At 36.1% G+C, this 144,179-nt stretch overlaps 1 protein-coding gene across 2 annotated transcripts; it reads left to right on the top strand.

The window, feature by feature from the left end:
- The first annotated feature begins 26,231 nt into the window (after positions 1-26,231).
- Positions 26,232-84,221, top strand: LOC143238030 (latrophilin Cirl-like). 2 transcript variants are annotated; one of them, XR_013020382.1, is made up of 20 exons: positions 26,232-26,430; positions 34,637-34,738; positions 49,826-50,015; positions 53,845-53,951; positions 54,555-54,851; positions 56,927-57,076; positions 57,652-57,755; positions 58,477-58,668; positions 58,861-59,041; positions 60,780-60,923; positions 62,655-62,851; positions 66,602-66,651; positions 67,371-67,485; positions 67,859-67,959; positions 69,937-70,318; positions 72,463-72,557; positions 73,233-73,401; positions 81,958-82,244; positions 82,544-82,625; positions 83,689-83,741. XR_013020382.1 is itself a non-coding variant. In XM_076477922.1 (20 exons), exons 2-20 carry the CDS (start codon positions 34,678-34,680, stop codon positions 83,726-83,728), a joined length of 2,847 nt encoding a protein of 948 aa, XP_076334037.1. In that variant the 5' UTR covers positions 26,234-26,430; positions 34,637-34,677; the 3' UTR covers positions 83,729-84,221. The 2 variants fall into 2 exon arrangements, 1 of the variants encoding a protein (XP_076334037.1); XM_076477922.1 differs by having other exon boundaries at positions 26,234-26,430; positions 81,958-82,147; positions 83,689-84,221.
- Positions 84,222-144,179: the final 59,958 nt, after the last annotated feature.

Here is a 144,179-nt window from a genome sequence, read left to right as displayed (position 1 = left end):
AAAGTACCATGAATAAACCATTAATACTTGTATCTATTGTGAGGGGAAATTGTCTGCGTCTTCTTGATATATTATTATTCTCGAAGATAAACGAATGTTTGTTGTTTTCTCAGATTTAAGCTGCTGTTTACATATGTTTACATGTCGACTGGAGACATGAAACACTTTAAAAAGTTAAGAAATAATTTGTCATTCCTTCCTCTCTCTTTACTTCTACAAACAGGTGGGGCAGGGTTATATACTATAGAGGAAATACATGTGAGAAGTAATTTGTGGTTTTGTGGGAAAGTAACTCATGCATACAAATACAGCAGAACACAATGTAACAATTAAACGATAGAAACAAATTACAAACCTTAGAATCTTGCTGTAGTCACTTCAGACGATCTCTTCTTTTTTGTAAACGTTTTCATCTCAAATTATATTTATTTTGGATGTACTTTTTTTTTTTCTTTTTCAATGTCAAAACATTGGGTTATCACGTTAGGCTTAAAGCGTATGGTAGACGATAGCAAAATATTTGTTTATTGAATACTGATGTTGTGTTTACAACATTCAAACAACGTAGATAAAGAAACTTGTACTTTTTTGAAAACAAAGTATATTTGTTAGATGTGAATACATTTTGATGAAGAATATTATGAGAAAAATTATTGTTTTCTAGTCTAACTAAACTAACGCCATTTTGAAAGAAACTTTGTGATCAACATGTTGAAATAGTTCTAATCTTCAAACTAAAGGATTGTTTGTCTTTCTTGTAACAAAGCCACATCGGGCTACCTGCTGAGCCCAACGAGGGAAATCGACTCCCTTGTAAATCCGTAGACTTACCGCTGTACTAGCGGGGGGAATAAAACTAAACGAACAACAAATCATAATAAAATTTCGGACACTTCTCGACATTTAAATTACAGAAAACTAAATTCAGTTGTAGTAATTTTAAATAAAAAGGGAATAGATGTTATTTTGTAATGAAAATATCAGTAACAATGTAATAGCCTGAAAACCTTCTGGTGGCTCAGCGGTAATTCTGAGGGATTATAATCCTGAGATTCGGGGTTCAATTCTCGCTATGAAGCACAGATAGCCCATTGGTAACAGCATGGGCTACTATGTAATTTCAGTTTTGCTTCACAACTTGTAGATACTTTTCCTCAGCTTTAGATACCGTGTTCCGACTAATCTAATCAGGGCCAGTTTCAATTCTTAATCTTTAAGTCAGAATTGTACATTTCTTTACTTACATAACAGTCGCAAATGGTGCAATACTGAAGTCGAAATGTACAGTCAAACTAATACCACTGTCATCTCGGGCCGCCTGTTGGTTTACTTGCTACACAGTTGTTAAAAATGGAGACTCAACATGACCAATTGGTTAAGGCACTTGACTCGCCATGTGAAGGTCACAGGCATAAATCCCCATCTGACCAAACATGCTTACCCTTTCGACTTCGGGGACATTATAATGTACGATCAATCTGACCATATGCTGATAAAAAAGGGTGTCCCAAGTACTAGAGATTGATGGTGATAATTAGCTGTCTTCACTGGTAAATTACGTCCAGCTAGCGTAGATGGCCCTCGTGTAACTTAGCGCGAAATTGAAACCAACGACAAACAAATTGTACTCGTTGAACAGGCCCGGCATGGCCAAGCGGGTAAGGCGCGCGACTCGTAATCCGAGGGTCGCGGGTTCGCGCCCGCGTCGCGCTAAACATGCTCGCTCTCCCAGCCGTGGGGGCGTTATAATGTGCGGTCAATCCCACTTTTCGTTGGTAAAAGAGTAGCCCAAGAGTTGGCGGTGGGTGGTGATGACTAGCTGCCTTCCCTCTAGTCTTACACTGCTAAATTAGGGACGGCTAGCACAGATAGCCCTCGAGTAGCTTTGTGCGAAATTCCAAAAAAACAAACAAACAAACTTGTCCAACTCTTGTGCGAAGAAACTGCCACCTTCTGGTTAAATTAGGGATGAAGAGGTCAAATGTACCTGACCCTCCTGGGTATTTAACAACATCAATACCGACACAGTGAAACTTGGAACTCGTTGAACATTGACAACTTTATATCATAAAAGAGAATCAAGATGAATAACAATAGATATATTAAACATTCTAATCAGTAATGTTGATGTAAATAACATTAAAGAAATAAAATGTTACGCCTTACATAACACATAATTATTCGCTTCATATGCTGTTGTAGTTTTTAGAGTATATTTCTTTGCTTTATCTCCTTCTAAATGTTCAACTGGCGACTTGACGTTAACCGTAAAATCTTATGTTGTAGGCATATCGCAGATAGCCCATATTGTAGCTTTACGCTATGCACAAATATATATATATTTTTTAATTCATTAATAAGATCGGCCAATTATTTTTATCTTGTGTCGTTATCTAGGGCAGGGATTTATCATTAAAATTATTTTGGTGAATAAATAAAAATATGCAGGAGTATAAAATGTTGTTTGTTTTAATTGTTAGTTTTCCAGATAAGAGAATTAGAAACTAATCGGTTAACAAAAGTTTTCTCTTCTAGCTTAATATACATAATACTAAAAACCCATGACGCATAGAGTACTCGCAGATACGAGTATTCCATTGTGTAGTTTTGAACTTGACAATAATCAAGTCACAAGGTAAATATATGTGTCCCCATCTGGTGATAGTGTTACGCAACAATATATTAAATTCATATATAAAAATACAAAGTGCTTTATTTTTATGGCTAGAATGTGTTAACGAATTTTAAATTTTGAACAATTAATTATATTTTTTGTGTAATATGCGAAAAACTCCTTTCGAATTGGGATTTTTTATTAACAAGTGTTTAATTATAAAAATGTTTTTATATTTTAACTTGAACGTATTTTATGCAAAACATGTAAGTAAAAATAGTCGCGTCAAAGATTCAAACGGCACAATTGACAATGACAGCTTTAACGCACTGATAGTGTCCAAAGTGATATATTATGACTCGAACTTTAGACCTACCGATTTGTATTTCGACATTCAAACCAGTAGGCCACACCTCGTTCTTAATCTTAAACACACGCCATTTTTTGTCACATTGTTGCGATTGTTTCCAATAATCTACATTTACAAATACCTTAATCTATTAAATAAGTGAATGTTTTGAGGTTTAATACCATTAGTTGTAGGAAAATGATGTTAGAATACAAGCAGTAATTATGGGTGTTGTTAATCACAAAACTACAAAACGAGCTATATGTGGTGTGCTCACCTCGGGTATCGAAATTCGGTTCGATACGTTATAAGCCACTGGATTTACGGCTGAGCCATTGGCAAGTGGGATAATTATGAGACTCAGAAATGTAATGAATGTAACCTTTCTAAGAGTAAGGGAAAATTTTCAAAATAACGTGAACCGACGAGGCTAAAGATCCCTGAGATTCAGATAAAACCATCGATAGGTTTGAACTACTGACCAGACAGACAGCAGCACCGCTTACCAGAAAGAGCTTGCATGGTTCATTCAACCAGATAATGGATTTGACTGCTATTTTGATGACGCGCCTAAACCTGAATGTGCAAAGGGTTTTGAGTGGCATCAAGTCTCGAACCTTAAATCCTCCAATCCACAGACTGACGAGTTCATCACATCCAACTCACTCACACTTAATGAAATAATAGGAGCAGCGATTAACACGAAAACACATTTTACATCGTGATTTAAAATTTTATAAACTCTAATAAATAAAAAAACATTACATGATTTAAAACGAAACTTGGTATAGCTACAAGTGTGTTGCGTTCCTTATTATTCTAACCAATTTTACTAAATCTAACCTTTTTTTTTTTTCCCTGTCTATTTATATGTACAGAGGAACCACAAAATGAAACTGAGCTAAATTTTCCTGATAACTTTATAATTAGATGCTTAACGAGTGAAAAGGTTTCGCGTGTCGGTGAAGAAAAGACAGAAGTTTAAATATATATCGAAAACTGTTCGGATAAGTACATAGTTTGGTCAAGAGATGGCGACAAACTATTAGAACACGCACAACAAAGTTCGTGCTCTGTCCAATGTAGTTATATTTCGATTATTTGATCGGTTTTGTTTGTTTGGTTTGGAATTTCGCACAAAGCTACTGGAGGGCTATCTGTGCTAGCCGTCCCTAATTTAGCAGTAAAAGACTACAGGGAAGGCAGCTAGTCATCACCACCCACCGCCAACTCTTGGGCTACTCTTTTACCAACGAATAGTGGGATTGACCATCACATTATAACACCCCACGGCTGGGAGGGCGAGCATGTTTAGCGCGACTCGGGCGCGCACCCGCGACCCTCAGATTACGAAGCGCACGCCTTAACGCAATAGGCCATGCCAGGCCTATGTGATCGGAATTAGCCATGGTTTGTATAATATAAATCTTCCATATTTTAAGAGAACTTAGTGAAAACATATTTTAAACATTTCCCTGAATTGAAAATTCCATTCTATAAGATGTGCCTAATTCTATTATTGTGTAGATATTGTTTTAATTTTAAATCTAAAAATAAGAAAGAAAAGAAAAAATAGTTACTTCGTACAATACGAACTGACATAGAACTTCACTAATTATAAATCATCACAATAAGAAATCCAGTACTCACCGGATGTTTTCATGTGTCATTTTGTTATTTAGGAATCTATGATTAAAATAATTAATGGATAAGAGAGGTGGATATTTACTACAACTGAATGACTATGAACATACTTATGTGTAATAAAGAAAAAAAATTCAGGAAAAGATATAGCGAATGATGATGACCGTCTTTAAGAATGACATCTTCCCTAGTTTAGAATAGTAAGATCGACTGTCACATTTATAACCATCCCACAAACTGGAAGTGTCTTCAGCCACGGACTAACTAGTAACTTTATTCAATAAGAGAGATAAATAATATTTCCAAATTGGCCAATTATTTCTCTCCCTGTAGAGCACTGTTATGCGTGTTTGGAGTTTTGTACTTCCGTGAAAATAAGGCACTTCCATCTTCCAGTTTCTCACAGCTGATTAGTTTTAAGTTTCACATAAATAATAAAAAAAAACCAACATTTATTTATTTATTTTTATTGTGTATCCAAAATTAACCAATTTCCTTTGTCAATCTCCCATTCTCATGTCATGGTCTGGTAGTTAGAGCGCTGGACTTGCAATTTTAGGGTCATATGTTCGAATCCCTGTTACCGAATATGCTCGCCCCTTTCAACCGTGGGAGCGTTGTTATGATACGGTTAATTCCACTATTCATTATAGAAAAGGTTTGTTTGTTTGGAATTAAGCACAAAGCTACACAATGGGCTATCTGTACTCTGCCCACCACTGGTATCGAAACCTTATTTTTAGTGGTGTGTGTCCGCAGACAGACCGCTGTGCCACTGGGGAGCGTTCTAGAAAGAATGTCTCAAGAGTTGACGGTGGGTGGTGTTCACTAGCTGCCTTTGTTATAGTCTTTCACTACTAAATTAGGGACAGCTAGCGCAGATATCCTTCGTGCATCTTTGAGCAAAATTAAAAACAAACCTAACGCGTGTAAAACAGAAATATTCCGGTATCGATGGATTTAAAACAAACTAAACCGAAAACACGAAAATTATTAAATATCACAGTAGAGTATTGCAATTAGAATTAATAGTGGTCTAGTCCTAGGGGTTCCTGCAACAAGGGCAAAATATAATATTAGCATGATATTAATTTAATGGCGACACTCCATTTTGTATATCAATACTGCCGCCAAATAATAGTTTTGGTATTTCTCATATGTGCTGCTATCTGTTGGTTAATATGTACACAATTATTTTGATTTTGTAGAATTATTTCATGTTCAGGATTAACATCAGTTCCTAAGAGTTATTGTAAACAATGTAAAATATGTATTTTTAAATAAATTTGCAATAGATAAAGACCCTTACGAATTGACAGGTCCTAGTACAATGGCTATTGTACCCAGACTGTGAATCTGAATATCCATGGTTCGCGCTCCGTTGCTTCAAAATCACGCCTTATACTTTTGGGTGGTAGGTGCGTTATAAGAGTAACGTTTAAATCCCACTACTTAATTAAAGCTGTCTAAGATATCTGTGACTGCTGCTCATAGTTGTCTTCTCTTTTCGCTTAAAATTAAGAACAGCCAACCAACGTAGATAACTTCTTAAGTTGCTTTGAGCAAATATCGGATACAAAAAGATAAATATGAATAAATAAGTGTAAGTTATTACCATGTTTTAAAAGTAGAAATAAGATATCATCAAAGTTGTAAAATCAAAACTGTTCGGTTTGTTTTCTTATATTTAATAACAAGTAAGAAAAGGAAAGGTTTACACGGTCTCTCAGCAGTTAGTCTGAAGACTTGTAACGCTAAAAACCAGGTTCAAAAAGCCTAGTAGGTACATTTTTGCTTTAGAACACAAACAAACCTAAATATATTTCAGGTTATTCCTCGAAAGTCACATATTACTATTACCACGTATATTTCTAGTGTTAAAGGAAAGACTTATCTTGTTTCTAAGGAGCTTTAAGTGTATAGTTTTAGTGTTAAAGGATGTTTGTTTTGTTTGTTTATTTTTGAATTTCGCATAAAGCTACTCGAGGGCTATCTGTGCTAGCCGTCCCTAATTTAGCAGTGTAAGGCTAGAGGGAAGGCAGCTAGTCATCACCACCCACCGCCAACTCTTGGGCTACTCTTTTACCAATGAATAGTGAGATTGACCGTAATATTATAACGCCCCCACGGCTGAAAGAGCGAGCATGTTTGGCGTGGCCGGGATGCGAAGCCGCAACCCTCAGATTACGAGTCGCACGCCTCAACACGCTTGGCCATGCCGGGCTGGTGTTAAAGGAAAGACGTTATTTGTTTCTTACAGTATTATCCTATTACTTAATTTTGATTTTAAAATACTGTTGATTTTGTACGTTTCTTCAAGTCCTCTGATGGGTCAGAATAAATTTACGGACTTTGAAACCGAGGTTCGATTCCTAGCGGTGGACAGAACACGAATAGCTCATTGTGTAATTTCAAAGTGATTATTTCATGTACACCAAAACAAACATTTAAAGAGGTCTAGTATAGAGTTGGCTAATAATTAGATATTTTAATAGTTACGAAAACTAGTATATTTAAGTATATTTCTACCACAAAGACAGTGGTTAACACTTATTCAGACCATAAGGATAAACTAACACTAATATTAAAAACTTTCTACACCTGGTTGTTGATAAGAATAACTGTTATCACAATCTCAAAAGTTTTGTTCCACTCCCTTGTTTTATGACACTAATTTGATGTTAGGCATAACATTGAAAGCAGATTTCAAGTTTAACTTTTTATTTTGAAAAAGTTCTAACTTCAAACCTGAAATTTACTGAACACAGAAATTATAATTGTTTATAGCGCCACCTACTTCATAAAAATGAAGTATAATTGAGAATAGTAATAATAACGCGTTTAAGGCTAACGGCGCCTTCTTGTAAAGTATTTTATGTTTCTTATATATTTTATTTTTTCATTTGCCCTTACCAGTAACAAACTTTGTTTTCGTCTGTCGCACGTTGGGTTACTTGGTCATAACGTATTATTACGTCTCGTAACTTCCAGGTCACGCCCACTGTCACCTGGTCGAAGTGTAAAAATAACATAGGAGGAAATGGTTTTGGAATTCAGTCATCAGCTATACTTGAATATAAGTAGAAAGTAATGGTAGGTTATATATGTGTTTAGGTTTACACATGAAGTAACATGTGTTGAAGCTGTATCTGTATCGTTGACGACCGTTTAATAACCGCTGAGAATCAAAAGACAATTTTTAAAATGAATTTATTTTTAGTTTTACTATTTCTTAACAATTTTTTCGCACCACTGACAGGAAACAGAAAATAGGTTAGATGAACGTGACACTGTTCAGTATTCACTGAGTACAAATTCAACTATAGCATTAAAATAAGCGTTTATTAGCTAGACTGTTTGTTTGTTTGATTTTGAATTTCGCACAAAGCTACTAGAGGACTATCTGTGCTAGCCGTCCCTAATTTAGCAGTGTAAGACTATAGGGAAGGCAGCTAGTCATCACCACCCACCGCCAACTCTTGGGCTACTCTTTTACCAACGAATAGTGGGATTGATCGTCATATTATAACGCCCCCACGGCTGAAAGAGCGAGCATGTTTGGCGCGACCGGGATGCGAGCCCGCGACCCTCAGATTACGAGTCGCATGCCTTAACACGCTCGGCCATGCCGGGCCTAGCTAGACTCAAAATAACACTAGGGACCCGCGTATAGAATAATTGTTTAACACTATGCCCATTTATTCGGAAACATTTGGAGTGCATTTATTATAAGTTAGGCCTAGCATATCACGACCTGTATGTAAAACCGTCATTTACAACGATAAATATTGAATCATAAACAGATGTGGTACATCTTTAACAAATCAGGAATTGCATCACGTGACTCACAAGTAAAATTATTGTTTAAAATAGTATTAGTTGAATCAATTTTACAAGTTAGGCCTAGCGTCACGTGACACATTAAAATTATTTAAAACAGTGCTAATTCATTTAGAAACATTTTGGGTGCATTTATTGCAACTTAGGCCTAGCATCATGTTCGCCGCCTCTAAAATGATTATTTCTATTGTTAACTACTGAAAAAAAATTAAAGGATGAATTATTTACAAGTTAGGCTTAACGTTGTACAAACAAGTGGCGACATATCTGTGTCCTTATGTAATACAACTTATATTGACTTTTTTGTTTTTCTAAATACAGTATTGTAGCGTGCATGTTTTTTGATCACCGACCTCGTGACAACATTTGGATGTATATATAACCAGAGTTATAAAATAATAATAAAAAAATCATATATGTCTTAGCAACAATTTTATAAACCGTTTAATAGCGGGATAATCTTTATGAACTGTACACTTGTATGTGTGTGTATTACAAACAAAAGTTACATGTCTATAAACGATGCAATTAGTTTGAACGAACAGTACATAATCTGGTTATCATTTGTGGTATGTGTTATTCTTTCCTTGTCGCTGTTTACACGCTATGCGGGAAGACTGCTAATTATTTCTTTCACCTTAATAAATAAAGTTTCATTAATTATACGTGACTGCGTTCAATGGTGATCCAAAAACATTCAAGATTTAGGTTAAAGTTCGCTAACCTATATCCCAGTTAAAAACAAACAACAACAACAATTTTTTTATTCATGTGGACGCGTGTACAGAACGAATACACACTGAATTGACAAGGGTTTGTTTGTTTGTTTGTTTTGGAATTTCGCACAAAGCTACTCGAGGGCTATCTGTGCTAGCCGTCCCTAATTTAGCAGTGTAAGACTAGAGGGAAGGCAGCTAGTCATCACCACCCACCGCCAACTCTTGGGCTACTCTTTTACCAACGAATAGTGGGATTGACCGTAACATTATAACGCCCCCACGGCTGGGAGGGCGAGCATGTTTGGCGCGACGCGGATGCGAACCCGCGACCTTCAGATTACGAGTCGCATGCAAAGTATAAGTAATAATCTCTCTAATTTATATCCGTTTTCAACGTAGTTTTAAGGACGAATTATTGTTTGATTACCATTCACATCCAACCTGAACGTTCTCAGCCTAATTAAAAAGTGATATTTAAATACGATACGTCCAAATGAATACATTTAGGTAGAAGTTTGTAACTGTTCTATAAAAATATACAGTTTGAACCAATTAGCGTAATACGAAAGACCAGTTAGTGGGGTTAGAACTGAGACTTCTTGGCATTATAATATTTACGATTAAATAATGAATAATCATTCAGTCATGGAGGGATAAGGAAACTAAATTCAAAACTTTTATTGTTTTATTTCTTGTCTTTTAACAATCTCTTTTTGTTTGTTTCTGAATTTCGCACAAAACTACACCAGGGCTATCTGCGCTAGTCGTCCTTAATTTAGCAGTGTAAAACTAGAGGGAAGGCACCTAGTTATCACCACCGACCGCTAACTCTTGGGTTGCTCTTTTACTAACGAGTAATGAGATTGACCGTTACATTGTAACGTCCCCACGGCTAAAAGGGCGAGCATGTTTGGTGTGACAGGGATTCGAAACCGCGACCCTCAGATTACGAGTCAAGCCCTCTAACTACCTGGCCATGCCGAGCTAATGCCACATGTGGTTATTAACAGTGACTCAGCGGTAAATCTGAGGGCTTCTATCGCTGTAAGTCAAATTAGATACCTGTTCACAGTACAACACAAATAGCCAATTGTTTGCCTTTAGTAATACATCTGCAGGCTTACAACACAAAAAAAATCGGGTTTCAATAATACTTATGGGTACAGCACAAATAGCCCATTGTATAACTTTCTGTGATCAGCAAACATAGAAATACGAAGTTAACGATATTTTAGTGCGGTCGATAAAAGCATCATACGCATAATTTGTTCAGTTATTAACATTAACTTCCCATCGGGGGGCAGGCGTTCCACTTGTCACGAAACTGAACATCCATTTGATTGCGAACATACCAAGTTGAATATTCGGTCTTTGTCCTACTTATAAAGATTAGAACGCGCAGTTTCATTAGGTGAGTACTGTCGTTCTTAACAATACTTTCGGACGTACATGTTGTTAATTTTACCTATGTAAGTGTTTTACTTTGAACAGAAATAATATTGGAACGTTCTCTTCCTGTTTCAGGTTTAGGCTTAACTTCTCTAACATACCTATGTGAAATTTGATTACCATTATGTTTTACTTTAGACTGTTTGTTTGTTTTGAACTTTCTGCAAAGCTACACGACGGTTATTTGCGCTAGCTGTACCTGATTTAGCAGTGCAAGACTAGAGAGAAGACAGCTAGTCATCACCACCCACTGCCTACTCTTGGGCTATGCGCTTTACTAACGAATAGTGGAATTGGCTGTAATATTATAATACCTCCACGGCTGAAAGGGCGAGCATATATGGTGTGGGGGAGATTCGAACCCGTTGTCCTCAGATTGCCAATCGAGTGCCCTAACCACCTGACCATGCCAGGCCTAATTTTGACTTGTCAGTCGGTCATTCGCAAGGTAAGAAATATAATCGGAACTCTGATTCATGAGCAAAGTAACTGAAGTTCATAAGATATGTTTAGTATGAATATTAAAACAATAGCCTAAATATACACTACCATCTTTTTATTTTTTTGTCTCAATTGTCGCTCAACCCTACTTTTCCGGCATGGTTAGGTGGTTAAGGCACTCGACTCATCTTTCAGCCGTGGGGACGTTATAATGTCACAGTCAATCTCACTATTCTTTGGTAAAAGAGTAGCCCAAGGGTTGGCAGTGGGCGGTGATGACTAACTTCCTTCCTTCTAGTCTTACACCGCTAAATTAAGAATGGCGAGCGCAGATAGCCCTGGAGTAGCTTTGCACGAAATTCAAAACAAACCGAACCTCGTGTAGCTTTGCGCAAAATTAAAAAATAAACGAACTCAACGCTATTCAAGGGTTATCTGTGCTAACCATCCCTACTTTTCAATTGATAGAGTAGGAGCAACAAAAGCAACTAATTCACAGAACCTGACGTTAGCTCTTGGACTACTTTATCTGAGTGACATTTGACTGCCACTCTTATAACGCATTTTACGCCACAAAATGCGAAGCGTAAATTTTTGTCAGTTTGCTTATGGTAACGGGACACGAAAGATGAACCCTCTATTCTATAGTCCGGTAAGTTAACTACTGGGCAACACTCGATCGACCTAAATGAATTGACACTAAAACATAGTATGGAAAGAGCGACTCCATACTCGTAAGAAACACATCGTTTGAAAAGAACAACAAATAAAGACAGTGGCACTGTACAATAAAAGTGCACATATGAAGCAGACAGAAGTGGTCATTAGTTAATACCCGTACAAGATTTGATCCGAGACACACAATAACCCCAGTGGCACAGCGGTGTGTGTGCGGACTTATAACGCTAGAATCTGTGTTGTGATGCCCATGGTGGCGCAAATCACAGATTTTATCCCATTTCTAGCATTGTGCTTAATTACAAATCACAATATGAATTTTGACCGGAGATTTGGAATATCAATACATTGACACCTATTTTCTCTTTCTTTACACCATTCATATGTTATGGAGTTAACATGCATCATATTGGATAAATCTGTTGTTTTTGTCTTCTGTCATCAGGTGGCGCTATGGTATAGTCACACTCGATGAGCCGATGGGACTTTCAGTTTTATGACGTGTTCGTTCTCTTTGTTTCTTATGAAGTATTTAGAACTATCTCAGACATTGTTACCGACTAAAAATATTTCAACTGTGTTAGAAAATCGTAAACAGTTTTAGTTTTCAGTTTATATATTGGGAACCGTCAGTCAAGTTGTTGTTCAATAATAAATGAAGGAGAGCAGAAGGGACAAATAAAAGACTCGGCCCACTGGTCACTTGACCCACTTTCGCATCCATAGGTATATATATCTTTTCATATGGTTCATAGCCTTCCTCCCACTTGCAACCCATAGTGGTTCCGCGCCATTACTCCTTACTTTCAATCATACGTTCTGAAAATTGCTACGGCTATTTAGCTAAGTACTGAAATATTTGCCCTCTGCGAGTCAGCATTGGAATTAATCATGGAAGGGGGGACGTGCTTCATTTCTCAGAGCTGAATACAGCGGGTTCACACGTTAAGGCCTGCTCTGTGTCAGATAGAGATGTTTTTGCGCCCCTGTGGTGAAAAAAAAAACTGTCGTAGAACGATGTTGTAAAATACGACCACGTCGGTTCACAGCATCAAACCACAATCCATTTTAACTGGTCGTTAAGCACTGTCAACATCTGGTTTCGTGTTTTTAAAGAGCATTGTGGTTGGGTACAACATAAAAGAATGCACAACGAAAATGTGATTTTTCTTCCGCACAAAAACACTTTCAGAAACACACACATTAGGTTTTAATGCTTTTATTTTCTATTTTTTTCTTCCGGGAAATTAACTTTTTTAAAACACCAGTCTTCCAGTAACTCATAACTCTCTCTTGAATGATCTGTGGAAAAAAATAAAAATCTAGAGAGAGCCAGTAAACCGTTTTTGTGAAATAGGATTGTTTCTTTGTAAATGTGCGTCTTATCCATTCTCTTTGGTAGACCTTATGGATGTCCATTACGAAGATGACAAGGTTTGTTTACTTCTTTGTATTACAATCTCTCACACTTGGTCAATTTTTATTGTGCAGACACTCATCGTTAGAAGAATTCTTTGAAACGTCACACCTGACAGTTTTCCCAGACTTGTAGAGGAACAGAAAGTTGTTATGGTGTGTATTGTGTACTTAAACCACAAAGTGTAAGGAGTTGAATTAGAAACCAAACCAATTACAAAATAATAATCATCCTTCATCTGCATTTACAGCAGCGCACCAGGATTTAACAAATTACCTCAATGGAACAGAATCGATTTTCATCCCTTACTTTCTATACACCCACACACCAGTATGTAGTTTACATTGTTTGGTTAGAAAATATTCTACAATCCATTTATCTTTATTTTATAAAATTGGTGTAACTGCAAAAGTGGTTTCGTTATAAGCTTTCGTCTGTACCTTAACGAATACAAAGGAATCAACAGATAACCCTAAAAAGCTGAGGCACTTGAAATGTGTTACGCAAGATTAGAGTAAGCTAATTTATAAGACCTTTGGTGTGGTCAAATAGGCGTTGGACGAGGGCAAATATATCAATCGAAACGGTTTGATATCCTTATTCCAAAATTGTAATTGAATCTCAAATCGTCAATAGATGACCGAACTACGAGCTAAAAGTTTGTACTTGAAAAACTGTGAGCCGTTCTTTGATCTGTTATCCTGTGGCCTAAAATAAGTGTACAAATATCTTTATAAATTATGAAATAGTTATTAGAAGCACCTCACCAGGTACCGTTCTTTTATGTATTTGTATTTAAGGGTTTTTATCATTATTTGTATCTCGAAGCTGTTCTGGTTTGTTTTTTTCTTCAGTTAATCATAAAACAACACAATGGGCATCTCAAAGCTGTCTGTAATGTGTCCACCGTAGTTTTCCCTTGTATTTAGATCCATATCATACGTGTTTTAGGTTATCTTAATAGCAGTTAAAACAGCTGGCAAACACAATCCTTGGTTTGTAGTCTGTAAAGATTTCGCTGGAATTTTATCTGTTTAAATATTGTTATAGTAACAATTCCTTTTTTTCATATCAAAGCTATTACAAAATTTCAGTTGTGAATTTGGGTAGTTTTCGTTTGAGGAAACAGTGGTTTAGATATCGCTGATTCGTTTCCAAACATCTATGGTTTACACCTGTTTGGGATATTCGCAAAAAGCTATTCGAAGGCTGTCTGCGTCGGCCGCACTTAAATTTTAAAATAACAGACTAGTCAACAACACTTCAAGGTTACTCCAACCGAAAAGTTAGATTTCACCGTTATTTTTCCAACACATCCGTGTCCCCAAATCCACACCACAATTTTGAGCGAGAAGACTTGAAACATGATCCTCCTGAATCACAGTTCTACAGGTTAATCCGAAATCGTCCCTCGTTGGTACAGCGATAGGTCTACGGATTTCCAATGCTAAAATCAGGAGTTCGATTCCCCTCGGTGGACTCAGCAGATAGCCTAATGTGGCTTTGCTATAAGAAAACATACACAAAGTGTGTAATCCGGAAGCCATCATCTGCCTACTGGTGTATCTCACTGAGTCCAAGCAATGCATTTTATAAAATTGTGAATTATCAAATAAACGAAAATAATATACTATTATATGTAATACTATAATTCTTATCTATAAGGTTTAGTGAGAAGCGTAATGGACAGCGATTGAATTAACTTTAAAATGTGACCAGTGTTCATTAACACATTATATTTACATAAAAACAAGAAGGCAACTGCTTATATAATAATACAATGAAATCGGTTCTATCGGTTCTTGAAAGTTAAACCTTTATTATTAGTGAAATAATTCGAGGAATTTCAAGGTAAAAAAATATCATTTTTAACGTCTACAGTTTCTCAACAGTTCCATCCAGTGATTGACAAATCATTAAATAATACCAATAAAAAAACACACATCTTATGTGTTGCGTTAGTCTCAGACCAATTACGTTCTTTGTTCATATTCTCGTTATCAGGGTGGTTTAATCATAGAATAGAAACAGGTGGGTTCCTTCCCAATCTATGACGCCAGTTACATAAGATTCGAACTTCAATCAAGGTTAGACAGCTGAAATTATGTCTGGTGACTCGATCGTTTCTTCTCATTTAGTTTTTTATTTTCACAACTTTTTATTAAAAATAGAGACTACTAGAGTAAGAATTGGAAAAAGGAACCTGCTTAAGAAGTTTGGTAAGAAAAGTTTGGTAAGTATTTTCGTATTGACCCCCCCCCCCCTAAAGAAGTACTTTAATAAAACGAGTTTATTTTGAAATGTAGAAGCTTGTTTGTTAGCCTCCAGCGGTAAATCTTGTAACATTAAAAATCAAAGTTTCTATATATTTGTGGTTGACACGGCAGAGATAGGTCCCCCAATGAGACAGCGGCAGCTTTTCGGCTTTACAACACGATAGTGAGGGGTTTGATTCCCCTCGGTGGATACAGCAGATAGTCCGATGTGGCTTTGCTGTAATTAAAAAAAGTACAGCACGGATATCCCATATAAACATACTTTTGTTTACTTATTGTTTTATCTTGTTGAACTCTGGCAGTAAGCGAAAAAAACCTCGTCGGCAATGGATACGGCATATGTTTGACACACATTTTTTCTTAGCTTTCTCCCATAAGTTCTTATACAGTATTAATTTTGTTTGTTTGCCGTTTTCTGGAATAAATATTTTGGCGGACGCAACGAGGTTTGTTTGTGAATTTCGCGCAAAGCTACACGAGGGCTATCTGCACTTGTCATCCCTAATTTAGCAGTGTAACACTATAGGGAATGCAGCTAATCATCACCAACCACCGCCAACTCTTGGGCTACTCTTTTACCAACAAATAACGAGATTGACCGTTACATTATAATGCCCCCACGGCTGAAAAGGTGAGCATGTTTGGTGCGAACGGGCTTCGAACCCGTACCCCTTTTATTACGAGTCGAACGCCTTAACACACTTGACCATACCAGGCCCTGACGCAACGAGATTTTTAACGTGCCGCATATTCGTGAATTTTTGACAAGCGCGTGATAGTTTGTTAAATTAATAAAAACATTTATTTCTTAGTGTTGATGACGTCTTTTATTTTGGGTCAAAGTTGATAATACTTTATTTTTATGTATTAAATATTTGTTTTGTTTGTTTCGGAAATTCGTGCTTGAACTATGTGGTTTGTTTTGGAAATTCACACAAAGCTACGCAAGAGCTAGCTGTCGTTAACTGTGTTTGTTTCTGAATTTCGCGCAAAACTACACGAAAGCTATCTGTGAAAGACTAGAAGGAAGGCAGCTATTCATCACCGCCCACCGCCATCTCTTGGGCTACTCTTTTACCAACGAATAGCGGGATTGACCGTCACATTATAACGCTTCCACGTGTGTAAGAGCGAGCATATTTGGTGTGAAAGGGATTCGAACCCGTGACCCTTATATTATGAGTCGAGTGCTCTAGCCACCTGGTCATAGCGGGGCACCCTTAACTGTGAACTGAAAGACTAGACAAAAGATGGAAGACACATAGATGGCTACAGCACTCACCATTGAACCTTGGGTTACTATTGTTGAACAGTGTAATTTGGCCAACACTCTTGTAAAGCATCCGGTACGCCAAAGTGCGTAACGTTTTTTTCTGGTAAAGAACGCGATCCATGAACCCTCAGATTCTCAAACCGGCACATTAACCACAAGGCCACGCCCTCTTTAGATAAATACCTTCAAAATTACCGAAAGAAATGCCAGATAATAAACCACAGGCGAAATAACATATAAAGGTATCTTTGTACTCGAGTTAAGCCTTATTACTTGTTCATATAGGCCTAACGTTTCATTGCTAGCTGTGATTATAACGTCAGTTAATTATCGTTTCAAAGCAGACGCTTCTAATGTTCCTAATGAAACTGATGTGAATCACGTGTCACGTTGCTGATGTTATTCTACTTTGTGTGTTCTTCTGACACAACAACGAAACAACAACAAAAATTCTGATGGGAAAAGAAATAAAACTGAGAATGAATTCAGTTTTAAATTCGGCCTTTGTCTTCAAAACGGACAGTTAGCGAAGGAGTATACTCAAAAGATTAAGCTGCCATATTTATACGTCAGTAGTCTTTATGCAGTCAGCCCTCACTTAACCATGCCAACACACCAGGTAATTTCATAAAACCAGTTATTTTTTTTATCCCTGACTGAGCAGCATACAATAAACTCTAACAAGCCAACATCGTGTTGACCTGCTGTTTTAAAACTCATCACTCCATTCTTTTCTTTGTTTCATTTTTTTTCCTCTGAAGTATTTCCTTCTAAAAAAGAATGGTTGCTATTTATCATTAGTTAGGCCGTGGGAGGCCTTGGCCTAAAGAAACAAACTTAGCTAATACGTGCTGGTGATTTATGTGGAAGTTCGTTAATTCGTTTACCGCCATCAAAGACGCACTCATCGCTTTCACAGCGTAAGGCTTAGAAAACATTCTGCTAATGAACGCGTGAAGAAGCCTACATGGTTCGAACAATATATTCTAAGTTGTTATCTACGCTAGTTCAGGCCAGACCGGCAGGAGTCTAGCTTATAGAGTCAGTTGGGTTTCATTTTTGATTTATCCAAGAACGGTTTTGTCACAAACAGTTGTTTCGTAACCAACTTTGAGAAGGTTGATATTGAAACAATTAATATGGAGAAAACGAACATTTCAAAGATTGCTGACCCTGGAATCTGTTGGATCGTTCATATGGTTCTCAACGTAATACGTTGTTTTTTTTCGGGAAGCTATAAAAAGAGGCGTATTCCTTAAAAACATTCCTGGATATTGAATAAAGCGACAAGATAACACGGTCACAAGCAGAAATATGTTAATTATAGTTATCGTAACAACCACACACGAACAGACCTTCTGTAGTGACGAATTGTAAGCTTTATATAAGCTGTTGTATACGGCTTTTATGTGTTCATAAAAGTGACAGCATACAATATGATTCGTAACAATAAACTGCATTTATCAAACTCGTAGTGACTAAAGGCCTATAACTGACAACTTGTAGTGAGTTAAGATTTTTAATCACTGCAAGTAGCCAATTATAGGCCTTTACTCACAACAAGTAGCCAATTATAGGTCTTTACCCACTACAAATAGTCAGTTATAGGCCTTTATCCATTACAAGTAGTCAATTATAGGCCTTTACTTACTATAATGAACTACGTTACCTTGGCTATTGCCGTGAAGGGAAGGGAACGCGTTTCGACCGTTACTGGTAAGTTTGTTTAATAATTCTGTATAAAATAGTAGCTACTCTTACATAAACAGAATTATGTTTTGTGCCTGTGTTTACTACCAGAACTGATAGTAGTGTACAGAAAAGATTATGGAAAAGAGAAGTCTTGCATGTACTTAAGTTTGACAATATTTTGGGTAGGATGACAATGCGTCACTTCCCGGAAATGACGCTGTAACTGATGCTATACGTTTCAGTAATATACTCGTTAAAAAAAATCACTTAAGTGTTTGTCTTCTCTCTGTGTTTACTTAACATCTTAGTAACGACGTCAAAAGTAACTCCAGCCAAGCAGCTGACCACGGGTAAAACAGCACTGAAAAATGTCTGCTAACAGAATCGGTCCAAATTCCATCTGACCTTTCGACCTCCTGAACGTGATAAACTTGTGATATACTCCAGTATAGCTGTTCTTTTACCAGTCCTTCGGCGGATTTCTTTGATGTGTAGTTTACAGGGACAGAGTTGGTAGCTCTTTCAATCTTTCATTTTTTTCCCTTCTGGGTAACAAACGATATCTTAGATAAATTGTTAAGTCATTCTCACTTTGTGAGTCAGTCTTATCACACATTTATATACGTACAAGATTTGTATTGTTTATTATCACCCAAACAGAAATTTACCACCGACCTTAAGATTCCCAGCAGATAATGAAGACGCCAAGCCGTCGTTCCTGGATGATTCGATTGTTTTATGAAACATGTGTCCTTACTACTCTATACCCACTGTGTAGCTTTGTATTTAATTAAATACAAAGTGCTCTACACCGTAATAAATGGTCTATAATTGTCGAGAAAGAAACATTTATTTGAGATGCGTCAAATTTTTCTGTTCGGTTACGTTTTGAAAAGACAAAATCTTTTAGAAAATCAGCAGTGATTTAGTGGCTGATCTCAGACTTTAGCAAGCTTTATTCATCGTTGACGTTTCCTTAGATTATAAACACTTTAGTAAATGTGGCTTAGTTGTCCAGTCTAGTTAGTTTAAGATCTCAGCAAGGATCAGTGATAATCAGAACTTGTGTTGAACAGTGATGATCGGCATAATAAAATCTTCAAGTAAATTACTTTAAAGTTTCTAGATTTTCCTTCTTCTGTTGGGTTATTTAATTCGCATTTAACCCATCAAAAGATTAATAACCTGACGAGGTTTAGTCAACTTAAGATATTTAAGTTAACCTTTACTCCCTATGCTAAGCCAACAGAACAAAACACAAAACACTACAACTAATATTATAAATGTATTACAAACTGTATTACACACTACGGCTAATATTATAAATGTATTACAAACTGTCTTACACACTACAGCTAGTATTATAAATGTATTAAACACTGTCTTACACACTACAAGTAGTATTATTAATTAAACTCATTACAATGGAACCATGATTTGAATTACTGATTATTAAACATGAAAACGTTATCGGTTTACTCTTAAGATCTACAAACCACGGGACTTGATGTAGTTTAGCACCTTATATCCACAAACAAAACAAATGGAAGGTAAAATTGATATATATATATATATATATAAGTTAACTCACCGTGTACAAATAACGTTAGATAAATACGTTAACTTAAGATGAGCAAATAAACGTTAGACCTAATAACGTTAACTTACCGTATCTTTTCAACAACATTAGACCTAACAAGTTAACTTATCGTGTTTCAATAACGTCAGACCTAACAACGTTAACTAACCATGTTTTAATAACGTTAGACCTAACAACGTTAACCTACCATGTTTCAATAACGTTAGACTTAACAACGTTAACTTACCGTGTTTCAATAACGTTAGACCTAACAACGTTAACTTACCGTGTTTCAATAACGTTAGACCTAACAACGTTAACTTACCGTGTTTCAATAACGTCAGACCTAACAACGTTAACCTACCGTGTTTCAATAACGTTAGACCTAACAACGTTAACTTACCGTGTTTCAATAACGTTAGACCTAACAACGTTAACCTACCATGTTTTAATAACGTTAGACCTAACAACGTTAACTTACCGTGTTTCAATAACGTTAGACTTAACAACGTTAACTTACCGTGTTTCAACAACGTTAGACCTAACAACGTTAACTTACCGTGTTTCAATAACGTCAGACCTAACAACGTTAACTTACCGTGTTTCAATAACGTTAGACCTAACAACGTTAACTTACCGTGTTTCAATAACGTTAGACCTAACAAGTTAACTTACCGTGTTTCAATAACGTTAGACCTAACAACGTTAACTTACCGTGTTTCAATAACGTTAGACATAACAACGTTAACCTACCATGTTTCACTAATGTTAAACCTAACAACGTTAATTTACCATGTTTCAATAATGTTAAACTTAATAACGTTAACTTACTATGCTAATATTTGCTTAACAATTTTTCTGAAACATCTGAGACATATGGAGCGTCTTATAAAAAAATCTCATTCTCTTACGAATCATTTCATAATCATGTTTATAAGAAGGAAGACAAATCTCCTTATTATTTTAATTCCTGACAGTCGAATATGGAAATAGTAAGAAAAACACACAAGTAGATAGGCTTAACTGCGGAAAGAAAAGAAACAACAAAAACTGCTGAAGAAAGACTTTAAAGGGAGGAGAAACCTTCAAATTATTTGATATACGTTTGTAAAACATAAGCTAAACAGATTTACGTTCGGAGTTATACCCGAAAATTATACTTAACTACTTTGAAACGGTCCTACTCAATTGTCGTAGTTAACCTCCGGTTGTTTAATTTATGATCGGCTTACTGAGGATTGAGAGGATTTAAATGCCGATGGGCGTGTCGTGGGACTCATGGTTTCAGTCGACTTCTAACACTTAGCTCGTCTGTTTCACACTTAGCTCTGTTATCATGGACTCAAAGATGGCATACGTTATGGAATCCTCCAGTGATTAGGTGCAGGGTGGACGGTAATTATGTAGGTGTAGTATCGTATATTTACGGTGCTGTGTTTTTGTTTCGTGATGAAGATATGGGCTGGAACCTCAAGTGTATATATACGGAGATTATAAATTAGTTTATATAGTTTTGTGGTGTGTAATACTTTAACATATATTCATGATGTTAGAAAAACATGTATGTTTAGAGATCTTGATAGAAATGTAATAGAAACCTTATAACTCGAGCGTTTTCGAGAGGTGGACATTTCTTCTTCAAGGGCAAGTATGTAACATTTTCTATTACAAATATCACCATGAAAACTAAACAGTTACATAAATCATTTAGTTATATTTTATCACTATTATTCTATATCTCACCTCCATCTCGTCAGTTCCATCTATTTATATTCAGAGTTTCCTGTCCAACTCGTCAATGCCACTTATCTATATTCGAAGATTCCTGTCCAACGTGTCAGTTCTACCTATCTATATTCAATGTTTCCTGTTCAACTCGTCAGTGCCACCTATCTATATTCAAAGATTCTTGTCCAACATGTCAGTTCTACCTATCTGTATTCAATGTTTCCTGTCCAACTCGTCAGTTTTACCTATCTGTATTCAATGGTTTCTGTCCAACTCGCCAGTTCTACCTATCTGTATTCAATGTTTTCTCTCCAACTTGTCAGTTCTACCTAAGTTTATTCAATTTTTCCTGTCCAACTAGTCAGTTCCACTTATCTATATTCAATGTTTCCTGTCCAACTCGTCAGCTTTACCTCTCTATATTCAAAGTTTCCTGTCCAGCTTGTCATTTCTACCTATTCAGTGTTTCCTGTCCAACCTATCAGTTTTACCTATCTATATTTAATGTATCCTGTCCAACCTGTCAGTTTTTACCTATATGTATACAAAGTTTCCTGTCCAACTCGTATATATTCGGAGTTTTTTCAACAGTTTGTCAATTCTATCTTTTCACATTCGACATTTCTTCGACAGCCATCAGTTTTATCGCAACATATCATGAATTGTTTAAGATAAACAACTAAACAGAATTTGTTTGTTTTTACATTTTTCACAAAGCTTCATGAGGACTATCTACACTAGCCGTCACTAATTTAGCAGTATGAGACTGACGAGAGGGAAGTCAGTTAGTGATCACCACTCACCGCCAACTCTTGTGCTATTCTCTTACCAACGAATAGTAGGATTAACTGTATCATTATAACGTCCTCACGGCTGAAAAGGCGAGCATGTTCGATGTGACGGGAATTCGAGCTCGCGACCCTCATATTACGAGTCAGGTTGAGCGACTAATTTAATTGTTTAAGGTTTGTTAACCAAGCAATTTTCCATTAACAGGCTAATTTTCCTTCATTCGTTTTAAGTGTTTCGTTTATCAAAAAATAAAACAGTTTTATAGTTTCTCAAACAGCCAGGTTTGTTTCTTTCTTGCTTTAAGGGCAACCAGGTGATCGGAATATAATATGTAGACATACTCTTAAACAAAGTGGGAATTACAACCAGGTCTCACCTGTAAGAGGTTTCTTTGATTTAAAAGTCAAACTTATGAGTTGTCCTGTGTATAAAGCTTTAAAGATCTACAAGACAAGAGATGGCCTTGTGAAGCGCCTCCTAACTGGTATCCACGTCATACTGTGCCAGCCATCTGTGGTCTGACTTCTAAGCATGCCTTCGAGCTAACCCCTTGTGGCAGACTAAATAATATATAATGTCGTCTTGCTCATGGTAATTAAAATTCTTTCGTAATTAATTACTTCCTCCAACAAAATAAACGTTAGAAATTACTTGTGATTTTAAATTATCATCAAATTCGTGCTGAAGATTACATTAAAAAAGAAACGAAAACCTTTTATAAAATAAAAAGTAACGTGTAAGCTAAGACTATTCGGTTTATTTCAGGCCTCAGTCTATGAATAAGGATAAACTCTCTTTTCTAAACCGAGGCTTTATTCGTCATTGGCTCTTTCATTCGTACTTTAGGGCACGTGCAACCACCTTTGACTTAGTCAGGGAGCTCATGTCAGCTTGTTGTTTCCCATGAGTTAGCAATTTAACTTTTTAGTGAACTCAATATGAATTTACTGACAGTAGGAACAGAAAAATTTAAAAAAAACGTCGTATGTGATAAGTAACATAATTGTAAAAACATAATTTAACTGATTTTAATAATTAAAGAATATTAACCCATGTATGGTAAGTAATAAGATATTTCGGAACCGAGAGTTTACTAAAATTGTAGTTATGAGTGTTGAAGAAAATCTGAAGATGTATGAAATGATTCAGCTTTACTGAAGCTACACTGTGACCCTGATGATACAAGAAAAATACCTTAGAAAGGTAACTATTAAATATGAGAACTTTAGCTGTCACGTAGTCATCCAGAAATTTTGTTTTCTTAAAAATTATCATAACAGACCGACATATCCAGGTGGTTAACGCACTCGACTCATTATCTCAATGTGACCGATCCGAATCCTCGTCCTATCAAACATGCTCGCCCTTTCAGCTGTGGGGGCGTTATTATGTTACAGTCAATCCCACTATTTGTTGGTAAAAGAGTAGCCTAAGAGATGGGGTGGGTGGTGATAATTAGCTGCCTTCCCTCTTGTCTCACGCTGCTAAATTAGGAACTGCTGGCACAGATAGCTCTCGTGTAGCTTTGCTCGAAAATTCAAAACAAACAATCAAATAATCACGACATTTAGTTTCTAATATTGGAACTTATAATCATTCCTTAGCTGTTTTTTGTAGTTGATTTCTTGAAGAAATTCACCACTAACAAATACACTCTAAAAGACGATTTTGAACATTTTAGTAAAGTGTAACAAATACGGTTTCACATTGATGTTCATCGCACCAGTTTTGATGTCGAGTGGTTGTACATAAACATATCTTACAACGAAGTACATTTCTAAATGTTTTCACCAACAACTTTGATCATTCCTTTTTACAATTAATGAATTTCATTACAAAGAAATATTATTTAACGCATGCTTAACAAGAACCCTTATCGTCAGATTGGTGATGTTTTTGTGGCTTCTATACTAGCGCCCTATTGGGGCAGTCTTATTGTGTACTATCATGAAATACAGTGGTTGGAAAACCCACTGTAATGATTGAAACCTTTTACCATTACAGACAAGTAGATGACGCGTTTACCATTCTCAAGAACCTTGACGAAGTCTCCTTGAGTGTTTCTATAGCAACACTATCATTGTTTGACACTGATGTATAACAATAATGGTCACTTCCAGTGGGAAGTTTGCCATTAAATAAACATTTACTGCTCTGTTCCCCAATTCTGCAAGTTTATACGAAATATTTTCCAAGAAAACTTGTTAGAAATGTATAGGGGCATTACAGAAATAACAGCCAATTTCAAGATTTTGGATGAAAGCATTTAAATCTTTGGGATTTCTGACCTGTTGTTCAACCCTCGTTCGTATAAAGTGTCGTTCAGAAACTTAATGTCCTGTGATGCTTGGTGTTTTACGTTTATAGTCTTTCAAATGTTAGTCCGTTATATCATGATTAACTACGACAAATGGTATAACTCGTTGTTAACTCTTCAATCTTTGTACTTATCACCTGTTTGAAGCCTAATTTTGTTATATTAGGTTGTCCAGAAATAATTGTCGAACTTTTCACGATGAGATTTAGAAGCTGAATATTGAGTAACGTATCGTTGGTTAGTTGATTTAATCCAACGTTTGTCGCACTATACTCAGAGTAAGTTTCGAAACTCCCAAGGTAGTATGGACAAGAAGGACTTTCGTCTGATTTTCCTCTACGACTTCAAACTTGGTCGAAAAGCCACCGATAATACATGGAACATCAACCAGGCATTCGGCCATGTGTCTGTTACTAAACATATAGTTCAGTGTTGGCTCTAAGGGTTTCGACATGAAGATGAAAGTCTTGAAGACCACAAAGGTGGTGGAAGGAAGCCATCCTTAGATAAAAATACATTAAGGGAAGCAGTTGAGACAGACCCCCACACAACAGTATGTGAGCTTGCAGAAAACCTCCAACCACCTAAATGCGATAGGAAAGGTGAAAAAGTTGGATAAGTGAGTTCCGCATGAGCTGACTGAAGATCAACAAAGTCGGCGCTATGAGACCTGTCAAGGATGACGCTCCTAAAATTGAACGAATTTGGAATCGAGGTTCTGCCTCATCCACCTTATTCTCCGGACATATTTCTACAGATTTTCATTTTTTCAAGCACTTTGATGATTTTTTAACAATAAACGCTTTCAAAACGAAGCAGCTGCAGAAGAAGCTTTCAAGAAGTTCATTGATCATAAAAACTCTGATTTCTACAGCAGGGGCATAAACATCATCGTTACACGTTGGCAAAAGTATGTTGAAGCAAATGGTACTTGCTTTGATTAAAGCTTGTTTTACAACACTGATTTATACTTTTCCAAACTTCGCAGATTAAAAACGATATTTATTTCTGGACAACCTAATAGAAAAACCAAAAATCTTGCAAGTGTTTCGATAGTTTGCTTCTGTGTACTTAACATAATATCCGATAGATGGTAGCACCTGTACGAGCACCATGCTAACTTGAATATTTCTGAACCTTTGCTATAATTGCAAATTGCATAATAACAATGAATAAAGATAGATTTTAATTTAATTATTATGAAAATACACAACACTTATACCTGAAACATGTTAAAATCTGACGCGAACTAAGTGCTTAATATAAAAAAAATGAATCTTGCTATAAGCAAAGCGAATGGTGGGTGTAGTTACCGGTCTTTAAGGGGTAGTGTTGGTGTAGCTTCATTGCCTATGATTGGACTCTATGTACCAACGCGGGACGAAGGGTGTTAACCGTGTAGACTTAACACCGGCAAGTAACAGTGGCCAAACCGTACCTGTTTTTCTCTAAGTGCGGTCACAGGGCTCCGACGTGACTTACAAATAGTTTGGCACAAATGTTGGTGAGTGCTGCAAAGCTCCATGTTTAAGTTGATAGCAACAGAGTGGTTAGATTCTCGTGACTGTGAATTACTTTATCAGGTTCAACTAAGATACATCGTAAGCTATCAGAGTAACTAGGTGAGTGGTGCCTACTTTTATTACTTAGAAAACTATTTAGTTAAATACGCTTTGTTTTCTCTATTTATATTTATTAACTCGTCTCAAGCATCAGTGCCCTTTCATGTTCATTGAGTCATGTCAACCATCAGTATCCGTTCACCTTTCTCAACCAACAATATTTGGCTCTACAATGACAAATGCTCATCATCCTACAGTAGATTCCCCTTCCTTCATTACACTAATTTTACCTGGTCACATAAACCAGCTGTGGTCCTGGTGGAGCGTCTTATAATTAACGGAAGTAGATTTAATTTAGTCCAGGTGGACAGATCCGGTGATTCAAAGAGGTCATTGTGGAAGACAAGCATGCGCTACTGCAGCCTAAAGAAGGTTTGGCTGTTAAAGTCACTTAATTCACTGGGGACCAATTGCTGATGAACCATAACACCACGTGAGACCCGAGACACGAGAATCCTCACATACTGGACAAATTACAGCATTTGTCGAAATTCCTCGGGAACTTTAATGAGCCGTATTTACAGCGAGTTAACACTTTTGTGTTTTTTTCTTTGTTAGTAATGATACGTACTGAGAATATAGTTGTGCCTTGGGGTTTCTTTGTTAATTGTTCGAAGTACGTGGACGAGCTTATTAAATTAATACGTCTGTATGTAGTCGCACTAGACACATTCAGGTAAGACAAGGTACAGTCTATCAAAATATCAATAACAGTGGTAAAGATATAAAGTACTTATAACTTATAATAACAGTTGTAGAGATATAAAGTACTTATAACTTATAATAACAGTTGTAGAGATATAAAGTACTTATATCTTATAATAACAGTTGTAAAGATATAAAGTACTTATAACTTATAATAACAGTTGTAGAGATATAAAGTATTTATAGATAACAATAACAATTGTAAAGATATAAAATACTTCTACTTAACCCTAAAGTGTGCCGTGTGTTCAACCGTGTGAAAGTTATATGAAACTTGTCTTGATCCTAAAGTGTGCCGTATGTGATAGGATCCCCTTTTTATTGAGAAGCCATAATTTTTTTTTTCTGGAAGATTCCACAGTTCGAAAATTTAAATCAGCTCCTTCAAGTTCTGTAGGTATGAGGTTCGAATCCCCATCCATAAATATGCTCGCGCTTTCAGTTGTGAGGGAGCGTTATAATTTACAGTCAATCTCACCATTTATTAGTTAAAGGGGAACCCACGAGTCGGCGATAGATGGTGTTTACTGGTTGTAGATTAATGCATGTCCTCTCGTAGCTTTGGGCGAAATTCAAACGAAACAAACAAACTTTCACCTCCACTCGGGAAGGAACCACAGAACTTTCTCAGTTCGATAAAGACGTCACCGATAATGTATTGAAAACACGTGCATGAATCTAAATAAATATTGAACAGGTTTTTATCAAATGAATGTGGAGTTTCGAGATGCTGTGCATTCCGTGGTTGTCATAGTTACTTCTGTGTATATGTATATAAAAGAAAGACTTTCTTTCTTCGATTGACAAGAGATTAGATTCCCAAATTAACTGCAAGGTTTGGTTAACCCTGCGGAGAATATACCTTGGGTGAGCTAACATCCCTGCTGCTCGCGCTGAAGTTTCCATAGCACCAACTCCTACTGTGTGTCTCGTCCCACTCTTGACCCCGGGAGAAGCTGATGAATCATTTATGATGAGCCACAGAGTTAGCTTGTGGTACCTCGAGTAACCACTCTTCACTGTCGAGAACCCTTTCTAATGCCTGACACGTTCTTTATCCAGTAACTCGTTCTTTCTGTAGTGACACAGTCTTTATTCAATGATTCGTTCTTTCTGTAGTGACACATTATTTATCCAGTGACTCGTTCTTTCTGAAGTGACACATTATTTATCCAGTGATTCGTTCTTTCTGAAGTGACACATTCTTTGTTCAGTGGCTCATTCCTTCTTTATCCAGTAACTCATTCTTTCTGAAGTGACACATTATTTATCCAGTGATTCGTTCTTTCTGAAGTGACATATTCTTTGTTCAGTGGCTCATTCTTTCTTTATCCAGTAACTCGTTCTTTCTGTAGTGACACATTCTTTATCCAATAATTCGTTCTTTCTGTAGTGACACATTATTTACCCAATAATTCGTTCTTTCTGTAGTGACACATTATTTATCCAGTAACTCGTTCTTTTTGTAGTGACACATTATTTAGCTAATGACTCGTTCTTTCTGATGTGACACATTCTTTGTTCAGTGGCTCATTCTTTCTTTATCTAGTAACTCGTTCTTTCTGTAATGACACATTATTTATCCAGTGACTCGTTCTTTCTGGTGACACATTATTTATCCAGTGGCTCGTTCTTTCTGAAGTGACACACTTATCCAGTGATTCGTTCTTTCTGAACTGACACATTTTTTGTTCAATGGCTCATTCTTTCTTTTTTCAGTAACTCGTTCTTTCTGTAGTGACACATTCTTTATCCAGTAACTCGTTCTTTCTGTAGTGACACATTATTTATCCAGTGACTCGTTCTTTCTGAAGTGACACATTCTTTGTTCAGTGGCTCATTCTTTCTTTATCCAGTAACTCGTTCTGTTCTGTAACTCGTTCGTTCTGTGACACATTCTTTATACAGTAACTCGTTCTTCTTCTAGCGACACGTTCTTTACACGTTACTGATTTAAACTTACATACATGTATCAATGTGGCCTCGAAGTGAAGCGTGAGAGAGTCGAAGCAACACAATAAGAAAGCACATGTGTAAGAAGACACTAGTGGTTATATGTGTTATCACTACTGGGATAACTGTTAGTAACATAACGGTTCAAAACACCGTTAAAGGCGAGGGAATCCCAACTTAGGAAACAATACCTCATAATATCCTACATTATTAAGAGAGCTGATGTAATATTCGGTTCATGATTCAAACCCATGACATTTTTGGAGTGTGTAGACTTCACAGTCACTCTAAACGAACTTTTGACACATGCCGCCTCCCAGGTTACTCTATCAATGGTGATATAACCAATAACAGTCGAGCATGGTCCAGTGCTGTACTGTGAATCTGTGAGGTTAAATGTTCACGTCCCGTTACCACAATTAAAAATAACTTGGGGCTGCGATTATATTCTGAGGATAACAATTATATTTAAATATTCGGTTAGAAGAAAAAGACTCAAGTGTCGGTGATCACAACTTAGTTATTTGTAGTGTTAAAACATCATATACCCTTTTATAATTACCCAGAAACGTGTAAAGGGTGTAAGTTCCACATCGTGCAGTGTGTGGTGTACCTTTTTCAAATGTACAAATACCCTTAAAGCCACAATTTTCTGCCTAATTTTCAAACATATTTTTATCAAAATATGAAAGGATACATTCTCATGTTGGTTTTAATTCGTAACTTCAAAACTGTTCGTGTTATACTCTTCACAATTACCATAAATATACATTATTAGTGTATCTATAGCGTATAGACAGGTGAAGCTGATAAGATGTTTATTTTTATTAAATGACCATTACGAGTCACTGTAGCATATGAAGTACTTAAGAGCATGGTTATTGGTGGCGTTTTGTGAGTCTGAATGCCACATCCAAGTGGCACAGCGGCGTGCCTGCGGACTCGCACCACTAGATACCGGGTTTCGATATCGGTAATGGGCAGAGCATAGATAGCCCATTGTGTAACTTTGTGATTAATTCCAATCACTCAATAGACTTTCAATTAGTTATCACAATTTTTCTTGGTTCAGACTAATTTTTCACATCACACCAAAGTCTGAACTTATTTTTAGTTACGTTTGTAGAAGCTATCAGGAACATAAGACATGTATTTATTTTTACAATATACAAATTAGCCATAGTAATTCTAAGGGAGTAGCTATAGGTAATAGAAGAGCAGTAGTTTTTCAGAGTAAATATAAGGGACTAGGAATATATAATATAATACCGATAGTTTTTCAAAATAATTCTAAGGGAGTAGCTGTGAGTAATAGAAGAGCAGTAACTGTCAGAGTAAGTCTGAAGAAGTAGTGATGGTGTTCACTGTAATTTAAGGTAATAGCTGTGGATATTAGAATAACATCAGTGTTCACAGTACTTTAATACTTCAGAAATAAAATTCGAAAGTAACATTTGACATAAAAGCAATATAGATCCAAACGATATTATTTTTGAGACCTGGAACTATGATTTAAAACCTATTAAAACTATTAGAACTCACAGACTGAAAGAAGAACCATCCACCAACAGTACCATCTTTACTCCTCATTGGATTAATATTGATATGAGAAAATAATGTGAATAACATAGCTAAGGGAGTAATCATGGGTAACAGAATAGCAGTGACTTTGCATGAAGAAAACAACGTATTATTTCCAGCTTATACTAATTTATATGTGAGTGTATTAAATTTTATTTTCGCATTATTATTAAACTTATAGCATGTTTTATTTATAACTTTTCAAAAATACCCTTTTATGTAAAAAAGTTAAAATTTAAACAATACGAAGTTAATAACGTAGTAAGTTTTTTGTTTCTTTATTTTTGTATTTCGCACAAAGCTACTCGAGGGCTACTCTTTTACCAACGAATAGTGGGATTGACCGTCACATTATAACGCCCCCACGGCTGGGAGGGCGAGCATGTTTAGCGCGACTCGGGCGCGAACCCGCGACCCTCAGATTACGCAGCGCACGCCTTAACGCGCTAGGCCATGCCGGGCCAACATAATAAGTAACGATGTACAATAAACTATCGCTAATTCTAAGAAAATGGCGGTTTAAATGAATCAATAAAAGTCTTCCTTATTTGATACAAACTTTTATTGTACAGATTTTTTGTCCTCCGGTGGGACAGCGGTAAATCTTCGGATCTACACGGCTAAAATCACGGGTTCGATTCCTCTCGATGTGGCTTTACTATAAGAAAAACAAACACAGATTTTCTACTGTTAACTGAAGTTAACTGTATTCTTAAATTAAAATCATCAATGCACTTGTCAACCCTAATTATCCTCTCACGATCAGCTGAACCAGAGACAATAAAATAGTTGTTATGAACAGGAAACTACAATCTCGTACGAACGACCGTTATTTTTAATGTTTCTCCACCAGTTATTCAAATGGTTGAAAATTGTTAAACTGCACTAAAATAACTATCACTTAAGTTCCCTGAAAGTGTGTAAACAAAATCATATCACCGCTGTTTTCCAAAATTTAGTCGTTCTTACACAATAGTACGAAGCAGTATAAGATATATCATCGTACAAACATTTTCTAAACGTTAAGACTGACGTTACATCAACATTACAACACATTCTAGTGTGAAAAAGGTGTTGCTTTATAGTACAATGTAGTTGTTTTTTCTAGAATTTATACATTTAAGTTTATAAAAGAAAAATGCAGTGAAATCTGACTTAGAAGTAGATAAACGAAAGCTCGAGAAGTTAAATCACTTCAAATATTTCACACCAGGTGGTTTACTATCCTTCCAAACAACAGTGTAGTGACACAGAGAAACGTTTACAGTTAAAGGTTTAAAATTATGTATTGCTTCAGAAACACGGACATTTAATCATTTAAAGCTCTTTTTAAGTAATTCAAAAATTTCAAAACCGTTAAGGATAATAACCTTTCAATAACTGTTTGTTTTTCTTTGAATTTTGCAAGTTCGTTCAAAGCTACGCGAGGGCTATCTGCGCTAGCCGTCTCTAACCACTTTGAACAACATAGGACTGACTACTCCAACCTGAGGTTAACATCTCAGTAGATGCCGTATACATTTATTATCGTCAAGAAAGTTTCATAACCAGAAAATAAGTGCTGTTATTTTTATTTCAGCCTTAATCCGTTATGCCCTACAATGTCCGATGCCTTCTCGATGGACCCGCCATGACCAGGTTGGTTAAGGCGTTCGACTCGTAATCTGAGAGTCGTGGGTTCGAATCCCCGTCACACCAAACATGCTCGCCCCTTCAGCCGTGGGGACGTTATAATGTGACGGTCAATCCCACTATTCGTTGGTAAAAGAGTAGCCCAAGAGTTGGCGGTGGGTGGTGATGAGTTGGCACCTTCCCTCTGGACTTACACTGCTAAATTAGGGACGGCTAGCGCAGATAGCCCTCGTGTAGCTTTGCGCGAAATTCAAAACAAACCAATCATTTACTTTATTGTAGAAATGGTTGCCCATGTCTGGTTCTTGATTTGTTTTAAAATTTTTCTTTAACTGCTGTTTTAAAGCTTCTAATTCTATTTGTTCAAACTATTGTAACGTTGGATATTTGTGGGTGTTTCGATTGTTTGTTTTTAAATACGTCCAAGACTGATTAGGGTCACCATATTTATTTAACTGGTGCCACTAACTGTCCCAATTATCTTGTTTTAATTTCATTTCTTATGAAATTAATTTTTTTTTAAATATTTGTATCTCCTGTGTTCATGTGTTGTTTCAATCCTGTCTATGTTCGGGTGAGAATCGTATGATTGTTGTCTTATTGTTTTTTCAGCAACATTTATCTGACACTCAGAGATTGTTTGATAGTATGCATCAATATCTAATGGTTCTTCTACAATTTCGACCATTGAATATAGTAATAATTTATATAAGTAATTTACATATTTAGGCCAATTAGCTTTCCGGTAACCAAATTCAGGTCTTGCTATTGGTTAATTATGATGAGTTTGTTTTTGTTTGTTTTTGAATTTCGCACAAAGCTACTCGAGGGCTATCTGTGCTAGCCGTCCCTAATTTAACAGTGTAAGACTAGAGGGAAGGCAGCTAGTCATCACCACCCACCGCCAACTCTTGGGCTACTCTTTTACCAACGAATAGTGGGATTGACCGTCACATTATAACGTCCCCACGGCTGCAAGGGCGAGCATGTTTGGCGCTACGGGGAGGCGAACCCGAGACCCTCAGATTGCGAGTCGCACGCCTTAACACGCTTGGCCATGCCGGGCCAATTATGATGAGAAAGGAGATGGAAGACAGGCTATTGGTATATACAATATGAGTTTATACATTCGTTTGCTAGATCTATTTTACGGAAGCATAAATCTAGTGAGTCGCTTGTGTGATATACGTTACTGATATGGGTTGAAACGTTTTTACGCCATCTTGCAGTATTGTACTTAAATAAACGAACAATATATAATTAATTTGTGGTTTTTCATGTATATATATGTATGTAATGCTGATATATATATATATATATAGTGTGCAAACCATAAAATAATCATTCGAATAGTTAACTCTAGAACTACCGATATAGTTAAAACCTCCATCAGTTGTTTCAAAATAGGTCCATTACTTTATTGGTTGCAAGGTTCCTAATAATATTATGTACCAGGCCACAAAAAAACAAAACCAAAACATTTGAGCAAAAAAATTCATCGGTATTGCCTCTAATTACTGCTTCGTTATCTTATGTATCTTTAGTAGAATATTTAGGGTGTTTTGTTTTGTTTTTGCTTTGTTTTGAATTAAGCACAAAGCTACACAATGGGCTACCTGTGCTCTGCCCACCACGGATATCGAAACCCTGTTTTTAGCGTTGTAAGTCTGCAGACATACCGCTGAGCCACTGGGGGGGGGGGCAAAATACATTCGAGAGCAATCGAACCCCTGATTGTAGTGTTGTAAATCCGTTGACTTACCGCTGTACCAGCAGGGGACTATTTAGGGTGAAAATAAATCGATATTTTAGGATTAAATATAGTTGGTGTTTTAGGGTTAAAAGAACTTGGCATTTTAGGGTAAAACAAGTCGGTATTTTAGGGTTGAAAGAAGTTGGCATTTTGCCCCTCGCTAGTACAACGGCAAGTACGGATTTACGACGCTAAAATCAGGGGTTCAGTTCCCCTCGGTGGGATCAGCAGATAGCCCAATGTGGCTTTGCTAGAAGAAAACACACACACACACTCGTCTTTTTGGGGTAAAACAAGTCGGTGTTATAAGGTTGAAATAACTTGGCATTTTAGGGTAAAACAAGTCGGTATTTTAAGGATAAAACAAATCAGTTCCTTTATTTATTTTTGAACACAAAAATACACAACAGGCTACTTATAGTGTGCCCATCACAGGTTTTGAAACTCTATTTCTAGCGTTATACACCTTTAGACTTACAACTGAGCTACTAAGAGACGAAACAAGTGAGTAATTCAAAGTAGAGACAAGCTGATAATCTTAGATTGGTTTCTTTCTTACCTTATATATCTTTTTTTTTCTAGGATCAACGACAGTGTTAAACATCACTGAGATTATCACAAACATGAAGTCACTTTTTGTCGTTGTGTTCTGTGTTGTTCTTGGATTGGCGGCTCACGATAAAGGTAACTTGTGTAGGCTCATTTGATCCGACATTTCTTTTTCAAGCCTGGTATGACTTGGTCCTTAGGATTCGATCGGCTCGCAATCTGTGGGTTGCGGGTTCAAATCTCCGTCACCGAACATGATTACTGTTTCACTTGTGGGGGCGTTAAAACGTTGCGGTCAATCTCACTATTTGTTGTTAAAAAGTAGTCCGATAGTTGGCGATAGGTAGTGTTGACTAATTGCCTTTCCTCCAGTCTATCATTACTGCGTTAGGGACTACTAGCGCAGACAGACGTCGAGTAGCTTTACGCAAAATTCAAAAGAAACCATAGATGGTTTTTCGTAAATCAATATGAAAACCTGTTTCCACTTTTGTCTGCTTGGGGTACTAAAGTTTTAATTTTGACTTTAAGGTAACAAATACCTTTTAAATTTCTAAAACATCACAATTAATTATTTGCATACTTTGAATCCATAACTCATCAAAGTCTGGACTCATTTTCAGGAACGTTCAGACATGTTTCTAGAAGTTTTCACGAACATAAGACATTTATTTAATATTTCTTTATTTTTTAATATGTAAATTAGAAACAATGGTATTGTTACACAATATTTGCCATTATATCTATTTCAATATATATCCGTATACATAGCATGAAAACGTTTTGTTTTTTTTTTAAATAAAAAAGACCAAACCTTAAGAACACTATGTAAAGGGTATATGTTACTTTAAATAATATTTGTGCTATTATGGCTGCTAGTGGGGCAGTTTTTCTAAATTTTGATTTGGTGTGTTTTGAATTTCGCGCAAAGCTACTCGAGGGATACCTCTGCTAGCCGTCCCTAATTTAGCAGTGTAAGACTAAAGGGAAGGCAACTAACTAGTCATCAATATCCCCAACAATTCTTGAGCTACTCTTTTACCAACAAATATTGGGATTGATACTAACGTTATAACGCCCTCCATGGTTAAAAAGGCGAGCATATTTGGTGGGAGGGGGATTCGAACCCGCTACCCTCAGATTAGGAGTCGAGCGCCATAACCACTGGACCATGACAGTTTTAAATCAAGCTTTCTATAATCTATATGTTTTTGATAAAAATCTGTTCGTTTGTTTATTGTATGTGTGTGTATGGAGGGAGTTATTGTATTGTTTACTGACTATTGGGCATTGTATCATATATGTACTATTAAATTCGCGTAATTTTTATCGCTAGATTTCTTTTCATGTAATAAGGGAAATAGTTTAAAACATTATTACGTTTATAAGGAAAGTGACCAACAAAAGGATATTTAACTGTTTCTTGAGTGAGAACGAACAGAGAACAAAATAATTCAACAGATTGTTAACTCTAATAACAACAGCTTTGTACAAATCGTCTCCACTTTCTCAGATCTTTGAAACAAAATTACTGGAGTGTTTGTTTACTCAGATGTTTGCTTTGAGGTAAAACGAAACAAACAACAAGAAAAACGCATATATTTGTGACACTTGGAATAATTGTTTTTGTTTTTTGAATTTCTCACAAAGCTACACGAGGGCTATCTGTAGTGTAAGATTAGAGGGAAGGCAGCTAATCATCGCCACCCCCCTCCAATTCTTGGGCTACTATTTTTACCAACGAATAGTTGGATTGACCGTCACATTAAAATGCCCTGATGGCTGAAAGGGCGAGCATGTTTGGTTCGACAGGGATTCGAACCAGCGACCCTGAGATTACGAGTCAAACGCCTTAACCCACCTGGCCATGCCGGGCCTTTAAAATAATTATATAGCCAGAGTGTAAGATAAAAATAATAACTGTTAAATATTCGAATTATGGAGAAGTTTTAGTATTTATAAATTGGTGAGGCTTTGACATCAACTTTATTCCAAGAAGAATTTTGCTTTCCGCCGTTCTTGTGTTCTAAAACGATATTAGGTACTGCTAATATTAATTAGGCTTAATGCAAAAATTAGGCCTAAGCGATTTCAATATAAACAGGTATGTACGATAACATTAATAGATTAATTCAAAATACAAATGTTCTAAAAATCAACATTCACATGATTCTATATTTACAGTACAATATTTAATTAATCAAGTTATATATTTTGAGATATACAGACAAATATTGTTAGGGTAGAATTACACTGAAACATTGTTGGAATCACAAGTAATTAAAACTCACACTGATAACGTTTAAAACACGACTTACCCTCAACGTTAATACCTTTCACATCATAATTTTACTGTGATCTTTACTATATTTGTTCATTCATCATGTTTATTGTTATATGAATTATTCATAACAACATAACTATGAAACATTATTTTAAGATACGTTTCGTCGTTTTCCCCTTCTGATTGAAACATCGGAAAATAATATCCGAGAATGTTACTTTCCTTAAAAGCCAGACATCTTATGGTACTAGTGTGAAGTCTTTATAATTTATAAACGCAGTGTTTTAAAGCATGTTAGCGCAACAATAGATAAATTTATTCGAATATTCATTCCTTCTTCTTTCTATCATCCGACATTCGCGTCACGTAATGTAGTAATAATATTTATTGGTGATACCTTCATATGGGTGTCCTGGTAATTCTGGTGCAGACGATTTGATGTCTACGTTTTATTGAGAGTTGTAATAACTATACACAAAGAACTCTGTTGGCCTGATAAGAATAATAACAAGGTTCCTTTAACGCAAGCCCATGATTTTCTTTTTTATGTCTACAGTAAATAAATTATGCGTTACGTCACCTAAACAGTGCCCCGAGAGGTCAACCCAACCAATCAAAACCCGCTGTTAATAAATCAAGGCGAAATAGCGGCGATTCATTTTCTATGCTCATGAACCGGTTCTGGTTCCAGAATTAGGAATGTCGAGTATGGAGGGAGGGATTGTTTCTGTTAGAAATGCCATATCTTTTAGTAGGCCATTCTTACTAAAATGCTGTGTACTCGACAGGTAAGTTTAGTGAAACGTTAGAAGAGCTAGAGAACTCCGATTTAGAAGAGACGGTGAATCATTTGGAGTTAATATACGGGTAATTTGTTTTCAAAGCTTTTAAAATGAAAAGCTGTTTTTTATTATAATTTGATAAAGCTCTCAAAATGGCGAATGAAACAAATAAAACGAATTTAAATGCACCTTGGAAAATGTTGGTATTGCATATCACATTTAGAACATAGAAATTCACCACGGGCTCTGTTTGGACGATCCTACTTTAGGCCTTACAACGCTAGAAACCGGGTTTCGATACCCGTGGTAGACAGAGCACAGATAACCCATTGAGTATCTTTGTGCTCAATTAAAACAACAACAACAAAACGTATTTTATGCTGCGGTAGGAAGTAGTTTGTAGTGGCCAAACCATCGTCACAACCATACGATGTGACACACGATGTGTGAAAAGCACATTAGCTATAAACAAAGTGTCTCATTTTTAGGGCATGAAAATTTAACGTTACGAGATTGAATCCTGAACCATTTAAACTACAAATACTGTATACACACAACATAATATATTGAATTAAAAAGATCAAGTTTTAGTACACCAGTTGCAACTATTAGATGGCTTGAAATATGGTCAGGTTATGGCCTGAATGGCCTAACCACTTCCTACGTCCCTGAATGAAGTGCTTTCAGGAAATCTTTGACGTATTTTCTAAAAACAGTTTGGTCTTATTGTGCCCTCCTCCCTCCCCAGTTGTCCAGCGTTAAGTCTAAAGGTTTATAACGCAAAACACCGATTTACGATAGATACAGTGCAGATAACCCATTGTGTAGCTTTGCGCTTAACAACAAACAAACAAAAGACCTGTGGTACAGCTGGTGATCCAGGTTCGAATCATACGATGCCACAAAAATATTCTCTCCCATTTAAACTGTGGGCGTGTTATAAGAGTAACAATAAATCTTTGCGTGGTTGGTTGGGTGCTGCTAATTACTTGCATTGCCTCTGTGGCCAGTGTAGTTCAAATAAGGGACCGTAGCAAACTGCCTTGGTAGCTTTGCCCCAAATAGATACTGATATATTCTGAGTGTCAGTATTTTGGGGTCTAGCATTTGATGTAAGCTTAATGCCGAAATTCGATGCCAAAGCATTTTAATTTTTTTTCCCTTCATTGCAGTTACTAAACATACGTTTCTTTCTGCTTTACCAGTTAATCAAGTACTTATTTCAATAGCAAGGTAAAATACTTGACAATCGGTTAAATAACTTTACAACCATACAGCAAACACATTTTCATTTTGATATTAAGAATAAAATTATCTTTACAGTTTACTGAGACACCGCCATCTTCAGATAATTTCCTTGTTTCTGTAGCTGGCCTTGACTCTCAGACAAGCTTTTTTTTCTCTCTCTCTGCTATAAGAACATTTATTTCAACATCTTCCATTCAAGGCGATACTAGTTCATCATCCACCACATCTCGAAGCCACTGGTGTCAAGGCTGTAAAAACGATGTTTGAAAAAGAGCAGATGGTGGACAAGCCTAACCAATTCCAATCTGCTAGTTTACCTTAGGGTCATTAAAGAAAAAGTCTATGGACACTGTCAGTGTTTCAGACCTACCCGTTTACCCAAGGCATGGATCTTTTTATATATGTATATGTTTATAATTTAATAAAATTTAAGAGTGACACCTACTGGGAAATCGAACCACTATCTTCGTTACCAACCCTACTGCGAATTAGATGCATGTATATATTTTATATCTAAATTTAAATTACAATTTGACGCCGGGAGCGTTTTTCAATTTGAAGGGTTAACCTTAAAAAATAAAATAAATTATTTTAACTATCACTTTTATTTTTACAGTAACCCCCAAAGTGTACCTTTGCGCTTAACAACAAACAAATGAAATTCGCCCGTCTGTTGAATAAATTGTGTTGCCATGAGTATTCAATATATTGAAACTTCATTATCGTGAATTCACGTCGACTAACATAAAATTTAATAACGCTGTTAAGTCACACTAAAACGGTGCTGTGACGTTCAACATACTTTCTGTTAGCCTCTTCAAAATCGAAATGAAAAAAACAAAACAAAAGGGAACAAAAATAAAAGAATACATGTTCGTCGCCCTCGGGGACTATGTAATCAATAATCGTCTAAGCCTCGTATTTTATCGTCGTTCCTGAACTCACTTTCTCCGAGGGGATCATGGGAAATAACGTGTTTTATCAGCCCGTCTTTAATTACATGCACATCAGTCACGTAACGTGAACAAGCAGTCGTTCTAAAAGAACTATATGATTGACTAGAATCTTTCCCTAAGGTCCTCCTCCACAATACATAGGTGATTATTCCTACAATTTGCTACCCACATTAGAAATATACATCTATATTCGATGATATATAGCCTTCACAAATGTCTAATAACCCGGATGTAATAATGCTTTTTATATACACACGTATATGTCTATGAAGTGACTGAGGCGTTCTTTGACTGTTAAAGTCTATAATATACTATATGCTATATAATATAATATACCTGTTCAGTTACTAAAGAAGAAAGACTGCATTTTAGTCACCATTTCTTTATATTTTACCATCTCCTGTGTTTGTTTCCGTTGTTACCAACGAGTTACAACTGGTTTGAGACAATTATACGTCGCGTGACGAATGAAACAAGTATGCGAAAATAATACGTTAATACTGATTCTTTGGTTTCAGTACACTTCTTTTCCAGTCTCCGATAACGAGCATTTCGGTTCTTCTTTGTATTTTTGAATGAGAGGTTCTTGTCGTTACTGGAGTCACACAAGCTGTTAATTTGCTTGATGTTAAACGCAAAGTTATACAATGTGCGTGTCCATCATGGGTTTTGAAACCCGGTTTTCAGTGTTATAAGTTTTTATACTTATCGCTGAGCCACTAGGACTAGGATATCAAATAATCCTGATATATCTTTAAAGATTTAACAAAGAAATCAGTTCTCAACAGGTTCAGGCGTGCCCAAACGAATCAATCCGATGATTCATGGCTTGCGTCCCACAATCGCATAAAAAAAAGGCTTCGCACTCTGAAGCCTTTGGGCCACTGCATATCCTCCCCCCCCCCAAATTAGCTATGCATTTTTGGTTCCTGGATGTATTAAAAGTTAAATCCCACAATTTGGGACAAGAGTAGCACGAGAGTTGATGGTTCGTGCTGTTCGTTAGGAATGGCTAAGCGCATTCGTATTTTTGTGTGAAATTTCTAAAACAGTAGTCCACTAGCTATCATATTCAAATAGTAACGTAATACGACGGTGAAGTGTCTGTAAACATCGGACTCGGCATGACCAGCCGGATTGGGCGCTCGACCCGTAAGCTGAAGGTCTCTGGTTCGAATCCCCATCACACCAAACATATTCGCCTTTTCAACCGTGAGGGCGTTATAATGTGATGGTCAATCCCACTATAAGTTGGTAAAAGAGTAGCCCAAGAGTTGGCGGTGGGTAATAATGACTAGCTGCCTTCCCTGTAGTCTTACACTGCTAAATTAAGGACGGATAGCGCAGATAGCCTTCGTGTAGCTTTGCACAAAATTAAAAACAAGCCAAACAAACTGTATCCATCTCTGTGATTAGTTACATAGGCATATATGTTGTTGTTTTTTAAGTATTTTTAGACTTGTATTTTTGTAACTGATTCTTTTCTTGGACGTTCCCCTAATACGAACATGTTAATAAACTTTAAAATAAATTCGAGTCTTCGCAGCCACGCATGTCTACATTTATCTTTAAGTGCAGGCCAATTTTCATCGCGTCATGTCGAATAATGCTACCCGCTAGGTGGTGGGCTGATTTCACTGTGAGGGCATGATTTCCATTCTGTAAAAAACAAATTGATGTCACCATGTGTTTACTGTGTCAACGAACTAAGAATAAGAAAAATATAACTCCACGTGAGCCAACTAGGAAACTTGAACGTTGTATATTTTTTTCTGTCCTAAATAATTGTGGGCGTTAAGTGCTGTAAACCCAGGCAGTTATGGTAATAATAGTTACAGGATTACCCGATTTTCGGAGTTTAATTCGCCCCATGATAGACGTTTTTCTGTTATAAAATACTTGTTATGTTGTGAAAAAAAAAGGAGGATAGAATTATTTGCACGTGGTAGTAGAAAAAGAGGGAGTGTGTATGAGTATATTAATATCTAAGGAACGAGGGTCCAAACAGAACATGAAATATAAAATATAAATAATACCCTAAAATTACGCGTTTTAAAATAAAATGCGACATGCATGTGAGGTGCTTAGATTGTAACAGTCCTAATGGTTATTGGTCGCTCAGTTCGTAATATTAGTCTTGAGTTCAAATCTCCTTTATCTAAAATACTCGTTCTTTCAGCCGCGGAGGCATTATAATGCAATAGTGAATCCCAATATGGCAATGGGTGATGCTGACCAGCTGTTTTTTCTCTTATCTCTCATTTCAAAATTAGGGACGGCTAGCGAAGTTAGCCGTGGAGTAGCTTTGCGTAGAATTCAACAAAAACAAAGCAAACAAGATGATAGGTGTAACAGAATTTTCACATGACGTAATTGTATGTAAAAGAACCATAAGGTTAACCTTTCATAGCAACTAAATAATCGGTGATTGTATTTATAATTTGTAGTAAAGTTACTAAGGCCATCTACAGTCGTCTCTAAATTTAATCGGTTGACCAGTGTGAGGTTATATTTACTATTTATATATTGTGAGATTATATTTGCTGTTTATATAGCGTGAGATTGTATTCACTGTTTATATTGTGTGAGATTATATTTATTATTTATACCTTGTGAGACTGTATTTACTATTTATATAGCGTGAGATTGTATTTACTATTTATATAGCGTGAGATTGTATTTACTATTTATATAGCGTGAGATTGTATTTACTATTTATACCTTGTGAGACTATATTTATTGGTTATACCTTGTGAGACTGTATTTACTATTTATATAGTGTGAGATTGTATTTACTATTTATATAGCGTGAGATTGTATTTACTATTTATATAGCGTGAGATTGTATTTACTATTTATACCTTGTGAGACTATATTTATTGGTTATACCTTGTGAGACTGTATTTACTATTTATATAGTGTGAGATTGTATTTACTATTTATATAGCGTGAGATTATTTTTACTATTTATATAGTAAGATTATATAGTTATTATCTATATAGTGTGAGTACTATTTATATAGTAAGATTATATAGTTATTATCTATATAGTGTGAGATTATGTCTATTTTAATATTATGTTTAGTTATCAGGAAACTAAACAAAACTTGTTTCGATGTTAAATAAGTAAGACACACTTCCCACTAGTAATGGTGCTTTTATTTGTTTGTTGTTAAAGGCAAAGCTACGCAACAGGCTATCTATGCTCTGCTCACTGCGGCGATCGAACCCCGAATTTTTGCGTAATAAACCTTTTTCAAGCTTACCGAGGGGTGGGTGTGAGATCAGACACGGTACAGATAGCCAGTCCGTCATGCAACGTTATGCTGAATAACAAAACAAAGAAACCTTCCCCACTGCAGGGATCGTTCCCCCGAGTTCTATAACATTGTAAACTCTGAAGTTTACCGTTGTACTACGGGGGAGAAAGAGAGGCAGAAATAACGCAAAAGAGAATCACAGAGATTTAGTTTTATTTTAACCACGACGGTTCCATTCTATTTGTCATTAAAGTATCATAGTATTAGGAATCCGAAAATTTCTAAAAGTCGACCAGTTGGCCTGTTAGTAAGCATACGCCTATATGGAACGAATTATGAGACATGGAAACGACACCCATTTACGACTTCAGGCCGGGCCACTGCCCATTCACTTTGAAAGAAAAAGAAAATTACTCGTTAAGAACGAGTTCCACAGTAAAGCTGTTTGTTTGTGGTGAATACAATGTATAAACAAACCTTTACTAGAGTTGACGGGCCAGGCGTGGCCTAGTGTTTAGTCATCGAGCTGCGAGACTCGAAACATTAAGTCACTGAACACTCTTCACGCCCTCGGCTGTGAACGCGTTGTAAAAGTGACAGTCATTCACTATATTCAGTTCAAAGAGACGGAGAAATCGCCTTATGAACACAGGTATTTCTCACTGGCCATCCTTCCTCTGGTCACAGTGGTTAGCTGCTCAAAATTAGATACAGATATATTTGGTTTCTAGAGATGTCTGTCTAAGCAAGGGAAAACAACGGGAGAGGCGTTCAAGTTGATTGATTTTCTATTGCTAGGTTTGACTTTAAATTTTGAGATATTTCTTTAACAGGAATTAGATTGTAGTCATTTATGAATAAAGTGGTTTAATTGTAACTTGATGTCGAGCTTGTATCTGGTATAAATAGTCGGTGTGTGATGAGTAAAATAAATTGATACTGTGTTACCCTAAAAGTCTTATCTGTAAAAGACTCAAATAAATCGGTAATAATTATAATTTCGCTTCTGTAATCTGGTTCGCACCAGAACAGTTGTTATTCATGGAAACTGATATAAATGTAACACTTAGACTATTATGTATATTATAATCCAGCTTGTTTGATGAGAGTTATTATTATGCAAAAGGTCTCGTCGACATTTTATATGGCAGAAATAGTATGGCTGATGTATTACAATCTATTTTTCTTTGCTTTTACTCATGGGTCCAACCAATGAGGAATAATACAAGTTTTTACTTCATAGTATAAGTGTTTTAACCGTTAGAATACACTCTCACTGTTAACAACGGTTTTACTTTAACTTTATTAATCGCTTTATATCTATGTAAGCAGACTAACTAAATGTCTTATTTCTTTTCTTAACTTTTGATTTGTTACTGTCACTACCTGGCTATAGTTTATAATAGGTCTGTAAACTTGCCCCATTTGGATTTAATGCAACTTTGTGGAACTACTATACTATTGAAAATGCTATAAATATTTAAGAAACGTTTCACTATTTTAGCTGCGTCTTTCAACAATACAGGGGCGTAGCCAGGGGAGTTGGTGGTTAAACCCCCCCATGGACCCAAACTTTTTAGAGAAGTTCAGTTGCCACCTGTGTAGTTTCATAAAGATCCGTGATTGCATGGCAGATAATTTCACACACAACAAATGGTCAATTGCAAATTTCTGATTGAACACTTTTAATACAGCAAGTTTTGTCAGAACTAGAGAAATACGATCGAATATCTATGAAAGGCTCAAACGCCTGTTCGTTCTTGCCGAGACATCTACAACACAGTTTGGTTCAACTTTAATATCACGGTGAATGTATAATGAGGCCTACTTTATTGGGCCTGATAACTTTAAGTTGTATATTATATATATAGGTCTAGAAATTTATTTATGATTAAAAAAATAAGACAAACATCTCAGTGTGCCATTCTGAAATTTGCCAAGAAGGTGGTCTCAGATTGCATAATTCAGGCTTTTCTTTTGTGTTTTTATTTTAAAATTTTCCAGGGAGGGCATGTCCCCAGACCCCCCTAGCATAGCTTTGCGCCTACGGCGCTTGCATCAAGCACTCAAACTAACTCCCCCAATGGCCATTTCTGGCTACGCCCCTGCAACAATATATACCCTTACCTCTTGTTTATAAATTTCGTGACAAGTGTTACCTTTAAAATAGTACAAAGCTTTCCTCGCCAAGAAAGTTACATCTTGATATTCACCAGCGATGTGGATGTCTTGTGTTAGCCATCAGAGATGTGGATGTCTTGTGGTGTTAGCCACCAGAGATGTGGATGTCTTGTGTTAATCTTCAACTGAATACTTAAATAAGTTTTCCAATCAAATTATTTTTATTGTTTACGTCCTAATACCACTGTTGGCCCTGAAGAACGACTGATGTCGACACCAGCGACAACAGGGTTCCAAAGAGTTAGGTTAGGCTTTTTGTGTAAGAGAAAGAAAAATCCATTTTGTTGCTATAGAAACTCAGCTGATGCCGACGTTTTATATGCGGAAATAGTAAAAGGGAAAATTCCAAGTTTTCTTCGTTGTTTCGCTTCGTACCACGACAAAGTGGTTCTGATGTCCGTAAGGTGTCGCTTCGTATCACGACAAAGTGGTTCTGATGTCCGTAAGGTGTTACAACCTGATAAGGTGACGACACATCTCGCGAGGAATATCTCCCTATCCTGTTGGTCCACAATGGAAGAGGGCAGGGGACTGTATTTCTATATTCGAGATAACAAGTCGCTCCAGAGTAGAAATAAAGTAAACGTATGCTAAGAAATCAGTAATTCCAGAAGACCACGCATGCGCACATTCTCTCTCCAGTACCGTATTGTACAAGGAACCTGTACAGAGACGGCAAGAAAACGACACGGTCCGACGACGGAGAGGACCCGGAACCGAACGGCATAATTGTATTAATATCCACCTTAAGCTTTACCTATTTTTAATCGGAACTGAATAAAAAAAAAAAGAGGTTAGGGGAGAAAACCTTCATGAACTTCTATAGAACTTGCAGCAACCTGTATAAAACCTACAGTAATCTCTATAAAACTTGCAGCAACCTGTATGAAACCTGTAGTAACCTCTATAAAACTTGCAGCAACCTGCATGAAACCTTCAGTAACCTCTATAAAACTTGCAGCAACCTGTGTGAAACCTGCAATAACCTCTATAAAACTTGCAGCAACCTGTATGAAGCCTTCAGTAACCTCTATAAAACTTGCAGCAGCCTGTATAAACTCAGTAATAAGTACTCTTCTGTACCAATTAGTTTTGTTTTTTCCTGTATTGTGTTTAGGAAGGAAAGGAAATTTAAACATATCTTATACAACAATGAGATTAAACATGAAAATAAAGCACAGGAAGTAAAACTAACTGTATAGATAACTCTTTAGATAACTGTATAGATATAGATATGTTTTAATCCCAATCCCACAATAGCACGTGAAGCTATCAATATTCCAGTTATCAATTTCCCTAAGTACCACTGGAGTTTTGTGTGTATTTTACAGGGAAATGGACGATTGTACATCCTTTTTTATAAACCTTATCCATGTCTTGTGCATCACGTGATTGACAGATCATAATCCTAAAACACTTCAGTGTTATATGTCATGGTCAGTTACATTTAGTTATTATGCAGCTGATGATCGTGGACGTTGAATGTCGCAATAAGAACTAGTCGTTTTGATTCAGTTTCTGAAATCAGAAAAGGGGTTTTATGAACGGAACACGTGACATTCAAAGCTCATGTATACGGTTATACAATAAGTTACTTTCACTCAAGATAAAATGTAAGCCTACAAATTTGTTCGCTAAAACTCTTTTTCAGTAATGCACTCATTCCTTCTTGGGTATCCGTAAAAACCATTCATCAAATGGTTTACAACAGGGAAAGAGTAAATTCTCAGGTTTTGCCCGAGTGTTGTAAAAGGCAGAAACTTTAAAATTGCTCAAAATGACGTAACTTAGCGACTCCACCGGTTTTAATTCTCACGACCAAATGATTAGAGCGCTCGAATCGAAATTCGAGGGTCGCGGGTTCGAATCTCTGTCACACCAAACATGCTATCCCTTTATGCCGTGGTGGCGTTATAATGTAACGGTTAATTTCACTATTCGTTGGTAAAAAGTAGCCCAAGGGTTGGCGATGGGTATTGATGAGTAGCTGCCTTCTTTCTAGACTTACATTGCAAAATTAGGGACGGTTAGCGCAGATAGCCTTCGTGTAGCTTTGCGCGAAATGTAAAACAAACCAAACTGAAACCTAAGGTCAAATACCATCTAATTTAAATAATTTAACCTCAAATGAAACACTTTGTTTTAGGTTATTCTTAGTTTTTCAGTGACGGGCGTATCCTAGTAGACAGCATGTTAAACTTGATTGAAATGTTCAAACAGTGTAGTCATTCATCGAGCTGCGCTCTGTCAGGTATTGGTGCATTATAAAAGTGACAATCACTTTCGTCGTTTGGTTAAATAGGTAGGATAAAGCCCTTATAGTAATGGGAGTTGCTAACCGGATGTATTTTCTTCGGTCAGTAGTTCAAAATCAGAAACCGCTAGAACCTGAACTCTGGGGGTCTCTCCCCCGGATGTTTCACTCACGTCCGCTTAATGGAAAGTTCAATTTGTATACTATCCATGATACACAAATTGAAAAAAAGTTTGGTTTAGTTGTCTATCTATCTCTCCGCTTACCGAGTAAATTAACTGTTAACCTAACTCAATTGATTTTTTAGCTGATGACGTCCCTAACCGACTTACCTTGATTTAAACCGTATAAAACATTTAAACATGAAATATTATTCCTTTTATAGACTTTTCAATGTTATTAATTAATTCATCATTTGATGAAACTCTCACGACACCTCTTGTAATCACTGATTTAACTGTATGTCTCTATTTTTCTGTCTATCAGCTTGGTAAGCCCCCTGTCTATCTACCTTCTTACTTGACACCATAGAATATAGGGTTGATTAGTTTTGAGTTGTAACAATGTTTCTTTTATTTATTTTTGCAGACATGCGCAGGTAAAAAAAAAAAAAAAAGATAGAGTAAGCACAAGGGGCGCTGCTGTTATTGTCATAAATATTATTGTTTATAATTTATATATATGTTTTTTGAAATTAGGCACAAAGCCTCACAATGGTCTAGCTGTGCTCTACCCACAACGAGTATCGAAATCATTGTGCATCCACAAACATACCGCTGTGCCACTGGAGAGATTATAATTCATATAAATATTTTCTTAATTATTGCCGGATGAGTATTCATTAAAGTACTGTTAGAAAAACAAAATAAGTTAATGAAAGCGAACTTACACTTCATGATATACTGTTTCACCGACAGTAATTAATACGATTTTTGCATCTGGGAGATCTTAACGAGGTTTTGATGGCACGTACGAAATAAAACAAGAAAAGACCATCAGACCTAAAAGGTCCGTCCTTCTTTACCAAGATAACTTTCCACTTCAGATGGTCATCAAATAACCCTCTCCCGTAATTAGTTATTACCACCGAGGGTTAAACATCTTTACTGATTACGGGATTAACGCCTGTTAAGATGTATTAATTCTTTTTTACGATGTTTGAATTTTCATGGATGATTCCTCGCCGCCGACACCTTGTATTTGGTAACCTGTCAGAAATGTTCTAAGGAGATATATTTGAATATCTAACTAGTCGTTAGCTATAAAGTCTGGAATACCAAACTTTTCAGTTTGTGTATCATGGATAGTATACAAATGGAACTTTCAAACTGAACTTTCCATTAAGCGGACGTGAGTGAAACAACCGGGGGAGAGACCCCAGAGTTCAGGTTCTAACGGTTTCTGATTTTGAACTACTGACCGAAGAAAATACATCCGGTTAGCAACTCCCATTACTATAAGGGCTTTATCCTACCTATTTAACCAAACGACGAAAGTGATTGTCACTTTTATAATGCACCAATACCTGACAGAGCGCAACTCGATGAATGACTACACTGTTTGAACATTTCAATCAAGTTTAACATGCTGTCTACTAGAATACGCCCGTCACTGAAAAACTAAGAATAACGTAAAACAAAGTGTTTCATTTGAGGTTAAATTATTTAAATTAGATGTTATTTGACCTAAGGTTTCGGTTTGATTTGTTTTGAATTTCGCGCAAAGCTACACGAAGGCTATCTACGCTAACCGTCCCTAATTTTGCAATGTAAGTCTAGAGAGAAGGCAGCTACTCATCAATACCCACCGCCAACTCTTGGGCTACTTTTTTACCAACGAATAGTGGGATTGACCATAACTTTATAACGCCCCCACGGCTGAAAGGGCGAGGATGTTTGGTGTGACAGGGATTTGAACCAGCGACCCTCGGATTACGATTCGAGTGGCTTAACCACCCGGCCATGCCAGTTCAATTTGACCTTAGATCAACATGTTAGACGGGGACAGATGAATCTACACGTTCGTTAGTCCAAATGTCTTTGGATTTGGTTGTGAACAATATTTTCCTTTCTTTAGTTTTAGAACTCCAACATCATGTTCCAAACTCATAAAACTCAGTTGTGAATGAACTGTTTCTGTTTCGTTTAACTTTAGGTTTAGCGTTAAAAAGTCACAATGTTACGTCGTTCAATATTTGTGATTAATTTTTACTGACATTAAACTGACATAAAAATATTTGTGTTTGTTTTTCTGGCAGAGGGGAAGTACCTCACGATGTTTGCCTGTGAGGGCACTGTACTTCAGTTATCTTGTAGCCATGGCAACTTAATCAAGATCATTCGTGCTAATTATGGTAGATTCAGCATTACTGTTTGTAACAAGGACGCAGAACTAAACTGGAGTGTCGACTGTGCCGCTGAGAGGTCGTACTATGTCATGTATGAAAGGTAGGTTGTCTTCTGTGTTAGTACTGTAAGTACTGAGAGGTCGTACTACGTCCTGTATGAAAGATAGGTTGTCTTCTGTGTTAGTACTGTAAGTACTGAGAGGTCGTACTACGTCCTGTATGAAAGATAGGTTGTCTTCTGTGTTAGTACTGTAAGTACTGAGAGGTCGTACTATGTCTTGTATGAAAGGTAGGTTGTCTTCTGTGCTAGTACTGTAAGTACTGAGAGGTCGTACTATGTCTTGTATGAAAGGTAGGTTGTCTTCTGTGCTAGTACTGTAAGTACTGAGAGGTCGTACTATATCCTGTATGAAAGGTAGGTTGTCTTCTGTGTTAGTACTGTAAGTACTGAGAGGTCGTACTATATCCTGTATGAAAGGTAGGTTTTCTTCTGTGCTAGTACTGTAAGTACTGAGAGGTCGTACTACGTCCTGTATGAAAGGTAGGTTGTCTTCTGTGTTATTTTGTTTCTAAGTGCCATGGAAAAAATTAACAGTAAACTCAGACCTATAGTAATATAAAATCGATAAGGTTTTCCCATGTGAAAAATATTTTCTGCTGTAATCCCAAAAATATTATATCTCACGAAATTTAGCTAACTTAGGAATTACGAGATTTTGGTCTGTTCTAAAACCACATATGAAACCAAAAATAAAAATTTATTGTATATTTATAATTTAGAATATGTACATAATTATTATAAAGATAATAACCATTTCTAACGAAACTAAGTATAAAAGTAAAGATTTGTATCCATTTAAACAGGAAACTAAACAATGGGTTATCTGTGTTGTGCCACCTTTGTTTTTAACGTTAGAATTCGTCAGACTTTCCGCTGTGCCACAGAGGTAAATTGGATAGGCCATTACTTGTAAAATAGATAAACTGGTTTGCCATTTAAATACATATACCTTATTAATGTACCAAAGAATGATCCGGTAACGTGTAAATATCTTTGTGTGTTTTCAAACAAATTAACGAGACAAAAACGTGTCATGTTTGAAACACTTCATTCTGGAATTTTTGTTTTCCAATTTTTCATGTCAATGTTCATGTTTTATACTAACTTAAGCCCATTTTTACCGATTTATTTAATATTATTATTTGTATATGGGCACTTCTCCGGTAGCTAAGCGTTAAATTATAGATTATATCGCGTTAAAATTTAGGGTTTAATTCTTTTCATGAGCGTAGCAAATATCGCTCATCGGGCAGTTTTTTGGGCTTAAACAAGACAGACAAATAAAATTTTATCGGTTGAGGCGTGATCTATACTTAGCATACCCAGATTTTTGAAATGAAAGATTCGTGGTTTGTTTGCACACTTTGGAGTTGTGGGTGCGCTATAAGAGTGACAGTGAATTTTTACTATTACTAGACATGATTAGTATTATAGTTGTCTCTTTCTCTCTGGTCCATCAGTTTAAAATTGGGAAAACTAAGACTTTGCAAGGAATTACGAAACAACAAACAAACAAAGCATCCACGTGTGTTGTTTTTTCAGTGTAGTTCAAAACATGAAAAGCATCGTAAGACCTGAATAAAAACGAACACTCATCAAAGAACCAAAAATAAAACCTAAACCTAATGTCAATGAAACACTGGATAGTTATAATCAGAGTAGCACACTCTCGGAACCAATGCTATCCTAGTATTAGATAGGTCCTACTCTGTGGAACCAACGATATCTATAGATAGGATAGAACCAACGATATCTAGTATTAGATGAGTCATACTGTATGTGGAACCAACGATATCTAGTATTAGATAGGTTCTATTCTATGTGGAACCAACGATATCTAGTATTAAGTATCGAGCTAATCCAACGTTTCTTTTCGTAGAAGATTGTAATAAGGTAATCGTTTTTCCTTGTTGCTGTCGTTTTATCAAACAAAGTCTTACACGCGTGGTAGGAGAATGTATTCTCGCTCCCACCCACAATATTTGTTTAAAATTAGGCCTAAATGTTATTTACTTGGTTTAAGATTTAGCGAAGGACAAAAATAATTAATACATTTTTAATTTTAATTGTTGTTTCAACGAGAGAAGTAGATGCTAATGACATCGTACATTCATTGACTTTTTAAAACATTAAGAAACAGAGAAACGCTTATTGATGCTTCGCTAAATATAAATATGTAATAAATAATTATGCGTCTTAAATTAATTAAAAACATGGCCACCATAATGCAAATTTAATACTTAAATTACTGTTTTCCACTTTTTTATTTTATTGACCATGTCCGCTATAATGCAAATTTCATTTCTTTAACCATGTCACGAACTTATTAATTATTAGTCCTACTTACTTACGCGCTCTGGTATAAATCAGTGCTAAATTAGACGTTTGCTTTCGTGGGATTCCCGTAAAAATATTTCTTGCGAAATACCCAAGTTTTCTCCCGGATTTGCGTGAAATATTTTACTTATGTGAAGAACTCGGTACCGAAACGAGTTGTTCGTCACCATTTAGAAGTCGGTGTGACCGAAGGTTTAGAAGTTGTGTGACACACAAACATTGAATCTTATATAAATACTTGTTTATTTATATATGTTGATACTTACGTTGTTTAGCAGATATCTCTCATACTTGGTCAACGGTAAGTTTATCGGCCTATGACGCCAAGATTCGGGTTTCAATATTTGCAATGGGAAAAGCACAGATAGGCAATTGTGTTGCTTTGCGATTAACATCAACCAAACCGAACAATAAGAGACAACTGAATGAATATTTGACTAGAAACAAATATTTGTTTGTTCTTACAACAAGATCAAAAAGAGTCGTGCTAATTCAAATTTTAAAACCACACATCAAAATGTCAAAATATCAATTAGAATTTGTTTTGTTAGTAAGTTTATTGCTACACAACTGGTTGGCTATCTGTGCTGTGCCCATCACGGGTATCGAAACTCCGTTTCTAGTGTTGTAAGCTCAAATATTTACCATTGAGCCACTGAAGATGGCGGGGGGGGGGCTGTTTCTTTAGCACCGTTAAACCAAACAAACTGTATTACTATTTTCAACTTGAACAACACTTTGTACGTAGTTGGACTACACTCTTATAGCTGTTTCTACTTTTAACATACTGACTAGAAAGGACAGCTGGTTAACAACACCCACCGTCACAAAAGCTACATTCTACTACTGAAACCAAATAACGAGAATAACTATCAGTTTTATAACGTATCCGTAGCTGAAACTGGGAGCATACTAAGTGACATATCACAGATCGAACCTTGGATCTTCCAAACTGCAATTTTACTTGCTAAAAACTAGTCTATGCCGGGTTCAGAATCAAATGTGTATATATATATTCATACTAAATTATCTTTGTATGAATCTGATTTTTCACTTTCATTCGGTTTGTTGTATGTACACTTTCGAAAATCGAGTCTAGTATTTTAGTACACGTGTAACAAACTAATTGGTTATATTAGCTTGTTTCAGTATTTTTAGTGACAGTCACAAACATAAACTCGGTTTATTCCTGTCTGTTTTAATGTAAGTATAGCTGTGAAAATTTCTCCCTGTGGATGCTACAGCCATTTTTTTGTAAATTGAAATACACGACCGTTAGCTGAAGCTTCGCTCTTTGCATTGTGACCTCACCGTTCACAAGCGCCATCTATAGGGGATTCCTCTTCTGTGAACTTTCATATACATGGAAATATGTTTATAACATTATAGAGTAGATGTCAGTGTATATATATATATATATTGATATCATATCGATTAATGAGTAACAAATTGTTTATAAGAACAATGTTTTTTTACCCGTTCCAGCTATGCTCCCTTTCTTTTGAAAATGCATTTTTTTTACTTATCCCAGATGTGCCTTCACTTCAAGCTGTAATCTTAACGTCACGAGCGCCACCTTTGGAAATCCCTGTCCAGGAACTTTGAAGTACTTAGAAGTGCATTATGAATGCCACTCAGGTATCACTTATTTTATTTCTATCACATTAAGTGTTTGTTTTACAACAAAACTACATTGGGCTATCTGTTGTGTACATTGTGGGGAATCAAACCCTGGATCTTAACGTTGTAAGTTAGTAAACTGATCGCTGTCTCACCAAGGGATCTCTTATCATGTGAATAAAACAAGATAGAAATGCAGTAATTGTTTATTTTACAACTGGTTTCTAATTTACATATTTCGTTACTTAATTAGATGATTTTATAGGAAATTTTAATTAAATTGTACGACTGGTTTGTAAAACTACTGTAATACTTATGACTTAAAAACATTGATTTTGTTATTCTTTAGTTGTAAAACTACATAGAAATTGAATATTAGGAATAGACTTAAACCGTCGAACATCGGAAGTTAACGTACTGAACCTGACCAATCACGTTGGATTAAATTTAATAATTAGGCTTAACTCTTCCTCTTCGTGCGCTGCCCGACAGCGTGTCTCACGGTGACAGTATTTATATTCTAGGACGGTTCTATACTATTAATTCACTTTAATATTGTTAATTTACAGTTTTCATTATTGGTATTTCACATTCATAAATGGGGTTTGCCTAACTTCCCAGAATTCACAGCACAGGGCACAACCGTTTCTATGGCAACCGATACCATGACAACTCCAAGGTTTCCCATTATCTTTCCTCCTTCGAGACCCAGAACTACCCAGGTCACGCCATTGACTATTTCCGTCTCGACTCCCCCTAATTTGCCAGTGACATCTACTACAACGCCCTCTTTGCATCATAATTTATTTACGTCCTCACCTGTATCGACAACCGTTAAAGTATCCACAATGACGTCACTTGCCCCGTCACTTCTTCCAAAGGAGGTTTTTGTAACCAAACATTTAACGTCTACGACAGGTAAGTTACTAGTTGTTGTTGTTTTTTCAAGTTTTGGTTTTGTTTTTGAATGACAAAAACAGAATGAAAAACAAACATTGTTCGTAAACGTTGTATTTTATGTGTGTTTCGTGTTTCAGTTATTTTTCTCCCCGAATTTTTAAATTGTCCTAGAAGACAAATAATAAACAAAAACGCTCGTGTAGTAGTGGTAAAACACTCTTTATTTATCTACACTTTAAGAAATATACTTTTTAAAACAAACAGTTTTTATATTCTAAAGGAACCGCGTGTAGCCTAATGGTTAACCATGTCGGGCTGTGAATCGAAAGGTCCGGGGATTGAGACGCTATTCCACTGAACATTCTTTACATTATAACACACTGTAAGCATGCTATAAAAGTGACAATTAATCGCGTTGTTTGACCCAAAGAGTTGTAAGAAAACCCACGTATGTCGGTGCGTGCTGCTGTATGTCTGGCTTCTCTCTGATCAATCGTTAAAAATTCGGACTGCCTATGCGTGTTTTGGTCCTTTACCTTACATACGTATAAGGTTCCGTTCAGGCTAAATATCCCATGTTCATCGATATCCTTTATCTGAAGTATAAATGATTATTTGCAGCGTGTAATAATTCACATGATAAATACCCTTGTTTACCAGCTCCCCCTAATTTTTCAAAATAATAATAATAAACTTGTGGGAAACAAATTTCTTGGTAAGTCCCTTTCCGCGTTTCCCTCGCCCCCCCGACACGAGTTATCTCTTGAATTCGTAGTTAAAGTAAATTATTACGTAAAGTATGATCACATCAAATTATTATATTTTCATTCTCATGCGCCGCCTTTTGGTAGTATTAATAACCATAAATGTACCTGTGCGTTTTTTTACATATTTCATTGTGGTTAGAAAGTTATAATAGTCAGATAGTAGGACTAGTATGATTTGGAGGCAAACAGTTTGACTTTTAGTTCAAAGAAATATCGGTAATATCATATGCAACATTTATTTCGAATAGTTTAGGTTTTGGTTTCCTTCTGCAGGCAAAGTTATAATTTAGGTTTTAGTTTCCTTCTACAAGCTGGGTATGACCATTGATGAGTCCTAGTCTTACTTGTTTATACTTTCTTGAAATGTTCTATTCACTGGGAAATTTGGTCGGTTGATAAGCACGAAGAAGGTCGCGTGCCACACGTGTCGTGCAGCTTGGCTACCGGAAACGTAAATGGTGCCCATAATCTTGAAAGTAGGGGGTCAGCGAATTGTGCACGCGAAAGAAACGGCGCTTTTTTTAACTTGTTGCTTGAGCTAAGCCTCGCCATGCCTAAATTATCTGCAAGAACTCCGTAATTTTGAAACAATAAGTACATAAGCGTCATCAACTCTTTCATTTAATAATTAATAATTGTCTTTGAATGATCGCTTTTAACGACGATTAGAGAAATGACAGTTTAATCACGTAATGAAAAATAATTTCGAAAATGAGTTAAAATCAACTTGATTTTTATTAAACATCCTGCACTTGGTGTTTTTTTCTTTTCATGTAGCAAGCGTTTTGTGTATATTTTGGCATACCGACAGTTGTCTATTTTCAATGTTATGCGTGCTCAAGGCACTACGACAAACACGGTGTACCACTTTTTTATTGCTGTTTGATCTAAATTTCCTGTGCCTATTACAACAGGAAATAATAGAATTCGGATCATTCTGGTTATCAATGGCGTAGGGATAGCCATCCATAATTTAGAAATACTGGCTAGATGGAGAGCAACCAGCCAACAACACACGTCGTCTACATGATTACTTTACATCAGCAGAGGGTATTACTATCACAGTGCGGAGCTTGTTTCAGCATAACGCGGCTCAAACCTGGGACCTTTCGATCCGCAACCTTGCACGCTAACGAACTTTTACTTTACGAATTCCTCCAGTATCTCCTCGTTCGACGCTTATACTCACCTTTTTAATAGATCTATCTGAATATATCAGTTTCATTAGATAACTAACTTTTTACCTAATGATAATAATAAAAGAGATAAACTTACATTAGCGATTTAGATAATCCGGTAACGGACTTGATATGTAAATCTTCACAGAAATCAGTATTCCGTCCATCCCACGTCACTCCTCTGCTAGTAGTAACAACCTGGATGCTTACTGCCCATCGGTCATCAGTAGACAACTGTTGTGGAATCGCACAAGGGAAGGTCAATCGTTGATACAGAAATGTCCTGATGGCGCCACAGGTGAGGGTTATCAAAAATGACCAGCTTACAAGCAACTGAAAACGTACCGCTTTACAGTAGTAAATTTTGTAAGTTATGATAAGCAATAAATATACATTTAAAGTATATTGTGTGTTTTTCAGTTATATGAATTCAATATTCAGCTTTATCGTGTTTGTTCCTGTCCGTTTGTGTGATTTAGTTAGTTTGTTTGTAGTTAAACACAAAGCGACACGATTTGAGTGCCAAAACCCATTTTTTCTTAGAATTAGTTTACATTGAGTTGAACTTTAAATCTAATAATTTTTTTTTCTCGCTAAAACATCTATCCTTTTCATCTTTCAGAAAGTGTAAACACACACTTTTTATCACTCTTGTGGTTCAGCGGTAATGTTGAGTGATTACAACGTTAAAATTCGGGGCTCAATCCGTGCTTCAGGCGTGGCATAGATAATTTATTCTGAAGTTTTGCAGTGAAATACAAAGTAAACAGATGTATATAACTTACTGCGGTGAGCTCTTATAGACTTACAATGTTTTTCTATCTTTTTATATTTAGGGAACAAAATGCATTTTGATAATTTTGTTTCTTCCAGGCTACGCCAGGTGGTTTTGTGGTACAACACAAGTTCAGTGGACACCAGATAGGCCAGATTTAAGTGGCTGTCGCTCTGCATGGGTGGATAATCTAGACAACAGGGTTTGTACACACAAGAATATCATAACCCATATTAACACAACTAAAAATCATATGTAGGCTGAGAGAGGTCAACTACAGAGGTTTTGCAACGTGTAAAATGTTGTTTATGGTTTCCCCCCGTGCTATAAATGCACTCTCTGTGTGTTATTAAATATCGATCTTGCACCTGGATTAAATATTAATTGATGTAAAAACTGTGTTTATGTATATATTCCCTCTTATACCATCTTCACCAATGTTAAATACCGTCTTTACAAACTTTTCCGTACATGGAAGTATGAAATTAGGCCTAACTTTATGCATACAAAAATTCGTTACAAATTCTACCATAGCTGGATTTGCTCAAGTATAAATTATAAAGTTTGAATATTTAAGCTTAAACTGCTGATTGTTTAAAATAAAAAGTCCTGTATATGTGTTTAACTGGCGAGACATCAAACCTAGCATGTCTGTACCCTTATTAGGCTCGTTCGGATCTGACCCTATGTCTTCCTCATATTTGAAGTTTTTTCTGGTTTAATTTAGAAGTTGTACTGAAGTAACTCTCCCCCTAACGATTAGTTTCGATTTATCTGCAATGTCATGTACTTAGTTAATTCTTTCCATCTTTATTTAAGACAACAGTAAAAAGTCCCTGTAGGGGCGATGCAATCGACTAATAATGTTAATCACGCTATTTTTGTTTTGTTGATTTGTATACCATTTGCTGGTGCTCTTCCAGATCGAAGCCGAAGAGTCCATGGTTATGATAGCTATTGATTTAGCCCGCTTGAGCCGAACGAAACCGATGTATGGCGGAGATGTCCGACAGTCAACGATTGTCATGCAGAAACTTGTCGATAAGTTGACACATAAAGTTCGAAACGTTGGAGAAAGAAGCACTCGATACGAGATCGTACAAGAAGTGTTCCAGGTACCCTAATAGTAGAATCTAAAGCAACATTAGAAGTTTACGAAACACGGCTGACATTAATTTTCTATTTAATACATGTTATTATCACTTTGATGTTAAAACAAAAAAAATCATTTGACCTCTGGACACAACGTTGACAAGTGGGTTTAATGTACATGAGTTTTTGGTTTTATCTCTTTCTCTTATGCTTAGAATTTATTAGAATCTTCAAGCAACCTTATTGAAGAAAACCGAAGCGACTCCTGGCGGGACTTACCAGAACCTACGAAACAGTTGACAATATCTTCGCTGCTGGAATCTCTAGAAAGAGTCACGTGGCTTTTAGCGGAATACGGCCTCTTCGAAGTAGTAGAGCGATCTCAAAGTAATATTTGTAAGTATAGGTGGAGCTATATATTATGTAAGGAAAACTAGCAAAATCAAGAAGGTTATCCTAGGTTTTATCACGAGTGCTAGTGTGTTTGATCAGTAAGTAGCAGTTACTCAGGGTTTAACTCTTTAATTTAGATGATAGAGCCCTAACTTTTAACTATTTACCAGAGGGAAGGCAGCACCTGCCAATCACTGTAAGGAATTAACTGCTGCTCTTATAACGCATTTACAGCTTAAAGACTGGGGAATAGTTAATAGTGCTGTATGGGTTTGAGTCCAGATCCCCAGCTACGAAATTAAAAGATCTCTGTACCACAGAGCTAACCATCGGCCCTTTAAAAACGAACAAAAGAGAGAGAGAGAGAAAAGAGGTGCAGAACTGAAAAGAGAAACACGTGTTGTAAACAAAAACAACGTAACATAAATGAATAAAAAAATCGTACTAGTTAAAATGAAATGTATATATTTATTCAAGAGCTATTCCTAATGTACATATTTATTCAGGAGCTAGTCCTAATGTATATAGTTATTCAGGAGCTAGTTCTAATGTATATATTTATTCAGGAGCTAATCCTAATGTATATACTTATTCAGGAGCTAGTTCTAATGTATATATTTATTCAGGAGCTAGTTCAAATGTATATATTTATTCAGGAGTTAGTCCTGATGTATATATTTATTCGGGAGTTAGTCCTAATGTACATAGTTATTCATGATTTAGTCCTGATGTACATATTTATTCAGGAACTAGTTCTAATGTATATGTATTTATTCTTGAGTTAATCCTGATGTACATATTTATTCAGGAACTAGTCGTAATGTACATATTTATTTAGGAGCTACTTCTAATATATATATATTTATTCTGGAGTTAGTCGTAATATACATATTTATTCAGGAGTTAGTTCTAATGTACATATTTATTCTGGAGTTAGTCCTAATGTACATATTTATTCAGGATCTAGTTCTAATGTACATAGTTATTTCTGGTACATATTTATTCAGGAACTAGTTCTAATGTATATGTATTTATTCTTGAGTTAATCCTGATGTACATATTTATTCAGGAGTTAGTCCTAATGTACATATTTATTCAGGAGTTAGTCCTAATGTACATATTTATTCAGGAGTTAGTTCTAATGTACATATTTATTCAGGATCTAGTCCTAATGTGCATATTTATTCAGGAGTTAGTTCTAATGTACATATTTATTCAGGATCTAGTCCTAATGTGCATATTTATTCAGGAGTTAGTTCTAATGTACCAATTTATTCTGGAGTTAGTCGTAATGTACATATTTATTCAGGAGCTAGTTTTAATGACCATATTTATTCACGATCTAGTTATAATGTATATATGTTTATTCTGGAGTTAGTTCTAATGTACATATTTATTCAGGAGCTAGTTGTAATGTATATATTTATTGAGGAGCTAGTCCTAATGTATATATTTATTCAGGAGCTAGTCCTAATGTATATATGTATTTCCACCTGAAGTTTAAATAATAAAACTTTATGACACATCTAAAGAAATAAGAACAATATGATCATTATTGGTACTTGACGATATAATAGAGGGCTGAGTATCCACAGTATAATGGCGCATCAGATATTTCACAATATATATTATAGGTGTAACATAAGGAATTCGTTGTTTTCAACAGAATGTTAAATACTAACCATTTTTCATAACTGTCGTCTTATCTGAGACATAAACACTTTATTTTTGTATTTTATAGTGGTGTCAGTTCGTCGTGTTCCTGCATGGTCGACGTCAAAGATTCAATTTCCAAGCCCAAATGACAAAAGCAGCCCAACTTGGACTAAAGTTGAAGATATAATGGAACTACCGACTCCAGCCTTAACTGGACAGTCTAGAAATGGTAATATTTGGTCATGTATGCTTCCTATTTTATCAAGGTATTTTTAGTGATAAAAACAGCATAAGCTGGTAGTTGGGGCACTAGACTTGCAACCTGCGGACTGTGGGTTCGAACCCTCTTATTGAAGATGCTTGCCATTTTAACGTTACGGTCAATTTATCTTTTCGTTGGTAAACTTGCTGTCCAAGAATTGGCGGTGTGTGATGTTGATTAGCTGTCTTCCCTCTAGTCTTTACTTCGAAATAAGGAACGGCTACTGCTGATGGCGCTCGTGTACCTTCGCACGAAAATCGAGAAACAAAATCTTCATTATTCAATTTGTGCTTTTTGTTCTGTTATTCAGGTACACATTTCACGTGTTTTCATTAATCATAATACGTCACGCGAGGCTCGTCTTGATAAGTGGCCCTGCATGGCCAGGTGGGTCAAGGCGTTCGATTCGTAATCTGAGGGTCGCGGGTTCGAATTCCCGTCACGCCAAAATGCTCGCCCTTTCAACCGTGAGGGCGTTATAATTTGACGGTCAATCCCACTATTCGTTGATAAAAGAGTAGCCCAAGAGTTGGCGGTGGGTGGTGATGACTAGCTGCCTTCCCTCTAGTCTTGCACTGCTAAATTAGGGACGGCTAGCGCAGATAGCCCTTGTGTAGCTTTGTGTGAAATTCAAAAACAAACAAACAAAAACAATCGTCTCGATAAAGAGAATCTCAAAGAAAAACTACCAAATATAGGTCTTTTTTAAAGCTAAAAAGAGAGAAAAACTTAGCAACCATTCATATGCTAATCTGAATAAGAATGTGATTAGTAATTAAACAATTAATAGGAAACTAAATATTTTAACGATTAGAAAGATACTGTCGATATTTTCAGCCACAACCTCAATAATATCTCACAAGGTTTGAGAAACTCATAAAAATTAGATTGGTCGTAAGGTCTTATGTTAACCTTATAATGTAGGGTAATTTTTGATATATAAGTGTATAAAATGTTTATATACATATTTAACCGCTATAACCAATCCTACTTCAAATCAAAAGTCAAGTAGGCCTAAGATTTCTTATGAAATTTTACTATGATTTTTGCTAATAAGCACCAACGTCTAGTGCTATTAATAATAGGTTGCAAACATTTTTTTTAGTAAAAGGAAGAGTTAATATTGTTCTAAACTCGCATCAAATTACAAAAACAAACAAATTTTGTGTAAGTATGAATGTTACAGTTTATGATGACGATGTCATTTTGTGTAAGTATGAATGTTAGAGTTTATGATAACGATGTCGTTTTGTGCAAGTATGAATGTTACAGTTTATGATAACGATGTCGTTTTGTGCAAGTATGAATGTTACAGTTTATGATAACGATGTCGTTTTGTGCAAGTATGAATGTTACAGTTTATGATGACGATGTCATTTGTGTAAGTATGAATGTTAGAGTTTATGATAACGATGTCGTTTTGTGCAAGTATGAATGTTACAGTTTATGATGACGATGTCATTTTGTGTAAGTATGAATGTTACAGTTTATGATAACGATGTCGTTTTGTGTAAGTATGAATGTTACAGTTTATGATAACGATGTCGTTTTGTGTGAGTATGAATGTTACAGTTTATGATAACGATGTCGTTTTGTGCAAGTATGAATGTTACAGTTTATGATAACGATGTCATTTTGTGTAAGTATAAATTTTAGGGACTATGATAACGTCTGCCGTTTCTCTTTGCTACGGAACAGGATTTATTCGTATCCTTTTCGTTGCTTACAACAAATTGGAAACCTTGCTCACTTCAGCCAACCATCGTTCAGCAGCGACCAGTGTAGAAAAACACAGAGCCTTCGTGGTCAATTCTCGTGTCCTCGCAGCTTCATTAAATCAGTACGGAAACCAAAACCTAAACCAACCGGTGAAAGTGACTTTCAAACATATCCAGGTAAGCGGAACAAACAACAGTTAGTTAATTAACATTGTGTTGATTAGGTTTAGACTGGAAGGCATCCAATCAGCCAATCAATAATCTAAGTTAATCTGTATAATAATGCACACACGCTACTTATTTAAGATCGTTCACGCAAGGGAACTATGTCATTATTTTCTTTACTAATGACCCTTGGATCCAATACCACTTTTCTAAGCACATGTGAAGCCAACGTTTGAAAAGTACTACTTGTTTACTTCGTGGTCGAAACGTTATTAATTCTGGAGACGAAACATATAGGGATCGATTCAGATGTTGTTTTTATCACAAATCTACACGGTGGACTATCTACACTCCCTCTGTCCATCGAAGGGGAATCGAACCAATGGAACTATGTTGCTAACCCATAAATTTACTGCCGACTCAACGTAAGGGTTTGTTGTTTTTTTCGTAATAAATGTTATTTTATTTATATGTAATGGAGACACTAAAACAGATAAACTCATTTATTTGTAACTACTAATAAAAGTAAAATGTCTTTGGTCATCCAATGACACTTTTAGCCTTCACTGATGATGTACATTTTGGCTGGAACGAAACCGGCAGTCACGCAAGTATACAAATCTGAAGAATCGATACACTCTGTGCTTTTTTCTGCCAGTTGTTGGGTTTTATGAAACATTACGACTTGATAATTAAATGAAACCGTTTCTTCACAGAACTGTATCACTTCAACATATATATAAGATATTGAATTTCGCACAAAGCTACTCGAGGGCTATCTGTGCTAGCCGTCCCAAATTTAGCAGTATAAGACTAGAAGGAAGGCAGCTAGTCATCACCACCCACTGCCAACTCTTGGGCTACTCTTTTACCAACGAATATAGGGATTGACCGTCACATTATACGCCCCCACGGCTGGGAGAGCGAACATGTTTAGCGCGACGCGGGCGCGAACCCGCGACCCTCGGATTACGAGTCGCACGCCTTACGCGCTTGGCCATGCCAGGCCTTACAACTGAAGAAAAATTAGCAGGCACATTGAGTAGATAGGTTAACAGTCTGGATAAATAGTTAGAATTAACAGCGAAGATCGACAGCAGGATTAACAGTGAGTATCAACATATAGGATTAACAGTGTGGTTCAACAGTGAAGATTAACAGTGTGGTTCAACAGTGAAGATTAACAGTGAGTATCAATATACAGGATTAACAGTGAGTATCAATATACAGGATTAACAGTGAGTATCAACATACAGGATTAACAGCGAGGATCAACAGTCAGGATTAACAGTGAGTATCAACATATAGGATTAACAGTGAGGTTCAACAGTGAAGATTAACAGTGAGTATTAATATACAGGATTAACAGTGAGTATCAACATATAGGATTAACAGTGAGTATTAATATACAGGATTAACAGTGAGTATCAACATATAGGATTAACAGTGTGGTTCAACAGTGAAGATTAACAGTGAGTATCAATATACAGGATTAACAGTGAGTATCAATATACAGGATTAACAGCGAGGATCAACAGTCAGGATTAACAGTGAGTATTAATATACAGGATTAACAGTGAGTATCAACATATAGGATTAATAGTGAGTATCAATACACAGGATTAACAATGAGGATCAACAGACAGAATTAACAGTGAGGTTCAACAGTGAAGATTAACAGTGAGTATTAATATACAGGATTAACAGTGAGTATCAACATATAGGATTAATAGTGAGTATCAATACACAGGATTAACAGTGGGGTTCAACAGTGAAGATTAACAATGAGGATCAACATACAGGATTAACAGTGAGGTTCAACAGTGAAGATTAACAGTGAGTATCAATATACAGGATTAACAGTGAGTATCAACATATAGGATTAACAGTGAGTATCAATACACAGGATTAACAGTGGGGTTCAACAGTGAAGATTAACAATGAGGATCAACATACAGGATTAACAGTGAGGTTCAACAGTGAAGATTAACAGTGAGTATTAATATACAGGATTAACAGTGAGTATCAACATATAGGATTAACAGTGAGTATCAATACACAAGATTAACAATGAGGATCAACAGACAGAATTAACAGTGATGTTCAACAGTGAAGATTAACAGTGAGTATTAATATACAGGATTAACAGTGGGGTTCAACAGTGAAGATTAACAATGAGGATCAACATACAGGATTAACAGTGAGGTTCAACAGTGAGTATCAACATACAGGATTAACAGCGAGGATCAACAGTCAGGATTAACAGTGAGTATCAACATATAGGATTAACAGTGAGGTTCAACAGTGAAGATTAACAGTGAATATCAACATACAGGAATAACAGTGAGTATCAGCATACAGGATTAACAGTGAGGTTCAACAGTGAAGATTAACAGTGAGTATTAATATACAGGATTAACACTGAGGTTCAACAGTGAAGATTAATAGTGAGTATCAATATACAGGATTAACAGTGGGGTTCAACAGTGAAGATTAACAATGAGGATCAACATACAGGATTAACAGTGAGGTTCAACAGTGAAGATTAACAGTGAGTATTAATATACAGGATTAACAGTGAGTATCAACATATAGGATTAATAGTGAGTATCAATACACAGGATTAACAGTGGGGTTCAACAGTGAAGATTAACAATGACGATCAACATACAGGATTAACAGTGAGGTTCAACAGTGAAGATTAACAGTGAGTATCAACAGTCAGGATTAACAGTGAGTATCAACATACAGGATTAACAATGAGGATTAACAGACAGGATCAACAGGAGTATAGTTGTGACGCATTAAAATGGAGTATTTTTACGCTTTCTAGTGCCTAACACTGTGTTGGAGGGTTTGTAACGTTAAAAATCGGGTTTCGATACTTACAGTGGGCACAACATGGATTGCTCATTTTCCAGCTTTATGCATGTAAACAGATAAATTTTCTTTACTTAATGCCAAGATATTGTTCCCTGTGATTCAGTGGTAATACTGCAACCTTACAATCTTAAAAAATCGGGTTACGATATCCGCGTTGAGCAAAGTACAAATAGCCCATTGTGTAAGTTTTTGCTTAACAAGTACCAAATCAAGATTTTTAAAATTATTTATTTATTTTTATGATATTATTTTTATTACTAAAATGTTATTGTAACCGCCATATTATTGTCGCATCTCACGTGATGTTTTTAAGTTCCGGTCAACGTTTTCCTCGTCATATTATGGGATCATATATAAGTCAGGTCAAAGGTCAACAAGATCTATATGGATGGTACCAGGAAATGTTACGCGTTAATGTGCTCACACATTTTACTATATTCAGTAAGTGCTGGTCTTGTATCATTTATAGTTTAGACAAAAACAAAGTGAATTTCAGAGTGTATATAAACACCGATAACACCAGCAGGACCATGTGATGTCTGTCTCTTACAAACCGACAACTATCATCTGTCAAACGAAACGTTAAGCGTTGGTATTGGTACATATTAGGGCACGGTGATTGACTGATCTTTCTACCAATCACACGTCACTGTAAAGATCTATCTTTTTTCTTTCTAAGGCTTGAATTTTAATGACCTTGAAATTATTCCTTCAGTTTGTTTCTGCGAACAAAGAGAGTCTTCAATTGTTGAATTCATTATTATAATTCGAGCCAAACTTGTTCGAAACCGGTTCTTTTATTTTGTTTACTTGTTGTTGTATTTTTTAAAGAGGGCAAGGATTCTTTATAACAGTGTTAATTTTTCTCTTTTCCGCTAGGAGGAAAACGTGACAAACCCCCGCTGTGTATTCTGGGATACATCATCAAGGTAAAAAGGCTCTTTGTACTTTAACAAATTAACTGAAGTCAGTGTATGTCAGCAAATTCACGGAGTTATTTCAGCCTGTACTGCTCCGTTATTTAGAGTAAACGGTAGAACATGAAACACTAAGTTTTGCGAATAAATAAAACAACAAAACATTAAATAATATCCTTGATCCAGATAAAAATCAACATTTGTGATTACATTTACTTACTAGGGTCATAGTTTGGATTCAGTGAATTTAAATAAATCGTTGTATGTTACTTTCTGTGTAATTATGAAAGTAAGGCGTAATTGAATAGATAACGCATGTGCGGTAAGTCATACAAATATCCCACATTCTGATTGGTCACCAGTGAAAACCAGTGTGTGTGTGAGAGAGAGAGTTGTGTTTAATATAGGTAAACATTTCATACCTTCACACACACTGTAAGATCTAATAGTTCTGTGGGGTCTAACTACTCTGTAAGATGTAATAATTTATTATGGTCTAGTAGCTCTATATGGTTGTTGTCATTCTATCTGCCAAGACCATCATTGACCTTTTTGTGTGTTATTAACCGGTTGTATTCATGTAAGTTAATTTTATCGTAGGTTGGGTGTCATAAACGTTTAGTCTAATATATTGGATTTAACATATATCCAGTGTTTACAAAGATTACCCTAAAGATAAATGCAAAAAATAAAAAACGTAATATTTGAATGCTATATATAATCTTTTTCAGTGTTTGGTCCCAAGAGGGGTGTTGGGTAAAATCCACAAATGTTTCCCACACCACATGTCTTTGCAATCATTTGACTAACTTCGCTTTGCTGATGGAAGTGACGTCATCATCTAAGGTACAATAATTCAGTTGATATTTTGCTGTTTTTTTGTGCTTTTTTTAAAGATCACGCACTCCGCAGTATTTTCAGTGCTATTATAATATTATCTTTTCTCATGTTTATTATTACCATATTACATCAAATTAAGATGAAGTTTACCTGAACAGTACATCTAGACAAACATTAAGTGGAAAACCGACATGTTCAATATGGTTTCAGTATTGTTAGGCTAGTTCGATATCTATGTATTAAGCCTACAATTAAAAATAACTGTTATTGTATATATAATAGTAAATATTGCTTTTATTTATTTCCAATTTACTAATGACTTCGGTGCATTTCATAAGTTGGAAAATCCTGATTTACGTATGGAAAAATATTTGTACAGGTAAATGAACCGGACGTCTTCCCGAGCACTGCCATCTGGTGTGGATGTGCAATATCAATTGGTTGTTCAGCCGTAACCTTAACAGTCTTATTTCTAGTCAGGTGAGAGTCTGAAAAAACCATTCAGAAGAAAGTCTTAAACGTAAACATAAGTTTATGAAATGTATATAATGGGAATTATAATATTGAAAATGAATTATTATAACCACAATCATATAACGAAGGTGTTGGATATTAAAAGAAGGTTGTTTTATTTATCTATTTAGTTTCAGTTGGATAAACCAGTAAGTGTGTTTATTTAAAACAATGATCTCTGTATTCAGTATAACAACAATATTAACCAGTAAGTGTGTCTATTTAAAACAATGATTTCTGTACTGAGTATAAGAACAATATTAACCAGTAAGTGTGTTTATTTAAAACAATGATCTCTGTAGTCAATATAACAACACTATTAACCAGTAAGTGTGTTTATTTAAAACAATGATATCTGTACTGAGTATAACAACAATATTAACCAGTAAGTGTGCCTATTTAAAACAACGATATCTGTACTGAGTATAACAACATTAACCAGTAAGTGTGCCTATTTAAAATAATGATTTCTCTACTGAGTATAACAACAATATTAACCCGTAAGTGTGTCTATTTAAAACAACGATCTCTGTACTGAGTATAACAACAATATTAACCAGTAAGTGTGTTTATTTAAAACAATGATCTCTGTAGTCAATATAACAACAATATTAACCAGTAAGTGTGTTTATTTAAAACAATGATCTCTGTACTGAGTATAACAATAATATTAACTAGTAAGTGTGCCTATTTAAAACAATGATATCTGTACTGAGTATAACAACGACATTAACCAGTAAGTGTGCCTATTTAAAACAATGATTTCTCTACTGAGTATAACAACAATATTAACCCGTAAGTGTGTTTATTTAAAAGAATGATCTCTGTACACAGTATAACAACAATATTTACCCGTAAGTGTGTTTATTTAAAAGAATGATCTCTGTAGTCAGTATAACAACAATATTAACCAGTAAGTGTGCCTATTTAAAACAATGATTTCTCTACTGAGTATAACAACAATATTAACCCATAAGTGTGTTTATTTAAAACAATGATCTCTGTACTGAGTATAACAACAATATTAACCAGTAAGTGTGTTTATTTAAAACAATTATTTCTGTACTGAGTATAACAACAATATTAACCAGTAAGTGTGCCTATTTAAAACAACGATATCTGTACTGAGTATAACAACATTAACCAGTAAGTGTGCCTATTTAAAATAATGATTTCTCTACTGAGTATAACAACAATATTAACCCGTAAGTGTGTCTATTTAAAACAACGATCTCTGTACTGAGTATAACAACAATATTAACCAGTAAGTGTGTTTATTTAAAACAATGATCTCTGTAGTCAATATAACAACAATATTAACCAGTAAGTGTGTTTATTTAAAACAATGATCTCTGTACTGAGTATAACAATAATATTAACTAGTAAGTGTGCCTATTTAAAACAATGATATCTGTACTGAGTATAACAACGACATTAACCAGTAAGTGTGCCTATTTAAAACAATGATTTCTCTACTGAGTATAACAACAATATTAACCCGTAAGTGTGTTTATTTAAAAGAATGATCTCTGTACTCAGTATAACAACAATATTTACCCGTAAGTGTGTTTATTTAAAAGAATGATCTCTGTAGTCAGTATAACAACAATATTAACCAGTAAGTGTGCCTATTTAAAACAATGATTTCTCTACTGAGTATAACAACAATATTAACCCATAAGTGTGTTTATTTAAAACAATGATCTCTGTACTGAGTATAACAACAATATTAACCAGTAAGTGTGTTTATTTAAAACAATTATTTCTGTACTGAGTATAACAACAATATTAACCCGTAAGTGTGTTTATTTAAAACAATGATCTCTGTACTGAGTATAACAACAATGTTAACCAGTAAGTGTGTCTATTTAAAACAATGATCTCTGAACTCAGTATAACAATAGTGTATTGTATGACTAATCAGTAAATTTGTTTTATATACAGAGATCTTCAGACGAACTTGAGCATCGTACGCAGACACATCGGTGTTTTTTTCTTGTTAGCAGAACTGATGATGGTGATCCAGAGTGAGGCATACATCAGTAGAAAGACTGCTTGTTTCGTGGTAGTCGGATTGCTGCACTATTTTTTGTTGGAAGTGTTTGTGTGGACCCTAGTGGACGCCGTTAACCTACTGCTCGTGTTTCGCGATACTGGTCAATCATGGTTTGGCTGGTATTGTGGATCCGGTTACGTTGCTCCTGTTTTTATTGTTGGAGTGGCTGTGGGTGTTAACCCCTCTGGGTATCTGTGTGAAGATTACTGTGGGTTGGCGGAAGGATACGCCATTTATAGTATTATTGTTCCTGCTTCAGTGAGCGCCTTGGTAAGTAGTTCCATTCAATTTATATACTATTAGAAAGTTCATTGTACTTGTGACATTATCATTATCAGAATTCTTAGATATATTCATTCATTTTGTTACCTTTTGGCTGACGTTTCGTTATCTTAAAACATCCAACTTATGAAGAGTTTCGCGAAACAATAGATTCGCAGTGGTTTACAACAGTTCAGTGATGACCTAGTATGGGTTTTTAGTATAGGAAATTCCAAGACCGCGATGTGAATACACTTCGAGTTTCCAGAGAAGCGTGTTATAAGACTGACAGTCATTTTCGCTATGCGATTAAGATTGGCACTGATAACTGTGTCTTTTCTTTCAAACCAGCAGTCCAAAATTTAAAAGAATTATGTATACAGTCTGGGGCCCCTAACCAAGTCTTTTAATCAACGTGTAATATGAGATGGCGTTAATGTAGAAATTATTACGTTTATTAATTAGAAAATAGCGAACAAGTTAAGATTTCATTAAAATTGAACCATTGAAAAAAAAGGCCTAAATTGGCCGTCAGTTTTAAAGTAAAACACCTCTAAATTAAAATAAAAAGCGTCCTTTGATCACGTTTTATTTGTTTTATTGTTTTTTTCAATTGCATGTTATTTGTAAACTTCAACAATATTATTTAATATTATTATACATAGGTAAAGTTTGCATTTTTAAGTTTGATTATAATGTTTTATTACTAGAAAAGTTTATTGTTTTTGTTGTATTATCTCAGTATTGGATTTTTCTTTTTTTCCGCTATAGCTCATTATCGCCATCTTTGTTAGGCCTAGTGCTTGTGTACTCGGAATAATTACATGTTATTACACTATGTTATTACTATTCTGAAGTTTTACTAGGTGTATAATCAGGGTTAACAACATAAAAAACCTGTATGTAGTTTCTGTCTCACAGAATGACGCCATCTCCGCCCCGTCAAAAACAATAGTTTTGTAGGACTTACACATCTCTACGTTAGCTATAATTTCGTTTTCTTTCGAGTTGTTGAATTAAAAAAAAAGTTCGTGTTAGTTAAAAAAAAACATTCGTAATATACTCGAGGCTGTACTGTTAATGTTTTCCATTTACACAGTTGCTCAGTAGTAAATAATTGGGCTTATCAAGCTAAGAAACGAGTTTAGATATCCGCGATGGGCAGAGCACAATATATAGTTATTTAGTCGCTATTGGCTTAACAGCAAACATATTTAAATTTACATTTCTAAAATATAAAAAGACTAAACAACAATGAGTGGTAAATTTGCTGACTTGAAATCTGGGGTTCGTATCCATGTATTGGGCAGAAAGTTGTGTAGCATATCGCTAAAAGAAATGATAATGATATTTTGTGCGTGTAAAAATATGTTCGGATCTCAGTTCTATAATCATTGAGTTGTTTTAGAAGTGGTCTTGCCTTTATGGTACGGTCGGGAAAGCTAAGTTGGTAACGTGGTGGTTTAAAATGGTTACCACCGGCCCTCACCTTTCTTATTGCCTTTCTAATAAAGCCTTATTAAACAAACGCAAGGTAGTTACGTCGTAAATTAGTGTATCTATGATAGTAAGTTCACAAATGATGTATTATTGGTGTTACAATTTTGGAAGCCTAGATGGAGGCTACGCCCCCTGTAAGTATTTTATATTCCAAACAAGAAAACAGAACAATATTTAAGGCATTTCTGTACAACTTAGCCAATAGGATGGAGCTACAATTTGCATATTCCGCAACTAATTAACACTAAAGTCACATGAATATGCGTTCTCTAACTATTTCATATTCCAGTTTGTTCAGTTTGGCCAGACCAGTTTTTGGAGAAAGCGCTTCTTGTAGTTAAAACTGAACAAGCCACTAATTTAATGATTATTTTCTTAAGTCGAGTTTACTTAATAAATTAATATTACATTAGCAGCGTTTAAAATACTAGTTACGTAAGAATGTCGTGTTTACAAAGTCTGGATAGAAACAAACAATCTTAAGATCGTGTGTTTTTTATTCTCGTATGCGTTTCTACTTTCAGAAATACATCATTTTATTTCATTTCGGGTTTTAGTACTTTCTTTTACACCAGAAGTTTTATCTGTTTGTTTGTTTTTCTATGTCTTGGACGTGTATTATGAGTCTCTTAGAAGCTCTGTTTATATTTTAGGTTTCTCTGGGGATCCACATAGTATTACAGAGTCATTTCGTAAGAAACTCGGGGAGAGCCAAAAGCGAACACTTGAACATATCAGTCCAGTGCAGGTAAGTCATCTACAGGATAAAGTGTTGGTTTTGTTAGAGTGCCAGGCAGCGGAAGGCTCCAGGTTCGAGACACGATTCACACTTTTCAGCTCATTATAAAGGTAAGAATCAATCCATTTTTCAGCTCAAAAAGCCAGAAATTGCCTTTGTGGCGGAGGGTGTTGATGGTTGAGGACTCTCCATATAGGCAGGTATATCTTAACTTTATGTTCTATGGAACATACATTTCGAACAAAGCTACTCGAGGGCTATCTGTGCTAGCCGTCCCTAATTTAGCAGTGTAAGACTAGAGGGAATGCAGCTAGTCATCACCACCCACCGCCAACTCTTGGACTACTCTTTTACCAACGAATAGTGGAATTTACCGTCACATTATAACGCCCCCACGGCTGGGAGGGGCGAAATTCCAAAACAACAACAGCAACTACAACACTAGAAACCTGGTTTCGATACTCAGGGTAGGCATAGCACATATAATTAATTCATTGTATAGCTTCATGCTTAATTTGAAACAAACCAAACTTTTTAAAAAGAATTTTCGAATACATTTTTTTTTTCAAATTGTCTTAAAATTAATTTGAGATTATGCAGGAAAGGTTATGAGTTTATCGAGTTCACCTTATTCATAAACTACAAGTTATATCACTAACTGCTACATTTATTTGTGTGTTGTAGAGAATGGAGCTTACAGTCTTCAGCGATCCTGGTGGTGACCTGCCTAACTTGTGGATCATGGTTGTGGTACCAACAAAATCATTCCTTCGCCGCTGGATACACATTCTGCACAGCTAGTTGTCTACAGGGATTTTTGATTTTAACGTGCTATTGGATTAGAGACAAAGAGGTTATATTTCCCTCTTTTTTTTTTTTTTTTAATTCACGTTAGCGTTTTGAAAAGTTAGGGTTAGCTTTATTTTCTGAGACTAATGTTTTTCAGAATTACGTTTTTTTTCTTGTTTACCTTTTAATGTTAAAATGAGTTTTTTTCTTTGACGGTTGCATTAAGTAGATAAAGGTTAGAATTATTTTTTAAGTATTATTCTGCTATAAATGTGCAATTATGTTTTTTGTGTTAATGTTATGCAGAATTAAAATTAGGTTTGACATTAATTTTATACGTACAATCAGAAATGGTATAGAACTAGGGTTATTCTTGTTTTTTCGAAGTCATGTTGGATAAACTTAATATCAGTTTTGTATAAAATTATGGTTACATTCGTTTCTTCGATTTTGGCGTTATATTAAGGTTAAAATTATTATTTTTTCCATTGAAGTTAGTGTTATATATTGTACAAATTTAGGTTTAAAATTGTTTCTTTGATCTCATTTTTGTACCGAGCTAGGGTTAGGTTTGTTACTTTAATTTTAGCATTGTATTAGTTAGGATTATAATTATTTATTTTTGTAAAGATTAAGGAATGAGGTTGTTACGTTTAGAGAAGTTTACATAGAATTGTGGTCAAATGTGTTTCTTTTATGCCAGTATTGTGCATATTTAGAATAAAGGAACCTGGTTTGTTGTTTTAGGTTGAACTGATTATTAAAAGCTGAAACCAAACATTAAAATGTAAGTAATGCAAACTTTACAATAAAAATATAGGATGGGATTAAATATAATTTTGTTCACAAATAAGAAAGTGTTATTACATAACTAAAGGAACATTTAATTTTAATAAATATAAAACAGTAAGTACATAGTATCTTATTAAAATAACATCCATATATATATATATATAAAACCAGGTTGTCATATAGTTTCGGACTGAGGTTTTATCTAATAAATACTAACTTACATTATTTTTACACTCTCGTTTACATGCGATACTGTTGGCTGTAAAAACAATGCTTTGAGACACGTGAGAAATGAACTACTATCTTATATACTGGAAGTAATTATAGAAACTTTCGGAAAAGTGGTATCTAAAGCAATGTCACTCGTTTATTGTGCCAAAGTGAAATACACTTATGTACGTGTTTATAGTTAATACCGTGATTGATTATCATCCAACCAATCAGGAAATTCCACATCAATGTAAAGCTTATAAATGTGCTACTAGTCATACTGTGCCCAGTAGTAGTAATAGTATGATCCTAGTCATGGCCTTTGACTGAAATATCGCATAACGAGTGTAAAAATAACATTTTGGTTCGAAAAGGATAGGATAATCCACGTTTCCATGGGAACTGCCTTGACGACGGACGAGGGTGCGTAAAACTAGCACTGTCGATAATAAACATATCCAAGATAGAAAATGGAAAAAATTTGAACAGCGATGTAAAACCTCCAGGAAATGTTCTGTAAAAAACAAACAACAGATAGATCTTACCAACGACCTGCTATAAATAGCGGTCTGAAAGATACACATTAACATGAAGTGGTCTCTCTGCTGAAAACAGGTAACCAAACAAAACCGGACCACAAACAGTTGAATGAACTAAACTGAAACCAAGTTCGAATTGTTCATCAACAATCAAACACTTCTGTTTATCGTGTGAAGAGAAGAATGATATCATTGTTGAACGTACAACACTAAAGTATAGTGGATAATGAGTACAAGTTCAACCAACAGTGATCCACACAAAACTGATGGCACCCTAACTGCTGAAAATTACAGGCTATTTCTGATCCAATATGGTACAACTTCTCGAGCTTCAGGGTTCATCTACCAACAAGAGAATGATGCCGTTGAAACTTGACCCACTCAAATTTCCAGTATGAATATTTTTCTTGAAGGTAGAAAGATGATCAAACAAAGGTCATAAAATAACCTAAATGAATCCCGTTGGTGTAGATTCCTGTACGTGGTGAGGGGACCTCTCAGAGAAGGTTCTGTTCTTTCAGCTTACTTCCTCTGGGATCTAAACATCTACCTACGTGTCTGCCGTGCGTGGTGACTCGTGTAGGGGAGGAGAGGATCCTAGTGGTTGATGGGTCCAACCCTAATACACCACTTTGACCTTGAATTCCTATAGATGGGCAGCCTTGGAGTGCCCCCTTAGAGTCAGTCTGCTGGTTCACTTGGGCTAGGTTCAATCAAGTACTAGTGTTGGATGTTTTAAACGGGTGTTGTGGACATTGTATGTGATGCTGGTGTTTTGGTATAGTGCTCACGAAACTCTGGCGTTGCTCCAGTGTCCTTGTTTGGCATTGTAGTACGTCCCTTTGTCGGGCTCCATGGAGTTGGGGTCAGTGGGCACTGAAATGTAGCTTCTTTATTATGGATACCTCTCGTTCTGAAAAAATAAATAAAAATGAAAAAAATTGAAAAAGAAACAGATAATTGGGAAACGATTATCCATTCCTTATCTGAGAAATCCTTAGTTCGGATGTCTTTATTTTTTATTCAAAATGGATTAGAGGGACTTGTAGGCTCCCCAAAGTCAGTAATGAAGTTGCACTCTGGAGACATTCTGGTGGAAACATCTTCACCACAATATACCATACTCCTCTTGAAGTCAAAGGCCATTGGGGATATAACCATTGAGGTTACTCCTCATGCAACTTTGAATTCTTCCAGAGGAGTTATAGTCGAGAGGGATTTAAAGAACGTTCCTGAATCGGAGATCCTCAATGGTTTCTCCAGCCAAGGCGTTACTGCTGTGCCCCGAATCTTCATCCGTAAAGACGGAATTATGGAGCAGACAAATGTTCTGATATTAACCATGACATCACCATGTCCTTCTACCACAGTTAAAGCAGGCTATCTGAACTGCAAGGTACAGCCTTATATTCCTAACCCTCTCAGATGTTTGGTCACTCAAAAACATCATGTCGTGGTGGTAAAGACCACGACGCTTACGAGTGCAACCTGGGACCACACTGTGTTAATTGTAATGGCCCATACCCCTCTTACTCTATTTCTTGCCCTAAATGGATAGAAGAGAAAGAGGTGTAACGCTTGAAGACCGTTAATAATGCCTCCTCTCCAGAGGCTCGGTAATTATTGTCCCCAACTCCATCTCGGACATATGCTGCTGCACTCCATTCCACTGCCACAGTGGCAGTACAGACAGGTCTTTCTGTGTCTACAAACGAGTCTTTTTCAAAACATCTTAAGAATTTTGTGCCCTCCATAATTAGAAATGTTGACGCATTTATGTGTACTTCCATCTCTGTCTCTACCACTCCTTCCAGTGATTGTCCAGTTCCCCTTCCTTCAGGTTCAAGTGTTTCCTTGGGTCCATCCTCTTCTGCAGCCCCGAGAATTAAATCGACATTTGGTTCACGCCCTAAGTTATTGGAATCTTTGTCCATAGACATAGACCTGCCTACTCGACTAAGGACACGATCCATGGAGGTTGATAGATCTTCATCAAATAAAGAAAAAAAAAAACGTGGTCGCAAACAGAAGGTCTCCCCGCGAAATTCTTCTCCACATAAATAAAAATGACCACTCTTATCCAGTGGAACTGTCAAGGTTTTCGATCATATATAAATGATATTAAGGATTTGATTGATTCTTACCATCCCGTGAATTTCTCATTACAGGAAATGTGTCTGAAACCTGCTGACACAGTCACCCTTCGGCAATTTTTTTTTTACAGAATTGACAGGTCATGTGATGGACGAGTGCATGGTATGTGGCATTGCTGGTTGACCAGCATGTGCCCACTCTATCTTTGTCACTTAATGCATCCTTGGAGGCTGTAGTCACCCGTGATTCCTTGGGTCATACCATCACAGTTTGTTCTCTCTACCTGATACCTTGGGTCATACCATCACTGTTTGTTCTCTCTACCTGATTCCTAAAGAGATCTATAATCAATCAGACCTTGATGCTGTCATTAAGCAGTTACCATCCCTCTTTTTACTATTTGGGGATTTTAATGCACATAATTCCCCCCTGGAGTGGTCCTAGTATTGATGGGAGGGGTCGTGTTATAGACCATATGTTCTTGGACCACAACTTGTCTCTCTTCAATACTGGTTCTTATACTGATTTTCATGCACCCAGTCAGTCATTCACTGCTATAAATTTTTCTATCTGCTCCCCTTCACTTTTCACTAACTTTTCTTGGAGGGTCTACAGTAATCCACGGGACAGTGATAATATTCCTATCATTCTGAGAGAGATTGGCCGTTGTGGACGATGCCATCCGATCCGCGTGCCTCCATGGAAGTTGAACCAGGCTAACTGGTCTTCTTTCACTACTCTCTCAGAACTTGATTCTGTCATCGTATGTAAGCCACCAATAGATGATTGTGTGGCAGCAGTAACTGACTGTATTGTTCAGGTAGGTGCTCGGTGTATTCCTAAACCCTTGACACGTTTCCCACAGTATCCTCGACCTTAGTGGAATTCTGCCTGTCACATGACAAGAAAAGCTCAAAAACAGGCTCAGGATATCTTTCGTAGGTATCCCACATTTTTAAACCGCATTGCATTTCAGCGGGGCCGTGCACATGCTCGGCAGCTCAGACGTCAAAGCCAGAAGGAATCTTGGATTAAATACACCTCTAGCATCTCTTCTACAACCAGTTACAAATTCATATAGGTCAAAATTCGAAAGGTTAGTGGCCAGCATACTTTTGCTCCCTTTCAGTCTTGCCCTCTGATGGCCAGGAAGTAGCTTATGCCCAGAACATCACCATTACTCTTGGCAAAAGCTTTTCTCATGCATCTAGCACTTCTGCTTCATCCCCCATCTTCTTAGCCATCAAAACACGGGCAGAACAATCGCATCTTTCGTTTCGGGCTGATCGTCTCTATGACTATAATCTCACCCCCTTACACTGTTGGAACATAAATTTGCTCTTCATCAGGTCTCTCTTGCTATCCTCTGGTTGTTTTTGACTGGATCTGGCTGAAGAATGTTTTCCCGATGCTTTGAGCCATGCTATTGTACTCCATTTTCCTAAACCTGGGAAGGATCTTAAGATTCCTTTGAACTACCGTCCAATTGCTTTAACAAGCTATCTTTGTAAGATCTTAGAGAGCGTGGTTAATGCTTGTCTTGTTTGGTTCCTCGAATCAAACAGCCTCCTCTCACCCACTCAATGTGAGTTCTGAAGAGATCACTCCACCATGGCTACCTGATTCGACTTGAAACATCAATCAGGGAAGCCTTTCTCAAGTGATAACATCTTGTTTCTGTATTTTTTTTACCTTAAGAAAGCTTATGATACAACGTGGAGGTATGGCATTTTGCAAGACCTCCAATCTTATGGGTTGCGTGGCAATTTGCCGATTTTCATTAAACATTTTAATGAACCTGCGACTCCATGTCCGTCGTGGTTCGACACTTTTCCATTTTTTTCCCACAGGAACATGAAGTCCCTCAGACCTGTGTCTTGAGTGTCACACTTTTCATCATAAAGATTAATGCCATCAGTGGGAAACTACCCCCTACAATTGCAAACTGTATCTTTGTTGACGACTTCCACATCTCGCGTCAGTCGTCAAACATGAAGTATATTGAGCGGCAGCTACAGACTGCCCTCAATCACTAAATAAAGTAAACCACAGCAAATTGTATTGATCTTTCTCTCTCCAAAACTGTTTGCATGCACTTTTGCCGTCAACGGAGTATTCACTCTGATTTTGAACTCCATATTGGTAAAGTTGTGCTTTCCGTGGTCAATCCCACTATTCGTTGGTAAAAGAGTAGCCCAAGAGTTGGCGGTGGGTGATGATAACTAGCTGCCTTCCCTCTAGTCTTACACTGCTAAATTAGGCAAGGCTAGCGCAGATAGCCCTCGAGTAGCTTTGCGCGAAATTCAAAACAAACAAACAAAAATTCCCGTGGTCCCTGAGGCAAAGTTCTTGGGGCTTATCTTTGACCATAAGCTGACCTTTATTCCACATATCAAGCAGCTATGTGTCAAGTGTACAAGGTCATTGAACATCCTCCATGTCCTCTCTTCCACCTCTTGGGGGCAGCTCGATGTTACATGCTAAAAAATCTATTATGCCCTTATTCGATTAAAACTTGACTATGAGTCTTTACCACAGCATCCCACATGGGGTTGTGTCTTCTTCAATGGGTCACACATTTTCATAATAGATGGTATGCCATTGTTCCGTTTAGCCTTCATATCCAGGTGTAGTTGGATGAATTAAGTCTATTTTTGGATGACATAGCGGTATCCAGAGATCAGCCCATTCCACTATGGCTAATTACTATCTCCAAATGTGACCTTTCTTTGAGTCATCTGAAGAAGGCAGATACTCCTGACTGGAAGTATCGCCTTCTATTTGCCGAACATCTTTCGAACCATCCTTCCATTCCTATTTATACGGATGGTTCAAAATCAAGTGACTCTGTGGGCTCTGCCATGGTTTGCCGTGATTTGGTTGTTGCACACAGAATCCCCTCTACAGTTTCTGTCTTCACTGCCGAGTTGTATGCCATTTCTCTTGTCCTAGATCACATAGAAGCTACGCAGTACACAAACTGTACTCTTTATACCGATTCACTTAGCTCTCCGTTAGCCCTGGAATCACTTCACGTTAGTTCTCACCCTATTCTCGTCGATATTCTGTCCAGTTTTTCTGGATATCAGGCCACGTTGGTATTCGCGAGAACGAACTGACATCGCAGCTAGGCCAGTCTGCTCTGGTACTATCACCGCCGTGTCTGTCCCATACATGGACTACGATCCTGTATTCAAGGTTCGGCTTTACGCCAGTTGGCGGTCAATTTGGACTGAGCGGCATGATAGTAAGTTTTTCCAGATCAAACCTTTTGATAAGGAGGAAGTTGTTCCGGCTAGGTCACAGTTTAACTCACCACTTTTTTATCTGGTACTGATGACCAATGTGTGGTCTGTGTGACACTCAGGTCACAATAGTCCACATCTTACTGACATGCCGTGGTCACGATAGAGAGCGACGGCACCATTTTAAACATGTTTTTACGGTGGGTTCACCCTTGACATTGGTTAGTGTCACTGGTGAGGGTAATAATGTCCACCTCAGTTGTGTTTTTAAATTTTAAAGGTCCATTGGTCTTTTTAATTATATTTAAGATTTTAATCCAAAAATTGAACTATGTTCTGTTGTAGCATGATCCTTTTTTACATATTTTACTGATTTTACTTTTTACCGGCTGTTTGACGCAGAGAGCCCAGTTTTTTTGTGTCACTGAACACTACACAACCAACCAACCTAAGTGAATTACGTCAGTAATACAAGGCACTTAGAATAATAATCCACAATCATACCATGATAAATTAGACGACAGCGTTCAAACTTCTGGTGAATTCGACTATGCTAACGATTTTAATATGAGTAATGAAACCACTACTGTAATTCATAATTATTTACATTACTGTAAAGTACGCGTGTGTTTACTGTTCATACTAAAGTCCACATTTTGCAAAATTATGTAATTATATTTTTCAGGTGGAAGTGAATTACAGTGTACGTCATACTTTCTAAACTCAGATATAAACCTGGATTAATAATCCTATCTTATATAGTTAATGAAAACAGTATAAACAAATTACGAAGTAAAAAGATGTAGCCTGATGAATAATAACAAGCACATTGATTAAATTTCCCTGGAAGGGGGAACCGCTCAGAAGCAAGTGTTGGCTTAAAAAGAAGCAAACCAGAAATATATTGTGATTTATGTAATGTTGTGTTTTAACAAGTGTGTTTTTTTATATCAAAGCCACATCGGGCTATCTGCTCAGCCCACCGAGGGAATCGAACCCCTGATTGTAGCGTTGTAAATCCGAAGACATACCGCTGTACTAGCGGGCGGCTTATATAATATTAATCAGCCTATGCAGAATATAAATACAGTTTAACATGCATCAGATTGATGCCAATTTCAGTCACGTGATAATCAATAACACGAATCGTCGTTAGTCTTGTAAACCTGTAGTTACCACTGAAACATTACCAGTGCTGGAAACACGTGACTTGTTGCAGAAGTAGTTAGATGGTTCCCCTGGAGATACCCAAGGGGTTTTTATACGAATTGTTATACTTTTCACATTCAGTATTTACATTTGTCATTAAAATAAAAGTTTATTAAATCCCACATATATCTTAAACTGACAACATTAAATATCTGAGTGTGATATATTAAACTGCTGTGAATAAGTAGGAAGTTAAAACCGGACATTAGAGACCTGATGCAAAATTCCAGTGACGTTATTAAAAACAAATAAATAAAAGTACGTGTATCAAACCCAACACTAATGGGTATAGTAGTGGTTATAGATCAGATTCACAATCATGTTTTTTTCTGTCACCCCTCGCTCACTGTTCTCGACCCCACTGACTTCAAATTTTTATGTCTGGTCCACGGGTTGTACTTCCGAATACGTCTAGGGGTGGTAAATACGTGAATAATTAACAGCATGTAGAGACATAAAATCTGGAGATATACCACGTTCGTTTACACTGAATAACATAAAAATGCTACTTCATTATTTTTGTATTTTTAGACACGAGAAGGTACGAGAAAAATCCTTCAACGTTTAGGCCTAACACAACCCCCGGAAAACAAAGAAGAAGACGTATCCCCTCCAGAGCCCTACCCTGTGTACCCTAGAAGAATGTTGGATTCGTCCGTTTCCTACGAAACTAATATTCGTCCTTATGCTACGTCTCCTGTCCGGCCTTCTCTACCCCCAGGTAGGTACGGACTGGGGTTTATCTAATACAATAATTGTGATTTAAGTATAAATCACGGACATACACATTGTTGAAGTAGGGTGAAGTTTCTATATCGGTGAATATTGCTATCCATCTATATCCTGCTGTGTTTGATTGTCTATTTATTTAGTTTATTTGTATCTACATTATTATATGTATTATTTCAACCATACTACTAGTAAATATAATGTGTTTAAAGGACATGCTTCAGAAGTAGGTGTGATTTGTGTCTCTGTTTTCACGCTAGTATTATTCCAGTCTCTGTAACTGTTGTAAATGAAGGTTGGCTGTTTTAATGTACTCTACAGTAAGTTATATTTTACACAAAATACTTGAATGATTTCAATAAAACACTTGAATGTTGTTTTTCTGTAGCTGCACCAGAAATTTCGGAGCTTTCCCATCTACCACCAAACTTGAGAATTCACCGAGACCACCCAGAACGTTTACACACAAGGTAAAGTAACCGTTATAATTAAACACAACATAGTTGTATATTTATTAAAAGATAGCCCAGAACAAACTACGCTATATATTAGTGCCCACATTTAGTAGACCTCGCAGAGAACTTTTTCGCTAACCATGGAATGTGTCCCACAAATTTTGGCTACAAAGTAATTTCTATTGTGCGGTGTAGCTCACGGATTGCTAACAGCAGCCAGAAGAGGGCAGTACGTGTGATTACAGATAATTTGTCGTCTGAACTAGAAGACTTAATCAATTTGTTACTCGGGGGAGAAATGTGTCCACAAAGGTAATTTTGCAATTGGTAAAAAAAAAAGAAAAATAAAGACTAAAACTGATAATTTGATCTAATAGGGTTAAGCCTTAATGTTTATTTTACTTATTTGTAATTAGGCCTAAATTTAATTCATGTTTTTTTTTCATAATTTATTTGTAGTTTGGCTAAACGTAATTGTTCCTTGATAATATGTGTATAGGTAAGCTCAAACGTAACTGTTGTTGGTATATTTATCTCGGTGAGACCTATTGAATTTACTTGCACCTTTCAGAACGTTCGACGTGACGTCTGTGGAAATAATCCATTCTAATCTCAGCCATGAAAGTACATGTAAGTTATGCTAGTAAAATATGTGCATGCCCTTGTTATAATCAAACCACAATACAGAAGCCGCCTAAACGTATCTATAGTAACACTTACCACTCTTAGCCGCACGTGGCAAATCATGAGAAGTGAGCCTTTGGGCATCTGTCCGCTCCATTTATTGTGCTGGCCACGGTTGCAACGAAATTCTGGTTTATATCAAAATATGAATATTCTGATAATAGTTTATATATATAAAATAAGCCTCAAATATAGGCTCGAGGGTTTATAACGCTAAAGATCAGTATCCTATCCCTGTGATAGCCACAGTGCAGATAGCCCGTTGTGTTGTTCAAACAGACAACAAATGTCCTAAGTTTGTGAACCTAATTATTGATAAATAACTTAATCAAATGAACTGACACGTCCATGAATTGTAACAAATACTTAACTAATGTGTATTTTGTGATTTCAGGTCTCCTATCTATCGACCAGGACAATATCATCCAAGTTGATGATCTAGGATTTCTGGAAACTGTCGATAAGCCTAAGCGGTGCCTTGAAAATAAGACGTTGATATCACCATCGCTGTATCAGTTTCGTGGACTTGAACTGAACTCGTAAACTATGAAATATTTTGGTTTGCATCTAATGTTACTACTAGATCAATAAAACACTGTGCTTACCTAAGCTTAACAACACCAAAGCAAACAAACATTTTTGAAAGTGCATCCTAGGCCTAACGAATGCTCTCGTTGGATGTATTTAGTATACCTAACACTTCCATGGCGTATCCAAGAGCATTGTTTGAACAACGTCTTTAATATAGCTGCACCTAACGATGCTTGGACTCGGGTGTGCGTCTCGTGCCAACACCTATTGGGAGGTTAGTTGTTAACACCTAATATTGTTGTACGCAAATAAATCACAAACAAAGTATTTCCGTTTAAAACCAACCAAAAGTATGGAATAATCGTATGCGTGTATGCACATAAAAAAAAAAGGAAATGGCAGAAAATACAGCAAAACAAACTGTTCTGTTTACCTAGTGACGTCGGGCATCCCGATTGGAGTGACACCTTGTGGTTCAAACAAAGTCTTTCTGATGGACCCTGCAGACATCCCAGAACTACGAAGTTTACTCAGAGATTTGGGTGAGGGTTGGCACTGTTTAGTATCTTTGTAAACATCTGTAACAGGGGAAGAGGACGTCATCAGTAAAATCTGTTCATTTCTTTACTTTGAAGAATAATCGACAAGTCAATATCTTCACTCGACGATAGAGGGCGATGAGGAATCTTGAAAGAAAGCGCTTCTCTCTTGTGAGATAAATCGAAACCTAATCTCGTTGAGCATGAATAACGTACACGTGGTGTGTGTTCATTTTCTTATCTAATATATTATTTTGGTTATTTTAGTGTGAATTTTATGTCTTTGAAACTTCAAACGGTACCACGAATTATTGGTAACCAACGTAAATTATTTAATATTGCTACGTAGAAACTCGTCTGTCTAGCTCCCATAAAGTTGGAAGAGGGGAGGGGTGGACTTGACCCAGTGGTTAGCACGTTAGACCATGGACCCCTTGCTCTTATCCCGTTCACGCAGTATCCTGCTTCCACTGAAATCCCACTATTCAGTTAAATATAGCCCAAGAACTAACAGTGGGTGACCTCGACCAATTGCCTTCCTTCTAGTCTGCCATTATAAAATTAGGGCCTGCTTCATTAAACACTATTTTAAGTAGCTTTGTGCGAATATCCGCAGAAAAAATCCAAAACTGTCAAAGAATTCGGGCAAGTTAGTAATAACCCAGTTAAATGTCAAACACGAGCAGGCGGCGACACAGATGATCAGACCAGTTCGTTGTACGTATTATATTTCAGTGATCTTATTTAAATCACTTCCGTTCAACATGGCCACATTTTAGATGTAATTAACAAATAAAGTTAAGAACAGAACAGCTAGAAATAGAATATAATAAAGAAATCCATTTAATCAAAGATCTTGAGTCCTTAAGGTGTGGGTTGGCTCTGTAGTTCATCCCTTGACTACGAAACCTTATGACTTTACAAATTATTTCCATGAACTGAAGCTCGGGGTGCGTTATAAGAGGGACAATCAATTCTTCAGCGTAGTTGGCGGGTGCTGCAGAGCACTTGTCTTTTTCTCAGTTAGTATGGATGCCGGCAGAATTTTTATTTTGGGGGGAGCAAAACTTGTGTGTAGGGGGTCAGCTTTTACAGTGTAAGTTAACAAACTAAAATAATATGTTATATGTGTAAACGTAAACATAAATTTATAGTTTTAATAAAAAATACCAAAAATACTTAGTTGAACTACGATGTTAAGCTGACATTATAAGACGTGGAATATTTTGTGAAATGTAAGGGGTGGGTGGGCAAATAAAGAAATTTGTTTCCTCCTCCTGCGGGCGACCATACCGGTTGGTAAATCAGAATTTGATGGGGCAAGAAATACACCTTCCAAATTTTCTATAAATATAAAACATTAATATCATAAAACATTAAATAAGAAATAATTCTGACGTTAACTTACTAAAAAAACACCTTAGTGCCACAGTCTATGTATCTACTTTCACCTTTCAGACAGACCCACCAACATTAAATATATATATTTGAATATGCTGTATATATTGCAACCATATTGCCATCTATGTAATTATTTTTTATCCTATATATAGTGTTTTTTGTTAATTTTTGCCAGATATCTGAAATTATGGCATAACGTTTGAAGTCATATACAGGTCTGTAATGGACAATGGTCAAAATAGATGTTAAAATAGAGTTAAGATGTTCCACTGACCTTCACTTGGTACCGTTGCCAGAGTAACTTAAATGGACCTAATGACGTGTGATCAGATTACTTACACTTTTGTTTAATAATCTATCGAATTCATTGTTTCTCTAGCGTGCTCATTTGTTATGTCAAACTTTTTACTGAAATATTTAACCTACCAAAGTTACCAATTTCATGCAACTCTAATAGTGTGTTAAATAATAACTTTCCAACCTTAATGTAATGTTTGGATTTGTAAATATGATTTTTACAGTAATTTCTATTGGTGTTTTTAAAACATACACAACTGCTGTATTACAATAAGCAACTTTGTTATGTTGTTTGTAGAACAACTGTCTCATCCGTCCAGAAGAGAAACAAAAAAAAAAAAAAAGTTTTATTGTTAAGGATAAGGGATGAGTTGATTACATTTATGAAAGTTTCTTGTACGTGAATTACGATACAATAATTATAGTGATAACAAAGTAAGCTTGATGAAATTTTAGTTCTGATCAGTAATTTGAACATATTTTTGTTCTTAGTTTTAAAATTGTTTGTAATGTTAAACCTATAAAATTTATAATACTAGGAGGCTTATACGTAAAGTTATAGTCAATATTAAATATATGATAAATTAAAGAGGTCATCGTCCGTGGACGAGAGCGATATGTTTTCACAACGCAATCAACACACTGCCAATTTCGACACCAGAAGAATCGTAACAACTCAAAGAACGAAAACTGTCCTTATCGCTACTTAGACCTATGAAAAGACAACTTTGTGTGAAATCCGATGGTTGATAAACACATGAATAGTTTACGAAAGCTTTTTCTTCGCTGTAAATTTTAGCAAAAAACAAAACGAAAGAACTGTATATGTATGTCCGTACTACATCACATCTAAATTGGTCGAAACTACCCCAAAAAACTCTCTTCATATTATGTTTTTGTGGGCATCTTCACCCCTCAATAGGTATTGTAAGTATTGTTATAATAGATAGGCCTAAAGTAAAGTCGAAGTATGGGATCATTAAGCCTAGTCAAGTACGTAAAATTTATCACGAAAATAAATATATCGATCCAATTTTAAATTTAAATTGTTTCAGAATTATAATATTTTATATCATATCACCAACGTGTGTGATAAAAAAAAAAACATCTTTAATCAACGGAGACCTAAAGTAAGAAATCAGTAAATATTTTTCCAGGTTTGTTGTCATTTTATTTCACACTTTTAGTACACAAATTAACAACATCAGGTTATACTTTTGTTGCTTAGCAACATGTCATAAAAGCCATTGTTGGAATGTAGTGTTACAAAAATTCACTGGATTTTCTGTATATTATTAGTTGTTAATCTAACTGGTTTTTAATGTGTAATGATGGAACGTTTGAACTATAGTACATAAACGAGTAAGCCTAACGTGTTTGATTTATTTACTAATCACCTTTTATTAAAAATCGAAGTTTCGTTTCAGTGCATGTTGTACCACTCCACCCCCCACCCTCATAACTCAGACTGTAGATTACCATGATGAAGGAATTCGCTCTGACCATTTATGTCAACATTTGTGTTGTACCGTAATACATGGTCGTTATAACGACTACGGTTAAAATCAGGTTACAGTATTTCCTCCTAGATGTCATTGTTATAAAAATTAAATATTATTGACTGAAGTAGAACAAAGAAAGAATTAATTTTAATTATAGCCACTACTGCACGTTGTTGTACGTACAATGAGACGATAAAGAATACGGCTATTTTAGGATTGGTTCAAATTAATATAACCTAATGTTCATCCAGGATTTGAGGTTATCCAAATACGCCATTTTCTTCCAAACTGGTACTTATGTAGTTGAGTAAGTATCACGCTGTGATATGTTTAAAAGTAGTGACAATTTACTACTGAGTTATGTTGTTTAAGTTCAATTATCAACATGGTTTTTGTTTATACGTTCTATTATTAAAGTTTCATCCCAGTTAAATGTTCCAGGTCTGGTCTGATAAGAAACACGATACGTGTACTCGGAATATTAATAATATCACAAGAGGTTCCGCCATTTAAAATAATTGCTTGACTAGTACAGATACACGTAACGTTTCGATTTTATTTTGAAAAGCAAATGTTATTAATAGTATGCAGAACATAAATAAACTCGTCGTTACTGTCGAAGTTTCACTGAATTTCTGATGATACTATCCCTGTCCTCTCCCAAAAGTAAAACTTCTTTTATCAAATGTTGGTTTGTTTTAGCGCAAAGCTACAGAATGGGCTATGCCAATCGCAGGAATCAAACCTCAAATTTTAACATCATAAGCATTAAAGCTTGCCGCTGAACCACTGAGAACAAAAAAGTACCTCGTGATTACACATCAGCTCGAATATCTCATTTCATTTGAAGGAAAAGAGCCCGTTTGTTAAATACATATATATATATATATTGTTTTTTAAAGATAATTTAGTTATTATTTAATAAGTTAGCTGTTTCCTTCACCTCATGTTAATTTGACGTTTCGTTTTTATATAGATTTTCAATAACAAATACGTAAACTTTGATGCTTTTCTAAAACCCTGAATGGCCCTAAATTGTCTTGTCGTCTGCTAAAAACAAAAGCTCTGAAAGTGTCAGTTTATTTTCCACTTATCGTTGGAAAAGCTGGAAACACCTGACACGACAAAGTTCTTTTGTAACCCCCCGGGGGTTCTGTTAAAAAAAAACACTTAAATTAATAAAATAAGATGAATATTTATTAAACAGTGAACTAAATGAATTTTAAAAGTATCGCCACAGATGGCGAAGATATATAATTAACATAATTAGTTACTAATCTTCCATTTTCTTATACGTTCGAATGTTTTATTAAAGCTCGTAACTTCAACGTTAGAACATAAGGGTTCACATATGTGGTAGCAGTGAGACAACCAAATTAAAAACAAAACAAACAAAGACATGAATTTATGATATATGTGTCGTGTAAATATAAATTTTGAACTTCATTAATGCAGTAACCTTTTAATTACAGGGTAAGACTTATCGTCAAATCATTATAGTGAACTTCACTCGAGGAGAATTCTGATAACAACTGAAGCTTTAATTACCTTGGTTACTTTAGTACATCATAAGAAGATTATAACTGGTTTTTTGTATAGCTTTTACTTTTATAAAGGATTTTTTTTCCGTGAATTTATTATCTTTCTCTAGAGCAGAGATTATGCGTTTTTTTATCCGTCTGTCAGACTTCAAAAAGTTTCAACCTTCAAGATACGTTTTTATTTGTTTGCAGTTCGCTAACGCTGGAGATCCAAAATATAAGCTGCTATTGAGTGATTCTTTGTGTTTGCATATAAGGCGGTGTAACGAACTAACCAAACATTTATGTATGTTTTTATTACAACGCAGATAGATGACCTCCAGGAGTAATAAGAGGGGTTCGTTGTGTGATTGGTACTTGTCGTATTTTTATTTCACTATTTTGTGTGACTCGCGTTACTGGGGTCTCTGTAACAGAAGTCATGGACCAGCCAGCTATTTGGTAAATAAAACTTACACAAAAGGTTCTGTTCTGTCCATCATGGGGATTGAACCTAGGATTTTTGAGTTGTAAGTCCGTAAATCCGTTCATTCACAGGGTGGGTGGGAGGTGGACATGAAATAGCTTACACAGATGTGTGTAAAAAATGGATGGGGTTCAGTCCTCGCCAGTGTTTCATAACTTACGAGAAAAGCTCATCGGAAGTTCCCCCCCCCCCAACCCCCAAAAAAAAACAAACCTTGCGCTCCACCTAAACCCCTAGGAACAGAATATGTACATTGTGTAACGACACTGTCAAAGCTTGGGAATCATTCTGGTTATAGCGCACTGCTTTTATAAAAATATTGTATTTTCTTATATAAAAATCCGAGAAAGTTAATAAATTTTCCTTCTGCTCTTCTTATTTTCTCTTTTAAATAAACACGAAACAAGCTGGTTGCGAGTTCGAGTCTCGTTACTGAACATACTTAATCTTTGAACCATGAAGGCGTTATAATTTGATAGTCAATCCGACATTCGTTGGTAAAGAGTAAGCCAACAGCTGGCGGTAGGTGTTGTTGACTAGCTGCCTCTCTCTAGTCTGTCAGTCTTAAATCAGGGTCAGCTACCACAGATACCCCTCGTGTAGTTTTGTGCGATATTCAACAAACAATTTTTAAATTTTGAAGAATCAGAAGCACTTCTTTCTAAATAATAATAATTCAGATATGGAGGCTTTCCTTATTGTTACAAATAATTTATCATTTGGAAAGCAAGTGGGCGATGCGATTCGTCTAGCTGTTGTCAATAAAACCAGAAAGATCTGACAATATTTTCTTATTATTTCTAAATATCCCATCGCCTGATATATTTATTATCGAGATAATGATGTATTTTTTTAGAGAAGGGTTTGGATGTTCGTGTCGCAATTTGTACATATTTTCAACACGCGGGAGTTTATAAAAGAAATCCACGCCTTCGCCAAGTTTGAACACTCCGGCTGGAGGCAACATTAAGTTGTGCGGGGTGAAAATGGCCTAAAGGGTCGGGCTGGTTATATGTGGCCTAGCCTTTCCTTGACAAGGGAGTTTCATGTTGAAATATCGCGTTCCGATGTCAGAGATATCACAGAATATTCCAGACATTTTGTACTGTGTGTTAAAAATTACACACGATCCCCCGGTATTTGGAAATTATTTATTCATTATTTCCATTTCCGAAGTTTAACATTTCTTATGTTTGCCTGTGAAAATATTAAAAAACAAAATAAAAAACTCCTGCCCACCACTAATTGCTAGGACTTGTAAAACTACAATTCAGCGTTACGAAAATAACACGAAGATCTCATCGTGTAGTTTTGCGATAAAAACAAATCAAATCAACACATATTTAATAACTTTCCCATACTGTATCATTTTTCATATCTACTATTTACATACAAGTATATATATGTTTCTGTATCCTTTATGTAATCCTGAACTAACACCCTGAACCAACAGACCCCAGACTATAAAAGGTCATGACAAAGCAACATTGGACTTTAAAAATTCCAAATAGTAACTTGCGTCTGTCCAAATATCGTAGTGATTTTTTTTTTCTTTACAAGATCGTGTCTATATTTGCTTTAGAAATAATTTTGAAAGTAGCCTGTTTCTGAGAGTTTTTTTTCAAATCACGTAGTTGTCAGTAGTTATTTTGCTAATTTCCTTAAAAATAATTATCTTTGCGCCCTCTAGTGCAAAGAATGTTTGGGAAAACAACTTTTTGGTTTAGATCTTCTCGTGATTATACAAGCAGCTCCCAAACAGAATTAAGTTTAAGGAAGACTCGAACGTATTCTGTTTCCAAGACCTTCTTCAGAGCCAGAAAACTCACTTATATTTATGAATGGTAAAAGCAGTCAATATTATATATTCTTGTAATCTAAATAAAATTGTTTCGAGAAAAAACAAAAAGTTGTTTTTACGCCGCAGATTTTTAACTTCTTTCTAAGACATGCGGTATCAGTACCTCAAACGTTGTTTCAGGAATCAAGAGATAACGAAACGCCTCCTTGCGGTGGAGAACTGTACCTTAATAAGCCACACACCGAACTGAATGCTGGCTCGGCATGGCCAGGTGGTTAAGATACTTGACTCGTAATCCGAAGGTCGCGGGTTCGAATTCCCGTTACACCAAACATGCTCGCCCTTTCAATCGTGGCGGCGTTATAATGTTTGGTCAATCCCAGTATTCTTTGGAAAATGAGTAGCCCAAGAATTGGCGGTGGGTGGTGATGACTAGGTGCCTTCCCTCGCAGATATCCCTCATATAGCTTTGCGCGAAATTCAAAACAAACCAAACCGAGCTGTACGTATGTGGTTATGTCACATAACGCTCACTGGAATGACATCACACTGACAAGCCAACTTTTAACAACCTTTTAATTTTATTGTTTGCCCGAAACGTTGCAGATAAATAGATTTTATTTTTCCACGTATTGCGGTCTCTCCTATCGTGAACTTTTATCCTTAGCGATCTCGTAGAGTTTTAACGACTTCACTGCTATCTTTTGGTGTCCGCGAAACTCGCGTTGCAGTGAAAACAAATGGATGAACAAAAACAGGATCAACCAGCTGTTTCAATTTACCAGAGGACAGTAGTTTTAAAACACTTATGTTTTATTCTGGACAGCATTAGTTCCCCTGTGGGACAGCGGTAAGCGTAGAGTAAAATCCAGGGTTCAATTCCTCCAGTGGATACAACAGATGACCCTGTGTGATCCACAGTGAAATCTATACATTTCGCTGTCCCTTCTTTTCTGTAATTATATTCCTACGGGACGTGGGCAGAAATCTATAGAACGGGAGAGGATAAAGAAACAGATCGTACTGTGAGGTTCTGAAGTACTGCCCAACTAAACATGGTATTTTGTTGGTGTGTATGTGTGACGTTGTTGAAACTTCCTTCAAGTATGGTTTTTTACACATGTGAGTATAATATAGGAATCCCATCGCACCCACATTTGTGTATGTCCTAAGAGTTATTGAAGAGTCCTGCATTTGAACAACAAAAAAGAGCTTTTTGTTTGACGTTTCACAAGTGTAATATAAGTATCAAGAATCTTATACATGTCGTAGTTTTAAAGTCATGTCACATAACTGCATTATAGAAATGATATACGTAGTTCACATTTGTTGACCAATATTCAGAGATAATCCAAGGAAAAAATTCCTTATCTGTTTTACCTCATGAATTTCAAGGAAATCGTTTTCGATTAGCATCAGATAAGAGAGGTAGAAAAAGTAATTTGTAAGATAGATTGAAATAATAACGAAATACGTCTTTCAGGCTTTGGAAAAAATACACACAAAAGGTTCAGCTAATCTGTCCTCTTGGTAAAATAATTTTCAAATACACTCCAAACTGCCACATGAAAAACAAGTCTTTGGGTTTCTAACGTTTACCATTTTTTAAAGTTCGAAAAAATCGTAATAAATTAAACGTTAAATCTACTCGACAATCAATTATATCGGATAGCACGAGGGCACGTGACGTGTTTTATTGTCACGCTACTTCTGACTAAACCTTCAAGGTTGAATTTTAGCCACCATGTTCTTTTGTTATTTCTTCTGGTAGGCCTGTTCATCTCTTTCGCAGACCGAGTTCTCCATACAACAACCAAAAAAGTGTCCGAAACATTTCTTAGCAAGTGAAATTAATACATAACTTAGGAGTGGTACCTGATCGGTAAATATATAACTACTTTATAGGAGTGGTACCTGATCGGTAGATATATAACTACTTTATAAGAGTGGTACCTGATCGGTAGATATATAACTACTTTATAAGAGCGGTACCTGATCGGTAGATATATAACTACTTTATAGGAGCGGTACCTGATCGGTAGATATATAACTACTTTATAGGAGTGGTACCTGATCGGTAGATATATAACTACTTTATAGGAGCGGTACCTGATCGGTAGATATATAACTACTTTATAGGAGTGGTACCTGATCGGTAGATATATAACTACTTTATAGGAGTGGTACCTGATCGGTAGATATGTAACTACTTTATAGGAGTGGTACCTGATCGGTAGATATGTAACTACTTTATAGGAGCGGTACCTGATCGGTAGATATATAACTACTTTATAGGAGTGGTACCTGATCGGTAGATATATAACTACTTTATAGGAGTGGTACCTGATCGGTAGATATATAACTACTTTATAGGAGTGGTACCTGATCGGTAGATATATAACTACTTTATAGGAGTGGTACCTGATCGGTAGATATATAACTACTTTATAGGAGTGGTACCTGATCGGTAGATATATAACTACTTTATAGGAGTGGTACCTGATCGGTAGATATATAACTACTTTATAGGAGTGGTACCTGATCGGTAGATATATAACTACTTTATAGGAGTGGTACCTGATCGGTAGATATATAACTACTTTATAAGAGCGGTACCTGATCGGTAGATATATAACTACTTTATAGGAGCGGTACCTGATCGGTAGATATATAACTACTTTATAGGAGCGGTACCTGATCGGTAGATATATAACTACTTTATAGGAGCGGTACCTGATCGGTAGATATATAACTACTTTATAGGAGTGGTACCTGATCGGTAGATATATAACTACTTTATAGGAGTGGTACCTGATCGGTAGATATGTAACTACTTTATAGGAGTGGTACCTGATCGGTAGATATATAACTACTTTATAGGAGTGGTACCTGATCGGTAGATATATAACTACTTTATAGGAGTGGTACCTGATCGGTAGATATATAACTACTTTATAGGAGTGGTACCTGATCGGTAGATATATAACTACTTTATAGGATCGGTAGGTACCTGATCGGTAGATATATAACTACTTTATAGGAGTGGTACCTGATCGGTAGATATGTAAATACTTTATAGGAGTGGTACCTGATCGGTAGATATATAACTACTTTATAGGAGTGGTACCTGATCGGTAGATATATAACTACTTTATAGGAGTGGTACCTGATCGGTAGATATGTAACTACTTTATAGGAGTGGTACCTGATCGGTAGATATATAACTACTTTATAGGAGTGGTACCTGATCGGTAGATATATAACTACTTTATAGGAGTGGTACCTGATCGGTAGATATGTAACTACTTTATAGGAGCGGTACCTGATCGGTAGATATATAACTACTTTATAGGAGTGGTATCTGATCGGTAGATATATAACTACTTTATAGGAGGGGTACCTGAACAATACTAACTGCTTTATAGGAGTGGTACCTGATCGATAGATATATAACTACTTTATAGGAGGGGTACCTGAACAATACTAACTGCTTTATAGGAGTGGTACCTGATCGATATATAACTACTTTTAGGAGAGCTAACTTTCGATAAATGAAAAGATGGAAACTGATCCACATTATAGATTTACCAATCTTCTTGTTTTATTATATTTGCTGCAAAATAAATTTTCGAGATAAAACACACATACACAGAGAAACGTAGTGCAGTTAGCACAGACATGGTTGCCAAAAGTAAATAGGTCATATAACACGTCTAGTTTGATTTCTTTGATATGTTTTTGATATTCACGAGTGGTAACTGCCAGTCGTCCCTAGTTTTAAATCGATAGACCAGAGTAGTACATTTATCAGATTTTGGAAACAGAAAACCAGTAAACAACACCCACTAGGTAGTTTGGGGGATCTGAGTTAGAGTTTTTACAGCAGATTCTAGAATAAAACTTCAGCCAAAAACATACTTCGTTCACGTATTTTAAGTATCAAAATGGGTATAAAACTAGGTATTATTTCGGTGGTAACGTGACATGAGTCACGAGGCTCAGCCGGTGGTGTAAGTTAAAAAATCAAACAATTTCTGCAAATTCTAAATCGTAGTCTTACTTAAGACTAGGTGAGTCTATTACATATACATACATAACTATGGAGATTAAACTGACAGTAAACAACTCAACTTAGTTTCATTGAAAGTTGTATTGCTGTTAAGTCTAACGAAGAGCATTTGCGTGAAAAATTCATATTAAATAATTCTGTTGGTTGGTTTATTTTAAGGAGAACAATTTATTATTATTATTATATTTCTCATTCGTCTTCTGCCAGAACTTGAAACTATTCGATGTTAGTGGTAGATTTATTGTCGTTCTAAGTAAATAGATTTTTCTAACTTCACACACATTTCAGAAATGAACAAACAAACAAAATAAGACCAGCCTATTAATACTTCTAGCTGCCATTGCCATATTGTTCAAATAATTTCTCGTACGCTCAAAAAAGAAAAAGATGGGAAAATCTGGTGTTTGAGCTGCGTAGTCATCAAGTGACGTTAAACGCCCTCTAGAGTTTGTTTATGAATGAAACAAGTAAACACCGCTTTCAACAATATTATCAACACACAATGCTCTTCTGAAACCTTAACCTCAAACATTCTCAATGAGCTTTAAAATAACGTCGGTCCAAGGCCATTATTTTACCGTCCATTTTCCTAGAGTGTTCCTTATTCTGACGAGTTTTGCATGCATGTGTACGTAAGTTAGCTCATTTTACCCCAAAATAAAAAACCTGAAGATGACCTACGAAAGTCGAAACGTTGTTCTGTACTTTATTTTAATTAAAGTGTTAATACCCATACCAGACGTATTGAGAATACATTTTATTTCAAGTGGATTTCTTGTGATCTCGAATCACGAAAAGAGATCCCATTTGGAATAAGTTTTTTAGTAAACTGACTCTCAGATATTCTTTACACACTGAACGCTAATAATAAGAATAACAATGAAGGGTCCTCCGGTCGGACAACGGTGAGTTTACGGACTCTAAGACCCGGGGTTTGATTCCCCGAGGTGGAAAAAGTGTAGATAGCCGAAGTAAGAGTAATAGATTGCGGAGGTTTGAAAATACAACTTCGTCAATAATTATCTTGGGGGTTGTTGATGATGAAAATCAAATTATAATAAAAACTTTGTGTAATAAAACAAAATCATTAATTTCACTAAAATGAGTTCAGTAATCAGATAACTTTTGTTAACGCAACCAGATGGCGTGTTTCGAATTTGACGTTAATTAATATCAAGCTTTCAATGGCTTTCTTAGTTTACGTAAAATGTAAATACGCTTATCCCTTGACTACAAACCAATGAGATTGCGTTAAAACAAGACCATATAAACCATACCTCTTTGGATAGTTGGATTTTATTACCACATAAAGTTAAACGAGGCTATTTAAAAAATAGGAGACTGGAAATCCCAAATTTAACCTTTCGAAGAGTGGATTTAACAAGCTACCCTGTAGTTTGTTTGGTAATTAGAGAACTTTAATGACCAGAAAAAAAATTCACCCTGCCTTTACCTAAACGTAAGCCGATAACCATCCCCTTGCCTCAGCTCTGAGAATCAGGATTTGGGCGTAGTAACGACATATACCCAAGCCTGTGTATGTGTACTTGATTTATAGTTATCTAATTGGTTCGTCCTTAGTCACGTGACAAGAAACATCATAGTTTTCGAGTAGAGATACTCTGAAATAAACCGCAAAGGTATAAAAATACTAACAATCTGAGGTGCTCCTAAAATAACCAAAGACTCAAAGTTTCTCAGAAATATAAAAAACAACAAAAATTTTAGGCGTTCGTAACCTGATTGGGAGTGAAAGGATTCACGACTAGAATGAAATTTGTTTTTTGTAGTATATTTTTCTTCGTTATAATTGCAGTAATTACCAAGGAGTTGTGATCAGCTTCAGAATAAAGATAACTTAATGAAGACAGTTCTTTACACGAGACGACTAGAATCGTGTATTAACAGGGTAGTAGACTATATCATGATTGGTACCGTCTTTATCAGCGGCAAGTCTATGGATTTGCAACGCTAAAATCAAGGGTTCGAATCCCTCTCGGTAGATACAACAGATAGCCCGATGTAGCTTTACTACAAGAAATCACACACGCACACTTTGCAAACAATACTTTCTGCAATAGTCACAATAAAATCTCACTGGATTTGTAAGCTAATCCTAATTTTCACACTAATCCAATAATACATTCAGGAGATAGGGGGTTAATCCTAAATTGATATTTATTTCTAGAACATAACTATAACAAAGGAACTGTCTGTTACCTACTAGATACGTAAAGTAAAAAAAACAAAAAAAACATGTGATATGTCTGTAAAGACTTTTATTAAAAATAAATGAAAAACTTTGAATGTTTCATCTAATCAATATAAGATCATTCGTGTGTCACGTCATGTCACGCTTGATTTCTCGAAGAAGGAAGAATCATAAAAGCCAAAATGCATTTATCCAGATAGAAGAGGTGTAAGATGGCCTTGAAACCTTATAAGTGCAGTGAGTGTTGGTATTATGAGCCTGAGGGAAAGGCGTAATGTTGGATCATTAAGCCTAGAGCCAAGCACATAAAATGTATCATGAAAGTAAAAATATCGATCCAATCTTAAACTTAAATTGTTTCTGAATTAAGTTATTTTTATATTACATCACCAACGTTTGTAATAAAAACCAAACATCTTTAATGAACGGGGACTAAAGTACGATATCAATAAATATTTTTCCAGTTTTCTTGTCTATACATTTTATTTCATACGTACAGTACACAAATTAACAACAATATTAGGTGATACTTTTGTTGCTTAGCAACATGACATAAAAGCCATTGTTCGAATGTAGTGACAAAAACTCACTGGATTTTCTATATATTACTAGTTAATCTAACTAATTTTTACCAATAATTATTGTATGAATGATATTAATTTTGATTGGGTCACAAAGTAATTAATCAACGCATGACTGTCTTTATTGTACTTTTATGCCTCTTTGCTGGTGAAAGTTGATTTCATAAAATGTATTTATTTCAGTTAGCTGTGAAGTGTGAGGTTAGGGTATAATATATTACAGGGTTGGGTGGTAGTACTTAACCTGTCATTTTTTATTATTGTCATATTAATAATAAGGTAATATTGACATTGTTTTTTTTGTCTAGAATGAGATTCTCAGAAGAGTTCATCTTACGAGATTTGTTCAACATCCTTTACGGAAAATTTCCAACTTAATTTTCCGTTAGTCAAAAACTTCCTAAATATTTCCATGTATGTTATAAAGTTAAAATTTGGGATTTTTTTTTCATGATAGGGTATACTCCCAGTTAAGATTTGTTGCCGTAAAGTCAGAATTACTACCCATTTATCTATGAATCATAAAAGACATATATTTCATATTTTCAGCATTGAATTTTCCAATAGTAATCTTCACTTGTGAAGAGTTAGAAATATATTTTATCAACCAGCAATAAGATGTGAATGAAAATATTAATTGAGAAATCTATATACACCTTAGAACTACATATGCGATTGTAAGAAAGTTCTATATATATTGGCAAACAACGATTGACAATAATTTTTATCAGTTTAACTAACCTGTGTAGCACAAGTCAAAACTGGATTTTATATAAAAGACCTAAACCAATTTTACTTTGCTCCAAGTTTATCACTTTCATATACTCACTCAAAATATATTCTACGTTACCAGTTTATAGCGGTGGGTCACACTCCCAAGTAAAGACGACCTGATCAGATACAAGCAACCACACTGTTTTCTTAAGCCTAAACCCTACAATTACCCTAATCATAATAGACGGAATATTATTTCCAAATATTCCGCTACTTCACATACTACAAGATGTCTGTGGATACAGTGGGGATTAAACTGACGTGCTGTGATACTGGAGATCACGTGCTCAGGCTAAATGCTGACATTAAATTAATAGACCAAAGCTACCTTGTGACCGACAAGTAATGAGCCTTATAGTGTAATACATGCTTGTACGAACTATGTGACATCATGAACAAATGACGTCTTGTTGGTTTAGAACTAACACGTCTAGAAACATGGAGATATAAACATCTATTATAATAACGCTCAATTTTGTCTATCCTGAAAATGCGCGCGCACCTTATTATACAAATATACTTTAGTGAGTATTTTGTACAACAACGTATGAAAGCTTATCAAAGTAGATAGTTTAATAGCATTATAAGTTTGTTTATTGATATTATGAAGTACGAAAGTTTAGCTCTCACTAAACTAAAGCAAAAAAAAAAAAAAAGTAGAAGTTAGTGTTAACTTCTTGGTGACGAGAAATCCACTTGAAATAAAAATGTATCACAAAACGCCTGGTATGGGTATTAATACTTTTATTGATAAGCAGAGAACAACGTTTTGACCTTCCTAGGTCATTTTTAGGTTAACATATTTAAAATAAAAGTGTTAGTACCCATACCAGGCGTTCTGAGATATATTAGTGTTAATTTATCTCTTTGTTGAGTATAGGATGTTCTTAATAAAGATTTAACTAATGTTAGGCCTAAGACAAGTGGACTTACAGATTTTGGTGTCTGCGATTTGTAACGGATTTATCACTCACTTTTCATGTATTTTAATACCTACGCTTGTTTCAGTATATTGTTGGCTGTGTATTGCACAAGTCCTGCCTGTTCGCAAAATTTAAAGAAGATTCTTGAGGTTAAGAATCAATAATATTTGTTTCAGAGTGTCGCGTGATTCGTATAAAAGCAGCTAGACGAGAGACAGTAATAGAAGAGTATTATTGGTCAGTTACAGTGCACTATAGGTCTTGGAAGCTATAATTGTGATTAACGTTTATTAACGGAAAAACTACAGAATTTGACCAGGTGCATTATAGATTTTTAACATTACACACCGTTCAACTTCAGTGGGTTACTTCGGGTGTTATTATTTCTACGAGGACATTAAATAACATTCTTGGTAAAACGTTAGCGGTGTGAGGCCAGCCAAGAAAAGAAGTCGTTAGCTTAAGCGAGGTGTGTAGCAATAATAACTGAGAATTAACTTGTTGTCGTGAACTTGGATTGTCCATCAGTTTATAAAACTGTTGTATATAAACCATCATTTGTTATAACTATTAATAATAACCGTTATTATAAATTGTCTTGTTTTTCTTTGTTTGTATATTAAAATATATTTGTGTTAAAAAAAGAAAATTGTATGCATTAATCTTGTTCTCAAATAACACAAATTGAATACATATTAACATTTAATCAACTTTTAAATTAAAATTTCCGGTTATTAGAAATAGTAATATATTAATATACATAACATAATAAATCGGAGACTCCTCCGAAATAAATTATTAAACGTAACAAATTATAATTCTTTCGATATATTTTTTCTGCAATAAACATACTAATTTGACCGCAAATATTTTACGGGTATCTGTTATTAAATATAATGAAATTACATTTTACTAACACGTTTCGGATGTATCAGATTTAGTGTATCACACAGGGAATGGGCACAGTAAGTAATAGTAGAGTAGCCTATTGTAAATAGTGTATAACGAATCACAGTGAAGCCTCGTGACACAATAGGTAACATTTACAAATGGAAGGAACGTGTTTCAGTTTACAGGTCCTATATTTTATATTTCCTTTCTTATTTGAGAATTTGCTTCTTACAATAACCATTCAACTACAAATATCTATATTTACAAGCATCGAAGAATGTGTTACACAGTTTCCGATTGGATATTACTAGTGAATATTGTGTTACACAACTTATCGGATATTACTGGTGGATGATGCGGACACAGCTTCTAGTTGGATATTATTGTTGCGTTACACAGTCTCTGATTGGATATTACTAGTGAATGGTGTGTTACACAGTCTCTGATTGGATATTACTAGTGAATGGTGTGTTACACAGTCTCTGATTGAATATTACTAGTGAATGGTGTGTTACACAGTCTCTGATTGGATATTACTACTGAACATTTGTCTCATCACGTGCAACAATGCCAAAAAATTTCTTGTCCATCAGAGCTAGGCTCGATCGACGATTTTATGGTTTAGTTCTTGAACAGATTTGTACTGAACTTTGATGGAAACTAAATCATTACTACCATTAAGGTATCACTTACGTTGTTCCCATACTTTTTCTGAGAGAAACAAGACTTAAAGACAGAAGATGAAACCTTATGCTTGTAGAAATGAAATCCGCCTAGAAACCTTTACTCAAAAGAAATGAAACGTTAAGCTGTGATTATAACCGTTCAGAATATCTACCGAAAACGATACGTTGTAACTATGGGGAATGAAAACCGTCTAGAAGCTTTTACTAAAAAACGAAACGGTACACTATAACTACAGGAAATTATCTTTAATAAACACCGTTTGGCAGTCTTCGGTCTTTCTCTCTCTTTTTTTTTACAGCTCCAGACTTCATACAACCTGAAGAAATTACATGACTGGCAATTATAACGAGATGTTTTACACGTTGCTTCAACGGCCCTCTCCAACAAGCAAAAGCAATTGTGTCAAATTCACGAGGTCGTGCCAATCGCCTTTTACGAATGTGCAATTGATTCACATTGCCTCGTGCGTTCCTGTGGGGACTCATGCTGAGCGAAACTTCCTTTAATCAAACTCATTCATTATGGCACATTTAATGACTTAGCGCCCTTTTCTTTTGCTCTTAGGAGCCATTGTTTGAAAGGATGGACGTTATCACGAATGTAACGTCTTTTCAACGCCGTGCTTTTCAGTTATCAAAGGTACTCGCTGAACGCACTGTTTGATTTATACCATAATGTAATGAGACCACGTTTGAAATAAAAGTCATAAACGTTACAAAAGCAACATTTTGGTGTTATAGGGACTCTTTTAACTGACTGAGATTTCTTTGTAGTTTTTAATTGCTGGTCGTCATGTAGTTTAACATGTTTAAAAAAGTTGAACCTCCCCTTCCCGTCAGAAGGGAGAAGGAAATCTAATCTTCGTCGAATAGATATAAATATTTTTTGTGTTCGAGAACGGACCTGAAAAGAGTGGAGTTGCTCGAAAGTTTGAAATGTAGAAAGTGTAATATAAATTATATTAAGCAGTGATGGTAAAATCACCCAAGGTTTTACCAGTGTTAACCCGACGTCATCAAATGTACAAGGTCCAAGGTTCACACTGGTCAAATGTCGTGTTTCATCAGCTTTTTTTTTATATATATCTGTTACGTTTTGGTGCCTGATGATAAAGTCAGGTTAACCCTAACGAAACGTCGAATTTTTATCATCTTTGTTTCCAACATTTACTACTGTTGACTTTTATTTATTAATGTTTTAGACATGAGCAGAATATCATCTATCTTAAACGTAGCGTTATTTGTAAACACTTGTCCATAGAAATTAAACTCGATAGTGCAAGTTTTGGATGGCTAGGAACAAAGATATGACAGAGGTAATGTAACATTGTTTGTTGTTTATTTTCATATCTAACCCCTCACCCGTCCGAGGAGCTAGGTGATAAAACTGAAGAATTTTAACGCTAAAAAACCCCGTTTCGATACCCGTAGCGTACACATGACATTTACGTAGCGGGCCATCTCTGCTGTGTAGCTTTGCGATTAAATACAAGCAACATATATAGCAAGGAGGCAGTTGGTCACATATTGAAAAGTGCTGCCATCTGTGGAACATCTTTGGAATCTAATTATCATTTCTAAAAATACAGCTTATAGTTCGATATTTTGCTCTGATTATTTGTAAACGGTACAGTTAGTGAAGTAAAGATAAGTTTTTAGTTGATTTTCTAACAGAGACCGCTACTTGAGGCCACGAGGACTTCTATCTACTCATCAGCCCTGTGGGAAGAGGGAAGAAACCGACCACTCGCCAAGACCATATAAAGAAATGTCAGCAAGATTTATTGGTCAGTGTAACCCCAAATACAAATAAGTCGCTGTTGTTCGTTTTTATCTTAATCCACTCTAATAATGGCCAGGTATAAACATGTGTTTAGAAACTATATAAACATAAGAGGCCAGGTTCGTCGTTAGCTTTGTATGTTCTAAACTTCGTTGTTGTTGTTTTTTTAAATGTGCAAATCTAATAACAGTCTGTTTATTGTAAAGTGGAAAGCTACACAATGACCTATCTGTTCTTTGTCGGCCGCGGTTATCAAACCTGGGTTTCTAATGTTAACTAGTCTTCAGATTTCGCATAGATGTCCCTAATTTCGAATCGACTAAAATCGAAAGCAGCTAGGCAGTCAACCGCCAAATCTATAGCTGCTCTCGTCTGGTCTGTTCGAACAGTGTAACTTCACTTTTATGACATGCTAATTGCCTTAACATGCGTAGCTCGTTTTTGTGGTAAAAGGACGTAAATAACAAGCCCTCAGATTCGCTGTTTGGATATATTAGCCATAAAACAACAACATATTTCTGCATGGATCTCATCTTTTCTACCATTGCTATTAGAGGGTTTAAGTTCATTGAACCTTTTGATTTCAATTATCGAATAAATCTGCCGTGTTCGTGACAGTTAGCATTGTCCAACAGTTGACTATAACATTATTGGTGTCACGTGCCCCGACTCGCGAATCAGTTTCATTGTTAATGGTACCATGTGTACTGACATGTGAGTCAGTTTCATTATATTGTCGGTACTATATGGATTTACCTGCTTTAAAATCTAGTTTCACTACGTTGTTGGGACTAGGTCTACCTATTTTCCAATCATTTTCATGACATTATTGGTGTCATAGTACCTATAATTGAATCAGATTCAAGATAGTTTTTCACGTGTTCTTTCTATCTGATTTTCTTCAATGTTCGACCCTGGTGAATAACAGACAGAACTAAAGATATAAGGACAGTTTGGCTCTTGAATACTGCATTGTATAACTATTGTTTGTCTCCATAGCAACCAACTGTGAGTTGTGTTTAATACTGATTTTATTTCTTGCTAGTGCTAAGTAGAAACGTTTTGTAGAATTATTCAACACACATACTACAAATCGTGTGTATACTAAGTTGTATTAAATAGTTATTGTTCTTGGTATAGAATGATTTTATTAACTGTAATGTTGGTGTTAATAAAATAATTCTATACCAACAACAAGTTTTGTCGACAGTTTGGAGGTAAATTTTAAAAACAAACTTCTTGAACAATGTCTAGGACTTTTTATACTAGAGAGTGAACTTTAAGCATGTTTAGCTAGCTTCAATAGCAGCTTCATAACATTCCCTGGCTTACACTAACAACTTCATAACATTTTATGGCTCACATTAGCAGCTTCATAACATTCCTTGACTTACACTATCAGCTTCATAACATTCCATGACTTAAATTAGCAGCTTCATAGCATTTCCTGACTAAAACTAACAGCTTCATAACATTTTCTGATTTATACTAACAACTTCATAACATTCTCTGACGTACAAATCAGCTTCATATCATTATCTGACTTATACTATGAGCTTCATAACATTCCCTGACTTACACTAGCAGCTTCATAACATTCTCTGACTTATACTATCAGCTTCATAACATTTCCTGACTTACACTATCAGCTTTATAACATTCTCTGACATGCACTAGCAGCTTCATTACAAGCCCTGACTTACACTATCAGCTTCATACCAATCTCTAAGTTACAGTAACGGTTGATAACAATTCCTCGCTTAGATTAACAGCTTCATTACATTCTCTGACTTACACCATCAGCTTCATAACGTTCCCTGACTTACACTGTCAGCTTCATAACATTCTCTGAGTTACACTAGCAGCTTCATAACATTCTCTGAGTTACACTACCAGCTTCATAACATTCTCTGAGTTACAATAGTAGCTTCATAACATTCTCTGACTTACACTATCAGCTTTATAACATTCTCTGACATATACTAGCAGCTTGATAGCATTCTCTGACTTACACTAACAGCTTCATAACATTCTGTGATTTACACTATCAACTTCATTACACTCCCTGACTCACACTAGCAGTTTGATAACAATTCCTGACTTACACTAGCAACCTCATTAGAATCCCTGACTTACGCTAAGGGCTTCATAATATTTTCTTACCTACATTAGCAGTTTCATAATATTTACGTGATCTAATTTTTTTCTTACTGTTATTAGACAGTGGAAATGCAATATATATATTTCACTTGAGTGTCAGTGGTATTAGCCTGCCATATGGCATGACAAATCTGTTAATATTGTGTAACTTACAGAATACTTCAAATCAACCGACAGGTGCCTCCAAAGTGTTTAGTACCTGCTCTTAGAAAAATGCGTTAGGCTTATCTACTTTGGAATACCGGAAGAATTTAGGCTTCGTTCGTTTTGTAAGTTAGAATAAAGTTTCAGAAAGGATCTAGTATATCGTCGTGCAGTTTGTTTTTGAATTTCGCGCAAAGCTACTCGAGGGCTATCTGCGCTGGCCGTACCTAATTTAGCGGTGTAAGACTAGAGGGAAAGCAGCTAGTCATCACCATCCACCGCCAACTCTTGGGATACTCTTTTACCAACGAATAGTGGGATTGACCGTCACATTATAACACCCCCACGTCTGAGAGGGCGAGCATGTTCGACGCGACCGGGATTCGAACCCGCGACACTCGGATTACGAGCCGAACGCCTTCTTAACACGCTTGGCCATGCCTGGCCTTCGTCGTGCAAAGTACAATTTTTGTGTCTTTACGTCAAGTAAAGATCTGAAGATCGCGGATTTGAGCCCTGGTCACACCAAACATGCTCGTCCTTTCAGCCGTGAGGGCGTTATAAGTGCGGTAAATCCCACTGTTCGTTGGTAAAAGAGTAGCCCAAGAGTTGGCGGTGAGTGATGATGACTAGCTGCTTTCCTTCTAGTCTCACACTGCTAAATTAGGGACGACTAGCATACATGTGTAGCTTTGCGTGAAATTCAGCAAACATTTTATGAAAACGAAACAAAAGCGAGCAAAGAAATAAATGTGGGTGAACTGTTGAGATGTAGAAGATTTTCCTCTGATGTGATGATGACGTGACGTCCAGTTATTTGCCATTCTACTTACGTTAATTATTTGAACCTATATCACGGTCGTTCATCCTGCTAGTTTTCCAAATTCCACTGTTTAAAAGGTTTGTGCTCATGTAAAATAACTAGAAAGTAGAGCATGGTAAAGACTCTGTTTTAGTATTTCATAGCCTTGAGTATCCAAGTCGAAGACATCGGGGGCGTCCCACGGTACTTCATCATATGAAGTGCCAAATCTGACAGTAACATTAATAGCTGTATACTCGGAACCAGTGATCAAACGAGGCAACCTTAGAGTTAATTACAGTGTTAGTCCATACCGTACGGCAGCCACATGGGCGACTAACCCTAGGCAGATCGGATAACTGTGTCCCAGAAACATTTAACCTTCTCGGCCTACTGAACGGGAACCGTTGATCAACCTGAAAAAAAATTTTAAACGTAAAACCCTTAATTATACGAACTGTTCAACATCTATCACAACAGAACTAGTGGAAATGCCGCACATACCTATCAACTTTTGTGTATCTAGTTTCTTCTGTGTTTTCTTCTATCCAATCATCTCTAATTATTTTGTGTGTGTGCTCATCTATCTATATTTCTGTTCATCTACCTATCTCATGTCTTTTCTCTGTCCTATTTTCTATATATCTACCTCAGTTTATCTGTCTATTTTTCTTTGTATATCTGTCTCGTTCTTTCAAGTATCTCTCTTTATTTACCCAGTTTCCTCTCTGTATGCTAATATGAACCCACAGAGCCGAAAAAATGCTTTTTGAGTTTATGTTTAACGATTAGTACACTTTTCAAGGTCAAATTTTACCCATAGTGTCCTTATGGTTTATTCATATAAACCCTTCGCGTGTGATATGCCTGTGTTTAAGTCCAGGAAACACGAGTGATCATTTTCGTTCTTACTTATGAAGTGAACATGCATGCACTACTTGTCATAACAGAGTAACTAAAGACTAGGTTTTATAATTTTTATCTCGGATAACAACACACGACTAACGACGGTTGAGCTTCTAATTGCGCGTGGTTCTATTTCAGTGGATATAAATTCTATTAACGACCAAAGCTGAACCGTTCGTCCGAAATAACACCGTGTTTTTAAACCCTTCAGCCTTCTCTTCTGAGCCTACATCACAATGGCTATCAGACAAGGACTATTGTTTAGGCCGATCAGATGAACGTCGAGTGGATTTTCTTTCTCCAGCCAATAATGGATCAAAACAAAATGTCCTGCGAGATTGTAGTACACGACTCCAAAGCTGGGAGGTTTTACTGTCATGAACTTAGTTTGGGAAATGATTCGGAAGTCCAATCGCTTTCTCTGGGTTTTCTCATTTTCCTTTCTCTTCAAAAACAATATTGTTATAAAGGAACGTTTTATGGATACACTTGTAACAGTTCCAGTAAAACGACCACGTGGAAATCAACAGCAGTTCTGAGTATTAATGTTCTAGACAGTTTATCTGTATTCCTGACACACAAACTGGTTAACATGGAACTTTGTAAAATTACTGTGAGAGAGAAAAATCGAATTTTGTTTGTACTGAACACATGATTCACGACTCGGAGTCCGACGTCCTGGAATATTACAGAATAAATTAAAACACTGGTTCAACTACTCACTTCTACAGAAGGAAAAAAGAAATTTCATTTAAGTGGCTTATTTTTCAAAATGGCTTGAAAGGAAAGTTAGCAGTAATACCAACAATATGAGACTGTAGTGAAGAACGTACATAACAGTAATACCAACAATATGAGACTGTAGTGAAGAACGTACATAACAGTAATACCAACAATATGAGACTGTAGTGAAGAACGTACATAACAGTAATACCAACAATATGAGACTGTAGTGAAGAACGTACATAACAGTAATACCAACAATATGAGACTGTAGTGAAGAACGTACATAACAGTAATACCAACAATATGAGACTGTAGTGAAGAACGTACATAACAGTAATACCAACAATATGAGACTGTAGTGAAGAACGTACATAACAGTAATACCAACAATATGAGACTGTAGTGAAGAACGTACATAACAGTAATACCAACAATATGAGACTGTAGTGAAGAACGTACATAACAGTAATACCAACAATATGAGACTGTAGTGAAGAACGTACATAACAGTAATACCAACAATATGAGACTGTAGTGAAGAACGTACATAACAGTAATACCAACAATATGAGACTGTAGTGAAGAACGTACATAACAGTAATACCAACAATATGAGACTGTAGTGAAGAACGTACATAACAGTAATACCAACAATATGAGACTGTAGTGAAGAACGTACATAACAGTAATACCAACAATATGAGACTGTAGTGAAGAACGTACATAACAGTAATACCAACAATATGAGACTGTAGTGAAGAACGTACATAACAGTAATACCAACAATATGAGACTGTAGTGAAGAACGTACATAACAGTAATACCAACAATATGAGACTGTAGTGAAGAACGTACATAACAGTAATACCAACAATATGAGACTGTAGTGAAGAACGTACATAACAGTAATACCAACAATATGAGACTGTAGTGAAGAACGTACATAACAGTAATACCAACAATATGAGACTGTAGTGAAGAACGTACATAACAGTAATACCAACAATATGAGACTGTAGTGAAGAACGTACATAACAGTAATACCAACAATATGAGACTGTAGTGAAGAACGTACATAACAGTAATACCAACAATATGAGACTGTAGTGAAGAACGTACATAACAGTAATACCAACAATATGAGACTGTAGTGAAGAACGTACATAACAGTAATACCAACAATATGAGACTGTAGTGAAGAACGTACATAACAGTAATACCAACAATATGAGACTGTAGTGAAGAACGTACATAACAGTAATACCAACAATATGAGACTGTAGTGAAGAACGTACATAACAGTAATACCAACAATATGAGACTGTAGTGAAGAACGTACATAACAGTAATACCAACAATATGAGACTGTAGTGAAGAACGTACATAACAGTAATACCAACAATATGAGACTGTAGTGAAGAACGTACATAACAGTAATACCAACAATATGAGACTGTAGTGAAGAACGTACATAACAGTAATACCAACAATATGAGACTGTAGTGAAGAACGTACATAACAGTAATACCAACAATATGAGACTGTAGTGAAGAACGTACATAATAAGTAGTAATACCAACAATATGAGACTGTAGTGAAGAACGTACATAACAGTAATACCAACAATATGAGACTGTAGTGAAGAACGTACATAACAGTAATACCAACAATATGAGACTGTAGTGAAGAACGTACATAACAGTAATACCAACAATATGAGACTGTAGTGAAGAACGTACATAACAGTAATACCAACAATATGAGACTGTAGTGAAGAACGTACATAACAGTAATACCAACAATATGAGACTGTAGTGAAGAACGTACATAACAGTAATACCAACAATATGAGACTGTAGTGAAGAACGTACATAACAGTAATACCAACAATATGAGACTGTAGTGAAGAACGTACATAACAGTAATACCAACAATATGAGACTGTAGTGAAGAACGTACATAACAGTAATACCAACAATATGAGACTGTAGTGAAGAACGTACATAACAGTAATACCAACAATATGAGACTGTAGTGAAGAACGTACATAACAGTAATACCAACAATATGAGACTGTAGTGAAGAACGTACATAACAGTAATACCAACAATATGAGACTGTAGTGAAGAACGTACATAACAGTAATACCAACAATATGAGACTGTAGTGAAGAACGTACATAACAGTAATACCAACAATATGAGACTGTAGTGAAGAACGTACATAACAGTAATACCAACAATATGAGACTGTAGTGAAGAACGTACATAACAGTAATACCAACAATATGAGACTGTAGTGAAGAACGTACATAACAGTAATACCAACAATATGAGACTGTAGTGAAGAACGTACATAACAGTAATACCAACAATATGAGACTGTAGTGAAGAACGTACATAACAGTAATACCAACAATATGAGACTGTAGTGAAGAACGTACATAACAGTAATACCAACAATATGAGACTGTAGTGAAGAACGTACATAACAGTAATACCAACAATATGAGACTGTAGTGAAGAACGTACATAACAGTAATACCAACAATATGAGACTGTAGTGAAGAACGTACATAACAGTAATACCAACAATATGAGACTGTAGTGAAGAACGTACATAACAGTAATACCAACAATATGAGACTGTAGTGAAGAACGTACATAACAGTAATACCAACAATATGAGACTGTAGTGAAGAACGTACATAACAGTAATACCAACAATATGAGACTGTAGTGAAGAACGTACATAACAGTAATACCAACAATATGAGACTGTAGTGAAGAACGTACATAACAGTAATACCAACAATATGAGACTGTAGTGAAGAACGTACATAACAGTAATACCAACAATATGAGACTGTAGTGAAGAACGTACATAACAGTAATACTAATATTGTGTGACTCTAATGAAGAACGTACATAACAGTATTACTAACATTGTGTGACTGTAATGAAGAACGTACACAACATTACTACTATTGTGTGACTGTAATGAAGAACGTGTAACAGTAATAAGCAATGTGACTGTAATGAAGAACGTACATAACAGTAATACTAGCATTATGTGACTGTAATGAAGAACGTACATAACAGTAATACTAGCATTATGTGACTGTAATGAAGAACGTACATAACAGTAATACTAGCATTATGTGACTGTAATGAAGAACGTACATAACAGTAATACTAGCGTTATGTGACTATAATGAAGAACGTACATAACAGTAATACTAGCATAATGTGACTGTAATGAAGAACTCGTTCGGTTTAAGTATTTGTTGAGTGTTGTAGAGTTACAGATCTCTCCTCTAGTCTATCAGCACAAATAGTTTAGTATTTCTTGTAAATGTTGAAGGAATTCTTTGTTTGTTTTTTGAATAAGAATCTTATATAAAACTGTGGAAAGGAATGTTTTAATGATACAACAAAGATTATGTTATCATTCTCGGTCGTGAGATAGGAATGAGATAGGTTGTTATGGCAACAGAGGAACACTAGATGAAAACTTTGTATTAATAAATAAATCTAGCTGAAACATTATGAAGAAAATTCTGGAAGTTTTGTATTATTGATGTTATTTTAGTCTGTATGGATAATTAATTAAACAATTCCAGGGGAGAGAGAGATATCTGTTGTTGTTTTTTTAATTTCGCGCAAAGCTACACGAGGGCTATCTGCGCTAGCCGTCCCTAATTTAGCAGTGTAATACTAGAGGAAGACAGCTAGTCATCACCACCATCCACCGCCAACTCTTGGGCTACTCTTTTACCAACGAGTAGTGGGATTGACCGTCACATTATAACGCGCCCACGGCTGAAGAGGCAAGCATGTTTGGTGTGACGGGGATTCGAACCTGCGACACTCAGATTACGAGTCATGCGCCTTAACCGCCTGGTCATTCTGGGCCTATTTTTCTTTTAATGTACACGTGCGTATATATCGCCTTTACGCCAACAACGAGTTCTAAAATATAGTTGTCGTTGTTTTATAGAATTTTTAGGAAAAGAAGAAATATAACCAATTATAAAAAATGGAAACGTTTCCGAAACTTTCTTTTGAAGCAAGGTTGAAACAGTTTTATATACAACTGAGATGGTTTTGGAAGAGTTCTAATAAAGTTCCTTTTTTTCAATCTTATAACCATATCATTTCTGTAATGTTATTGTTTAATGATTCGTTATTGTTTCAGAAGTTTCACTCAGCGAACAAAGAATATCTGCGCTAGCCGCCCTTATAGTTAAAATGATCGACTGTATGATATGCATCTGAACATCAATACTCGCTGCCAACTTAGGGGATGCTGTTAACTGTGTAAATAATATTTTGAACCACGTTTTCAAAGTGCGCTTGCATTTTTGCAGTGAAAGAGCGTGATCATTGAACCCTCAGTCACAATCCCCCGGGGATGGGCTATCCAGCAAATCACACTTGTCTTTGTGAAAGGAAATTTGTATTTTATGTTCTGTAATTAAACGGTTAACATTTGAAGTTCTATAATTGATCATGTATTTATAAATGTAACAGGATTTCTTCATCTAATACATATATATGTATGTATGTGCCCCTTACTGGCATAGTAGTATGTATGTCTATGTGAGACATTGCTAAAATCATGGTTGCGATTCCCGTGATAGGCAGAGAACAGAGAGCGTTTTGTGTTATTTTGTGCTTCATTCTAAAACAAGCAAACAAATGTGTGTATGTCAGACTTTGAAAGGTCAGGAAACAGGTGAAAAAGGAAAACAAAGTAGTGACCTATCCAAAACAACATAAGTGACCATCATGACGTTATAACATACTACATGATATGACCATCATTTCATTATAACATTCTACACTATGTGACCTTGATGTCATTATAACACACCATGGTTCTCGTCCCGTTGTGACACACACACAGTGACCAATATACTCCGCACTTTGGGTCATGAGTACATTACTTTTCAGAGATACGTTGAAACTCTACTATCAGGTAGGTGGCAGCACTATCTATTTAGGGACAGCTTGGATTGTTCATCGAAATGGTATTTTAAATATCTCCTCAACAGGTCGTCAAAACTTTACAATACTACACAGGGTTTACTTTTACAACAATATCTATATAATGACTGAGTTACAAGTTCTACTATACTTTGTGCCTGTGAGACCCAATCGTTTCAATGTAGTCTGTTGTTTATACGAAGCCTCATAATATACTATGCATACATATATAACTGCGTGCAATTTAGTGCTTAAAGTGCTATTTGTGTTATATTCACACAAAAGCACTGGCACACAGTTAAGTAAATTGTTAACAGACAAAATTAATATTAATTTAACTCAGTTATGATTGAATATATATATATTGCTAGATGTTTATTCTTGCCTGTACTATTGTGTAGAGATGATATAAACGCCATCTCTACCATCTTGTTTACATTGTTTTGAAGGATTGATATTAGCCATCCGAACATTTACGTCTTTATCTGAACAGATTTCCCTTGTTGGAATAAGCAGAGATGGATGTTATTGATTAGCTAGCTGCCTTCCCTCTGGTTATTCAGCTCAAAATCAGGGACAGTTAGCCAAATCACGATATCATGTCCATAGTTCTTCCTATCACCTGAATAGCAGAAGCGACTTCCAAAACACTATTCTGTATACATACTATTTTAAAAGAGAAACCCAGAGCTGACGCAACTGTTAAAACCAAAAAACGTTTGTGTATTTAGGTTCTTTGTGAGAAAACATCAAGCTGGTGGATGTCGACTCTCATTTTCTGAACAGTTAGCTACAAAACAAAGCCACATATTTGGTAAATACCTTCTTAATGACAATACTCGTGTAATATTTAAAACGTGTACGTGTTCTCGTGTGTATGTCTGCCTGTCCTACCTCCTTCCTCTCCATTAAGTCTTTCTTCCGACATCCTGAAACTCGATCAGATTACGTCTCGTTAACACCAGATGTCGCTGTCACATAAATTCCTCCAACTTCTCTGTTCTTTTATTTTCTAAATCACTTCAGCGGAAGTGATTTACTTATTTCCAACCAGCAAGCATAGGAGCGTCGAAAATTGGCTGTTTAGCTTCCACGGGACCCTTACTTTACTAAGTTAGCAGGAGGCGTGATCACTGTAAACTTTAGAAAAAACTTTGGTATTAGCACGTCAATCAAACGTTTAAATAACGGTCTTGAAACGTAATCTTACAAGCAAAGTTTTCAAGAATCTGAGGAAAGCAAAAACTGGTTACGCTTTAGGTTTGTTTAAATTACGTTAACACTATATGATAATAACACACTGTGACAAGTTTACATTAAGGTATACTTATGTTGTTTGTTTTAGTTTTCATGTTGCAGTGTGCGCTACGATGACTGTTTTTCACTGCAACGTGTGCTATATTGACTCTGATTAAATACCGCAACATGTATTACAGTGACTCGGATTACACATTGCAACGTATGCTTCAGTGACTCGTGCTTTTGGTTATGTGTGTGTTCTTATATAAAAACTTGTATTCTGTAATTGTTGGGAGAATATTCTTTCAAACAAGTCTCTTATTCTCATGTTTCCATCCTTCTATAATTTGAATCAGAAGTTAACCCTCCTGTCTGATAAGAAACACGTGATATCACAAAACAAAAAATATTCATTCATGAGTTAGGCATCCTTGCTATTATCGACGCTTTCGGTCATAATCCCAATATCACCTAATGGAAGATGTGTGTAATACCAAGTTAGATTACTGTTTGGTCAAAGGCAGTGGTTCCCAACCAGGGGTGCGAGATAACATTTCAGTTTGTTTTTTTTTGCTTATATTAAGGTTACTATCCTATATATTCAAAAATTACGTTTGATTTTTATTTCTTATTTTTCTTGTTACAGATGTAGCTTTTTACCTTCTTATGATAAACTATCGTTTCTACCGTCACCGGCGCAGACCCGAAATCTTAATGTACAACTGTAAACAAACAACACACGAAACGTAAACGTGACCTAAATACACGGCACAACTAATTAGGTTACGTTCGTGAACGTCGTCTTAAAGTGTCTATTATTAATTTATGTTATGTATTCACGTGATCGTGACTCGAGAAACTTCCAGAAGTATCCAGAATTAATCGATGACGTCATGTGACGTATATTCGAGAATGTTCTAGAAAAGTTTCGCAGAGTATATAAACCCATGCATGCGTGATGCTATAGTAGTCAGTGCATTGTTGATTCTGTGTTCGTGCAAAAAAACTTCATCATGTCAAAGAAAAGGAAATGGAATGATGATTATGTGAAGTTTGGTTTCACTTACATCGGAACAACTGAGGATCTGCAAAAACCCCAGTTCATGCTTTGTGACGCGTTCCTTTCAAACGCAAATTTGAAGCCATCTAAGCTGCAGGAACACTTCAACAACCAGCATGGTGGAGCAGCTGTTGCAAGCCATGATGTTGAATCGTTGAAAGGTAGAAAGCCCGTTTTGATCCTCGAGCAACCCTTCCAAAATTAAGTTTTATATCTGCTGACAAACCCCTTTCTACATAAAGTAGCCAAATCAAAGAAGCCCCAAACAATTACAGAAGAGGTGATAAAACCGTGTGCATTAGAAATGGCAACAATTGTTCTGGGAAAAGAAGCCTCAAACAAGCTTAAATTAGTGCCGTTATCAAATAATGTTATTCAAAACTGAATTAGTGATTTGAGTTCGGACATTTTGGACCAAGTTATCGTAGATATCAGGTCTAGTCCCTTGAAAATTTCTTTCCAATTGGACGAAACAACTGATGTTACAAATTGCAGTCAACTCATCACACTAGTGAGGTATGTTCATGATGGTGCCATAATGGAAGATTTCCTGTTCTGTGAAGATCTGAAAACAACCACAAAAGGAAAAGATCTCTTCCAATGTGTGAAAGACTTCTTTGCAAAATATGATTTAGATATAGAAGTTATTGGTTCGGTTCTGTGTGTACCGACGGTGCCCCTGCTATGCTAGGAAATAAATCAGAATATTTTGCACTGATGAAACAAGAGATTCCGCACTTTCAAGGTACTCACTGTTTTCTTCATCGACATGCTTTGGTATCAGAAACATTGCCTCCAAAGTTGAAAAAGGTCCTTGACACTTCTGTAAAGACCATCAACTGGATTAAGGGTTGCGCTTTGAACCACCGCTTCTTCAAGTCGCTTTGTGAAGATTTTGGAAGTGAGCATTCAGTTTTGCTTTTCCACACAGAAGTCCGCTGGCTGTCACGTGGGAAAGCTTTAACGCGCTTCTTTGAACTGCGAGAAGAAATCAAAAATTTCTGAAGGAACGTGACTATGATCTGCCCGGAGAAATAGAATCACAGTAATTTCAACCAAATGCTAGCCTATCTGAGTGATATTTTTATTCGTATGAATGACCTGAGTGTATATCTTCAAGGAAAAAAACATAAACATATTGAAATGCTGCAAAAAGTTAAATGCTTTCAAAGAAAAGTTACATATTTGGTGCCGACGAGTTAAAAGAGGGAATCTTTCAAATTTTCCATCACTCAAAGAAAAAAATGGTAGGTAAGGATGAGTCTCTAATTTCATATGTGTGTGAAGAAATTGTGGATCATTTGGAAATACTATCAAAGTCATTTGATGGATATTTTGGAGGAGAACTGGAAACTTCTGAAGAATGGATTATGAATCCATACTCCTTCAATTTGGATAATATGTCGGATGATGAAGAACTGAAGGAAGATATTATTTAACTGCGCACAAATCGAGTTATTGAAATGCAGTTTGAAAGCAAAACTTTGGAACAATATTGGTGTTCGGCAACGGATACGTTTCCAAAACTTTGTGAAAAAGCACTAAATGTGCTCATCCCATTCGCGACGACATAGTTATGCAACTTTGGATTTAGTGTTCTTTTGTCAATCAAGACAAAATTTAGAAATCGCTTGGGTGCACAGGCAGACTTGCGGATTGCTATCAGTAACAAAGTGCCACGATTTGAAAAACTCGTAAGAAATAAACAAGAACAAAAGAGTTATTAAATTTAAATTGGTTTATGAACATTTGAACATTTCAAATTCAAAGAAATTTCATTTCATGCGTGGATGAAAATTTATTTTTTTGTAAGCCATGTAGGATTTATGCAACTTTTAGTTTGTTGTAATATTTTTTCTTTTCCAAATGTTTCGTTTTTGTTTATGTATCTTTAAAAACTAATTATAAAAATTTGTTTTGGCCACCTTCACCTTTATTCTTAAATAAATAATTACTGTGAGGGGTGCGAGAACATATTAAATTTTTTTAGGGGTGCGGGGCATAAAAAAGGTTGAGAACTACTGGACTCTAAGGGTATTGCCTCTTAACAGCATCCTCAAGTGTATGTACGTAACCACGTATGCTAATAATTTCAAAATATTTACCGGTATGGTGACTACGTAAAAACATTTGTAATAGAAAAAGTTATCGAAATCCAATTATAACCACTTTTTAGTGTCCATTTATGCCGTTCGATTATTATTAAATGTAACCTGCACAATCGGCATATCTCTATTAAATGTAATACTAAGTTTTTGTAAGCTTATAATTTGTTAAAATAAATATTTCCTTTGTAATATTTTTATTTCTGTTTACAGAGGATTCCAGTTAGTTGAGCAAGCCTAAATTACATAACTAAAATCATTGGGCCAAGAGTAAAGTAAACTAAGGAGACATGAAAACACAAACTTGTTACACACTAACTGTAACGTTTTGGCAGGTTTGTAACAGTAACTCGTAAGAGAATTGCTTCTGTTTATTAAACCAAATGTATCCTAGGTTCTCACATTGCTTTGATTAAAACGATACAAGTTGGAAATGCAAACGATTTTTAAAGTTTTCTCGATGTAGAAATAGTCAACAAACGTATAAAAATAAAAGAGTGAAATACGTAGCTTCTTGGTCTATGCACAGATTTACGACACTAAAATTCGGGGTTTAATTTCCCGCAGTAGACACAGCAAATAGAATATTCATTATGATATACGAGAGCATGTATTACGATGTATTAGAATACGTAAGCACGTACCTGACAGTTAGTATTAGATAAGTCTAATAAGTGTTTAAAATAACAGTTTCTATTTTCAACATTAAAAAAGTAGATATAATCTCTCATACTTTCAGCCAGTGGGGAACGAGTTCAATTCAGAAACAAACTTTACCCAGAATCCAATGTTAGTTGTTAGACGTTTCATCCCTAAAGTACACTATAGTTTATGAAACACTTCATGTAAGTTGAATAGTTGATTTAACAACAACAAGAAATGAGAGCCTTTCTCACTAGAACTACCAAGGATATTTATATCGGCTTTTATTCGATTACTGCCAGGGGCATACATAAAATGGGGCACGTCACCCCCGTTAACTCTTTGTATACGGACCTGATCATTACGGTAGTGTGGAGTTTATTTCCATACATTTGTGTTTAACGTATGTTCCCCCCCCCCCTTCCTCCTGGTAGTAGTTAAATATAAATTTTTGAACATGTTCCTGATTATTAGCCAACTATTCCACTTTGACCTCTTGTGGGAGAAAGTATTTGAAACCCTGGCTTCCCATCAACAGGATATAGGGTTACAATAACACCAACTACCCTTAAAGTTTCTCCAGAGAGTTTGTTTTCAGAGAAGATTGGGCGAGAGAATTAGAAACAAAAAATTAAAATCGTGGTTGTTGCGAGTGGATGAAGTTATTGAACAATTAAGAATTATTAACCCCATTCCCCTCATCTGCACAGTGAATGACTCTATAAGAAGGTGTGAAACTGCGAAAAAAACATCCCCCCAATGCCTCATAGGAACAATATTTTCTTACTTTTTTAACTGATGTAGTAGAACGTCAAGGTAATACGTACAAATAGTCTTATTGAATGTGTGAATAAAAAACCCGATGTTTCTTAAAAATATCAAAATAGAAGACTTGGATGTAAGGATCTGAATGGTTCTCAAGAATATAACAATACAAGACTTGAATGTATGGATCTGAATGGTTCTCAGAAGTATCAGAATACAAAGGTGGGATGTATGTCTCCGAATGGATCTCAGAAATATGAGAATACAAGAATTGGATGTATGGATCTGAATGGTTTTCAGAAATATCAGAATACAAGACTTGGATGTATGTCACCGAATGGTTCTCAAAAATATCAGAAACAAGACTTGGATGTATGTCTCCGAATGGTTCTCAGAAATATCAGAATACAAGACTTGGATGTAAGGATCTGAAAAATCTGAACGAACATGTGAGTAGAGACACGAATGTCTTTAACTAAGTGGATACAAAACCACAGTCACTTCTATACTTTCAAATACACTAAGAGTCAGAAAGTGGTGGTTGGTATGAAGTAGACAATTCTAACGCTATCATTAACTAATTCAACTACTTGTCACGCCATCCGGAAGAGCCGTTAAAATCTTCGTTTCTAACGTTATTATAGAGGGCGTTGCTACAGTGTGTCGCCGCAGTTTTCGGTTCGGTAGTCACATAGATGTTATTTACACGCTTAGTGTTAAGCAAAACTTTAAAGTAAATCTGTTGATAGTAAACAGTGTTGGAAACAGAACGATAATGGGTGAATGTAATAGGATTCAGTTGGAACTCTCTGACTCTGGGAATGGACCATTTCGGATGCATTTTTGTAAACAAAAAAAAAAAAACGAAATATCACTACGCGCTTGAAGATTGGTTCCGTTTTTGTTGTTTTTTCTTCCTCTCATTAACTGTGAAGACATGGCAGAGTTGTTACGGTCCAAGGTTCGAAGCCCATTACGCTACTGACATGCTGTATATTATTTATATTGGTGAAAATTATAAATGTAAACAATCCGTTCGGTTAACTGTAGCCATATATATTGAAGGTGTTTCTTATCTTGTTCTCCCGTTCTCTGGTCAACAGTTCTAAATTAGGGATAACTAAACTGAATCTTAGAGGAACATAACTTAGCTGTTAAGCCTACTTGTTGAAAAAGTTAAATTTTAGGTTCTGTAGCTCTGTTTTTGCTTACTTGTTAAATGCAAAGCTACTCAATGAGTTATCTATACTGTGCCCAAAACAGGTAACGGATATCGATTGTTGGCGGTATAAGCCCTCCGGCTTCCAATGGGAACGGTGGCTCCATAGTGACGTAAATCAAGAAATAAACGTGGTTCATTTACCCCATTTATTAGATGTGAGGTTTTAATTTTATGTTTCGTCACATGGTGTTCACAGAATGCGTGCAGTTCACGCCATTGAAAGGTATTTGTTTTATACTGATCAATAGGCTATCGATTCATACGTGACCTAATTAACCAGTTCTAGAGAAACGTTCCAATATTAATTTAGGAAAATTAATGAGGTTTAAGAGAAGTATAAATTACCAGTGTTAACTCTATCGGCTTTGTGGGTCTCGGCATAGCCAGGTGGTTAAGGCACGCGACTCGTAATCTGAGAGTCGAAGGTTCGAATCCCCGTTACACCAAACATGCTCGCCCGTTCAGCCGTGGGGGCGTTATAATTTGACGGTCAATCCCACTATTCGTTGATAAAAGAGTAGCCCAAGAGTTGGCGGTGGGTGGTGATGACTAGCTGCCTTCCCTCTAGTCTTGCACTGCTAAATTAGGGACGGCTAGCGCAGAGAGCCCTTGTGTAGCTTTCTGTGAAATTCAAAAACAAACAAACAAAAACAATTGTCTCGATAAAGAGAATCTCAAAGAAAAACTACCAAACATAGGTCTTTTTAAAGCTAAAAAGAGAGAAAAACTTAGCAACCATTCATATGCTTATCTGAATAAGAATGTGATTAGTAATTAAACAATTAATAGGAAACTAAATCTTTTAACGATTAGAAAGATACTGTCGATATTTTCAGCCACAACCTCAATAATATCTCACAAGGTTTGAGAAACTCATAAAAATTAGATTGGTCGTAAGGTCTTATGTTAACCTTATAATGTAGGGTAATTTTTGATATATAAGTGTATAAAATGTTTATATACATATTTAACCGCTATAACCAATCCTACTTCAAATCAAAAGTTCATTTATGTCAAGTAGGCCTAAGTTTTTTGTGAAACTTTACTATGATTTTTGCTAACAAGCACCAACGTCTAGTGCTATTAATAACACAGGTCAATAATTTTTTTCGAAATCTCAGTTGCATAAGATTTTTTTACTCATTCTTATCCTTTGTGACATGCTAAATTCAAATATGAAAACGGTTCAGCTCTACATGCTCTAGTTTTAATGCAATTTTAAGTTTTTCATTCTAGCCGTTTGTGGTCAAATTAACACGTTTCCTGCGATGCCTATATTGGCAAACCGGCAACTGCTGCGATGCTCTTGTACATCTGACAGCTTCAGTGCTGCATGAGCTATGATAACGTGAGGTTGTCGTTACACTTGTCTCTAGCCTGCAACTTAGTTAAAGGTAAGACAATAGTGGGACACCGGTGGGTCCCATCGCAGGAAACGTGTTAATTACTCACACGTTTATGTTATCAACAGAGATATTAAAATTGTTTAGATTTTGTGGTAATTATACACGTTTATGTTATCAACAGAGATATTAAAATTGTTTAGATTTTGTTTCAGATCTGATCATGGCTACAAGGAGACGTCAATGTGAGAACAAGCCGGACGCTTTCTGTTATATTTGTGGATGCTTCACGCTTATTCGTCAAAGGCGTAATATAACATCGTTTGTGAGGCGTGCTTATAAAGTGTACTTTGGGACTTGCTCTTGGTGACCAAGACAAGAAATGGGCTTCACATACTGTGTGTCATAACTGCGAGGAAATGCTGCGTGACTGGACAAAAGGGAAACGTAAGGGTTTACCTTTCGGAATTCCCATGACCTGGCAAGAACCGATGGACCACACAACTGACTGCTATTTTTGTCTGGTCAATACAAAGGGCATTGGCAAGAAAAACAGACACAAAATCTCATATCCTAGTATCCCCTCAGCAATCCGACCTGCTCTGCACTCTGAAGAGCTCCCAATCCCAGTTTTTAAAGGATTTCTTCCATCTGAAGATGTGGGTAGTGACCAAGAGCAAGAGACTGCTGGTGAAACTCAAGAAATACTTTCAGAATCTGGCGATCCTTCTTATGAGACCCCACAGTCATTAACTCCTCAACAGTTTAGCCAGCCAGAGTTGAATGACCTTGTGCGTGATTTGGGTCTCTCCAAAAATGCAGCTGAAGTGTTAGCTTTCAGGATGCAAGAAAAGAATCAGCTGAGCCATACAACTAAAGTGTCATACTTCTAAAATCGGGAACAGGCTTTTGTGCCATTTTTTACAGAGGAGAATATGTTTGTTTATTGTCATAATATCTCAGGTCTTCTCCAGGAATTAGGGATGCCAGTATACCATCCAAATGACTGGCGATTATTTCTAGATTGTTCTAAGCAAAGTTTGAAGTGCGTTCTACTTCATAATGCCAATGTCTGTGCAGCTGTTCCAATTGGACACTCTGTGTATTTACGAGAGGAATATAATGACATTAAGACTGTGATTGACCTACTAAAATACCACGAGCACAACTGGACAATTTGTGTGGACCTCAAAATGGTTAATTTCCTCCTAGGTCAACAAAGAGGATTTACAAAGTACTCCTGCTATCTTTGCATGTGGGACATCCGAGCTCGAGAAAAGCACTGGAACCAGGAGTGGCTCATACGTGAGACTCTGAAGGCGGGTATGCCAAATATTGTCAACGATCCAATTGTCAGTCGAGAAAAGATCATATTTCCTCCTTCCATATCAAGCTGGGCTTGATGAAACAGTTTATGAAGGCGTTGAATACTGACGGTGAATGATTACAACACATATTTTCTGTGCTCCCTGGTTTGTCCTTCGAGAAGATCAAGGCAGGTGTTTTTGATGGACCACAGATTCGTGCACTTGTGCGTGATCAAGAATTTGCCAGAAAAATGAACGACACGGAAAGGACTGCATGGCTTTCATTTGTGGCGGTGATGGCAAACTTTCTCGGCAATAAAAAAGCTGACAACTATGAAACCCTTGTAGCGAATATGTTGTCAGCTTTTCGCGATCTTGGATGTAACATGAGTGTCAAACTCCATTACCTGTACAGTCATCTTGATAGATTCCCTGAGAACCCAGGAGCTGTAAGTGACGAGCAAGGCAAGCGGTTCCATCAGGACCTCAAGACCATGGAAGAGCGTCACCAAGGGAGATGGGACAAACATATGATGGCAGATTACTGCTGGAGCATTAAACGAGAATGCCCTGAAACAGTCCACAAACGCAAGAGCTACAAGCGGAAATTTATGCCTGAGTAGACTGCAATTGAGCTTTGCCTCCTCATAGTAGCAAGTGTCTTATCTACTAATCAGTTTTATATAAATAAATTGAATTATAACTTGATATAAAATTGAATTTATATAAATAACTTGAATACATTTATACTATCTTGCATTTTCTTTTTTATTACCCAGCTATATTAAAGAGTTTTATAACATATTTTATCACATATTTTTCATAATAGACTACGACGTCAATGTGATGATGACGAAATTTTGAGATTTTCAAATACCTTGATTGCAAAAAAAAGTAGAGCACTGAGGAAAAAACTAACTTCAGATCTGAAATCAGGGCAAGAAATTATGTAATACCAAGTGTTTGATATAAATGCAACAAAAACTTTGTTGACCAGTGTAATAGGTTGCAAACATTTTTTTTTAGTAAAAGGAAGAGTTAATATTGTTCTAAACTCGCACCAAATTACAAAAACAAACAAATTTTGTGTAAGTATGAATGTTACAGTTTATGATGACGATGTCATTTTGTGTAAGTATGAATGTTACAGTTTATGATGACGATGTCATTTTGTGTAAGTATGAATGTTACAGTTTATGATGACGATGTCATTTTGTGTAAGTATGAATGTTAGAGTTTATGATAACGATGTCGTTTTGTGCAAGTATGAATGTTACAGTTTATGATAACGATGTCGTTTTGTGCAAGTATGAATGTTACAGTTTATGATAACGATGTCGTTTTGTGCAAGTATGAATGTTACAGTTTATGATAACGATGTCGTTTTGTGCAAGTATGAATGTTACAGTTTATGATAACGATGTCGTTTTGTGCAAGTATGAATGTTACAGTTTATGATAACGATGTCATTTTGTGTAAGTATGAATGTTACAGTTTATGATAACGATGTCGTTTTGTGCAAGTATGAATGTTACAGTTTATGATAACGATGTCGTTTTGTGCAAGTATGAATGTTACAGTTTATGATAACGATGTCATTTTGTGTAAGTATGAATTTTAGGGATTATGATAACGTCTGCCGTTTCTCTTTGTTACGGAACAGGATTTATTCGTATCCTTTTCGTTGCTTACAACAAATTGGAAACCTTGCTCACTTCAGCCAACCTTCGTTCAGCAGCGACCAGTGTAGAAAAACACAGAGCCTTCGTGGTCAATTCTCGTGTCCTCGCAGCTTCATTAAATCAGTACGGAAACCAAAACCTAAACCAACCGGTGAAAGTGACTTTCAAACATATCCAGGTAAGCGGAACAAACAACAGTTAGTTAATTAACATTGTGTTGATTAGGTTTAGACTGGAAGGCATCCAATCAGCCAATCAATAATTCTACGCCGTGGGGGTGTAATAATGTGACGGTCAATCCCACTATTCGTTGGTAAAATAGTAGCCCAAGAGTTGGCGGTTGGTGGTGATGACTAGCTGCCTTCCTTCTAGCCTTACACTGTTAAATTAGGGACGGCTAGCTCAGATAGCCTTCGTGTAGCTATGCGCGAAATTTAAAAAAAGCAACAAACTATTGGCTTTGTAAACATATTTTGCTAAATTATGGACGTATCGAATTCATCGTGAGTCGAAAACTTTTCTGATGATTTATTAATACAAGTCTAACGGCAACAACAAAACATAATCTTGTAATTTATTTATCCCATTAGTCATTGCTGTGGCCCTTTGTGAATTTCAAATATAAAATAATTACTTTCACCCATTCTTCTTTCAATTATTCAAACTTGAAATAATAGTAATAAACACCACGCAACAAAGTGTAAGATACGGACTCCAACCCCACAGGAAGTACATTTTATAAGTTGGTAAAATGAGAATTAAAGTAAGCAAATATTGATTTGTTTATCAACGACAAACTCCAAAACAAACAAAACCTCTTGGGCCTGGCATGGCCAAGCGCGTAAGACGTGCGACTCGTAATCCGAGGGTCGCGGGTTCGGGCCCGCGTCGCGCTAAACATGCTCGCCCTCCCAGCCGTGGGGGCGTATAATGTGACGGTCAATCCCACTATTCGTTGGTAAAAGAGTAGCCCAAGAGTTGGAAGTGGGTGGTGATGACTAGCTGCCTTCCCTCTAGTCTTACACTGCTAAATTAGGGACGGCTAGCACAGATAGCCCTCGAGTAGCTTTGTGCGAAATTCCAAAACAAAACAAAACAAAACAAACAAAACCTCGTTCACAGAGAGCGTTTGAGATCTCCTGAATGTAGATCGAGAAGTCACGCACACACGCAGCCCGTTTCGTGATGACGAGAAATCCACTTGAAGTAAAAATGTATTCCCATGACGGCTGGTATGGGTATTAAAACTAATTAAAATAAAATAAAGAACAACGTTTTGACCTTCTTAGGTCATCTTCAGGTTATAAAAAGAGAGTTTACAACTAGCCGTTACCAGGCACGTCTTATTTCAATTAAAGCTTTAATACCAACACCAGCCGTCTTAGCAATACACACACATTGGTTGTTCTCAACTTAAAGGACTTTTTCAGGCTAAACGTATAAGGAAATTCGTCTCGAAGCCACTTCAGCAAGATATATGTGACTAGGCCACGAGGTTACCGTAACCACTATTGTCTCACACGATGTTTTGAGCGTATCGAGTTATTTCAAAGACTACATTGTTTCTGTGTTAGCCTTGGGAAAACATACGACGAGAGTGTTATAATTTGGATATATCACGGCCTTATAGTTCTCGTGTTCGGACTTTAGCCAGGAGTGCGCCATAAAAGTAATGGTTAAGTCCCATTTTTCGGTCAGACGTGCTGATTAGCTGACCTCTATCTACTCTAGCGAACCAAGATAACGGTCTGCTAACACAGTCGTGTAGCTTCGCTCGAAAATTCAGAAACAAATAAATGAATAGTTCATCTAAGGAAAAACAAAAACCTGAACTAAAGTAGCCAATATGTAATTAAAAAAAATATTTGGTTGGTCCGGGGGAGGAGTGGTTGTGGGTGCACGACTTAACGAACGCAAGAAGTCTAGAGGATAATATCTTCCCCGACACTTACGTGAAGAGGGAGGGTAAAACTTTATAACCCTCACGTAGGTCTGTGGGTCGAGGCTGAAGTAGCTTTGGCGTCGGAAGAATTGGTATTGACCACACTGATCAGTGAGGTCGATTATGGGCTAGACTGTAGGTTCATTTCATTACGAATTAATTAGGAATCAAGGTTCGATTCTCATTTGGGTTCAGATTTTATCCTCCCTCAAATCAAATAAATATTCATGGATCATTTACCTTTAATTAATTCATTTCAAAGTAGGGCATTTATCTCAACCGTTCCTTTTTTTCTGATAAACAAGATATCTCGATAATCACTCAGATGTAGGCTTAAAAAAAGTCTTAAAATTGAAGTTCGGTACCTTAGCAGATAATACTCGTACAACCTTTAGTTCTGTAAACGTTTTATTACGTAATCCTACCTTTTATTTTTCCCTATGTCTAAGTCACTTCAGTAGCCTTGACGTATTCCAATAATTTAGTTTGTAGGTTTGTAAACGTTTCTTATTTGGCGAGATGTACTAGAATTGTTAAGCCCATGCCGCGAAATATAATTAAATATTTGTTTGTTTTAGCGCAAAGCTACATTGGGCTGCTTGCTGTGTCAACTGCGAGAAAACAAAACTTGGATTTTGGCGAAGTGAGTCCATAAATTTACAGTTGATCCACTGGAAGATTTTGTAAAATGAGAAAGGTATGTTACTGTGTATAAACTTATGTTCTTACACTTTTAGAATCTAAGAATCGATTTTAAAAAAATCTGATAATAGAAACTGGTTAGGAAACTGTTACTCGTACCACTCCCCCTAATTCTAGTGAAGAATGGGGACAAAAGTGACTTAAATTAAAACACGGAAATTCTCACTTTACCAAAGGTCAAAGGTCTAAGACAAATATATAATTATCTTTAGAACTCTTGCCCTTGGAAGAGAGGAGGTGTCCATACCTTCTGTTAAATGAATTATGACCGGGGGAAGTGCTGTTCTTGGAAGTAAGAGAAGGTGTGGGAGAGCCTTCCTAGAGGTTACCATATTTACTTTAACAACAACAACAAAAGGTTAACAAGAAGGATCGATTTGGTGTTTCATCAGTAGCGACTAGTAATTAGGTATGACACAAAAGGAAATACTTAACTTTAAACAAATATCAAAGATTTGTAGTCACCAGGCATCATCTGTCTTGGTATTACTATTATAGTGACATGAGACCATTGAACATGACGATACGCGAGTGGTCAGTGTACAGTGGATGTATTTAACAGCTCATGTGCGGCCAGTGGTTCTAATGTACTTGTGGCGGTCAGGAAATTTCCTAATGTACTTTATTATTGCTGATTTTAGCGAGAAGCTAGACACTGGACTAGTAGCGCTCTGTCCACCATGGGGAACCGAGCCCCGAATTATTGTTCTAAAAATGTATCTCAGAACAGCTGGTATGGGTATTAACACTTTTATTGATAAGGAGAGAACAATGTTTCGATCCTCCTAGGTCTTCTGAAGTGATAATACCCATACCAACCGTTCTGAGATACATTTTTATTTCAAGTGGGTTTCTCGTCGTCAAGTAATTGTTGTACTGTAATTCAGTAGATTTACCGAGTGACCTAATATTGCATGATTTTTATTCTTTGTTTTTGGTAACGTAAAAGTGGACATTTTCAGTCAAAGCCGTAAATGTAAGAACTCAGAGTTTTAGGTTTGATCACACTTGTTGTTTTTTATATGTTTTGGTCACTAATCGATTCCTTCAGCAACCGATTAAAATCAATCACCTTAGCCACGAGGGAGACCCAAGATAGCTGCGCACACGCACACACATACATATCTAGCACGTGACCTTCGAATGAAAAACTAACTCGACACGAATTTTAAGAATCTACGAAAGCCGTCGTGGCAGATGAGTAGGGAGCTCGACTCATAATCTGAGGTTCGCGAGTTCGAATCCTCGTCACACCAAACATGCTCACCCTTTCAGCCATGGGGGCGCTATATGTCATGGACAATCCCACTATTCGTTGGTAGAATAGTAGCCCAACAATTGGCCGTAAGTGGTGGTAACTAGCTGCCTTCCTTCTAGTCTTATACTGCTAAATCAAGGACGGCTAGCGCAGGTAGCCCTCGTGTAGCTTTGCGCGAAATTAAAAAAACAAACAAAGAAATCTAACAACTTATGCTAGAAAGAATACATTAGGACGTATTAACTACTCTTCGTATGTCATATCCAGTAACATCGAGACATTAACGCAGGCTTCTTTCACAGACCGTGTTCTACTGCTTTAAGCTCTGATATTACGAAGCTGTGTCCAGTGTGTTTTCGTTTTGTAACCATAGTAACCTGGTACGCTGTTATAATATAGTAAAATATAATACATATACAAAAACGTCCATTATAAGAATTAGATTTGAAGCTGACTTGATAGATAGGCGAAACTTACTTGTTCCAGCCAATAACATGGGAGAATTTAGAACGACGCAATAATTAATTCTGAAAGGCCATCTAAACGTCATACTTTGAAACGGAGTTCGCAGTAATTAAGAATGAATCAGCCTATTTCCTTATCGTAGCTAATCTTTTGTCAAATCAACAGAAGTGTATTAAGAAAGAATTAGCGAGCTCTGCAGTGTTGAAAATTTCGAAATGTTTAAGCCTTCTCTAATTACTCTCATTCCTAAAATTCGGAATTTTAATGAAGGGTTGGCCCGTCTGTCGCTCCTGCCAGTGAGAAGGACAGTTTGCAAAGCATTTTCCCTTAGCTTCTTATCAGAAGGTCCAGTTATCAGTAATAAGTAATTTAGATAACTTTAAAATATACAACTTTTTAACGTATTTCTGCTTGTGTTATATAATTTACTTCAAGGTTTCATCAAAACAACCCTAAAAATGTTCACACGAAAATTGAATATTTTTGTTGCTTTAGAAATCACAGGTAAGACAACTGTATAAACCAGAGCTGAAATAGTTTTAAAACTAGGGTGTACATACATTAAGACGACAATCCTGTATAATATACCAACTGTATAAACTAGAGATAAAATAGTTTTAAAACTAACTAGCTTTATATACACTGAGACGACAACACTCTATAACATACTAGGTTAGTCGCAGCTAAAACAAATTTTAACACTACCTGGATTTATATACACTAAGACGACAAACATGTATAATATACTAACTGTTTGTTTGTTTTTAAATTTCGCGTAAAGGTACACGAGGGCTACCTGCGCATATACTAACTGTATAAACTAGAGATAAAACAGTTTTCACACTAGAGTATACATACAGTGTATAACTGATCGACAAGAAGTGGGCGAGATTATAAATACACATGAAAACTATACCGATTAGAATGGTTTGAACCTGTGTTTGGGTTGACGATATTTTTGGTCTTAATTTGAAAAATAAACTGAGGAATCTTTAGGTTAGATGTAGTTCGTTGTTACACGCAAAGCTACATAATGCTATTCCCACTATGGGTACCGAAACCCGAAGTTTAGAGTCATTGGTCTGTCAACGTAAAGCTACTGATATTAACAAAAAAACTAGAAAGTCAGTAAACCTACACACGTGTATCTGTTTTACAGTCCTCAGCTTGAATAGCTGGAAGTTGTTTGAATTACAATGCTAAAGTCAGGGGTTCGATGCCTTGCAGTGAACGCAGCAGATAGTCCAATGAAGAACAGAAAACACTATTTTACAGGTTATAGTTTTGTAAGAACTGAACAATTATGAACATTTTCTTCTATTTGATTAAAGAAGGGTAACCTAAGATTTGGCGGCCGGTATTTTTGACTGCCTTCCCTGTACTCTTTAAATTCAAGTTTGAGGACACAAATAGATTATGTAGGCTTGCGCAAAAATTTTGAAACAAACAAAAGAAGTGTGTTGATGAAAGACTAAAACGTATAAACGTTTCTTCCAATAGGTGTCGCTGCAGGAGTTATCATGTTCTGAAAGTTTTTTACAGTGTAAGGTTACATAAAAATACCTATAATACCTTATACTCAAGAAAAGTTAACGATGGCTGTTTAGGGTAAAGTTACACAAGATGTACTTTATTTAACGTAGAAACAGAACCCTGGATTTTATTTTTGTAAGTCTGGAACATATCGCTGACCCATAATTGGACATACAGTTTGTAAATTAGCATTTATAATAATAACTTACCTTACATAACTGTTAACTTTTACAATGACTTGTCAGTTTCAGAAGGTAGTAAAATAAAATAAGAAACACGTAAGTCTATATTTTACAGGGGAACTTTAATCAACTTGCATTTCTAAATGATAAAATAATAAGGAAAAACCCAAAGTTTTATCCAACAAATAACGTTTTTTGCGTTCGTTTAAAACTATGAATACATATTCAAACTTCTATATGTATTTTGCATATGATATTTTGTATTTTTCTCTGGCGCAATTGGCATATATCATCTATTCTTAATTTGTTTCTTTTTTGTTTGTTTTTGAATTTCGCACAAAGTTACTCGAGGGCTATCTGTGCTAGCCGTCCTTAATTTAGCAGTGTAAGACTGAAGGGAAGGTAGCTAGTCATCACCACCCACCGCCAATTCTTGGGCTACTCTTTTCCCAACGAATAATGGGATTGACTGTCACATTATAACGCCCCCACAGCTGAAAGGGCGAGCATGTTTGGCGCGACGGGGATGCGAACCCGCGACCCTCAGATTACGAGTTGCACGCCTTAACACGCTTGGCCATGCCGGGCCTCTATTTTTAATAACGTAATGAATAAATATTAAGGTCTTTAATTGATAACAGTTGTTGTCGTATGTAAAAAGAAAATTTATGTAGATTTCTTTCCATAATGACTTAATTCTTGTCTCCTTAGAAACGTAACAACATATATCTGTTCTTAGAGAACCATAGAAGCATACTTACTTTATTATTCCTTTTTCAATATAAACATACACACGCTATATTTTTTTTTTTTAGATATTTAAAAATATACACGTCTATCTTATAGAAATGTGTGTTGTTTATTTCCGTGGAAACGTATATCTCCGTTTTAAAGGCTACGTTGTCATAGAAATGCAACATTATATGCCTGTGGACTTACGTTTAAGGTTTTCATTCATATAATTTCTATACATTTTTCTGTACAATAAACTAAATTAATAATTAATAACATTTATGACAGGGGACTTTCCTCAATTCTTCTACTTTGGAGAATTTGCCCCATTATTTTATGATTTCAACACACCTTGAATGTTAATTTCTCGAATTAAAATGAATATAAAGTTTCCATCAAACCTCCCGTGTCCAGTTTATATTTACAAAAATAACGTTTTCTTGCCTTGCATCAGGTTATTGAGTCTTTGGAAGGTAGCCAGTTATTGCTGGAAGGGTGAAGTGTAGGCTTGTAGGGAAACTGGCAACGCGCCATGTAAAGCTGGGTCAGCCAATGTTCTAAGAACCATGTATTTCCACTTATCCTTGGCAGGAAACGAGGCTCCGGGGGTTGTGGTGGAGATACGACCTATTCTATCAGACTCGAAGTCCTAATAGGATCTACATACAAGCGCGAGAAAATGATTCAAATAAGCTCGGACTGGCGGGTCACGTGCTTACATTCGTATTTACCTTTGCTCTTGTTTAAATCTCGCAGATTAGATGAGGTTTCGAAGGATTTTTTTTCTCTCTTTCTTTGGATGAAGTTTTGATCGAAAAAGTAAGGATTGAAGTCGAAATGATAAAGCTGAATATTTGGATTTGACGGGAAAAACGTAAAGCATTTCCTTGGAATTTTAATTATAATTCTATACAAGGTAACTCAAAAGTGGGATTTGCATACGACCTGTGAACGTCGTTAAAGTTTCGTAGCTAAACCGTTGTTTAACGTATTAAGCTAGACATTGACAAAAAATAGCATAGGAAAAAAGAAAATCCTTCATTTGAAATTTTATTAGAATAATTATCATGTTTTGAAATAAATGAATATAATTTTGAGCTTTTTTTTGTCTCAAGTTTATCGTTTCCTATAACATACCCCAGAATTAAGTATCACAAGATGGCCGCCACTCACTGGAAGCAAGGAGAGAAGACGAATATCTCGGGAAGGTTAGAGAATAAAACGTGTACTCGACAGTGGTGTCCTCTGGTGTCTACTTCCAGAAAGTGTGTTTGTGGGGATCATTACAACGGTTTTTGGTTTTGAGCACAAAGATACAGAGTAGGCTATGTGTGTGATGTGCCCATTGCGGGTATTGAAACTAGATTTATTGCGGTATAAAACCTCACACATACTGTTAAGCGACCAGAAAGCGGGGGTTGGGGAGCACACTGTTCTAATGTTACAAAGCTGACCAGTAATGTTTTAAGCTTATAGAATTATATTAACAAACAAACAAGAGTATGGTTTGGTTTAAACCGGTTTCAATGGGAAGAGTTTCTTTCATCCTTAAGTCCCCCGGTGGAACAACAGGAAAGCTACGCATCTGCTACACTAAAATCCACGATTCGATTCCCTGCGGTGGACACAGCAGATAGCTTAAGGCGGTTTTGCTATGAAGCAAACAAACACACATATAGTCATCTGTAATTCACATGCGATGCCAATGAATTTTTGGAAAAGACAAAATTTCGATGGAGTGGTACGATCCAGCGCGTGCAGTGAAGAATGGCATCAGAAGCGACACCTGTAGCTATACACCACCTTTTTTTGCAATATCATATTTTACTTCATTCTCGCCATTTTAACACCAATAGAGTTCCGATGGTTTATTTGTTTGTTTTGAACACTCGTGCAAAGCTATGTGAGGGCTATCTGCACTAACCTTGTAAAGGGGAGGAAACTGGTTTCCATCACCTACACGTTCTTGGGCTGGTCTTGTTTGGTTGAAGAGTGGAATTTCATCGCCACTATTATAACGTATCCACAACTCCAAAGAACGTAGCGCAACTTTAGATCTACGTATCCACAGTCGAAAACCTTTGCATTGGACGAACGGTTCGTGTGCTACTGCTCAAATTAGTGAAAGAGGGTAGACCACGTCACTATTCATAGTGTTAGTTTTAAGCCTGGCTATGTGACTTTATTAGTAGTGCATAAAATAAGGGCGACACAAGTTTCTAAACAACAATGTTATAATTCGAATAAAACCATAAAATCTGATAGTCAAATCTAATTAAGGTATGAACATTTAATTAAATAGTCTAAACAACGAACCAATATGTTGCTGTACAATGAATCTGTGGGAAAACGCGATTATCATGAAGTAATAGATTTATCAAGCAATTACCAGTAACCAATGATAATTCACCGACAGTATTATCACAAGCAACCCAGTTGTGGATACGTAGAGGTGTGACAGGTAGTCAGTCCCGTTATTTTGTTTAAAGCTGTACAAACATTCAAAACTCACTTTTTTATGACTAAAATAAGAATTCCGTCTTCTTAAGTTGGATCCTTTGAAGATCATTTAACTGCAAAATTACAACGACTCCACGGCTGAAAAGGAATTCGAACCCGTGCCCCCCCCCCCTATTGTGTGTCGAACACCCTAACTACCAGGCCAGGCCAACCTTCGAACTCTCAGCTATGAGTACGTTAATAACCCTCAGCACTATTCACAGTCCTCCCGGTGACGGGTGCTGCCCTATTTCCGTTAAGAGTTCAAAAATATCGATTGACCCAACCTGACCATTTAGCCGTGACCAGTATTTCAAACTTACGTACAGTCCTTTAACTGTAGCGATATTTTATGATCTAACTAGTGTAGCCCTAAATCATTTTCTTTCACTTTCACCGCAACTCCAACGCTTCAGAATTAAATAAATTAAATTCTTCTATTTCCATTGTGACCCCCACTATTATCCCCACAGATACAGTGTACTAACCATCAAACTGCGTCTCCTCTTAAGCTATTCTCTCCAATATCCTCCTTCTCTAACGACGTAACATAATAATTCCCTTTTAACTTACTTTGTTACAGAACTATCCCGATGGTCGGTTTACTGTTTTGGTTTACCGTAAAGAGGAGACGAGTTTCTTCTGGCCATCTTCATGGGTAACTAGTAAAGAAAGAGACAGGGACCGATAGTATATTATCTAGTCTTTAATTTAAGATAAAAACGGTAAACATAAATATTTTCTTCTCGGAACGCCACCTCGATCTAGTGATATCGTGCTTATTCTTTTAATAAAACCTTTTATTATCACTACACACACACACACACATTGCACTACAGCGAAGATCCCTCAAGACAGAGCTCTGGATCTATTCCGTACGATGACAAGTCGGTGTCTAAAGATTGATAGTTACTGTTCACCGACGTACGGTTGTCTTGGCCTCTTCATTCGAGTGGAAAACTTACTCGGAATTCACGCATCTGGAATAAATTATTCCAGTAAGACTTGTAATCCATTATGCTGGTTGGCACGTTAACTAGTTTCCATTATACACACGTGTTAATATACTTCTCGAAGATGTTAATTTCATTGATTTAGACCAAGATTAAAACCGTTAAATGACGCGATACTACATATCGATTTTCTTGTTCTGTAAACCACGCCAAATAGAATCGTTTATCTCTAAAGCAACTCTCAAACTGGTGAATTTAGACAGTATGCGAATAAATTCTTATTGTGTGTTTCTAATGTTTAATTCCATCAGCGGTATGGCACCTCTAACTTGATAGGCCTAGTCTGTTCCGTTTCATCAATCACGCAAGATACAAATCATTGATTATAACAAATAAAGCCTTCGGATAGGATAGCAGAAAGTTTACAGACTTATAACGCTAAAATCCGGGTTTCGATTCACTGCAGAGGACACAGAAGATAGCCTAGTGTGATTTTACTATAAGATAAATAAACAAACGACAACTACTAATAATAATCAGAGAATAAACAATATATCTATTTCAACAGTTGTCATTATATTGAAATAATATTTCGTAACTACTTAAATAAACCAGATAGCTGAACAACCATTTCGAGGAATTTAAACTCAGGGATAGCCATCCGAAAATTTCAAACTGTCAACCACGGCTTGTCTTGACTTTCAAGGTTTCAACACGTATATAACTAACAAAGTGTAGCCATCCCATATTTCAAACTGTTAACCACGGCTTGTCTTGACTTTCAAGGTTTCAACACGTATATAACTAATAAGGTGTAGCCATCCCATATTTCAAACTGTCAATCACGGCTTGTCTTGACTTTCAAGGTTTTAACACTTATATAACTAACAAGGTGTAGCTATCCCAAATTTCAAATTGTCAACCATGGCTTTCATTGATTTTCAATGTTTTAACACTTATATAACTAACAGTGCAGAACTCGTTCATCGGTGCATCGCGGTTCGAGCCTTGGAACCTCCGAATTGCACCATTTGCATGTCAGGCCACAACCGACTCATCATAATCTCTGTTTCGATAATCTCATAGAAATGGTTCAAACTAAGCTCCCGTTTCATTAGATACGTAGATATTTTTACAAGTAGAAATAAATATTACACTCAAAAGAAACAACTAAGTAAAAGTAGACGTCATACCTGATCCCTAATCCTACACATTATTCACAGGCACAGTTTAACTACTCTAATTATACACAGTAACCGTATTAGTTTCATCTGATCATGGGTCAGATTCCGGGTTGTATCACGTTACTACAATGCAAAAAGTCTTAACAGTGCGTTTGATGTTTAGCTATGTTATTTCGTTCCCTGGTGGTTTGCTGGTGCAAGGTCAGACTCTTCACGTGGAAACTTTTTTCTGGGTAAGCGTCCTCCACCTTAATTGTCGGTCGGGGCTTGGTGCATTCCATGGAACAGTTCCTGATCAAAGTCACGTGCGTTCTCACGGTTCGGTCACAACGTCCGACAGTCGTAAATCTTTTCACAAACGTTTACATAGAAACTCTAGAAACTTCCAGCGGTGTAAATATTTTTTCCAAGAAAAAACGAAAAGTAGGAATTCGTTCAACACTGACCAGATGTTCTGAAAACTGTCACCTACTGAATCCAATGACTTTTTTTAAGGTGTACAATTTTGATTCAGCTAATATGTACACACTGTATTTTAGGGATAGCGAGTCGATTGGGAAGATGAATTGAAAATGACACTGATGTAGTTCTACGGTTTAGCAAAGATATTACCCTTCTGATGGACAAAGTATAATAATTTGCCTTATAAATTGAATCTCCACACCAATATTATCAATCTTAAGAAAACCAAGAACAGAGAAGCAAGATCTAATTAAGCCATCAACCAATACTGTATGTCTCAAAAACAAGAGAGAAGCAATGACTGAATAAGCCATCAACCAATACTGTATATCTTGAAAACAACAGAGAAGCAAGGGCTAAATAAGCCATCAACCAATACTGTATGTCTTGAAAATAAGAGAGAAGCATGGGAGCTAATTTAGCCATCAACCAATACTGTATGTCTTAAAAACAACAGAGAAGTAAAGACTAATTTAGCCATCAACCAATACGGTATGTCTTAAAAACAACAGAGAAAGAAGGACTAAATACACCGTCAACCAATATTGTACGTCTTAAGAACAACAGAGAAGCAATGGCTAATTTAGCCATCAAACAATACTGTATGTCTTAACAACTACAGAGAAGCAAACACTAAATAAGCCATCAACTATAGGTCTTGAAAACAACAGAGAAGCAAGGACTAAAAAAATTATGAACCAATACTGTTTATCTTAAAAATAACAACAACAGAGAAGCAAGGACAAAATAAATAATCAATCAATACTGTATGTCTTAATAAAAACAACAACAAAAAGAAATTAATCTGTGACACTAGTACTGTCTAACAATGAGAATGAAGTACGGTGTCACATTCGTGCTACACACATATATGTTTTGTCTGATAAGATAGAAAGTGAAGGATAAATATGAGAACGTTTGACTTCCTTTTTAAAATAAAAAGGTTTAAAACTTAAGATTCGTGGCTTAAAAAAACGAATGAAATTTCATTTTCATTTTTCTTGACCAGGAGTTTTTACGACAAAAGTGTATTAAATTTTGAAGTGTTACCGTTTTTATATTTCATTACATGTTATATTAATTCTATATATATGTATTATATTTATATCTCAAGCTTATTTTCAAGTTTAATGCTGTTTACAAAGGTTTAACCTTCTAACTGGAAGAATGACAAAAAATAATTAACTTCATAAAGATGTCCTTCGTTCATGGATTATTAGAGGGTATTCGGTGCTAATACTTTTAGAGACCAACTTTCTAACAATGCTTATTTCTGAATATCTTAGCGGTTTAGGAAATACGTTTTGAAAGGGAATGTTTGAAATAAGATTAGAATATTTTGTGCTGCGTGTTTGAACTTCTTGGAATTCTCGTCAGTTCTGCAGAGCAGACATCTCTAAAGGGGCAGAATTCCCTCTATTTGTTTTTCCAATAAACCTAACACTGCTGATAGTTTCGATTTGAATTCAGTATCTCAGTATTACGTATTTTATTTGAGAGACAATACGAGTAAATAGGCCTAATCCAGATAAACATTTTATTGCCAAGATAGGAAAACTTAAAGGCCAGATACGACGGTGTCTGTTAAGTAAGCTATGTCTGACTTGACTCTTTCCGAGAACTACAATACCATTTTACTGATTCGCTGCTTTTCCAGATCGATATTAGAGTGACAAATAATCATTGTTAAGAATACGAAAAACATAATATTGTGTCACTTATTCTACTTCAACATTGATATTTACCGCTAACTTAAATAAAATTGAAAATAATTAAAATTATTTGTTTAATTTCTTCCACACTATAACGTTTCATGCAAGTTGATCTCATAAATGGCTCTAGTATCCCTGCTAGATTGAGCTGAAGAAAAGAAGACAGAAGAAACAAAATGGTATGGTAAGTATGGTTTTCAATAACTCTATTGCCCAGCCCCGATTTATTTGGTCGTTTGGCGTTGATACCTGCTTGTCGGGCTCCGGTCTGGCCAACTTTGCTGGGGGCGCCGTCATGTGAGGGGACGAAGAGGAGCCACGACGTTCCTGACCACCCCTGTTGGAGAGGAAATTTCGCGCAAAGCTAGCTACACGAGGGGCTATCTGCGCTAGCCGGCCCTAATTTAGCGGTGTAAGACAAGAGGGAAGGCAAATAGTCATCACCACCCACAGCCAACTGTTGGGCTACTCTTTTACCAACAATTATAACGTCCCCATGGCTGAAAGGGCGAGCATGTTTGGTGTGGCAGGGATTCGAACCCGCGACCCTCAGATTACGTGCCTTAACTACCTGGCCGTGTCGGGCCAGAGCTCTGGTGTTAAACTAATGACCTCGTCAGCATTGGAGATTTCGCATGTAGGACAATTGCCGTATTATGATATAATATTCTTTGTTTACGCTTATTAGTACAGAAAATTACCATCCCGTCTCTAAACACTTCCATATTTATAATGAAAAAATGTTATTTTTATATTTAACATGTACTACTGTATATTGTATTACATATGGTCATTTTCACCACACTTGTTTCATTGCAAGACTGAGCATCATAACCACTTGTTCTTATCCTATTCGTGTCTTTGTTCATCTGTGTATGTATACTGAAAACTTATTTCATTTTTATATAAATTCACTGATAAATTAATTAATCAGAGCCATAATTACAAATTATCAGTAGGAATGGGAATCCATGACTCCGGTTTAATTTTCCCGTTAAATACAAAAAACGACAGAAACATTTTTATATTTCTAATATTATTGTTACTCTTCTTTTATCATTTCCTTCAAAAATATAAATTATTTCTGGGCTTCCCCAGACAAAACGCAGTCACGAAATGACTAATATAATTAATTATAATTGTGAAATTCTTAACCTTCGAACTTTGTATGACGTAATAATGCGCATGTATACTTTTCTGTTCAGCTTCAAAAACATAATAATTACATTATTTAAGTAAAGAAAAAATTTGTTCCAAACTTCAAAGTGATAAATGTTCCCTCAGAAGACTGTACGCATTCCTGTAACGAAAGCGCCACCTGACGGTATTAATATAATTATATTATTGATCTTTGTTATAAATTTTGTTTTGTGTCTTGTAATTAACAATTATAATCTCGTACACTAATGCTTGTGGATGGTGGTGGGCGTGAAAAACTAGGAGAAACGTGAAAATTATTACCATCCATCTCTTTCAGGTCCGCGTGATGAAAGTAGAAAATAGTGAACATGTCTGCAGAAAAGCTCTGTCACGTGAAGTAGAGAAGTGAATAATGGGGAGATTGGTGAATAACACTCTCAAAATGGTTATTTCCTATTTCAGAAACACGGGAACCCTTAACAAAGAGAGGGGACAATTCTCCGACCAGTTGTTATCTCGCTGGAAAAGGTTCACATGAGCGATACAACATACGTATCGAACTGAGTAGCCTAAACACATAGCGTCAAAAATTAAACAGACTTCAATCTAGTTACTTGACTGATAACATGAAAGTTATTGACAGCAGTCTAGATATGAACCTCAATCGACCCTTCAAACATATCATTTCTAAAGGATTTTTACCCTAAATTTCTTTTGGGTCCGCGAGTTTACTAGTCACATAAAATAAGAAGACAAAAGTACTTCATTATTACGACTAGCTTCACCACTGCTGGGGTCTTTTATAGGGGATGCAATTCTCTAGTGAGGGTTTAAACAGAGGATAAACAAAAGCGAACTTACAACATAACTTGAGACTCTTCTGTAAAGTTCTGTGTAGCACTGTAGTTATAGGATATCTAAATACCAATGCATTTCCTGCCGTTTTAACTCGATCTGCCACAAGCTCGTGAAGAAACATCTCACTTTTAACTTTTAGAAGGATCTGCCGAGGCAATGTGCATTTTGGGACCGTATATGCTTTATAAGAGTGAAAAATACATTTCACTATTCGGTTAGACGAGGGAGCCCCAAGGATTGGCGCGGGTGCTGTTACGTAACGGTTTGTTTATTTACTGGCAACAAAAATATAAAAATAATAACTTAAATCTCATAAATTTAGAAACAGCAGAAGAGTATCACGTTTAATAAATGCTGTTCTTGTTGGAAGTCCCCCCCCCCGCGGTTTACACCACAAAAATCAAGGTAGTCTATTGTGTAGCTTTGTTCTTATACCAAACAAACAATTCACTTGGAAGTTCCAGTCCTTATGCACAAGGTTAAATGGCCAGATTAAGGTACAACTATCTGTAATTCCGGATTAATAGACCTTTTCCTGTCACCTTACGTCTTGAATGAAACAAAGTTAAATATTCATCAAGTGCTGGATCCAAACGGAAAGTCGCTTAACTCATTCTACCGTAAATAAATAAATAAATTCATATTAATAACTCCATTCTCACTTAACCCTAGAATTACTGATCAAATGTTTCTCTGAACTGCTTGTGGGATCACGATTTTCTTGATAACAAGACACAAATTGAAACATAAAATAAATCGTGTGTCAAGTCTTAGTGTCTGCCTGTGTACTGTACTTAAATAACGACTTCATTCAATTCCTTTGGAGGCCCGGCATGGCCAGATGCTTAAGATACTCGACTCGTAATCTGAGGGTCGCGGGTTCGAGTCCCCGTCACACCAAACACGCTTGCCCTTTCAGCTGTGGGGGCGTTATAATGTGACGGTCAATCCCACAATTCGTTGGTAAAAGAGTAGCTCAAGAGTTGGCGGTGGGTAGTGATGACTAGTTGTCTTCCCTCTAGTCTTAAACTGCAAAATTAGGGACAGCTAGCGCAGATAGCCCTCGTGTAGCTTTGCGAGAAATTCAAAACCAACCAAACGAATTCCTTAGGTAATGGTTTACACTGAGTGTAGTGACACATAAACAACAAAAAATACCCAATATGGTGAACGCACTTGTAATTTACGGGTTAATACTGACAGCTGTAATTTCAGTACATCTGGACTAGTGTCCATTACTGATAATAATGCAACATCTCACACGAGGAGAGGGACACAACCATTTTTTAGAGGGGTAATGCTGTGTTATTATCAGCTTGCATAAATGATAGAAAGAGCAGGAACGAGAGAGAAGATGTAGGTAAGTCCTCACAAGATTACTGAACCAACTTATGAAACTACTTGTTAAAATGCATTTCACTCTCACCCGGTGTACACAAGAAGCCTGCGTCGCGGGTTCGAATCCCCTTCACTGAAAATGTTTTCCGTTCCAGCATTGAAATAATCACACTATTTTCGTTGATAAAACAATAGTCCAAGACTTGCTGGTTAGTTGCCTTCCCTCGATTCTATCATTTCAAAATCATAGACAGCTGGTGCAGATGGCACTCATGTTGCTTTGCGCGCAATTTCAAACAAAGAGAAACAAATAAATTAATGTTAAAAATTGAAGGGGAATCCTAAGCATCCTAACAAGCAAAACCATTTTATTAATAACGGATTAGGGTAGGATAATAACAATCCTGTATTATTAATAACGGATTATGGTACGATAATAGCAAACCCATCTTATTAACTTTTTTTAGATCCTTTATGCGTGAATTTTCTGCCATGAGCACAGCTGATAATGCAATGAAACCATATGCTCTTTTCTTTCTTTCTTTCTCTATGAATGAAAAATGGGAACCGAAATGAATCATTATTAAACAGAAACCCGCAATTAAAGCAAAATTATCAGGCTTAGGGTAGTTTCCGTGTCCATTAAGAGTTTCGGTTCTCTTACCTCTGAGTTAAGCTAGATTGATTTTTTTCCAGAAACTTCTGAGCTACTTGTGCAAGAGTTTCTATTCCAAATAAAGAAAAAAAAAACGTGTCGAAGAAAAACTGGCCTTTGGCACCTGGGATCTTCACGGTTACAGACAATAAATCTTCCCCCACCTCAGTCGATGAAAAGTAATCTTCCACTGGAAACTAAAAGACTGGTCCAATCGGATGTGTATCCCAGCAACAACACTATCGGAAGGAAGGTAGAGAAGGGCACGTGACATACCTACAGACCTATCGTGTGATCTGGATAAAGAGATGATGATCAGATATAAGAAAAAATATCATTCTATTCATCCGAATGCTTCAATGCGCTTACGGTTAGGCCTACACGTCATAAGTATATATCATATGTATATAAAACAGTGATCACTGTGAAATATGATGCATTGAGACATATTGGTTATGTTCATATGGAGTAATATATGTACATATCTTATTTATCATGCTTACATACACAGGACATAAAACGTGTGTGTGCAATCAATCATGGAACACCTGCAACAGACAAAGAAACTTACAAGATAAATTTGTAGGTTTTTTAACGTAAAGTTGCACAATCGATTATATGAGCCGAATCTGCTGAAGGGATCGAGCCCCATATTTTAACGTTATAAACTGGCGTACTTCCAGACAACTAAGAAACCAGTACTCTTAAGGCATTGTACATATCCCGTTTCTTTAAACTTTGATTTCACTCCCCGATTGCACGTGATTACTGGAAAACAATTATAATGAAGGGCTGAAGGGGTTGAGATTTGGGTGCATCATCCGAATCTGGTGGAGGACGTTGTCGTAAACCTGTGGTAGCCGACTTTATAAGCTCTAACCAAAATTATACATATCTAATTTCTTATGACAAAATATAAATACTGCAATAACGAAAGAGAGCCACACCACCCTACTTGTACAATTCGATATAACTTGAAGTGTATGTTTGTTTTTCTTCTGGAATTTTCGCCCAAAACTAAACATAGAGCTTTATCTGCCCATAATCGACCCTAATTTAGATAATAAACTTTAGGGCCGTATTCTCTGACCGAACAGTAGAATTGACCAACAGTATTATAACGCAACAGCGATCCTTAAGTGCGGAACACGTTATTTTTTTAGTTAACGTAAATTAAACCACGAACACTCGGATACACAGTCAGGCTACGCTAACTATGGGTTTCACCCGGATTATAATTGTGTGTGCTTGTGGTTTCACTCTATATATATACAGATTTAAACAAACGTAAGCATATCAATGAGATCTGGAAATGAATAAAATGCCAGTAGTACAAAACCATTTATAACAAACAAATTTTGATCGCGCAGGACAATACTACACTGAAAAACTAATTCAATTTCCAAGTGCTATGCTACTCTAAGCTATTTTGCAAATGACCTAAATATTATCTTTGCTCTAGAGCCCGCAGACGGTCATGTTGAAGATATATTTAGTTTCATCTCATCTAAATAATACCTCCTCTCCCAAGTGGCTCAGCGGTCTGAAATTTGGGTTTCAATACCCGTCATGAGCACAGAACAGCTAGTAGCCTAACGTGCAACTTTGCCCTTAACAACAAACAAACAAACACAATTTGAATAATGTATTGAGTTATAAGTTATTTATGTTCTTCAACTCGATCGTGGATTCTAAAAAAAACAAAGAATATATTAAAACAATGTTCAGCGTGTCCATTTATGAAGTTAGGCTTGGAGTTGTTGTTTTTTAATCCTTACAAACTTAAATTAAATAAACATAATTAGACCTAAAAACCTTTTGAGTCCAACAGATAAAATAATAAAATATATAGTTTTCTTTGTCCCTTTTTCTCGGAAAACTATGCCAGACATTATGTATAAAACTATGACAGATGTTATCTATAAAACTATGGCAGACATTACGTATAAATCTATGAAAGATATTATCTATAAAACTATGACAGACATTATCTATAAACTATGACAGACATTATGTGTAAAACAATGACAGATATTATTTATAAAACAATGACAGACATTATGTATAAAACTATGACATACATTATGTATAAAACTATGGAAGACATTATCTTTAAAACTATGACAGAAATTATCTATAAAACTATGACAGACATTATGTATAAAACTATGACAAAAATTAT

Source organism: Tachypleus tridentatus, chromosome 13, assembly GCF_004210375.1.
Source record: "Tachypleus tridentatus isolate NWPU-2018 chromosome 13, ASM421037v1, whole genome shotgun sequence".
In the NCBI taxonomy this organism is placed as follows: domain Eukaryota; kingdom Metazoa; phylum Arthropoda; class Merostomata; order Xiphosura; family Limulidae; genus Tachypleus; species Tachypleus tridentatus.
This window is presented reverse-complemented; position numbering and strand designations above follow the sequence as displayed.

Excerpts from the sequence above, each read along its gene's own strand:
- LOC143238030 (XM_076477922.1), top strand. The coding sequence starts at position 34,678 with ATGAAGTCACTTTTTGTCGTTGTGTTCTGTGTTGTTCTTGGATTGGCG. Across the intron at positions 53,952-54,554 it reads GCATTATGAATGCCACTCAG|AATTCACAGCACAGGGCACA; the intron begins GTATCACTTATT and ends CTAACTTCCCAG. Across the intron at positions 58,669-58,860 it reads TCGTACAAGAAGTGTTCCAG|AATTTATTAGAATCTTCAAG; the intron begins GTACCCTAATAG and ends TCTTATGCTTAG.